Source organism: Calonectris borealis, chromosome Z, assembly GCF_964195595.1.
Source record: "Calonectris borealis chromosome Z, bCalBor7.hap1.2, whole genome shotgun sequence".
Classification (NCBI taxonomy): Eukaryota; Metazoa; Chordata; class Aves; order Procellariiformes; family Procellariidae; genus Calonectris; species Calonectris borealis.
In genome coordinates, this window is record NC_134352.1 from 22,327,764 (window position 1) to 22,471,942 (window position 144,179).

Genomic DNA, 144,179 nt, shown 5'->3' on the forward strand with positions numbered 1-144,179 from the left:
CAGTCTCTTACCAGTGAGAGGACCACTATCAGTTCTTGAAAGTCTCCTGGGTTAGTCTTAGCAAGAAATCAAAACAGATAAATGAGCTTTCTGACCGAGGGAGGTTTTAAAAATTCTTCTGACCCTGGTATAGAGACAATTCTTTCCTGAGGCTGGAAAAAGTTCTCTGCGAGGAGCTTGCAGTTTAAAAGCACTGAAGCGGAACTCCTCAGCTGCTCTTCACAGGCTATTTTGTTTCACAGTCTTCCCTCCAGTACGGTTCAAGTTTCCTGGTGATTTCAACAAGCCCTTAAAAACAGCTGCTGCATTTTAACAGAAAAGACTCCTGTTTTCTGACACTGCCGAACTTTCCCTCTGAGCTACTGACAGAATGGCTAATTAAAAAAAGCCATGGTGTTTCATCATTATCTCATTTTCAGAGTATGATTTTTGGGACCAGTTTGAGCTAATTGAACTTCCCTCTTATGACACTGGGATTGACAGTATTTATAGCAACCTAATTTAAGTTTTCACTTCCCCAAATGGATATGCTGTTAATACTAAGTTTAAAGAAGTACTTGGATCTCCCAGGAGGTTCAGTTTTCTGCTCTAGAAGGCTGTGGTAGGTGGTATTTAGCCAGCTGCTGGAAGATAGCCTTCTGCTCTCAATAGTTCGGTTCGTGAACTGGCAGTAGCGTTTGCTTTTCTCCTTTCTTAATCAATTTGCTCGTGTTAAACTGCTCTGGAATTTCAGTCTATTGGCAGAAATGAATGTCTGCTATAGGGCTATGGATTTGTGAACTTAAAAAACAATTTTTAGGTGCTATAATATTTAAATGACAGGTTTCTTCTCTTGGGTATGCTGTGAGTAGCAGGGAAAGTTTTTCCACCTTATGATTATAAGCATCCCCTCACTACCCACCTCCACCTTCCCTCTCCCTAAACCTCTTTAAAAATGAGTTAAGCGTCTTTGATAGAGGTGCTAATTTGAGATACCTTGGTTTTGTTCTCATGTTTTTCATTGTACCCAACACTTGGCAGTAGGTAAAAGAAAAGCTAAAGTAATATTTGTTCAACAGGATTCCCTGTCACAGATTGAAGACAGTTCAGAAGCTGGTCACAGTATCATCATCTGCATTTTGATAATGAGTCTTTCCATATCCCTTATGTCACACCTTGCCTTTTCAACAACCAGTTACCTTCCAGCTGCAACCGTAGTTTCAGAAAAATAATTCCTGTTGACATTTGATTATCTCAATCATAAAACAGATTTTCACAGGCTCCTCACAAACTTATAAAAGAACTTTAGAGGTGGGAAAACAAAATAATTCCAGATTGTTCAGTATTTTAGGTGCAAAGAGATAGATTTTTATTAAAAAAAAAATCTTTGCAACTCTTCAGTGTTATCTGTCCTAAAGCAGCCGTCGTGTTGTATTATTCCTTTTTCTTGAGTGCTTCCACATTCACAAAATAGAGTGAAATGGCCATTGTCAATAGTTTAATGGTAGTCACCAAACTCTTGATACTCTTTAGAAATTTTCCTCTAACTATCAGCAAGTGATCCTTAATTCTGGTTCTGTGGCTTTTGAGAGAAATGATGCTGAGTGCTGGAGCTGAAACAAAACTTCTGGGTTTTGACTAGGATTCATACCATGACCAAAGGTAAAGTATCAAGATTTATTACTCGTGAGCTCACTCGTGAGCTCTGTTGTTTAGATGCTTTTAGGTGCTTTAGATGCTTTCCTTTTTCTTCATGAGAAGACTACAGCTTACATCGATGCCAGGCGGCTGACTGGTGTGGAAGCCGTGTTTGTTAGGTGACTCCAGCACCAGCAGCCGTGGTGCTCGGCAGGGGTAGCCACTGAAGTCCTGCATCTGTGGAGAACTGCCCTGTCTTCCTGCGAAGATGCAGCTCAGGCCAGAAGCACTGCTATCATCCAGACTAACCAAATCCAGTAATATGCTTCATTTGTCCCTACCCTGCTTCCAGTTGTTGTTGGGCAGACATGCCTGTATGTGGCACACACAGTATTCCTGCAGAGTCCTGAACCTTGTCTTTTTTTGTGACTGCAATAAGCCCTAAACCAAAGCCCTTAGTTGCACCAGCCTCTGCTCAGGACTGTAAAGCAGCAAGGTAAGATTGCATAGGGCTGAGACCCTTTTTCTTTATTACTGCTTATGCTAAGGACAGACAGACGCAGTGTGTGTTTCCTACTCTAGTTGCATGCTAGGTGTGTAAGGCTTACCTCTGCAGAGGGACCCTCCATTACTTACTGGTTCTCGGAAAAAAACAGGAAGTTTAGGTTATGCTAGAAGACAGTCCACAAAGGAACTTACTGCTAGTGCAGCCAGAAATGAATTATTATGCCAGTGTAATCATGGCCAGAAAGATCATTGCCTAGACAAGTTTAGATTTATGTTGTTACTTGTTCAGGAGCGTTCAGTAATAATTATATCTTTTAAAGCTGTGATTTTAGCACCTTCTTAAGAAATGCAGTATCTCTAACCTACGCTTCTCGAGGTGCAATTTCAGAAGTACAGTGCTAAGATGAACCTGCCTTGATTTTGCCGTCTTCCTCTTCCCACCCTCCCCCCTCACAAAGATCGTACACCTGAAAGCGCTCGGTTAACTTTTTCTTCAGTATCTCATATAGAAAGCACAAAGGAAAAGGAAGACCTGCGTAAAGCTTCTGATCTATATGTCTTCTGAAGCAGAATCTTTAGGAACTCAAAATACACTGCTTTCCATCCTAAATGGGATTTCCCTAAATGTAAAAGAATTTTTGGTTAAATTAATAAAATTTTGAAAGAAACCTGTCCAGGATACCATATTCTGTATTGTGTCAGACACTAAAGAGCACAGGCTGAGCGTCTTCGGATATATGTGATGCTGGCTGAGGCTGCCTTTGACATTAATGTACTAGGGGACAAGAGGCCACAAGAGAAACAAGTGCAGTTGTTCCCTGTTGCGTTTGCCATCACTGGATCTTCATGTTAATTCTTGGTTGTAGTCAGCATTGTATCTTGCTCTCTAGCTGCCAAGGTAATGCTTCACATAAGAAGAGGTAAAGGGCTGCTGTCTATAAGGGAGACTGCAGTTAAGATTTATTTTGCAATATGATACCTAAACTTATTTCGCAATATGATATTTAGCATTCTTACTTAATATGTACTTAACATGAACTTCATATTTTCCTTTTAGCATTAACTTATTTCAAGAAAAACAGTTCTACAGCAACTCAAGTAGATTTGACTATACCGTCTTTGCTTTCAAACATGTTTGAGAGAGAGTCCATTTCTCTGTCGGAGGATACAGTAACTAAGGCAGAACTATTTATTTTTGTGTCTAATTTCACCTTATTGCTAAGGCCTTGGGGTTTTGTTTTTTTTTTTTCATTTTCTGTTACTGTCCTGTCAGCCATTTACCTCCAGGAATCATTGAAGTCACTGGAAGGAAAATTGATCTTTGTTCTTTCTGCAACTAATTTTGTTAGCAGAAAACAGAAGCCTTCCATTTCAGGAGACTGTGCAGGAGGACATCTGCCTTCTTTATGTGCTCTAGTGCTAAGCAACCCTTCCTCTTGCATTGCTGGTTGTCCTGGATTTGCTTTGGAGAAGAAGAAAATGCACTATCCTCCCTAGCCCTTCCTGTTTTCTTAACTAAATCACTACTGAAATTTGAAAGATTCAGAAAAACTCCTTGAGATGGATACAGGTTCTCAACTAAAACTCAACCTATTTAAGAGAATGGGGACTTAGTATCTGCAACGACAGCAGCAGATGATTCAAATATTGTTCAAATTCATTTATTTGGAGGGTGCAGCCAAAGAGGTTGTAGTTGGCTGATCAAATTAAACAATGCTTTTTTTGCTTACATTACAAGCAGCAGTTTTACTTATTCACAGAACACATAAAATAACTAGTTTAAACAGAGAGGATTTTCAAAATTTAGGAGGGTATGCTGTTGTTTAGGGATGCAAACTGCTATGTAAGTATTACAATATGTGAAGCATCAGGAAATTTGATGGAAGCTAATGCATTCTCCAACCTCTAAAATTAAGCTGGTTATTTATGTACTGGCATATGGATTTAGGAGCTATATGTGGACACTTGTAAGGCCAACATGAAGAAATTAATATTTCTCCACAAACTTGCTCACCCAAAAATGTGTGACCACATAACTGTGTACAAAGGCTATTAAGTCCTGCTAACAGCATCAAAACTTTGAAGTTTATTTACTGTCTTTAGGAAAATCAAGGTGTACCTTGTACTGCACCAAGCATTTGGTTTATTTATTGACATCTATTTTCTCTACAATTATTTTTCACATAGCATCATCCTGTCAATTTTTTTTTTTCATATGTGGCAAATAGAAGCTTGACAGATGTTCAGATTTAATGAACTGGGCCCTGTAGTAAAAACTCTTGAGGAAAAAGTGTCCTAAAAAGGAAACTTGATAACTGATATGCCAAAGTAATATTTGGAAGAACTTTATTCCCAGTGAAGAGCTAATGCTAACTGTTTTTCGGGAGAACAATTTTGGTCTGTTTTAGCTCTTGCATGTATGAATGCAATGTACATCCTGTGCATTGGAGTAACATGCAATCGGTGTCTTCAGAACTGAAGACTTACACTGCAAAGGAGTCAGTCTTGGACATGAATGCCAAAATGTTCACAAAAAATTGAGAATTAGTAGGAATACCTGTAAATTTTTGCCAGTTTTGCATGTGCAGTGGAATGCACCCCAAAGATGAAGATGTATTTATTGGGTGTAAGAGTTTAGGAAGGCACTGCTGTGGTGCTGGGCTTTCTTCTCCCATGAAAGCACAAGTTTGGGGTATCTGGTAGAGTGGACATGAGGGAGGAGGGAATGAAAATCTTCAGCTTTGTTGTCAGGCTAAAGACAACTGCACAACTTATTTCTCTTTCACTACTTAGCCTCCAGGTCTTAAGATATTTTGGGCGGGCAGGTTGAGGTGTCCTACCATAATAGGGAACATACAAACATTGAAAAATAGAGTTGATAGCTAATATTACATTATGCTGAGGAGAAATAAAAACATTAGTGGTAAATGTAGGCTGTGAGTAGAAGGTAGACTTCTTTATGTGTACATGAGCAAATGTTGGTGTACTTTAATATTTACTGGCCTAAAAAGCTGTGTTATAAGCTAGTGAGAGTCCAAAGTGTTCCAGATGTTGTGGACTCCAACTCCTAAGGAACTGCTAATGTTTTCTGAGTAGTCCTATAGTTCATGCATGAAGCTTATGTTAGGCATCCATTTTAGGATTCTCTGCAGTTGTATGGGAACCAGATTTTGCAACTTAGGCAGTGATTCCCAGTTAGTTCTGTGTTATCAATAACTGTGCAATAGCTAGTTTTTAGTACCTCTGCGGGAGTACATAAAGTGCTTTGGCTTCCTAAAGCAGCGAGGAAAGCAGGATTATGCAATCAATCGGTCCCTTCTTTCCTCTTGAAAGAGTTGGTTAATTTCAGAAAATTTAACAGTGGAGTGGAAGAGTAAAACCATACATTTTTACAAAACTTCTAGGATCTTAGCAGCTGGGGGAAGAGAAGATCAGTCTATTACTGTACTGCTAGTGGAAGGGCTGTGGCATGGCAGCATCCATGCAAGAACTGGATCCTCAGCCAGGATCAGTTGGGCAATGAATTTTGTGGTCCCTCCACTCACGGAACTGCTTATCAGTGAGTCTTTCTGAATCACATAGCGGGTGTTGAGTGATGCGTTTGGAGAAAGGTGGAGGGTTTTTTTTTGTTCTGGTTGGTTTGGTTTTTTTTCAAAGCGAATGATGATATGAGCCTGACTGGTCTGGAATCCTATACTGTCTTTCTTGCAACAGCAGACACATTTCAGTCATCTCTTCTAGATCACTTTGTGACAACCAAGATAAAACCATCCCTCTGAAGTTTGGTAACAAAGTAAATAGCTGTGCAAATCCAGCTACAGAAAGGGTGCTGAGGTTTACAAGCATCCATGACAGCTCTGGTTTGATTAAGTTGATACTCAGCACTCCACCGTCTCCTGTCATACGATTACGCCTGTTCATCTGAAAGACTCAACTGTGGTCAGGGACCCTTATTCTGCTCCAGCAGCTGTATTAAAACTTGCAAGTATTTCTAAGGAAAGTCCAGAGATCATGAAAGGGTTTCCCAATATTATTCTTGTCTAACTGGCAACACTGCTTTTAATTAGCATGGACTCCCCTCTTTCCTTTTCCAGCTTCATCTGTTGGTACAAGCGTTTTTGGTTTGGGCTCTGTTGAATTCCCCAGGGAAGCTTACAGCTTGTTGGGTCTCTGGCTGCCTTCCCTCAGGGGGAAGCAACTGTGTAAGGACTGAAGTTCTTGGGCAAGAGCTTCAAAGCAAAGAGAGAAATTGCACAAATTGACAGGAATCAGGGAACAAAAAGAAAATACCAAAGATGAAATATGCAGGTAAATTAATTTTAGAAATACATTTTTTTCATCTTAATTCTTGCAAACAGATTGTCTACAGTCTTAGCTTTTTTATTTAGCTTTCTTAATTCTAGATAGACAGCAGTCTTCAAATGCTTATGGTATTTGGTACCCTTCCAAGTTAGTTGCCATGGCCAAGGAAGTTGCAGTGGATTTGTAGGCAGACCTCAAATCCTGAAGCCAACATAAAATGAAAAGTGAAAGGGAAACTCCATAAACAGCAGCACAAAAATCCAAAGCCTTAATAAGAGGGTTTAGATTTTTTGCACTATCACTTGCTAGGGTCAAAGAGGTTACTTTGGACAAAAGATATCGTGGGCCAAAGGTGCTATCTCAATATAGGGTAAAAGTGGTACTAATAAAATTGATACACTGACATATTGGCCCTTTAAAAAAGAAAAAGGCAGGATCTGGCAAAATGGAAGCATCGGTCATGTGAGAACTGCGCATTTCCTCTATACTGCGTGATCCTGACTGCCAAAGTGAGGTGTCAAGGACTTGCAGGCAATGTATCTGACAGGTTATGTCTTTTTGAAATATGATATGCAAATTCCATGTGCTTAGCAGAGAGCTGCCAAGAGCTTGCTGGTAGAAATGTTGGTAGAGCAGTAGGTGGCCTATGAGCCTAGGGGTCTGGTCTTGATTGAGACCTCCAAACTCTGTCATAGGGTCATGTGGTGAACTTGGTGGATGAGTTTCTCCAATGCTTTTAAACTTGTATAGACTTAGGTGCCTTTGGGAGAGGGTAGGAATAGTCTTACTGCATGCAGTGACACCCAAAACACAAGACAACCCCTATCTTTGCTAACCAGAATAAACTTTTTTGCCCTATTGTCAATATAGATCATCCAAAATGCTAGTAATAAAGAAAATAAAACACAGAAAGTGGCGCATTCTTTCAATGATGTGAGGACCATTGTATCTGATGATCACACCTATTCATTTCAGGAGCCTGTTGCTTTGGTATGCTGCTTTCAGTTTAGTGCTCTGGTAAATGCCCAATAAGTTGAAGCAGAGTGAATAAGGTAACTGCAAAGATGAACAAATTCGTGTAAACAAATGTGATTTTGTGCACCTCAAATAAAAGCCAGGGAAGTACTCTGCTGTCACTGTGAAAGAAAACAAATGAATAATGTATAAGCACCTCCATTAAGTGAAAAACATTGTACCTTAAGGGAAAAAAATACTCTGAGCTGTACTTAACTGTAAAAAGAGTTGTATTATACAATTGAAAGGCTCTGGGCTTTTAAACGATGTCATAATTGACAAGTAAGGTGGTAACTGTTCTAGGGGTTTGAAAGGAGCATTCATAATTTAAAATAAATCTTAAAACTCTGCATGGACTTTTTTCTACAAACCACAGCGCTCATCTCTTGCCAGTAATTAAAGGAATATTGAAATAATGCAAATCTGAAAGAAGGTAGAAGCATGTCAACTTATCCCATGTACTTCTTTTAGAGTCTACTATAGTTGAAAACAGTGATGCTGCATGAATATTTCAGCAGCAAATCCCCATCTGATTCTTTTTAAGTGCCTGGTTAGCGCCCGAATGGTTGCGTGTTAGAAATTACCTCTGAAATTGTTGAACCTCCTCTAAAAGAAATCACTTACAGCATTTTACTAAGTATCTAAGACTGTAATGGAAAAGTGGCCAAAATAATCTGATGGGCCTGATTCTAAGACGGGACATGCCTGGTGCCGCTCAGGGCTGCAACAATGCTACAAGAAGGGCAAGCGGGCAGGCCAGCAGGCTGGCCAGGCACCGCCAGCTACAGTCGGGGAGCAGCGTTGCCTGACCAGGCACCACACAAACGCCTGCCAGGCAGAAGCTTCTGTTCCAATGATCTGCTGGCTGAGGGGATACGTTTTGGCAGTGTTCATTTGTGGGATATTACTGTGCTAAAATATAGTGCTTGGATAGGTAAACAGCAATCTAAATGTTGGTACAGATCGGTGTTTATTTTCCTCATATAGCCAAAAGTATTGGTAATGTGTTGTGCTGGAGACAGTCTAGGTGTTTCTGAATGCCAACAGGGCAATGCAACTATCAGAAAGCAAAAGCATTGAACTCGGTAGGGCAACCTGTGACACGGCCCGTCTTCACTGCTGGATCCCTATGGGATTAGTCTCCAAAGTGCAGAATCATTCCATTATTTCCGGAAAAAAAAACCATTATTTGTTCATTCCTTCTTTTACAGAAGAACTTTTAAAGCAATTATCTTCTTGCTTCCTCTTTTAAAAATGCTATAGGCCTTTTTTTCCCCTTCCTTTCTTTCCTGCAAAACAAAGGGGAGGATATAAAAAGCCTAGGACTAACTTCACAAGAACAATAGCATTAGTTCTCAAAGTGTTTCTGGCACTTGCATCTTTGAGCTGCTCTCTGTGTAGTTTGCTTCCAAATCCCACCAGAAACAGCTTCATTTTTTTTAACATTACACTTGCACAGTGTTGCCTGATGCTAAAGTTCAGACTGCCTCTGACTCCAAAGAGGAAGGAGCAAAGCACCAAGTCGCCAGGGCTTCCTCCCAGCCAATAAGGCAAGAAAGAGGCTGCAGGGAAATATGTACTTAGTTCTTTCTATGGGGATCCGAGCCCAGCCTTCCTGCTTTCTAGGGCAGAGCATCCTGTCACAGGGAGAATGAAGCTGATGGATGGGTAGTTGTTACAGCACGCACCTGGAAAGGAGCAGGAGAAGAATTCTGCATGCCAGTTCATGCTCTAATAAGTATCTTTATATATGAGTTATCTGAGCACATACAGAAAATTAGACAGCTGAACAAAACCACCTTGCAGAAATGAGAAATCTTTTTTTCCTACGAGTATCATTGCTACTCTGCTTTTGGGTTAATTCAAATGTTTTTCCTCAAAAAAAAAAAAAAAGGGAAAAGGAAATGTCTTCTTTTTTTGGCAGAAGCACTGAACTCCAAGTATATTTACTGGTGTGGGTGATGTACATCCATCCCTGAGGGGTTAGAAATCAAATCTCAGGGAAAAGAGTGGTATTTCCTACAGATTACTTTGGATAGCTAACATTATTGTTTTCAGTGACTTCCCTTCCATGGGAGAGTTATCGAGCAGAAATGCCACGGCTTGCAACAAAAATGAATTTATTTGCCATCAAGATTTGATGACAGTCATCTTGCAAATTACTTGGAGCAGTAATACACGTGCAGCTTCAGCGAAGCTTCTGGCTCTGTTTAAGTGAATTAAACAGAGCAGTGGGATAGTGCTTCTTCATTCACAAGGCTGAAATCGCCACATCCTTTGCTGGGATCCTTTGTGCAGTTGCCTTGTACCTAGCCGTGCTGCTCAGCCTATTTATCATGCACTTAGCTGAACAGAGCCAGAACTGTTCAAACAACTGTGAAACAACTTGTGAAGCAGTGCGAGGTGTGCTATTCTGTAGCTCCTTGCAGGGCAAATAGTGTGAGTCAAGGCAGGTGGAACTTCATATCCTGAATCGTGCATTCAAATGCCACCAGCAAGTACCTGGCCATTCCATACACATGTAAGAGGTGTTTTCTCTACCAATTTAGAGGGTTACAAATGGCCTCTGCATCTGACAATGTCTTTTTTACATCCACTAAGCAAAGATCAAAGCGGGGGGGGGGGGAGGGTGATGACAGCTTTAAAAAAAAAGAGAGATACTTTGCCAATCTGCTTGTCATTTAGAGAAAGCTTAATGTATAAATGTCATGGAAACAAGCTGTTCCTACTGAATAAAACCAATACTGTTCTTCATATTTTTTCCTTCTTAATCTTTTTAATGCAGAGGAAAAAGAAAGCAAATGTTAAACAGTTAAAAGCAAATATTTTCTATGGTAGCAGTATTTTTTTTTGTCTAGTCCTCTGAATATTGTATGCTACAGCTGGAGTTTTCTGAGCAGAAAGCTGGCAGGGGAAGTAGATGTTCACAGGGGCGAAGTGTGGGCTACAGACAGATGCCCTCGTGCTGCCATCAGACACCAGACCATGTCTACATTGTCTGTAGAGATGGTCCATGTCTTCTCTGTGGCAGATGTGGACACAGCCTCCAAAGGGTGATTCACATATTCATTGACTACTAATAGAGAGGCCGCAGGCTGTGCCAGCTGAGGATCAAACCCTCTCTCCGTCCTATTTCTACCTCTCTGAAATTTGTTGCAAAACTTATTTGGAAAGCCTACCCGCTACTTGCCCATCTCTCTTCTGTTTCCCTTCTGCTGAAAAGAATATCTGCAATTCTGGAAATGCACATATTTCATGCTGCTGTAGTACAGCAATTGCTTCAATTTGAAAATAAATATAGCTGAATCACTAAATACATTTTATAGGCTGGAGAAAACAGGATAGCAAGGCAGGAAATATAACCCTGAATATGGGAGTTTTGGGAAAGTAGTTTATTTCTTATGTACAATTTTTATGTTTCTTTTCACGCACTTCATAACTGAAATAAGTATGGCCTAATTTCCTACCACTGCACTTTTGATACCTGATTAGCTTCATCTGTGTGTAGATTGTAACTAAAAAGTTTGAAAGAACAGAAACCCTTCCAGCTATTCCTGCATTATCTTCCAAAGTATCTTGGGAAATCATGGGAAAGCTGCTTCTCTCCAGCCGGATCGGGGATGATGCGCTGAGCAGCCAGTAAAAGGTGTTACAGCACCTGCTGACCAAGTGAATTCAATGGGAATAGACATTTTCTGGCACACGGAAATGGCCTGGCAGCGGTGCCAGCTGAGCTGCCTGAAGTCAATACACTCCTCAGAGGGTCCTGAGCCCAGCAGCAGGAGGTGCTTTCAAAGCATGTTGAAACCACAGATAATGCAATGCATTTGATTCACTGTTATTAGCCAAACTGACTGAAAGCTCTGTTTCAAAGGAAGCTAATGAAGCTAGGTGGCTTGCTAGCACATTTCAGCCTTGGGACTGTCTTCTGAACTCACGTGCTCAGGGGTGAATCTGCAGGTCTTTTGTCTCAGCGTCACGCAGCAAAAGAGAGACTCTGAACTTCAGCCAACACAGATATCAAGAAAGGCTAATTGACGTCTCTCCTTGCACCATTTTTTCCCCCTCTCTCATTGTTTTGGAAGTAGACTTTAATGTTTAACCACTTAGAAGCTAAGCTCCTAAATCTCATTGCCCAGCCAGAACACCTTTCTAAGGTTTAATCCCCTTGAATCTTGGTAACTGGTGCTGGTGGAGTGCTGTCGGTTTCCATTTCGAAAGCGAGCAGCTGTCTGAAAGGGTCCTCTGAGTGGCAGAGCATTGCCCCGTGCTCGCAGTGGAGCAGCAGACCTCGTGCTTTCCTCACAGCAGTGGCACAGCCTGCCAAAATGAGTGAGGTCTTATCACGCTCAAGTTGTGATAGGAGAGGCATTTTTCGGTCCATAAGACCATTTGAGAAATAAAAGAACATAGCGATTCAGTGATGCGGGAGGAAGAACGGATGGAGTCATTGTAACCCCCAGGTTACATGCCACTGCCCTGCCAAAGGGGCCATGACTGCCTTCAGGTTGGGTCTTGCTATCTGCTCTCTCCAGCTGCATGCACTGGGCCAGTGGCCTCTCAAGTGCCCCGGGGCCACCTCACCTTTCAGATCAGTACTGGTGGCTCCGTACCAGGGACTCTGATAGAGGCAGCCACGGTTCCCAGGGCTCAGCAGCTGCTGGAGGAAAACATATAGAGCAAAGGGTTGAGAGAGGGCAGGAGCAATGGAGGGGGTGTGGGTGGCATGCACTGTTGAGCGACCTTTTAACCAAAGTGCATGCACATGTGTGTGTTTGTGTGAGGTATGTGACATTTGCAAAAATAGAATCTTGGAGCTCTGATTGTTACTGCAATGTTACCCAGCGTGCCACAACTATTTGAAACTGCAGGTTAAGTTTAGTGATTCTTAAGATAGATTTCTTGTTCTCCTACATGCATGTCAGGTTCATGTGCTGACTGTTGGACATTTCTAACTTCTCCAGCAGGAATCTGGACTCAGCCACTTTGGAGAGGCAGAGCACTGCCACACTTCATTTTGCACAGATTGGTGCTACTCAGCACATTGTATAGCAGGTTTTTTTTAAAGGGCATTTCTGAGTGTGCAAAACTTCTCCCGAGGTTTGGTGGGGTTTTTTTTCAGTTTTGCTCGAGACCATTTGAAACCTCATCTCTTACAATTTTTTTGGAGGCTAGGTGCCTGTCTTTTGAGACAATAATCTAGCACAAGCTCTTTCAGGTTTTCTCCTCATTTCTATTACAGAGTTTGGAGTTAAAAAAAATTTTAAAAATCTTGCTTTATATCTATGTGATGAGCAGCACTCATACTTCTGTAATAGTTTGACAACTTCTCCATATAAGGTGATGGATAGTACTAAACATAGTGTGTCCCTATTGTTCATTGTCAGGAAATATAATTGCACAGTCTCTTACTTTTCATTGATATCGATGACTTCCAGACCTGCAGTGAGGCTTCACTTAAACCTCTTCTAAACTCTGAAGCATGTAGCTGGTCAATTCACCTATTTGAATGTTTTCTTCTAACGTCATTATTATTCCTGGTGCCACATGATCTTTGATCATTTATCTGGACTGGACTTGCTCTTCCTCTCAGAGACCTGCTTTGATGTAACCACATAGCAGGACATGCAGCTCCTCTTTAGAGCCAAGATACTGGGAAATGCATGTTTAGAAGGCAACAAGAGGTGAGAATAGGCATAATTTTAAAGCAGAACCTTTTAACTAAAAGCTTGTTGCTTGCTTCTTACATAATTGAAAAAAGTCCAGATTCTCCTAAATATTTGAAGATACTAATGGGTTTAAGTGAATCTGAATGCAAGGAAGTCAGCATAAAGCATTTTATGCTTCACTTCTCCATCTGATTTGGTTACTTGCCATGTTAGATTGCCACAGGTCCATATTTGTAGCTTATGGGTTTTTCTTGCATTGCAGCTGTGTTGCATATCCTCCGTTATGCAGAAAGGCTTTGCAGTCCTCTGCAGGAGAATCTTCTTCATATAAAAGCCTGAAAATGATTTACAGAGCTTCAACTGTATCACTATAATAAAGTCTAATATACAGCTATATGGTCATGCTCATTCTGGCAACTGCCTCCATTTTAGATTTCTCAGAGCATGTCTACACACCCTAGCCCAGACTATGCTGCACCGGCTCCGTCCATGTGCTGGACTGCCCAGCTGCGAGCAATTCTTGGCAGGGAGTCAAGCGTCTGCATTAGGCTCGGTGCTATGCTAAGCTGTAAGTCTTGAGCGGAGTTGCATAAATTAACACAACTCTCCTCTCCTGTTTATTGCGATCATCTGGCACATCAAGCCGTTCTTGAGAGATGGGGCTTATTTGCTCAGTGCTGGGCTTACTCAATCTATAGTGAGTGAAACCCTGTGGTTTCTGGACCAGAGTTGATATGCAGATAGTGAGGCACTCAGGCGGGTCAGAGCCATACCTGTGCACACCTGACTGCAAAGCGTCTTCTAAGCATCTCTTTTTCTTTATCCTCTCAGTCATGGAGAGGGCAAAGATCCTTATAGATACTCCTTACATCGTTTGGAGAAAAGCAGACATTCCAGCTCAGTCTTCTCTGCACTTGTGCTAACAGGTATAGGATCAGATTCATAAGCCCTGACTGACAGATGTAGGTTAATTTTATTATGCATACATAAAGTTCCACATTCATAAATGGTTGGCTCTGAATGTGTGTAAGCTCCACCTCAGGCCTGTACTGATACGGCAGTGCTCCTCCTGGGCTACAGCTGGCTTGTACCTAGGTAGTCAAGAGTGCTACCTAAGTGGAGGAAATTTGTGACCGTTTCTACCAGAGCATGTAGATATGCTGATACGGGGGTAGGTTTCTGAAAGTGAGATACAGCAGTCTTAGCTCTTTTCTCCCTCCCCCTTTTTATTTGGCTGCTTCTCACCACTTAATAATTATTTTGAGAAGGGTGGACTAAAAAGGCAAAAGGACTTTAAGGACTTTCTTTTAGAAACAACATGAGCAACAAAAAATGGAGAGAACAGACTTACTAATCAGAAAATCTTCCTTCCATAGATAAAACTTACTAAGAATTTTTCGTAACTTTTAGTTAGGGGAAAAGAGCTTTCAGACAATTTCCAGTTGTAGTACTGATATAGGTAATAGGTTTTATTCTGAATATTAGACACTCATATTTAAACCATTTATTCTTTTATGCTTAGATATGCTTTTAGTGTGCGGTGTATCAATTTGAATGTCCATGTATGATCTGACATGGAAAGAGTCTTACAAACTGCGCGGCAGTAAAACAGTATGCCTATCACCTATCTTGGACCTCTAATGATGACAGTGATTCAGACCCAGTCTGGGGAGCTACGGTTTGTAAATAGCTCACAAGGAAAGGTATGGACTTCCAGAAGGCATTCAGAGCTCCTAAGCTGGATGTGTAACTTTTAGGTAGTGAAGCTCTTTCCATATCAGATCCATCTTTATGGAGCAGCAGGAGGTAAAGGCAGGCTGAGTCGCACAAGTCTGTCTGTGAAGATCTGCAGGCTTACAATAGATAATGATTTGCAGAATTCAGAACTGCAGAGCATTTGCAAGTGTAATATCTGTGAATATATTATTCTGATCCTGCAAAAACTTAAATGTATCTAAAAAATACTATTTAAATCAATGTACTTAGTTTTAAGCATGGTGAATAGGCCTATTTGTGATCTTACATTTCAGTCCTTACAGGCAAGATGTCTTTGCTGTCATTAAAAATGCAGGGATTAGCAACAAGACTCCAAAGTAACTGATAAATGGGATCGGTGTCTGGAATGCAGTGAAAAGGAGAAGTTCAGCAGCAACTGAAAGCCGAATTTTCCCATCAGTGAGATTAAAGCAAGAGGTGCATGAAGCTTTTCAACTGTAACACGGTAAATATGTCATATGCTTTGAGAAAGATTCCTTGCCGTTTGTAAACAACCTTTCAAAGAAAAATCTACACACCTACACAAGCAGTTCCAGAGATCTGTCATAATGCTACTTTTTCCTTTTGGTGAGCTCATATGCTGAACACGGCGAAGGAGCTTAAGTTTTGGAAATAAAAAATCAGTACTGAAATTTGTGGTACCACAAAACTCAAACAAGGAAAGATTAAAAGGAGTTTTTTGTCAGGAGTAAGAAAATCAAACCCATACTGCTTTGTGCTCTCCTGAATATAAGTTTATATCTGTCTTTTCTTGGACTGGGTCCACATGCAGTGCTTAAGTGCTTTTCAAAACCAGGTATTAGAAGAAAAGAATCATCAGTACCAAAATGCAGATAAAATATTTGTAGTGAGCTTTACAGTAAATTAAGAAATTGAACTAGAGTATTCCATGGTGTCATCATTTGTTGTTTGCTTTAAACACAAAGACAGGAATCCAAAAGAATCTGTTGCAGAACCCTACTGATGGGGATAGTCCTGGTACATCTCACAGTCCTGCTTGCATAAAGCTGCTGCAAGAATTTAGTAGGTTCAGGCTCCTGAGTCCTACTGCGTAAAAGAAATTGAGAGGTCACAGATGACGGTTGCTCTTTCACATCAGAATAAAGCAGCTCAATACTTATAGCTAGATCTTAAATCAAACTTAACTCTGACAGATTGGCAAGAATTTTCAATGTGGAGCTACAGTTGTACAATCCAGAGGAGAAAAAAAACTGTCTTACAAATATAAAAAAGATGTTGTAAACAACAAAAGAGCTAGTTTAAGCTGACAGGACAAAAAGGAATGTATTCAAGCTACAGCAAGTGTATTTCACATTCAATGACAGGAAAAATATTCTAAATTAAACACAAAAAATGGGAGAATGAACAAACAAAAAACTTCAAAAAAAGAATTTTGAAACTTGACTATTAAATTCCAGTAATATTAATCACTACTTCTAATCTTGCCAACAGTGTAAAGCGGGTGGCCTCATGACCACTCAAAAATCTCATCTAGTTTAGGACTGGGCTAGCACAGTATTAGCACTATAGAGTATCCATCTTTTCCTTTGGAAATGAACATCATAAAAACAAAAGCAGAACTGCAAATACTGTGCATACTGCTTATTATTTCCAGTCACAAAATACCACAGTCTATAAACAAGGCACTCCAAAGGCATGCAACTGTCCTGCTTATCTAGGGGGAAAAAATACTGCGAATTCACCATTCTTCTCAAGGACAGTGTTGGAGAAACTCTTGACCTTTTCATAAACAAGCAATGCCTTTGGATGTAACTTATATTTATCAGTTATATATTTTGTACCCCCAAAAAAGGCAGCCCCTTTATTTTAAATAGGCCTGAAGTGTCTGCTGTTTTTCAGATTATGTATTTGGTTTTTGGGGAATTTTGGGTGCTGGGGAGAACAGCTCTTTTGTCTTGTCCAGCACAGCTCTGCCCTGACTTTCTGCGTTACCATCTTCCCTGCCTGTCGCTACTGACCAGAACTCGCGATGTCTCATGGAGCGATTGGCATTTCCTTCAACGTGCATGTGAGTTACTTCTAGGCAGACGTAGTATTCCTTGGAAACAGTCAGCTGTGCCTACTTACTATACTTGGCTATAGTGTCACCCTTGTCTGTAAATTGCAGGGGGAGACGACTAGTATATTTCATAAATAGCAAGTACTATAAAATATTACATAAAGTAAAATAATTTCCTTATTATTATGGTTTTTTTAAGAAAGCAGGAGGCCTTATTATTTGTGCATGAAGGTAAAGTACCACAGATACTTCACTGCCGTAATTCCAGTCTACAGCAGGTTTTTTTACAACAGTTTTTGGAAATACTGCTAAAAGTGTGTTGCTAAGCTTGACTGCATAGCAGAAACCATGGGGATTACCCGAACGTAATGTATACAGAACACTGTGCTGCCATCACGCAAATGTGTATACTGTAACTCTGTGTGTCAGTCATTCACTCCAGAAACATTAAACACAAAAAAAGGGAAGGGAAAAAGTGGCAACCTAACACTTTCAAAACCCAAACAGCATTAATGGGAGACTTCCAGCTTGAAAGTATATCTGTCTGGATATACTTACCTGGCATAACTATGAGACTCTGAATAAATGAACAGGACTTTACCTGTGCTTTTTGCATGCCTGTAGCTTTACAAATAGTCAGTTTAAAAGATCTTTGCCATGGGCATTGCATAAATAATTTTATATACATAAGTATATATGTATATATATTATCTATGTGTGTGTGTACAAATGCATGTTAAACAAAAGCCTTAAGAAGATTTAAAAAACCCATAGTGTACTTCAAAACTTATTTTCTAGGGTAAACTATATTTTTAATTAATCACTTCAGAAATCGAAGCTGTCGGTGACCTTTTAAAATGACTATACATATACAGCACACTGTTAGATGAATATTGATTTTTTTCCCCCTCCACTGCAAGCAAAGTTTAGAGAATTAGTTTTCATACTGAGAGATAATTATTAAGCTTCAATTTTGTTTCTTAAAAGTTTATAATTAGGCCTCTTGCTTGTGAGCTTTTTTTTTAGTTGTTAAGTCCAAGTAACCAAGCAACTATGTGCAGAAATTAACCTTTTTATTATATTATATACTGTAGTAGTAAAGTTTGTTTGAAGTGCATGAATAAAAAGTTAATGAAATTACAGGAGGAACAATCTATTATAGCAATAGTAAGTGCATTCACTGTGCATCTGAGAGGAGGAGGGGGGAAAAAAGAAGAGTTTTCACTCATTTTGGCCTAAAATGTGTTCAGGTTTCCAGGATTCTGACATCAGAACCCAGATAACACTGGTTAGAACCATAGGGCTTTACAATAAAAGCTAAAATATTGACCATATGATGGCAAAAAGTCTTTATTTTGTGGTTAAGTTATTCTCTTCTAGCTACTCTCTGATGAAGTTGGTGGTGCTGTGGAGGATGATCTCCTTCTTCTTGACAAAGATCGTGATCGTTCAGCACTGTAGGCAACATGCTTATCATAATTTTGTATCTGAGCCTCGAGGAAATCCCTCTGTTGCTGGCTGATCGTCTGGCTAATCAGTCCAGGGAGAGCTTGAATACTACCAATTAAAGTTTCCAGTTTAGTTTCCAGAGTAACAATTCTCTTCTCAAAATCTTCGCTTCTTTCATTTAAGTCAGATATCATGTCATACATGATGTTTTGAGTCTGAAAATAGAAGGATGTAAACAAAGGTTTAGAGAGACCTTACAAATATTGTAACAAGCAGCACATATCTACCAGGGTTTGTAAATGCTTTTGCACTTCACAAAGGATATGAATATTATAACAATATCTAATCTTGTGAAATAATTTTCCTTGTAGATTCAGAATAAGCTTTCTACTAAATTTGTTGAGCAGAAATGTAATATATTTTGAGTAGCACTTTAGATGTCAAAGTCTAAATGAATTAGACAAAAGACCAGACATTTTTTGGAAGTTCAGGTGCTTAGAAATGCACCATGCTAAGCTTTATGAACTGTCAGTTGTGTAAACCACCAGGAGACCGAGCTCCAAAGCCATGATCCATCCTCGCCTCTTCTGTATTTCCTCTGGTTTTAAACACTCTCATTCTTCTAACCAGAACACAAATGTTGTTCATTTGCTTTCTCCTTAAACTGACCATGTTTTCTTGAAACACGGTGGATTGTTTTTGAAATGTAGTGCAAGGAGTAAAAACTCAATTGTATGTTTCTCCACTTCTGCGTTTCCCAATCTATCTGCCCTCTACAAAACAGTGTTTGATTACAGCAAGTATATGTGTACTTTAAAATGCCATAGTGGTCAGTAAAAATGTAATCTGAAATATGTTGTTTCATACAGACTTGGAACTGGTTAAAAATAATGACTGAATTTCTCCCTCTGATAGACTGAGACTTCAGATTAGACTTAAACTAGAGTCAAAACTGGATGTACTTCAGTCGACAAACTGATTGAAGTTTTTAAAACATCCAAAGGGAATGAAAATTAATTGAATGACTGACTGTCTGAAGTGTAAAACACTTCGGTATCAGATGAATGTCAATAACCCATTTCTCTGCCCCCTATTTCAAGATGCTAGCATAACCCTTGAAAGCAAAGTAGTCTACATTAAATAGTATCTGAAAAGTCCTTATCAGTTGCCAGAAGCATTAGATTGAAATGTATTTTCAGCAACTGAAGTTGTCAGGTGGTTCTCTAAAGCAAAAGGGGAATGAACACTGAAGAGTTTAATCTTTGCTTTGAGGCACTTTAAACTGAGGAGGGTTTTGAGTTACATGAAGAGGTGTACAAGAAACCCTTAGGAAAAACCCATTAATGCCTCTAATATAGCCTCAAATTAAGATCAAAGTAACTATTAAATACTGAGGTCTAATGTGAAACCTGGAATGCTATCAGCTCAGCTCTCACTCTCTAGTCATTATTTTATACTAATGAAAAATCCCAGCAACAATAGACAAGCAGTTTCCAACTGAACAGGCTCTTTTACCTCATCTCAAATGGCTTAAAAAAGATTAATAAAGCTTATGATATATCGGCAAAGTAGGCAGCTATTATTCATTATAAAAACTTAAAACAAATGCAGAGCTAAATTTACTTGTCCAAAGTTACTGCTGCATAAGACAATAGGAATAGAAAACCAGAACCTCTAATTCCAGTCTGCATGAGAACCTGTACTATGGTCCCTCATGGCACAGTCACTATCACCGGACAGGAAATCTCTTTACTAGCCAGCACTACACTACTACGGCCCACTCACAGTTCAGCATTTACCACGACCACTGCAGTCACTTCAAGAGCTCTCAGGATCAGCCTCTCAATTGTGAAATCTTTTTCAAATGTACAAAAAAAAAACCCACCGTGCATTCAAACTTTGCTCAGAGCCATAAACAAGATGTTTCATTCAGTAGGTGTTCCCACAAAACACACACATATTTTCATTTTCTACAAATAACAAACTTGTTAGCAATATTTGCATGTATAATGCATAACATTTTCACTTACAAACTCCTGCTTTTGAAAGGATGAATGTTAAAACAACAGTAATTGCCTACTAACCTTTGCCAGGTCCACCAAAGTGTTGGCTTGATCATTCAGTTTCCTTTGTTCCATTTTTACGCTTCTTAATCTAAAAAGTGGAATTTTAAGTCAGATTTTTTTTGTGTATGGTCATATTAGGATTCTAAAAAGCATGCACAAAACTTAGAAGAGCAAATAACTGCATGGACAATGTCTTGAGTACTTTGTGTAAAGTCGGAATTGGTCATGTGTCTGCTACAATGAGAAGCATGCTTCTTCAACACCGCAAAAAAGGAAAGAGCAAGGAAATGTGATGTCCTTGAGAATACCATTTGCCATGGTCAAAGTTGAATTCAGAAAGGGAGATAACAATTTATCCAGACTATATGGAAGAAAGCCAAAACATTCCTCAAAGCCTCAGTATCGTGACAAGTAGATATAGGAAGAAACATAGAACAACTATTTTTTGTCATTAATGTTGTAGCAATCAAGAATCTTCCCATGCCTACATGACTAGATACAGGTATTAGCCCTGTTCTGTCGGAAATGGATTGAGTTAGCAGGTGTTTGAACCTGATGGAAATACAGTGATAAGTGAGTTTCTCATTACTTTAAACAGAACTTCCATCTGACCAGCAGCTAAATAACCAACATACTTGCCAATACATTTGATTTTCTTACATAATTTGTGAATCTAACTATGATTACATTTTAAATTTACATTAGACATTCCTTTTCAATGCACTTTTAAACTACAGCATTGAAAAACTATGAAAGAAGCAGCAAGGGTATACTTTTCTCTTTGATGCCTACCTATCTGCATTATTATTAGTTATGCACATTCTTTGAAAGATATATACATGACCTTTCTTATGTGTTCCCTGAAACAAAGTCCATGTTTTTCAGATTAACTACTAGAGGAGTGGTTTGTAGGATGCAATTTTCAAAAATAAGCAATTTCTCTCTTAAGTACGAGTTATTTGTTCAACACTTCCCAACAGAGAAATACTTGGACTGTCAATGATTTTTCTGGTAGCTGTTCTAAGCAGGAAATAGCTTTTTTTTAAAAAAAAGTGTCAATTTATAAACAATGTGTGATAAGATACCATGCAGTCTACTAGTATGTCAAGGGCCAACCAAGCTAACCATTTGGTTAGCTGTCAAATGAAAATAAGTTTGGCAGCATTTTGTGGCAGGTGGGTTGCTAATGCATACTCTGCCTATTTCTCAGTGATGGTGTTACTTAAAAAGCTAGTTTAAAGAAAGCATTCTTGGAGATCTTCCAAAATGAGGAAGTTTCTGTTCACATCTTTAGTTACCAAGCATTTCCTTTCATATCTAGGCTAACCGCCGTGAGAAAATAAGTTGTGAAGAGTGAAATATCTTTTAAAACACATGGAAATAACTCTGTTAAGGTAGAAATCAATTGTCCACATAAAATTGATGTTCCAGTGGCTTGTTACTGGAATGTCATACACTCTTCCCCTGGAGGTTCCTTCAGAGCACAACATAAATGCATTCTGTAGGAATGGTGCTTTCAGAGGCTATGAGCTGAAGCTATTCTAAAGCAAAAAATATGGAGGAGCTCCAAAGTATGGAGTTATATCATTACAGTTTCAGAACAGGATAATTACTCAAAGGTAAGCATATAATGATTTGACTGGAGAATAACCCTAGGGTTTTGGTCAGCATCTCTCAAATAATTTACAGAATATGTTTTCTGCTGTTCTTAAGATTCATTGACTCATCTGTTTGCCAGTTAATATTTTAATTCTAAAATTCCAAGAAATTAATTGTTATTGTATGAGCAATCCAAGTACCAGCTGACACCAACATGATAATTCCTCATGGTAACCAACCCAATACCTATCACGAGCTGTAAAAATGTATCTCTACGTAATGGCAAGTCTTTAGCTGCAGCAGCCGGATTTAAAGAAAACTGTCAGACTTTCGTTCCTAAATTCATTAAGAGAAAATACGAAACATCTTGATTTTATGAACTTCACTTATCACAGCAAAAGATTATGATTCTGGATCGCGTTTCCATGGCAGCAATCAGATCACTGAAGTTCACAAATAAAGACTCTATTTTTTGCATGCAGACAGTGGTAATTCTGCAAATTTAGAAAGGAACAGCTTATACAACTTACTTCCGAGCTCTATTTTCATTTTGTTGAAATAAAAAGACAAAACAAAAGAAAACAAACTGTAAAATACACTAAAACAACCAAATGAGCACAGTGGGCTCGATTCAGCAGGTGCAAGTCCTAAGGAGCTGCTACTTCTTTCAATCAGTAACTGCCTGAGGTGGAGTCTAACTCACGTTCATGATGAAGAAACCTGCAATAGCTTCAAGCCTTCACATTAACTACATCTGTAGATTTTCTTATTCATACAATACATAAAATGCCTTTTAACAGTATCATTTAGAGTGATGATTTCATCTTACTTAGTGTGCATGAGAAGCAAGAAAGACCCAGACCAGCTAAAGGCAGTTTTAGAGTGACTGTGAGAGTGTTATCATGATCTGCTCTGGTTTCTTGTATAAAACTGGCCCTGAAACTTCACTCCTTTATTTCTGTCTCCAGTGAAATGGTTGGAAAGGTGAAGGAGGGGGACCAATAAAAACCTAAGAATCCAGAAAGATGGAGAAGAGCCATATACTACCATGAGTCACTTGAGAAAAGTTCAAAAATGCAAAGGGCGAAAAAAAATTTGCACCCATCTACTCTGCTACAGCTAGAAGAAAGCAAACCGCTAGAGCAATGTTTTCATCCGTGGCACATGCTTCAGCATATTGAGAAAATTATCTTTTTTTTTTCTTTTTTTTTGCTTAAATACTAAAGTTTGGGAATGGGATGCAAAGCGCTAAAGGACAGAGGGAAATGCATTATTAACATAGCTGTTCAAAGTTTGGCTGGCACAGCTAGGAAAAAATTACTGCTGCCACCTTCTTCACCCCACCTGAGTAATGAATTTTTAAGGCAGGTGCAGAACACCACTCTACATCCTGTGAAGCTCTTCTGGGCTTGAAAGATATATAAAGCTGCAGATTGAGCCTGCTGTGCTTTTTAGATTCTTCTCTGAACATGTGTGTGCACATGCACAGACACACACACACACAGAGAAAATAAATAGCAAAGTTAAAATGTTAAGGAATAACCTTTGCAATCAAGGATTCAAGTCCAGTAAAGGATGCACAGGACATGCCATCCTCTATCCCAGAACCCCTGCCACTCCTCTCTGCCTCCCAATCCTTTAAGCTAAGCCAGATGGCCAAACTGGGAAAATATACTTTTTATATCCACATAAAAATGCCTCAACTTTTGTTGTCTTTTTATTCCTTCAAGTATTTCTGCAATAGCATAGTAACATTTAATCCTGCAAGTTTGCTAAATATAATACAGTAATCAAGGTTTATAGAACACTTAATACCTTACGCATAGCTACCCTTTGCTTTAAAACATTGCTATGAAACAGAGAAATAATGACTGTTAGCCTAAATTTACTAATAGGAAATATGATAACCTGGCCTTTCCTTCCTGTTTTTCCTGCAAGATGACACATAGGTGTTCTTTCCATGATGGATGCTTCCCTCACATCTCCTCATACGTTGGCTCAGATACAGGCCCACACTCAAAAGTTATCAAAACATTAGTTTGAAATTAAACTTACTTAATTTATCTACATCTCCCCAGTATCTCATGGAAACTAATTTCACAAATGGCTGCCTCAGGCTGGATGAGGACATTGAATAAAGCAGACAAACAGTGGCATGGGTCCTGACCATTCCTCAAGAAGAATCTGTGGTTCCTGGGGACAAAAGTCTCTTTTTTTCTCCCATGCAGTCCAAGGAAGAGTAACTGAATCCTTGTGCAATTCTGCTGGTTTTGATGTGCTTTATGACAAATATGTATGATGAATTTTAGATAAATACTTATTGTCTGGCAATACCATAATTCAGCTTAATCTTACTACTGGTTACAGTTCTCAGGCTTGTTTTCAACCCCTTAAGATATCAGTGGAGGGGAAGAACTCATCCAAATCATGCCAGAGGTGCTCAAAGGTCACACAAGGACTGTTGGCATATACTAGAACAGATGTCAGGGGTCATGGCTGACATACCAACATTTGATTTTATGCACTGAGAATATATGATGGAGAGAGGCAACTAATTGCTGTTGGGCTGTACAATGACACTTGATGTATATTTTTTTCATTAAACACTATATACATACTCATAGACTTGCTTCTATCACATCATTCTGATTTTAAATTATTAAAACATCTACTACAAATGAAACTTTTTTCATTTTCTCCTGTCCATCGTATCTTACTACCTATAAGCACATATGTAACAACAAAGGATAGCCTCAGTGGCAAAAGACAAAAAAAATCTTAGATAACTCAAGAAGCATGGGAAACTTCTAAAAAAATTATAAAAGAGTTTGGTTTACCCCATATTGGACATACACAGCCAGGATACTTTATTTTTTTGTAAACAGGTAATACAATAAAACCTTATCTTTGTCTTACTCTTAGAGAAAAATCAACCTCAAGAGCAATGTTCTATGAAGGGGGGAGGGGCAGGAGAGAAGGGAGGGGGCAAGACAGGACATGGGGACTTAGAGTGACTGTGAGGAAGAGGGAAACTAAGAGAGAAAACACCTGGAGCGGAAAACTAAAGCAAAATAGTACTTACTGATGAATAGCTTGCAAGAATTTGCGTTGATGTTTCCTTACTTTCGCATGGTCTATCTTTTTAACCAGCTTTGTGTTTTTATAAATTAACCACGTTTCCCTGAGTACATTAGCCGCTGCATTTTTCACCTGTTTAATAGAAGAAAAACACCAAGCTGACAAAAGTAGCATTATATTATGTTTTCTCTTTTCTGGTATAAACTCTTTCTAAAGCACTTAAGACCCTGCCTAACTGTGGGAAGTGGGTACATCAAGAAACCGCAGCACTGAGGGCAGAAAGCAGTAACTGGACCAAGGCAACTGCTGAGCAATTTCCATGTTACTTATAAATGTGATATTGGGACCAGCTGTCTTTGCGTCGGGGAATAATTTGTCCCTCTTTAAAGAGTTAGCACCATTTGGTGTTTATGGCAATATAAATTACAGTGAGGAAATACTAATGCATTATCTGTATAGTAATTAACTAAATGTATTTAATAGGATCATAAAATTTCTCTCTTTCTTGTTCTACAGTTAATACCTTTTAACTCTCTTAGCAATTTAACACTTCTAAATTTCCAGAGCTGTTTGAACATACTTTTTTTCTTTTTTTTTTTACATTTTTATTCTTGTTTCTTTTTTACAATTCTCTGAGAAGATGAAAAAATATCTTGTCAATTAATGTAGCCAGTGTTCTATTTCATAAGTGCTTTGATTTTTTTTAAAAATGAGGCTTTCCATAAAATGTTAGAGTACCTACAGTTCGTTCTTAAGCCCTCCAAAATTTTCAAGAATGCTTGAAAACAACAGACAAAGAATTTCAATGCAATGTTGATTAATGACTAGGTTACTTGCAAAGGAAAACTGTAAACCTTATTATTCATCTTTATTTTCTCTCCCTCCAACTGTATATCATGCCAGTCACTACAGCATCAGAGCTGAGTCAATGTCTAGGTAAAGGTATTGCAGGAATGCCATGCAGCAGCTCTTCCCAACAAGAGGTCCCTACCTTGTACCTGTAGAAGTGATGGAGAACCTTCATGGTTCTGACTTCAGTGGAAGCACAATCACATTTTAGAGACCTCCTCGCAATCTCTACCTAGTCCTTGCATTTCCACAAGGTACAGCTATCTTCAGGCTGTGAGGAAACCACTCTAATATCTGCGTAACCAATTTGTGACCCGATGTACATCTCAGATTTGTTTGCTTGGTTTGCTTTTCATGTGCTTTGAGTTTCATGAGTTTGAAGCTACCAAAGCACCACCTTTCTATGAAGGATAGCTGAATAAAATAAACTTTAAAAGGCACAAATGAACACCAGACTCAAAATCTGGCCAATCTCTACAAAACCTTCTTCCTTCCTGAAAGACATTTTGAGCTCAGCTGTCAGATTACACTAGAAAAGTGCCTGTGTTAGGAAGGAACAAATTGTTGTCTGTGGTCTAGTATCAACAAGACCTTAACTGACTATAATAGGAGTGTAAATCCATAAGCTCAGATAGACACCTCAAGTCCGACACCCTTTATACCTCTATAAAGAATTGCCTTCCCACTCATCCTTAGTCTTTCCCCACAATGACTGCTTACGCTGTTAGTGGTGACCAGCATAAAAACAAGGCACCCAGCACAACCCGAGCGGTGTACTGACATGTCCTGGAAACACAGCTTGTAAAGACACGACACGGCTCTCCACAGCAGAGGCAAACCAACCTCCTTCCCGTCTGGAGCAGGGCTGTGGCTTCCAGCTCAGGCATCGAACATCCCTCTCCACCCATCAGTAAGGACAAGCTCTGCTGAATTCCTGTTGTGAGTGTAAGGACCTTCCTTTTCATATTGGCTCTTCTCAATAATGAAGATTAAACAAGTTCAGAGGACTGTGTAGCTCCTACTCATTTTCTTGTTCCCTGAACACTGACCTGTTTTATTTCAATAAAGGATTTCTATTGCCTTGTTTGCTGCATTCTTTCATTTTCCAAGACGTTATTGTAACTTAAATTATATTTCATATGGAAAATATTAAAATATTTTTTATGAATTCTATGATTTCTAGAGGGTTTTTTAAAATAATCTTTTCTGAAAATATTATTACCTACAAACATCTTTCAAGGCACTTCAGTACTATGTGCCACTAAGTGAACCCCGCGTTGAATACACAAAGCAATTGGAAGGACTATCTCACTCACAAACTATGAATATGTCTTTTTTTTAAGAACATCCTTCATATTGTATACAAATTCTTGTATATATCAGTTATTTCACTTATTTTAGCTACAAAAATTTTATATATTCTTCTCATATGCTGCATGCAAGTTTTTCAGCTTAATATAGTAGTCTTTAGTTTCACAGCATTTAAATGTTGGTTATACCAGTTATCTTCCATCTGCAAGGACCTTCTATAGAAGAATACTCAAATCCTCAAAATCTGATGAGAACTCACAGTTGCCCTTAATTCAGAGAAAAGCTCAAGGCATTCGATTCCTCCTCCTTGCAAAATCACACCCGTGAAAAAGTTTAGTGGGAGAACAGAGCAGGAGACTATTTAAAACAAATGTAGAAATAAATTAGCACACATTTCCTTTTCAGTTGTGAATATAAAGTGTGACTTACTCTTTTAGTTAGCTGGGTGTCCATCATGAAATTATGCACATGTTTTTCAGCTTTGGTAAGTTCTAACTTCCTTGCCACCACAGCTACCACCAGTGCAGTGCACCCAGCACCCTGAAAACAATAAAACAAACCCCCAAGATGTTACTACTGCATTTTGCAGAGTTTTTAGTGGAAGTTTCTCCTTTCCTGTAGAAGTATGGCAGGCCTCAGGTGATTCATCCCTGGTAAATATAATGAACACGCTACAGCTATTTCAGATCAGAGTAATATGAAAAGTCAGTAATTACAGGCTGGTAAACTGTCAAGGCATCAAAACAATTAGTGAGCAGTATTATTTAAAAGTTCTGCTTTTTTCCCTCATGGGTTGAAAATCTGAACACATCCCATTTCTACTGCATAAACAAAGGGGGTGATCAAAAGAACTTTTAAAGCCCAGAATATTAGTAAATAAATGCAGAATACACTGTTCTTAAAAATTGTCTCAAGGTTACAGCAAATGCTAAAGAGGAAATAAGATCAGATTAGTATTTAGCATACAAAAAAAGAAAAGTTTCTTAGGATTTTCTGTAGGGCCTAAAAATAATCATAAATTTAATATTTAATCACTTTAGTATACTTCCCTGTTGTTCTCTGAGTCCTTCAACGATCTTTTCCTATAGTATTTCTGCTTACCTTATTACCATTTAAAACAGCACACATGCACAAGACCATTTCTTCAAAACGTGGAGAAAATATCAATTTTCTAATTTGTGCTCTGTGTGTGTATGTATATGTATGTATATACATGGACATGCATGTTCACAACAGGCCAAAACTAGTAGGTGCGTGTCCCTTTGAAATGACAGTGCCTTTATCAGCATCACAAATTTAAATGCTTTTTTTGGGGGGAGGAAAGGAAAGGACGCTAAAATGAGCCAGGTAATGAGAAGCAGCATCTGTTACACACATCTAGAGGTATCATTTACTTCACAGCATTAATAAATTCTGCTGTCAGTCTTTTTTTTTTTAAAACAAATCTTTTCAGATTCTTTTTAAAAAAGTACAAAAATCACATTAAATATACAAGGCCGTGTTTAACTTGCAGGTCCACCCCAATCTACTTGTTATTGTACCTGTGTCAGTTACTCTCCAGTATAAAGCTATCTCTTGTTGCACATTGAAGCTTACCACATTTTCATTCACAGAGCTTTTTTCCATTCTTTCTGTATTTCTCCCATTAATTTACGCTCTCTCCATTCCCCACATCTACAACTGCCTTACTCTCTCCAGAAAATCCAGAAAAAATCTCTGAACCTAGCTTCCAAAATACAAATTCCATTAATAAACACACAGAGCCTGCAAAATAAATTCACTCATTGGATACCCTTATTCACATAGTGTCCTCAAAAAAAAGGAATCTGCTCTCTCTGCTTACTTATTGAGGCATGCAATAAATTTTGTGAAAGTCTCCAATTAATTAATTCTCCAATCCCCGGGTAGATTGTTTGAAGAAATCCATCTGCTCCCTCACAAACACCTAATTTTCTGCAATTAGTTCTCACCTATCAAAGCTTCTATCCCCAACAGACCTCAATATTCCCTTGAATGAGTCCTTTGTAATTTTGTTGCACTTCCTGCTTCTCTCCTGTCCTCGATACTAAGCTTTCTAGCTTTGCTGTTCCCTCTCCCTCTGTTCTCCAACCCTGTGTTCGATAGAAGTTCATCGAAATCTACTGGAAGTCTTGTTCTCTCCATGAGATGAGTCAAAATGGGGCTATAAATTCCTTTGCTTCTCCAGATCCCACTGAGAGTTAAAAAGGAAGAAGGCAGCCAGTGCAGCTTAAGGCTGAGCACTTCAGAAATACACCAAGCTTTCTGAGAAGAGGACTAGGCAGGAGATGCTCTACCACATGCCCTACCTCTCCAGAAAATAGACAGCTCTCCTTTGATCTTCTGCCTGTGAAGGAGGGCAGGAGGGAAGTGCTAATATGCAGAAGACTTCTCTGTGGACAAATAAATAAATAAATTACCCCATACAACAGCAAGAACATGAAAAGAAGACATCTTTTGGCCCAGTATGTCAGGATAACCAAGGCCAGATGTTAATTTAATGACATAACATGAGTTCTGCCTGCTTACAGCAAGAATGCTAAAATGGAATGAGACAGACACCACTGGCAAAGTGGCACAAAACAGCTGTTTATGCCAAGTTACCAGGGGAGAGAAATATTAGATCCCGCTTCCCAGCTACCCCAGAAAAGGCTAGAGGAATGGTGACAGGCAGAAGGAATTTGGTGAGAGCTGAAATTATTCCAGCCGTTGCTTTTTCAGAGTGGCACTGCAGTTATAAGGGCCAAACACTGTTAAAAACAGTAGCTTTATATCTCACATGAAAGACACTGCCTGCAGCAGCAGAATATTGTCATCGGCAAGCTACGACAACCAACTCTATGGTGTATAAGCACTGCTATCTTCCTTATCTCCAGGATGGAGAGGTATTATAGAATCATAGAATCATTAAGATTGGAAAAGACCTCTAAGATCATCGAGTCCAACCATCAACCCAACACCACCATGCCCACTACACCATGTCCCTGAGTGCCTCATCTACACGTCTTTTAAATACTTCCAGGGATGGTGACTCAACCACTTCCCTGGGCAGCCTCTTCCAAGGCCTGACCACTCTTTCAGTAAAGAAATTTCTCCTAATGTCCAGTCTAAACCTCCCTTGGCACAACTTGAGGCCATTTCTTCTCATCCTATCGCTAGTTACTTGGGAGAAGAGACCAACACCCACCTCGCTACAACCTCCTTTCAGGTAGTTGTAGAGCGCGATGAGGTCTCCCCTCAGCCTCCTCTTCTCCAGACTAAACAACCCCAGTTCCCTCAGCCGCTCCTCATAAGGCTTGTGCTCCAGGCCCTTCACCAGCTTCGTTGCCCTTCTCTGGACACGCTCCAGCACTTCAATGTCCTTCTTGTAGTGAGGGGCCCAGAACTGAACACAGTATTCGAGGTGCGGCCTCACCAGTGCCGAGTACAGGGGCACGATCACCTCCCTACTCCTGCTGGCCACACTATTTCTGATACAGGCCAGGATGCCGTTGGCCTTCTTGGCCACTTGGGCACACTGCCGGCTCGTGTTCAGCCGGCTGTCAACCAGCACCCCCAGGTCCTTTTCCTCTGGGTAGCTTTCCAGCCACTCTTCCCCAAGCCTGTACCGTTGCCTGGGGTTGTTGTGGCCGAAGTGCAGGACCCGGCACTTGGCCTTGTTGAACCTCATACAGTTGGCCTCGGCCCATCGATCCAGCCTGTCCAGGTCCCTCTGCAGAGCCTTCCTACCCTCGAGCAGATCAACACTCCCGCCCAACTTGGTGTCGTCTGCAAACGTACTGAGGGTGCACTCGATGCCCTCATCCAGATCATTGATAAAGATATTGAACAAGACCGGCCCCAAAACTGAGCCCTGGGGAACACCGCTCGTCACCGGCCGCCAACTGGATTTAACTCTGTTGACCACAACTCTCTGGGCTCGGCCATCCAGCCAGTTTTTCACCCAGCGAAGAGTGTACCTGTCTAAGCTGTGAGCCACCAGCTTCTCTAGGAGAATGCTGTGGGAGACAGGGTCAAAGGCTTTACTGAAGTCCAGGCAGACCACATCCACAGCCTTTCCCTCATCCACGAGGTGGGTCACCTGGTCATAGAAGGAGATCAGGTTGGTCAAGCAGGACCTGCCTTCCATGAACCCGTGCTGGCTGGGCCTGATCCCCTGGTTGTCCCGCACATGGCTTGTGAGCGCCCTCAAGACAAACCGCTCCATAATCTTCCCCGGCACCGAGGTCAGGCTGACCAGCCTGTAGTTCCCCGGATCCTCCTTCCGGCCCTTCTTGTAGATGGGCGTCACATTGGCAAGCCTCCAGTCATCCGGGACCTCCCCAGTTAACCAGGACTGCTGGTAAACGATGGAGCTCGGCAAGCTCCTCCGCCAGCTCCCTCAGTACCCTCAGATGGATCCCATCCGGCCCCATAGACTTGTGAGCGTCCAGGTGGCGTAGCAGGTCATTAACTGCTTCCTCTTGGATTATGGGGGGTTTATCCTGCTCGCCGTCCCTGTCTTCCAGCTCAGGGAGCTGAATACCCTGAGTATAACTGCTCTGACTATTAAAGACTGAGGCAAAGAAGGCATTAAGTACCTCAGCCTTATCCTCGGCTTTGGTGGCAACGTTCCCCCCCTGCACCCAATAAAGGATGAAGATTCTCCTTGGCTCTCTTTTTGTCATTAATACACGTGTAAAAACATTTTTTGTTGCCTCTCACGACAGTGGCCAGGTTGCGTTCTAGCTGGGCTTTTGCCTTTCTAGTTTCTACTCTGCACGACCTAATGAGATCCCTGTACTCTTCTTGAGTTGCCTGCCCCTTCTTCCACAAGTGATAAACTCTCCTTTTTTTCCTGAGTCCCAGCCAGAGCTCCCCGTTCAGCCAGGCCGGTCGTCTTCCCCGCCCGTTCTTCTTGCTGCACATGGGGACAGCCCACTCTTGCGCCTTTAAGACTTCCTTCTTGAAGAACGTCCAGCCTTCCTGGACCCCCTTGCCCTTCAGGACTGTCTCCCAAGGGACTCTCTCAGCCAGTGTCCTGAGCAGGCCAAAGTCCGCCCTCCGGAAGTCCACGGTAGCGGTTTTGCTGACCCCCCTCCTTACTTCACCAAGAATGGAGAAGTCTATCGTTTCATGGTCGCGAAGCCCAAGACGACCTCCGACCACCACATCTCCCACCAGTCCTTCTCTGTTTGTGAACAGCAGATCAAGCGAGGCACCTCCCCTGGTGGGCTCGCTTACCAGCTGCGTCAGGAAGTTATCCTCCACACACTCCAGGAACCTCCTCGACTGTTTCCTCTCTGTCGTGTTGTATTTCCAGCAGACATGTGGAAAGTTGAAGTCCCCCATGAGAACGAGGGCTAGCGACTGTGAGACTTCTGCGAGTCTCTGGTAGAATATTTCGTCTGCCTCCTCATCCTGGCTAGGTGGTCTATAACAGACTCCCAGCAGGATATCTGCCTTGTTGGCCTTCCCCCTCATCCTTACCCACAAGCACTCGACCTCGTCATCACTACCATTGAGCTCTAGACAGTCGAAGCACTCCCTAACATACAGGGCTACCCCACCGCCTCTCCTTCCTCGCCTGTCCCTTCTGAAGAGCTCATAGCCATCCATTCCAGATTCAGGTTACCCCTCTTGGTTTTGTGGGATAAGATGGGATCTCAGGATATCAAAATTAGCTCTTTTAGCATTTCTGCAAAAGAAGGAAGTATTATATTATCTGCATGTTTATGTTTCACAGTACATTAAAGGAAAACAAATTAGGCTCATTCTTTGAACAACTAATGGCTTACAGAAATAAGATTGAAATTCCACGTAAAGTACATGATGTTAATTAATATTTTATGTTACAGTGCTCTGCACTATTATATGGCTCCCCAAAAGATCTCAGCATGCTTAAAAATACTAATAAAGTGAGAATTATTCCAAATAGCAGAAATTAAATTGGGGCAATACAGTTACTTTAGAATAGTAGCATCGTAAGCATCATACTCTTCATGTTTTTGAATATCCTGATTCATATGAAAATCAGTAACATGAATTCAATGAATTCATGCTCATATGCTCAGGGTTTTTTCTAATATCAATACTACATAATGCAGCAGCTACTTTTTTATTAAAATGACTTAGGCTAAGTAAAAGCACAACGATAATTATTTCAACTGCAAGAAGGGCTCTTTTGAGAATAGGACTTCCAGTACGCCAAAATTTGAGGAAAAGGAGAATGAAAGAATGAATATTCATAACGTTCCCTCATCAGTCCACTGCAGCTTTAGCTAGAGATACATATATCTGAAAGCCACCAACTTCTACCCCATTGAACAGTCCATTCAGGGTGTGGCTAAAGTAAAAGATGTAAAAGCAAGTGTCAGATTTCAAAAAATTAAGAAGCATCAGTTTGTGCTAGCTAGTAAATGTTTATAACTATATACATCAGAACCAAAAGGTCTGACTTAAGACTATTTCACAAGAAAGGGAAAAAATGGCCAAAAAATTTAATTAATTCATACTGACTATTCAGATTTTCAGTGATTTCAGGCAAATTTGAAAAACAGACAATTTAGCTTTCACAGTTTCTCAAAATTGAAGAATTCTTTTTCTATGCAGGAAAGTTTTGTATGTGTTCACATTAAATGAAGCATTAAACAGTTACAAGCTGTGTTGACAATTTAGACACAGCTGTTAAAAAACCTGGGCACAAATTATGACAACACATACAGTGTAAGCAACTTGGGCAAGCCAAAGTTAAAGTTTGACTATATTGCTCATTTGCTCCATTTAATGGAAACAGGTAATAACAGAATTAACCATCCATTAATTTGATTTCTTTCAAGTACTCTATGATCAAGGGTTTGCCAGCAACTACCAGTTTTAAAAGCTGATCTACCTGATTTTTTCTATTTTCCAGAAAGCATGTACGGGCTGAACAAACTTATCTACTAAACCAGGAGAAGCCCTTAAAGATCACAGATTTAAAAACAGGCTTCTCTAAAATGACAAGACAAGGACTGCGCCGATGAGCTGAGCAATGCCTATTTTCTATTTGCAAGGATTTGAGGATGAAGCACATGAACCTCATCCTGAATGCACAATATTTCTCGCTTGATATGAAAGTGTGTGTATTAGTCTTCAGTAAAAGCAAGAAGTCTGAAAACAAACATATGACACATCCTCAGTCTTTCAGTTGGGCAAAGCAACAAACACTGGACTGCACACTGGCATCAGTTCTCTGATGGTGACGTAAAGCTTTTGTGAGCATTTGTGAGCAGTACAGTCTTGAAGCATAAGGTTTACAGCCATTTACACTGGACAGAACTCTCCTTGACTGTCAATCTGTTTAGGTGCTGTCCTGTATGAAAACATTCTGATGTATCTACAAACAACTTTAGGACATTCTTCATCTTCATTCTAAGCATGCTGCTCCTGTTCAGGACAAAGAACGATGCCTTAAGTTCAAATGCTCATGCAGGTAAGCAATAGTCCATGAAAGCCCTCCTTGGTACCCTCTTTGGTGCCTAGAATCCAACGTAAGTTGTCCTGATAGAAGTAAGTGTATGTGGGTATTTGACTCACATATATACTTAGGTACTTGTTAAACACTAGTAGGCTAATTATTTTCTCAGTTACACAAGCTTAAAGGATGACTGATGTTCCTTAGAAAAAGGAATGGAAGAACGGACTAAGTTGAGGGAAAAAATAAAATGTCAACAGGCATTGGCTTTTTGACATCAAGCCCAAGCTATTTGAAAACAGCAAGAGAAGAAAAGTGAAATTCATTGTATTCTAAGTTATACTTTAAATTTAGCAACTGAACAAAATGCTTAAACATGCCCTTCAGAGCAAAATAACTATTACTTAGTGTTATCTTTCACTGTACCCTTAGGCATCATAAACTGCAACTTTCCCTATCTGTCTACACAGTCTCTCCTCTTGGCACTTAGTTCTGAATTATTGCAAGCTTCCTTTCATCTGCTTTAACAAAACAAATTATCTCTTTCTTAGCCATATCAGAGATTGCTGCACTGGTTATTTTCTTTGCCTGTCATTTTTACTATGTTACTCTGCTCTGTGCCCATCTATTCCCTTCTCTATGGCATCACATATAGAACTTTTGCCACAGTTGCAATATGGTGTGACTCCAGGCTCTTCCCTCTCATCAGTATGGAAGCAATGGATATGAGATCTAATAAGCCCTTTCAGACAAAATCCTTTGCATCATCTCTTGACTTAGGAAAAGCTCCCTGGAAACATGTACAAATCTAATACATAGTTTTCTTTCAAATTCCTTCCCTTCTTTTTTAGGAGATTTCTTACTATAGAGCCTAGGAAAACCAGTGAAGGTACTTAAGATTCTGGTGTGCCAAGATCACTTGTTTTGATCCTATACAATGCCTCATTGTTCCCCACTTTTTGCTATATGGAGACGGTAAACTGTTTAGGAATTTGGACTATATATCTCTACTGTCTTTATATAGTATTGGTATCAATAGGATCAGGTCTTAAAATCTCGAAGTGCTAAAGGAATATAAATAACAATAAATAAAGACGGTAAGTCTGTATTAACCAATTACACCATAAATATCATAATACTAGACCCGACTTTGCCTTTTTTTCTCCTTCAGATCCTGCTGTGGTTTACCGAGATTATGTATCAATATACTTATTATATACTATACCATCTGAGATGCCTTTAGCAGTCTAATCACAGTCTTCTGTCCTTCTCTTTACTGACACAGCCCACCCTGAGCTTTCTGCTGCTATCATCAGAACCAGCAGACCAAAGCTGACTAACTTAAACTTACCACAGAGAATTTTACATTATAGTAAACTACCGCAGACATAGCCATGGTAGCTAGAGGGAGAAAGCTGGTGTTGCCCAAAGTATCTGATGAGGGTGAGGCTATGAAGTTTGGATCAAGACCTTGCCTTTCCTACCGCTCACAAGTGCTAAGGCTGGGGGTTCACACTGGTGCAATATGCAGTGATTGCAAAGCTGCAGGATTCAGGCTTCAATAAAGTCTAGTATTTACATCTAACATTCTGGTAAGGGCACAGTTTCAGTGATAACCAAAGAGAGGTGCTTGCAACTCTTCAACTACAGGGTTATCTAAGGCAAAGAATGGCTAGCACTGGCTGATAAGCTGCACTGAAAGCAGCATTTGGTCAGCAGAGAAACCCTGTACTCCTCCAAGTAGATGACTCTGGCATGTCCACTTTGTTCTTTCTTTGGTAAGGTTCCAAAATACCTTTACAAGACAACAATGAATTCAGCCATTTCTGCAACTGCCTGGAGGTCATATATATGCCTGGAGGATGCTATTGTTGAGAAAGAAAGCAACATATCTCAGCTGAAAGTCTCCTGGCAGCTTTAGTTTACTGGACTGGAAGTGAAGTGCAGTCTTTAGTGCTGTAGTTGTCACAAAAATGTCCTGCTATACTTGCCTGTAGCTGAAAGAAGGCAGTTGCCACATTTCTTGCTCATTTCCCTTGGGATCCACTGAGGGAGAGAGAAGGTCCGCTTTGCAGACATATGGTTCTGGTGGGAAATTTAGCTCTGCACCAGAAAAGGCACAACATTCCTCCTGCTGCTCTGCATAAAATGAAAATCCTGTAAGAATTTAAACAGGTACTCTGTTCATTTGGCTCTCCAGAAGTTGGACTTACAGGACCACCAGGGAAGCAGGGGGGGCGGAAATCTTGCTTGAAGTAAAAAAACTTCTCCAAAATAAGCAATGCAAAAGTTGAGGGAGGAATCCATCCACAAGACAGACAGGGGCTAGGGAAATGGCGTTGTATAAATGTGTTTTTGCATTTGTCATTGTCTACTGGGAGAAATGTGTAACCTTGCAACACTGAAACAAAATAGGATGAGTAATAGGACAACAACTATGCCATCCCAGCCAAAAAGGTGACCTAAAATAATTTTGCATTATTTATACTTTCATATATCCAATATTTGCCTGGCTAGTATTGTTTTCAGTGGAGTTTGTCTGCACCACAGCTAGAATTTTATTGCAACATTTAAACTTCTAATCTGTACAACAGCAGATGAGCAGATTCCTTTATTTCTAATTAGTCCATAAGGTTTTTAGCAATGTTGCAAAAATAAAAATTATGAAGAGCAATAAATGTCATATGCAAATATGAACTTGATTAAATACTCTTAGACACAGTAATGGGTAGTGGTAGCAGGGGTGAAGTAAATTCCTTTTCTTGAGTAATGCAAGCTGGGTACTGGGAAAGGCTTCTGAGACAGCACAGAAAATGATGATTTATAAAATGAACACAATCTCTCTTCTACAAGGGAACCTATAAATGATAGTAGTGTTAGCTCAGAGAAGCTCAAGAATTGAATGCACCTTGGTGGCTGGGCTCCTGGGAAACCTTCAATGGTCATAACAGTTGAAAAACCACTGGAGATCAAGACAGTTTCTGCCGACGGGCAAAAAAACCTTTTTGCTGAGCAAGGAGGTGAAATCTGATTTCACTAAGCAAGCAGGCTCAACAGCCTACAACACTGATGGGAAACATTACTTTAATAATTCAGGATGACAGCTACCAATGACGTTCTTGTCCAACGCCTGTACTGTAAATACAAAAGTTTCATGAGAATACCTGTAAAAATATATTAAAATTGCTGTATTAAATCTGAAGTTATTGAAACCAAATGAAACCAAACCAAATTACATTTTTTCAAAACAAAGCAGAAGTTTTACTGTAACAGTCGTCAGCTCCAGTCATATCTATGTAAACAAAGGTATCATGGGACAATTGCTGTTCATTCCAGCAGTAACTGACTGCCTTTGAACTTGCTGAAACGCATCCGTAACTCCTAGCTAGACCTAAGTGAGAAGCAGTTCCTCTGACCTCTGACACTTCAAAAACTTCCCTGCTCTACTGGTATGAACTGAAGACCTTCCGAGGGAGGATTTTTCCTTAATTTTTCTAATTCTAAAAGAGGGTTACACCTTCCAGGAGATTTTGTTTACTCAAATGGAGGTAGAGCCTCTGCCCTCCTCTGACATTTCAGATTACTGGCTTAACCACCACTTCTTCAGGGATCACTCTCCGGTGGCTTCTCAACTCGATTTTGATAATTTATTTTTCTTTGCTTCAGTTAGAAATTTCATCCCAACAAGCTATAGCCATAAAATAATCCCAAACTATGTTTGTTCCTTACAAAAGTTTCCATTTTGGCAATCTGGTGTGCTGGAACAACAACAGTAGAGGAGCTGAAGAATTTCTGAGCAGCCCAACTTTTAATAGCTTCAACCCTAATAATTCAAGCATCATTAACTGTCTTCTCCATATTACATTTCTGCTTGACACACTGTCCAGTTAGGTTGTATTACGTTAGAAGGAATAAATACAATCTGTTCTGAATCCTGACATCACTTACATTTATTATTGAATTCTCAGAACCAACTGAATTAAATTCTACCATAGATCTGAGATATGGACCCAAGATGCCACCAATTTGCATGAAAAGCTTTTCCTATTTTCCTGTACTTCAGGGAAGTAAAAACTGAGCTGTGTTCTAGATTTTTTAAATTCCTCTAGCAGGCTTCTCATCCACAAAACTATTCACCACATTGCTCTGACCTTTTACTACCAGCTACTAGAAATGATAAAAATATTATAGATTCTTGATCAATGTGCAAAGTGTTCTAGGTAAACCTTTAAATAGCAATACAATCTATTACTCTTTTACTGTTATTACAGAAAATTGAGTTGCTTCTATCAGTTCAACCATACCTATCTACCCACAAAGCAGCATATTAGTCTTAATCATACCTTTTCAGCTCTTTGAGTGTAATTCAAAATACATTTCTGTATTTCATAAACAATTTTGTGTTTCCGCAACTCATTACAGAATTAAACAATGTAAACAAAAGTTTTCATAAAAAATCCCACAATGTTTTAGGCATTATTATGACCTTTTTGTACATTATCCATAGAAAGTTCTGTAAAATAATTTTTATATTTCATTGCTGAAATCTGATGTTTACCTTCTTTTTCTCTTTTTCAGAAATCACCCCAGCAGATCTGCAGCCGATGTTAACTATGCAGTTAGAATCTACTTTTTTCTCTTTTTCTCTATTAGAATTTCAAAGATGTTACAGTTCAGATTTTCCTACCAACAAAAATCATGTAGTTAAAAACCATACTACTCTAGGTGCCATGTTCCTCTTGTAGATAGTTCTCTGTATTTGTTGGTAAGACCAGGCTGAGTCTAAGATAAAACTGTATGCACAAACACCACAATTTAACCTTAGATGAAGAGGCCCCTATTCTCAGAAACACCTCACCCTCGTCACTTTTTTCATGATGCATAGGAAAGGAATTGTGATTCTTTTGAACTAAATGCAGACTTTCACAAGGACATTAAAAGCTGCCGCATGAGAAACTTTAAAATCAGATCTGATCCATTTTTGATTCACAATTTAGAACTAGTAACCCTAAGGCCAGATTGTACACATATTGACTGCATTGTGACTACTCTAATAAGAATTTTTCACCTACATGAGTAGTGTTCAAATCCTGTAGTTAAAAGATGTTTCTTAAATTTTTTCCAGAAGAAACTTCTAATCCTGTCCACCTGTATGATGTAAATTCAAGAAAACTTTCCCAATTTATTTGGTTCTTTCATAGGCTTAAGGATCTCTTTGGAATTAATTTCAATAACAGAAGCGTTTAAGATGCACTTTCAGCATTAGGGAGGCAGACAGTCTGAAATAACACCTATTTCATTTAAAGCAATCTTCATCCAAGTTACAGCCAACCACCTTGTGCATCCTGTGACAGGACAATTGCAACTCATCCATTTTATTGCAGCAACATAGGTTTGACCTACTAGTTCTGCACGTCTGCTTCTAACTGTTGGCCATTGCTCTGCAGGAAGATTCTGCATCCTTAGCTTTGCATCATACAATAAATGCACTAGCTCATCACATAATGCTGGATGTAAAAGGAGAAGAGTCCTTCTCAAACCTTGCAACAGCACCTTCTATTTGGAGTCGGAATGGATTGTGATTATTTTATCTTGCATAGGTACAAAAGCTTACAAAGGTCTATAAAAATTATCCATCTCACAGTCAATAATTATGCACCTTCCCATATCTTCTCATACTTGCCCCCTTCTTTTACTTCTACCAATTTCTACTTCCCTTCTTTATGTTTTTGCTAACTTCATTATACTCCTCATAAAGCAAGGAAAATTTGGCAAACCACTCCAAGGCCCTAACTCCAAAAAGCCATTAAGGAGGTGGAAGTGCTGCCTGTATAAGCAGTTCCATCTAGCACCAGCATAAACAAAGTGCTCCACCTGTAGCTGAGCTCAGCCTGATGACCAGGATCTGAGAGATCTGCTTGGGTGTGCACTGACAACCACGGGTGGCATCTTCAGACAAAACTCTGACAAGCTGCATGGCATGGTGAAGATGCCATAGGTCTCCCCATCTCCTCTATATCCTGTTCTGATTAACAGTGACAGCACTCATATTTCTATCCATCCATCACGCTCCTGCAGACCTACCTAATGCATACAGAGGGCAGAGGACATATTTACTATCTGATTTATAGTCCACCTGGCCCATGGTCTGCTACTGCTGCCTCGTGAAATCTCACTGGAAAAACACTGATAGGTAATCAAGTTGAGGTACCCAGTTCAGTTTCACTTGCCTGTCTGTAAAGCATCTCTGCATTTACCCATGCCACCAACTCTGTATCACTCTCTGTCAGTATTTTCATTAAAGTTTCACATATCTAAGTGCTTTGCAAGATCAAAAAGTAAATTGTTCAATATGACAGTAAATATTTTTTCAGTAGTTGCATTCTTTGTTCACAGGTTTCTTTTTTTTTTTAATTTTTCTAATATATTAATCAGACTTCTTTGTTGGCTTACTCTTAACGATTCTCAAGGCTTTTTTCCTTTTCGTATAATCTGAATATGTGTAAAGATTTTCCAGCACTGTGCATCTGCAGAATTTAAAAGATGTCACTTGAACCAGTGCCTCAAGATAGCAGTAGCTGCAGTTTCAACAGCCAGCACAACTTGGTGCCATCAGCAGACTGCATAAAGTCTGCTTCCCAGGCTGGAGCGCAGCCTGAGCAGTCCAGTTTCCATTGCACAGAAAGCAATTCCTGAAGCAGAAGTGGGAGGACAGATGGGGCACCTGGGCTCTCCCTTCATTGCGGTCAAGACACCGAAGGAGCCCTCCATGGGCCACCAGTTTTGCAAAGCCAGTATTAACTCTTCAGTGCTCTGTGTAACCACTTTTGTATTCGCCAGTATTTCTATTTATTCTCTGTTCCATCCTTTTCAACAGGGACCTTATCCAAAAGCAAAAACTCAGTGGTATTTGGTATTGATCACACTAATTCAACAACATATTTGCCATTTCAGATGCTAGGGAATTACATTTTCCCTCTTAAAATCACACACAGGGTTTGATTTTATTCCTTACATTCATTCAACAATTATCCTGGTGTATCTTTTAATTAGACCATCAACCACTCCTATTGAAATAAAAATCAGTAAGTCTGTTCTTTTAGGATCTTATCTTTTCCACAACAAATATTAGTTAGTTACTGTACAAGTTTCAGAAGAGTAGCTGGTTTTAAAGAATTATATTGAAGACCTGTAAGTTTTTCTGTATTGCTGTTTAGGCTGGAAGATAGTTCATTATTATGTTCACTGTTTCATACTTCATATCTTTCAGATCCCTTATTTAAAAAAAAAAAAAAGAAAAAAAAGAGTAATTTCAACATCTGACTTTCTCCCATTGCTCCATAATTTTTTCCTCAAAGATGACGTTTGCCAAAGCCATATTGTGGATGTCTTTAAAAATGTAATTAGGGGTCAGGTTTTCGGTATTGTTTTACCTACACACTAGCTACCTGGCTTGTTTTTTGGTTAAGAATGCTTTCTGTCTCTGGAGGTATTTATCCCAAACTCATTACTATGAGATTCTGATTGGAACTTTTATGCTTCCAAAGCAGCTGCAGAATTTTTAATCATAAAAAACAACCAAAGACATGAAGGTGAGCATCATCCATACATTTTACAAGTCTAATTTTCAACGGAATCTTGTTTCAGTTGTGAAAAAGAAATGCCATGTGTGCAAATGGTACATATTAATCAGTACTTTAGTTTTTCATCAAAGCAATGGAAGCAACCGCCATAAATAATTTTACATCTGAATCCAAATGGTGCTGTCATAAGCAAAATGACAAATATATCTTCTAATTTCAGCTTCTGTGTGGTTCATTCACAGGCGTATAGAATAACATTTGCAATAATCTGGAGTCTCTTTTTCTGATTTTATTTTTACCTTGTTTTCATCATAATAAAATAGTAAGTCTACCCAGCTATTCAAAATAACAATCCAGATGCTGCTATCATTTGCATTGGCATAAGTGCAATAGCAGTGTGAAACCTATAGATGATTAGTATCAATACCACTATTCTCATTGCACTTCTGCAGGGCTTTGAATGTCCTAGGTTTCTGTTACAGTAAGTTTTTTTCATAATGAAATGCCGAAAAGTGCTGAACAATTTGAGTGAACAAAATGATCTGATACCTGCATTTTCAAGTATTTGCTTCTTATTTCTGAACAGTGCCTGGGGAAGAAGGAAAGCTTTATAAGGGTTCTGTCCCCATTCTGCACATCCCCGTGGCAATATATACTACTTGTCCTCCTTTTTTCCTAATGAACTTAGGACCACGTTTTATTCTCTCTGGCAACAAAATCCAGCTCAGAAAGAGAAGCAAAGGCAAATACCCCAGAAGATGGCAGATTTGAGCTTAGCCAACAGCCTTTAAAAAAGCCCTCTGAGTCATTCCTCTGCTTTCAGCCTGTACCTTCCAACTCTATTGCAAACTCTGTGTTTGAGGAGACACGCATTTGCCATCATCGGCAAAATGTACTGGAAGTCTTTCTCAATAAAGGTCAATGACCTGAAACCTGTCAGATGTTTTTTAAAAAAAAAAAAAAGGCATTTGGAAAATATTTTTAAACATTACAAAAATGCATTGATCTATTTTACTCTTTGAACACAAAATACACTCTTATAAACGAAAATTTTACCAAAAAAAACCTGTTCAAAAGGGGCAACTATTTGACACCATTTGTTTCCAGTCATAATCCCACTATACCTGTTTTAACAGAAAGTAGATATTGGAGCTGCATTACTTATGATCAATGGCAAAAATTCAGAAACAAGTAAAACAAGTATATATCTTACTGTTATATACAGTATATATGATGCTCATTCTGCCCTTCTCATTCACAGGGACATTTACATAGGAGTTGACATAAATAAAAGTGGCAGAGTCCACAGCTTTTTTACTTCTAATTTACTGCAGATATGCGTAAATTTCCCAGACATTATAATATATTGCCTTACTCCCTGCCTGAGACCAAATGGTGCAATACAGAAAAATTAAAACCAGACATTAACTACAGTTAATAAATATATACTGAATATGCATGGACTAACAATTGCTGCATTGTATCAATGGTAACAAAAACTCTTACAGTGAAAATTACACTACATAAATCCACGTAAAGCAATGGAATGCTATGGATCGTAGTTATTAGACTTATAAGAAGTAATATAGAAAACTATGCTCAAGGAAAATGCTTTAGGAGATTAGCCACCATGACATTTCTTTGTTTTTGAGTAATTTAATTTTAAGAAACAAAAGTCACAACTGTAGCTTCATTATTAGTGATGGTCCAATTACACCTGTCCAAAGATAATCGAGATGATATGATACCTTAACATTTAATGAAAGACTCTATTGAGATTTTGAAGCGGCGAATTATATCGGGGTGGAATTTGTTTCTCTGTATTTCATTACACAGCTGCTAAATTTTACCTAAAGAAGAAGAAAACCCTCCATTCCGTTACCAGGAATGAAACACCATGGGAATGGTGCGAGTACGTATATATACCCTACAAGCCAGCAAACAAATATTTCTTTATGACTACCACAAGTCTTGGGATTAATTGCAGCAAACTTAATCTCATATCCAATGAATAAATTCAGAAACACTCACCATGATTCCAGTGAGTAAACAGACTCCTTTCCCACAGTATGTATTAGGTACCATGTCACCATATCCAATGGATAGAAAAGTTATTGAAATCAACCACATTGCTCCAAGGAAGTTGCTAGTAACATCCTGTTGATCATGGTACCTGAAAAGAAAAAGAAAACAATTTCTTTATCATGAAAACTTTTGTTAAACTTTTGTGTTGTCAGAAAGAAATTTCATTAACTGGTCATACAACCAGTCTTGTATTCTACAGTTATTTCCTTTTTAAAAGCAGCTATAAGGAATTAAATAAAACTCAAAGACAATGACACCAGCAGTAAAGAAACAGAAGGTACAACAATAGCACCAGTAGTAGAGATACTCAGGATGGTTTATAATTCAGTATTCTGTTACTATTATTAAAATAACAGAATCCTCTTGTTTTTTAATAGAATCTCTTCATCAGGGGTGCAAGTCCTGCTAATCCTCTGCAGCAGCATAAGACACCAGTCTAGTATAGTTGCTGCAGTCTGAGGCAAATATGAAAGTCAGAAAAGGATGTGTGAGCAAACAGATAGCAGAGCACATCTCCATCTCCTTGGCCTAAATATAAGTCTGTGATCAGAAATCTAATCATGAACTATCATGTAAACGCTGACTTCGACAACCTAAGATCTTCCCTCTCCTTCGATATGTTCAAGATAAACAGAAAAGTATGTAATTGTATTTCTCATCATCAAAAGATAGAATAGAATAGTCTATTTCAGTTGGAAGGGACCTACAGTGATCATCTAGTCCAACTGCCTGACCTCTTCAGGGCTCACCAGAAGTTAAATCAAATTACGAGGGGCGTTGTCCAAATGCCTCTGAAACACTGACAGGCATGGGGCATTGACCACCTCTCTAGGAAGCCTGTTCCAGTGTTTGACCACCCTCTTGGTAAAGAAATGCTTCCTAATGTCCAGTCTGAACCTCCCCTGGTGCAGCTTTGAACCATTCCTATGCGTCCTGTCACTGGATCCCAGGGAGAAGAGCTCAGCACCTCCCTCTGCACTTACCCTCCCCAGGAAGCTGTAGAGAGCAATGAGGTCACCCCACAGCCTCCTCTTCTCCAAACTAGACAAACCCACAGTCCTCAGCCGCTCCGCACAGGACATGCCTTCCAGCCCTTCCGCCAGCTTTGTTGCCCTGCTCTGGACGCATTCAAGGACCTTCACATCCTTCTTAAATTGTGGGGCCCAGAACTGCACACAGTGCTCGAGGTGAGGCCGCACCAACACTGAATACAGCGGGACAATCACCTCTTTTGACCGGCTGGCTGTGCTGTGTTTGGTGCACCCCAGGATGGGGTTTGCCCTCTGGGCTGCCAGGGCACACTGCTGACTCATGTTGAGCCTGCTGTCAGCCAGCACCCCCAGATCCCTTTCTGCAGGGCTGCTCTCCAGCCACTCCTCTCCCAGCTTACACTTTTTGTCCAGTGTTACTCCGTCCTAGGTGCAGAATCTGGCATTTTGATGTGTTAAATTTCATCCCATTAATCATTGCCCAACGCTCCAATCTATCTAGATCCCTCTGCAAGGCTTCCTGTCCCTCAAGAGAGTCAACAGCACCTCCCAGTTTGGTGTCGTCAGCAAACTTGCTAATGGTGCTTTCAACTCCTGCATCCAGATCAATGACAAATATATTGAACAGAACTGGCCCTAAAATTGAGCCCTGAGGAACACTGCTGGTGACCGGTCACCAGCCAGATGTAGCCCCATTCACTACAAGCCTTTGAGCTCTGCCCTTCAGGCAATTCTTCACCCAGCGCATCTTCACCCAGTTCATCCCACAGTTGGACAACTTGTCCAGAAGGATGCTGTGAGGGACAGTATCAAAAACCTTACTAAAGAAAAACTACATCCACCGCCTTCCCTTCATCCACTGGGCGGGAGATCTTTACCTTAAATACGGCAAAACTTCCCTTTTTGTTTTGTCAGCTATTAAGTGTAATTTCCTGATGTGCCATTTGTTGTCTTAGTTTTAATATTCTAGTGGAATATGTTCATTTTCTCCTTCAAAGAAAACAAGTTCAGATGAATAATCTAGTCTTCACATGACATACACACCTAATCAACTGTGAAGCCATGACATGTTTTAGGGCTAAAATCTGTTGTCACCACTCACTCTGTGGGGGAAAAATAGCCTAACGCAGGTGGAATTTTGCTCCCTGGAAAGCGTAGCTCTGCAACAGAGACTACGTGTGGCAGCCACTGCAGCCTCAAGGTTGCAATAAGCCCTGCAGCTGCTGTGAAGCCTCAGGTTAGCTACCTATGCTGTTTGATCCTCAAGGGTATTATTTTAACCAGTTCCTAAATCCGTGTCTCACAATGGGTCACAAAGGGCCATTAGGGAATTAGTTCACAAATCCGTAACCAACCTGCTTTCCACAACTGAAATAATTGCTTCAGTTTTCTTCCTTTCCGGACCGCTGTCTCCATGACTGAGCAGGAACGCAGCATGAGCACAAAGACACTCTCAGGAAATTATCTATTCTCTCACTTGCAAGATATTAACTATAAATATCTGCAAAATGCCTTCTTCAAAGTCCCACCTATGTCCTGATGGTTACAACAACGTAAAAACTCCTTGACTGCCAGAGACTAGACCAATCACACAAAACAAGTCTGTTCCACATTTCACCAGTACTTCTCCCTCCTGGTATCAGTGTGTCTTTCTCACATCCTTTATAAAAGCTTTCAAAGATTTTTTGTTCTGCACCTAGAACAATGCAGTAACAGCCCACATTTGGAGTTCCTAAGGATGACAGTGACACAAATAATGATAACCACAACAGCAACAAGAGTAGTAAGAAAAACGACAGCAAACTTGATTTAACTCATGACCACAGAGCTCAGCACAACAAAAAGAGATCTGACACTGCTTTTTTTCCAGTCTGCACGAAATGTTATGGATTTTAGTCTCCACTTAACGAACTTTGCAAATAACAGCTGTGAAATACATGGATGCAGGGAGAGAGACATATTCATCCCATCCAGGAGGCAAGAAGAAAGCCTATGTATCATACAAGTCCCTACAGATTATCATGTAAGTGATATGACCCATAGGCTTTAGATGAGCTTCACAGAAGAGCGCTAAAGCCACATCACATATTCTAAGACTAGCAACTCAGTTAAATACCAATAAATGCTTACCTAAATATTTAGAATACATTTCTTTAATGCCTCTCTTTGGGTATTGAACTTGGTCATTTCTGTACTTCAGATAGAAAACAGTTTTCCAATGAAGATTAAAATGCAATACAATGCTTTTGATTTTTCCTACGTTTTGTCCAAATAGTTACATCCTTACAAAATTTCAGCCCGACATGGTGATAATTATAGAAATCTTGATATGACTGAAAACAGAACGTTCAAATCCAACTCAGTAAGTTACTGAAAAAAACACCAGTTTCACATAAAGAATGCCAAAACCTCTCTTAAGCCTTGAACAATACAGGGAAAAGATAATGGAGTATTTATCCATTTATCCTCCTTTACCCATGCCAGAAAACACAGAAGCCAATCTACCCATAGATCATTTAACAAAGGTGACATAGGGTTAACTTTCAAAAAGCAAACCGGTAGTTTTTCAAGTTTCATTGGAGACATGGATCTTAATTAGTAAGGTCCCCTAGATGAAATATTCATTAAAGCCATCTGCATCCATATTTAGTAGCACACTTCAAGAACCTGTTCAAATGTTTTTATCTTGTTAGCTCAGCGCTCTTGGATTTCCTACTCTGAATATTTCACCTGGTTGTGATTTTAAGGTTATAGTTCAGGAATCAAATGGTGCCCACTTAATTTAAAAATCATCATCAATACTTATGACTTTACTGTGACTAAGAGACAAAGGATACTTTGTACCCTCTCTATGGGCTCAACTGCGCAAGCATGGCAAAGCATGCAAATTACAAACTAATTTCATCTTTCAACAAAACCAAAAAATCCTTTTTCTCTCACAATTGTTAAGGGAAAGTTGAAGGAGTGACTTCTCAAGTTAAAAATCTGTAAGTAAAATAGAGACAATCTAAAAGAGGGGATCATTGTCCTGATAATCCCATCATTCTATGCCAGATTTATAGGAAGGTGGATTGGTTTTGTCTTGTTTTTTTTGCAACCCCACTTGTGATTTTTGAATTTCTGTGGTTAGTAATTCTGGTACATGTCTACATCCTTCTGATTTTCATAAGATTACAGCTGGGCCAGCATACACTTCCAAGTGCTCTGCTATGTCATTAGGCACCACCATCACTTGGGATTCGAGCCTGAACGAGCAAAGCCAGGGGAGCTTTGGCTACCCTGCGTCCACCATCAGGTAGCAAATTATTACATCTATATCAAAACAGGAAAAGCAATTTCTTAAAAAAGTAGGAATTGCAACGTCTTATTTGTACAGCCACGGGAATGGCTGAAAATGAGCACTGGAGGTATTTAAATTGCTTTGTTTTGAGGAGGGGGAAAGAAATCTTCTCATTGCCTTTTTGACTTGCTTTTAAAGTTATCACAGCCCTAAAGACTGAACTTTTCCATTTATGCAGGGAACAGTAAAATGAACACAGCAGAAGTTGAACTTTCCCATGTTTTTCCATCAGTGCACCTCTACTGTGTTGCACTCAAGTCACCAGAAGGCCTGAGAAAAGTCATTCCCATCACTGTATTTTCACTTCACTATTGAGACTACCCCCAGCAGAGTGAACTGCAATGGACATTACAGTGAGGAGAAAAGCCATCCACATGAACTGCTGGAGCAGAGCTGTCTCCCTCATTGTCAGTCGTCATCAGCCACTACAAACATCTCCTCATTCTAGCTGGACTGTGAAAGACAGCTTGAATGTAACACACTCCAGAATTCCACTGCAGTTTTTCTAAACTATCCATTCGCTCTGTATCTGAGCGCTCTGAAATCTGACAGGAAAATACCCTACCATGAAACAGCTCGGAAATCCCAAAGCTCAGAAAGTAAAGAAAAAGAAACAAAAATTTCCTTTCAGCGACAAGTTCCACACAAAGCAAAATCTAGTCATTACCAACCAAATTCCAAAACATAAGCTTTTTGTCATTAATCTTTAGTTTGATAAAGGTTTTTATTTTTTATAAAGATTTTTAATTTTTAAATTCAAATCACTACAAAAATATTTATTTAAATATTAAAAGCCCACTATTCTCAGCCAATAAAAACTTGCACTAGAAACACAGTGAGCCACCTGAAGGTAAGAGCTAGTATTGAACTGTGTTAAAACTGCAGCTATGAACAGCTTGATTTTCTGGATCATGTCCAGCCTCCCATGGCAGCAGAATAAAGGGTCATTTAGAAAAGCTGTGTATTCCCCCGAGCTAGGAAAATCCTTGGCTGGAGTCACACAGGCATAAGTATTATTTATCACTTTTTCTCTCCTTCTCTAATAAGGAATGTGCTAGCAGGCAGGTGGTGCTGCAGCTGGAACACGCTACTCACCAGGCAATCCTCATCCTGTGAAACACCACTATCCAGTTCTCACCAACCAGCATATATAAGTCCTGAGACTACTCTAATTTAAAATAACTGAAATATAAACCAAAAATAACTGAATTATTAGATTTGTGCAAAAATAGCATGGCTCGATTCCTTTCCAAGCCAAATTGAGTGGGAGTTTTACCATTCATCTCAGGAAGACATAAATATACTCCTCAGCCGACAGTACTGCAGTAGTTGCGTTGTCAAAGCAATATTCCGGATTCTTTATCAAACAGCAGTCCTTTTCTTCTGGTTTCACTATAGGTATCGTGATTTTCAGTACTGCCTTCCTCCAGAACTATGTTCGTATTTGATGACGTTTCATTTAACTGGTAAAACATCTGTTTTTTAGCTACACACAGTTATCACACATTGACATCTTGACATCTAAGACACGTTCATGTTAAGAAGTGATGAATAAGAAGAAATCAAGTATAACATTAAACGTGACCACTGGCACATTAATTAATACTTAGCAGCTTCATTTCAGTTTATCTTCCCTCCATGGATGGCCTCTGATACCTTTGCCAACTTTGGTTTTGCTTTCTTAAACAAGTCAAGGAAAGAACTAAAAAAGCGCTTGAAAAGATGACCCTTTTTGTAGAGGAGAAAATGGCCTGCTTTTACCATAGTCATGAAGAAATTCCTGGCCTGCATACAATGACAATCCAGGCCGAGTTTAGTCTTGTCAAACCTTGAAAGCTTTTAGACTAATAACAGCTGGAAACAGGTTCAGCCCATTAAATCAGAAACTTGTCAAGATTCTGCTGAGACACTGATTGATCTAACCAGCTATTAGAGCTCTTCCCACAGTCCCAGGCCATTCTGTTACTAAGTGCCTTTTTAGTCTTAGATGGTAGCTACTGGCAGCGTTTTATCTGTTAATACAGTGATGATAATAGACTGGTCTTTTTATTCCTTCTCACTTCCTCCTGTTTAACAGAAACAAAGAAAACCAAAACAGCACTTGGAAGGAACAGTGGGGCTGACTCAAGTCAATGGAAGAAATTTTGCCTGCCTTTAGGGTTTAGGATCAGAAAGACAGCTTGAGAAGTGCACGTCACTCCTTGTCTTTTTTTTCTAACATGCCTGTTGACATCCCCCAAATATTTATGAACAGCAGCAAAAATGTTCTTGTCACAAAAACCGCTTCATGAAAGTGCAAAACACCATGGCAAATGTATGGATTTCATACAGACAGACTCACATCGGTAGCAGTTCTGAACCCAACTAAAAGTAACAGGTGCGAGTAAGCTGTCTGGGTTGCTTCTACAGAGGTCAAAATGTTCATGATTTTTCTATTAAGAGTATTTGTGGACTATTTATGAATAAACTAATAAATCCAACAGAGAAATGTTAGATATCATTACATAAGAAGGATATGTTACTATGTTACCTAAGATGGATGGAAAAAATAATCTGAAAGAAAACAAGAGGACAGAGGAGAGAGAGAAATCAACACAAAAACAGAAGGGTGAGATGGTATACTTTAAGAAATTTTATCTTTATTCTTGAATATAAATCGTAATTTAAGCATAAGTGTGAAGACATAAAATTATTTAGATCCCTATCTGCTGTCAAGTATCTACCTCTTAATGCCTGGGCAATGGGTAACCTGCCAGTAGAGAAATAAGGACTAATAGCCCTTTTTTCAAAGGGTACCAAACTTTTATTTGACCTCCACTGGAGAAGGTCTTGCCTTGTGTTCCTGGTGCTGTAAAGAGCTGATGTTCTGCTAAATAGGTATACCTGTCTGCAGCCGAGGTGGATGGAAAGATTTTCCATCTTTCCAAGAGAAGCCATTCAGCTACAAGCATAATCTGAAGACATCAAAGCTGCTGAAGCTCGTTGAAAGTATTACCTGCTTTTTTTTTTTTAAAACCTGCATCCAATAAATGTGTGAGAGTGTTAAGGAAAATCTGTTGAATCAATTCTACTAGCACTGGGAAATTGGGAAACCTTTATATTTGTGACAGGCAGCAGTCCACTAAGAGGAACAGCAGCAAAGATAGGAGTGCTCAGTATCAGTGCACAAAAAAGTGCTGCTGTGAATAAAGTGATAACTACTGCTTCAGAAGGTCTTAGACTATATGAAAACACTAATGTGTCTTATGAAAGTTTTTAGAGAGTTTGCACAAGGAGAATTTTTTCTTGCCTCGACTAAGAAACACACCCATCACCCCCCAAACCCCATCTTTGGGGTTTATCCCCCAATATAATCATATCCTTACTCCAACTGTGTTCTTTTCAGCAATTTCAAGCTATTTTTTCCTGCAGTGGCATAACTGGAGTAAAATCTTATCTCCATTGAGGTCAGCAGCAATTTTTTTTTGCCAGAATTTCCACTGATCATCCTTTAAGATGTTTGCATTTAGTGTTTCCATGCTTAGCTGCTTCAGAATTGTTACTTTGCCTTTGTCTTCATCTCACATTTTGGATACCAATAATGCTTTGCTATTATGACTATCATTACATATATCAAGAAACATCCTAATAAAATTGCTATGCTAATTAAAAAAATGTAAAAATTTATGCTTCTCCTCTTCAACATTTAGAAGCATAATATGAAATGAAATGCTTATTTGGAGATTTAAACTTAGCTATAACATACATTTACTTCCAACATGCTTGCTGTGACTCAGTAGAATAATGAATAACACTTAAGATCTTTGAAAGCTGCTCCCAAAGTCTTAAACCAACCCTTAACTCCTGGAGACCTTAATGAGCTCTGCCTGCAGCAGTGTTTTTTAAACATATATCCTGACTGCTTTGAAAAACAATCAGGTTCACTGTGTCTAAACGTGGCTCATTTTAATAAAATATGCACAAGAGATATAGAAAAGAAAGTAAGGCCAGCAGCAATACCTTTCTGTCTCTCAGAGATGAAAACTGGGACTAACAGTAGCAGCTGTCATGAAGGTTACGTGACTGATTCTTCCCATTTCAGAAAACATAGTAATTATCCTTTGTGCAAAATTTCACCCAATGTTAAGTATTTGGACTAATACATTTTATTATATTCAGACAATCTTCTGTTGGATAGATCTAGCTTCCTCATGCTATGGAACAGGCTCAGGGATTCAGCTTTTCCCATATATACTGAAATTTATTTTTTGATATTTTTCTGTCTCCAACAAAAACAGTTTTCATGTTTCACAGGGTTGCCTTCGGATTTTAAAAACTCAACTCTCTAGCCTTTCCTGACTCCTGTATGCATGTCCAGACTGTGCAGAAAAGCTAAGGATGAAGCATGCTTCATATCACTCAAGTGCTAAGAGGCAAACTCAGGCAGGCTCTAATGGTTATTGTTAGCTGGTGGATCAAGAGTAACATTCAGCACCGAAACAGTAAGGTCTGGAACAATCTTTATTTCTTAACTTTGGCACACGTATTACAATGCACTCTGTAATTCCATGATCATATGCTACTTTTTAATCTTCACAAAAACACACAAGTACCTTTTTCAATGCAGAGTACAGCTTTGCTCCAGGGATGGACAGCAGTAGCACAAAATACTTTATTGTCGTACAATTTTCTGCCTCATTTTTTTGAAATGAAAAATCGCTTTTTAATTTTTCATAGCTCTCTGACAGGCTCCCTGCATGAAGTTAACCATCTTGTTACAGCTTATCATTATTTTGGTGGTCTTCATCTTCTGAGCCTTCAGCTCCAGACTTCACAGTTTGATTAGCCTGGATGCTCAAAGCTCTGACTAAAAACCAATGAACTCAAAGTTCTCTATAATGACACATATGTTTAAAAAGAAATCTCTTAAATTAGACATCCAAAAGTTGCACAACACCAAAATGTCTCACTTTGCCAAAAACAGCGATATGTCCTGAAGCAGCAAAATAGCCCTTTAAATGCCTGAGTACCCATACGTGAAGCAACATGGATGGAAAAATCCTTAGCGAACGAGTAACCAATGAGGCTTCCCACAATGCACAAAAAAAGAGCTGTTGATACCCTTTTTTTACTTCAGTAGCTTAATGACGAGAGCATTCACCATGGGGAGCAAATTTGCTTTCAGTCTCTTCTCCAGCACAAACCTGATTGACATTAATATCTTCATCTCACTGCCCTACCTGTTAGGATACAGATTGTGAAAACATCTCAGAGTATCTTTTTGAAGCTATTTCAACTTTAAATTGAATTCAAAATGGAGACAGCAGGACTCTTTCATCTAGTGGAGAGAGAGATTGCCTAAAAGGTTTAGGACGGGTGCTGGAAAAGGCAACATGCCCACTCCAATCCTGACAAACCACTCTTTTGAGTAAACAATAGCTCTGCTTTCAAAGCAAAATTCAACAAGTAATTCAGAAAGTACTGAGACCGCAAACACATTGACTAATAGAAATAACCCCCAAAATATCTAAGAGCCGCTCTTTCTGTAGTTCATCTGTATATCTGTATATCATCTTTATCAAATGAGGTTCAGTAAAAGAAGCAACTACAAATACACAGTTAAAAGAATGAATATAAAAGAAGTAAACTGAAGTGACATAAGCAATCTTGAGGGAAAACTGTTATTTTTCAGCACTGCACTTTGTAATATTATTTTAAAAGATATATATATGCATGTATATTTCCTTTCTGCAGACATATTTTTTTTTACACAGTATAATATTTGAAATTTGTCAATACAGTAAGAATGAATCCTATTTTTAAGGTTTGCTTTAATTTTTCGAAGTCTGTAACAGCATTGGTTAAAGCTGTGTTATGATAGAAATACGAATCATTCAAAATCAGAGTTTCTTAATGAACTCTACTGTGAATCATTCATTATATTCACTAGCAACTAATTCCCTTCTAAAATTTTCCCCTATCTTGCATTTTGCATTTTCTCTGGAGATACCCTGTTACTATTTTATACACATAAGCCTCCCTCAGAAGGAGGAAAGATTTGTATTTTGTTCTTTTTTTTAAGTTGAGATCAAAAGAATCAATTGACGTCTAAAGAATCTGGAGTAACTTGCTGAAGAAAAACTTCAAAAATAGAAGTTTTAGAAATTAGAAATAGAATTAATCATTATGCACTTAAAATTAAACCCACCCTTTTTTTCTGACATAAAATGGCATAACTAGGTAAAAGTTAGCCTTTCTTTTCTCCTGTATGTGGGAAAAAGGGGGAGAAAAGAGGAGGAGGGGAAATTATACAGCAAAGATGATGCTGAATTCTCAGACAAGATTTTCTGACAAACTGAGCACTCTGAAGGTATTTTTCTCTCATGGAACTAATTTCATTTATTATCACACAAATTACTATTTTTTAGTATCTTAGTTTTCTACAGCAGAAGCTGATGTATTGCTGTCCATAAAAACGAATTAAGTACAAGCTCACAGCCATAAAGTCTGCTTTTTTTTGGTCCAAACTTCATGAGAACATCAACAATTTTACCAACGTACACATGTTCTCTAACGAAATGAACATTGGAAACAGATGACAAAAAAAAAAGGGCAAAAAAAAAAGCCCAAGCCAATTTCATTTTCCTTAGAAATAAAAAACAAAATAACCTACAGATTCATCAAAATATATGTTCTGGATAAACTGGAGAATAAAACTGTCTTATATAGCACAGCACCTTACAAGTAACTGCAGTCAGTGGAAAAAATTTCATTGACTGCCTCAGATTTGGGACTAGGCTTACACCCTGTATCATGGACACTGCTGGAGCCATATGCTTAACTTAAAGCAAGCTAAAGTGTACTTATTCCTTGAATATATTTTAATTTCCTTTATGAGAAGGCAAGGCTGTATTGAGTTTAGCTTCTATAAGGCACACTGCTTGAAACTAGACAGATTTTACTGAGTATTTATAAAGACAATTCCAAACCCAAAGTCTGTGTACTTTTGAGAGTCATCTGAAAGTTGTGCCAGATTTCACTAACAGTTCGTTACTGATGTACTAGGGACAATTAGTACATTTCATGTTATGAAACATAAAGTATAAAAACGTAACTATATATTGCTATGTAGAAAATGAAACAGGGAAAGCACTTGTAACATAAATATTTTCCATCTACATTTTTATGTATGAAACTTCAGCACAAGGCTGTCAATATTTCAAAAAAAAAAAGTGTTCTCTCTTTTTCAATTCTGTTTTTTTCATCAAATCGATCAGAAGGCTAGGAAAATACTTCAGGGTGAAGTTTATGATTAATCTGGAGATGTTCATTTACTAGGGATCGAGAAAGGTTATCTACACAGAAGACAAATTTTTGTGTCTCCTGGTGCCCTACGCCTTACAGTGGAGTGAGCGCGTATGTGGATCAACTATGGGACAGACTTCTGCCACAAGCCTTTCAAGGCAAATGCAAGTTGAGAGAATACCATAGTTTCAGTCAGGCTATGAGGAATGTAATACAGCTGTACGTAGTGCTTAACTCTGATGATGATAATAAAGGAGTATCATCCTCATTTACTTATACAGACTTCTCTATAAGCAGATTTGAAGACAGAAGGGTTGCCCAGCTAAATGCACCCAAAAAGAAAATGCTTAAGAGACCTTCACCATAGTATGTTAAAAATGCCAGATGCAGTTATGGTTTTCTTTGCTCTGTTTTAGGCCTTGGCATGTTGCCATCAAATTCTGTAATACTGGGAGTGTAAGATTATATGAAGTCTGACTCTTCTACTTTCTTCCCTACTTCCTCATTGAAAAAGAGGTTAAAATCAGGCTTTTTGGTTTTGCTAATTTTGCATTTTCAAGTTTGTTTGTTGTTTGCTTTCAGGACAGAATAACTTCTAAGTTCACTTACCCTGTAGGGATCATCCTCATTTTGATGGCAAAAAGGACGAAAAAAGAAAAAAGATCTTGCAGTATTTTCTCTAAAGACCATGCACATGAGAGGGTTCTTTCTACTGCCAAATTCTTTTTACCAAGACCATTGTTGCCTGGTATCTTGGCCTTCATTCAAGACTTTCTGGTTTTCATTTCTATTGATTTTGGAGAAGAAAGGAATGGAATCCTGTGCTCTGAAGGAACCTGAGCAGATGACATTTTCAGCAAGAGCGAGCAGTTACACATTGTCACTTTGTGTTGTACTGGAGGGGAGAAGTCTGGATGGAATGGCAACTGAACTTACCTTTTGCACTATCTACACTTACAGCATGTGTCTTGCAGTCTACATGTTGAACATGTTGGAAAAATCCTTTAATAAAACAGAAACTATCTAATGCCTATTGATTGCTCTATTGGTAATTTCTATGCCAATCATAAAGTAGATGTGTGAGGTACCTATGTGACTTTCATACTTAAACTCAGCTCTTTGGTCATGAGTCAGACTGGAAAGCACAAATCAGGGGTCATGCTTAACTAAGGATCTACAGGATGGGAACATACGAATTTGGGCATGCTGTCTGTAACTATACTGGCTTGATATGAAAACTAGATTTAATTTCAGCTGTTACTAATTATTTCTTTTTCAGACTCTGGAATGGTTCATAAAGGCTGTCAATATAATTAGTATTAAATTGCAACAAAGTGTACGAGCAGAACATGAAATGTTAAACAAACTTGAAATCTAATTTACAGTCCTCTCTTGGCCCTAGAAACAAGACAAGTTCACTGATGGGACAAACACGGGGAAGTGTATATGCACAAGCAGGTCTAGTTCTAGCAAGAAGAATGCTGCCCTTAGGGAGCTATTAATCCTCCTCCTTTCACTTGCTTGGCAGAACTGGCCTTCTGCAAGACTTTACATATACAACAGAAACTGAATCCAATTGAAAAAAAATTAAAAATCACAGGCATTTGTAGAGCTCCAAATGTGATTGCAGAGATACAACTTTTCTGCTATCTTAAATTGTTTCAGCTGTTCTACTTCATAAAAAGTATCTGAGATTATAATTTGAAAGCATCACAAAGGATAACAAGAAAAGACTGTTTTTGGGGGGGTTTGCCCCTCATTTTAAATGAGTAATGACCACCAGCTTACAGGTCAAAGACACCTTATTCCATTAGCAAAAGTCCATGACATTAAAGAATAAACAAGTCAGAGATACTCAGCAGAAGATGTTTGGTTTGGGAGAGGAAGAAGAGGACTAGACACTAGACGTGTGTCTCATTTTAGTAGAGTTGGGACCACTTTATACCTAAGTTGTATTTCTGCAGCTACAAAATACTCATTATAAAAATTTATAAACAAGGCATATTTAACATAGACTGAAAAATTTTCCTGTAAGAGTTCAACTTCATTTGAGTGTTACCTTTTATAGAACTCAAGAAAAGTTGTGACTAAAAATAAAATTATCTTTTCCCTTTAAAAGAAACAAATCTTGGGTTTCTCTAGATTGCAACTTTTGCGTTCAAGAGATTTAGTCATGAGTCCCCCAAAGGGGAAGAGGACAAAGACTTCCAACTGTATGGATTAAAAATCTCTGGAAGATACATAAGATCTACAGTCATACTCTTCCATGCCACCCAGCTTCAGTCAATTTCTCCTTCAGGTTCAGGAGTTGTGACTGAAGAGAGGTAGGTGCGGAGCTGCAATGCACCCACACAGCCTTCTGCAGGGGATGGCCTACGTTTTCTGAACATCTTTCCCCAAAGCATGAGAAAGCAAAATGTAAGCATACAAAATCAACAGCATTTCCTGCATTTTCACATCCCTCCCCTTGCTCCCATAATGGGTATAGCTAGATTGCATCTCTGTACAATAATTTTAAACACTATAAAAGCATTAGCACTGTGATTGTACTTTAATAGGACTTTTTTTCCGGGTAAGTTCAAACCATTTTGTTATTCAGTATAAGGACACCACACTAAACAGTAACAGTAAATATAATTCTCTCCATGGAATAGACACAAAGAGCTTAAGTGACTTTGTTCAAGGTCACAACAGAATTGTAGGATAGATGTCTATTTCATGCTTTAAAAACCAGAACATATTCTGTATCATTAAATAATGGCATTTTCCACTAAATTTTTCCACTTTTTAATACTTCTGTGAACTTATGAATATTTGTATACAACTAGTATATTTTCATTGATATACTAAAACCTTCAATTCAATGTTCTGTACTACCAACAACACTACTGCTGGTTACCTGAATAACAGCAAAGCATTAGGGTTGATCCTTTAAAACCTTGCTAACATGGTATAAATTTTTATTTTCCCTTGAAAGAAAGTGAAAATGAGCTCATAGAATGTGTTGTTCCTGGTGCAGATTGTTGTGTCTCCAGTAGACACTAGAACATCAAGCCACGGCATCTGCTTCTTGGCCGATTATCTGTGCTAGATCTCATTTTCCAAAAATCAAGAGAAATCATACTCCCTGCCATCAGAAATACAATCACTGAAGGACAACAGTGTCCTGCTGCGGTACACTGATTGCGTCAGCAGGTCTTCTGCCTCCCAGCACACAAAGAACAAGGAAGGCAACCGATGTGATCTGCTTGCAAGGAGATTCAACTGTTCGAGCAAATACCATTCTAAAAGCAGTATTATCAAGAATTATCACACACAACTTTTGTTAAATGCTGGTAGGCTTGGAAAAGGAAGAAGATTAATGCTGCAAGTATTACTGAGAGCTGACAACTGTCTTTGGTGTTAAATTAACTAAATGTAACATATAATTTGCTTTTGAATACCTTGGAAAGAATCTACTGTGAAAGACTGCAATTTAACACCAAAGTTTAAACAGTCGAGGTTACAATTTTAGAAACTCATTAGTCTGAAGGTGTATGATGATTTTCTGAAAAGATGAATGATTAAAAACAAAGTCAAAAAGAAAAGACATTTGGGCATGAATATTTGGTCTGAAATTTCACTGTTCAATTTCAGGTGATGTTGCATCTCTATGATTTCAGATTGTGGGAAGCTTTGCAGGTTATATCTACTGCATTCTTTAAAGTATAAAATAACATAAGAGATCACCTTTAACTCAAGGAATTAGAACATCAAGTATCTTCTTTCTGAAACTCAGTGAAGAGATAAATTATTTTTATTAGAAGACTATTACTTAAGGTAAATCATTTGCAAGGTCGTTTCCCACATATGCTATTGCATGTTCAGAAATATGCAGTCCAGCCCCTGGACTGACACTAAGGTCACAAAGGAAAACATTCGGGACAATTCTCAGGTCAAGGCAATTAAACTAAGTGTCTACACAACTGATAAATTTTGGTTATTCATAACAACAAAGAATGCAGTGGCCGAAGGAGACGAGACAAAGATTAACGTCATCCCTCTGCAACTACCAAAAGCAAGCCTGAAGCAGCGAATTGATGGTGCCCTTGCCAAACACCACCTGCACCAGAGTAAACTCCACATTCTCCTACCACCACCACCCCACTGCAAAGCCAGCAGTTAGTGTGCAATGTTTTAGAAATCCATGTTTAAGTTTCCCCCTCAGATGCACCATAGCCAAATACTGAATTCAAAACAAAGCCACTGACCCTTCTGACATGACTGATTATTAACCAGTGATTATTAAGTATGCTCTTCCATACTCCAGAGTTGGACCGAGGGAGCAGCTTCTCCCCTTTAGATCTCATGTCCTATATCCATCCTATACCTACTAGGGAGGTGGCAGCAGTAGAAAAGAAGCCAAAAAAGCAATACATGCTCAGCCAAAATCCTCCTCTCCCCTCAATCAGCATCAAGCTGCAATGGGACTAAAATAGTTTTTCTTCTTTTTACATCAAATTCTTCTGTTTAACACTTACACAGTCAGCTAGGCCAACAATGTTTTTTGACTCCTTGTTGTTTCGTTTCATTTCAAAAACATCCAGACAGCATGAGACAGCTAATATGCAGCAAACTAAGGTCAGAAAAGCATTACTGGCTCATAGTCCTTTTTGCAAAGACTTCAGCTAGGTTTTTTTATATTATCATCTCTCGTGTTCGTGAAAAAGATCACAGCCTTTAAAGATAATAATTAGGCACTGGTTTAAGTGTTATAAAAAATGACACTTCCATATCACAGAACTCTTAACTCCATTACCATACTTCAATTTAGTGAACCACTCTTGTGGAAACCCATAGGAATTTTGCCTGTGGATTTCATTTAACACAGAACAAGGCTTAAAAAGAAATATTGGATATAACTCTGTTTTAGAGAAAAGTAACTGCAAGTAGATTAATGTTCTATTTTCTAATTCAGGAATGTTCTTGATTGATCAGCCTACAAGCTCTGAACTAGTGTAACATCACTGTTTTTGGAAGCATGAGTGTAGGTGATAACACACACCAACACTTGCACACTTACAAGATTAAGAAAGTCACGTATCATGGCCCTACCTCCAAATTCATTCTAGTAAGCACTGTGCATCTGAGAACACCGAGATCCCAGGAACACATACACACCCCACTGATAATGATGGAGGAAAAAGGAGAACAAGCTTCTTTTAAAAACAAACTCATAATGCATTCCTGATTCAGCTACCCAAATACAAATGTCTAAAACATACTACAGATGTTAGAATGTAGGGTACTTTTATAAAAATATTTAGAATAAATCAGTACAAATAAAAGTGAAAAAGGTGCCTGGAATTCAGTCCAGAAATACCATTGAAGCTTTACAGAAATACTCGTTACAGGATATGAGAATTCCTGTGTTTTGGGCCAAAATGGGGAAGAGCCTTATCACTTGCAATGAATATAGACAGCAAAATGCCCTTCCCTCTACTACTTTGTCACTTTTCCTTGGACTAACAATTTTTTTTTTTTTTAATATAAAACCATTTTAAAAAGAAATCCTAAGGGTGAGTTCTTCAGAACAGACGGCGAGCGAACAGATGCAACCTTTGGCCGGACTCTTCGGGGAGAGCTGCGTGCGACAAGCGCGCCCACCTCGCAGACCGACCAGGGGCTGTCGTGTCAAGGCAAGCCTCCCTCATCCCTGCCGTGCCCATTCCCTGCAGCGTTAACTTCCCACAGTCAGCAATACAGATCAAGTCCTGCAGGCAGAGCTGTGCCCTCTTCCACTTCCACTAAGAGAAGGAAGCTGCCATTTCTAAAGTGGACACTGATATAATCTCTCAATAATATTCCAGAAGGGCTGGTGATGGGACCTTTCCACTCACAAGGGCATTGCTCTGCAGCGTGACACAAAATTAGGGCTCTCTCTAATTGCTGTTAAACTTCGTTGCAGGTTTAAATATCAAATGTTTCCATAGGGATTATGGGCTTGTGTACATAACTGAGCGGTATCCACTGTTGGGGATCGTTTGAATAAACAGTTTTAATACAAGGCTTTTTCAGCTCTGCATAAACAGAACCGTACCAAATTACCTGGTAAAAACGAAAGTAACCTGTAAATATGTAAAACTATGGCACCAACCGGTAGTAAAGATTTATCTGGTGAGCTGTACTCCCCATATATATGTTAACTATAAACTGAAGTTCTAAGCATAGGCTGGCCACTAGTACGATGTCTCTGCCATACTTATTACCGATTTGTTGCAAATCACTTACCATCTCAAGAACTGCTGTAGGAAAAACTGCATCTGATTTTGAACTTTTCAAGGCAAAAAATTACCCAAGCAAAAAAAATCTGAATGTATTGAGACAACAAATTAAAAGGGGGGAGGAACACAGAAATGGAAAATATTTTTTTAAAATATTTTATATGTTTTTTAAAATACTAAAAATATATATAAAATATTTTAAATTAAATATTTTAAAAGCACCTTCTGATGTGTCCCTCCATATAACCATTAATTTCTTTAAACTGTGCAATTCCCCCCACACTAACTATGTCCTGTGATTGACCTTACAGACTTGAATTTTTAGGACTGAATTATAAATTCCCAATAAAAGGAATTCTTTAATGTCTAAGATCAGAGTTCAGTCAGCATATCGCCTGTTTATTAGCGCTGAAGTGACAACCATGATACAAACTCCTCACGGTGGCCTGATATCCAGATCAAGAAGCAAAAGAAAACCAGTAGTAAAGCCTAAATCCCCATTTCAGGGTGCATTTTTCAAATACATTAAGCTACTGGAGCAAAAAACTATATTTTGAACTGATAAGAAATTGATTTCTGCTTCAGTATGATCATATTTTCTAAGGACTGCTTTTAAAGTATTGTGACAAACAGTTTTGACTCCTTTTGAAGCAAAATACTCTGAATAGTTTAAGGTATTGGTTAAAATGGGAAGGAAAAAAATTAACTACTGCATTTAAAAGACCAAGGACCAGAGGATGTATCTTTGGATCCACTAATGAAATAATGATTAAAAAACGTCCATAAATTGCTCTCTTATCTGAAAGAATTTGGAGTGGGTACAAACATTCTTGCTGAACAGAAGACAGATTGTTCCCTGAATTATGTTTTACAGATTCAAGATTAATGAAAAAAAAAAAAGGCATTTTGTCCTTGAAAGCAGGTAAGTACTCCTTTATAAGTATTCTTATTCTCGTCAGACTTTTGCATTTAGAGGAATAGTTTTCACTTTGCTCAGCATTCTTATGAGACCTTGGAACTATACATGAGCTTTTCCACTTCATTCTGTTCTCATACAACTGTTGTACGTATAAATCCTTTGTAAATAAAAAGGAATTTAACCAAAAAAAGTTTTCCTGCTTTACTTAGATGACCCTGAAAAACAGATGTAAGATCTTTTTTAAGTAAGCGAAGAGCCTTTTTTGTGCTTGTTTTTTAACTTTTTGTCTTTTGCATTCCCTGCCCCCAAGTTGGGTCTGCTATTTTTGGACTAGAGAAACACCGATCTATCTTGGCTTGATAAATTTTTGTGAAGGGATGACTATATCCACTGAGTTACTGCACCAGTTATGGTTACCTTCCATAGCTATAAGGCTAATTCTATAAATACAAACAAATTGGAGAATATGTTCTTACTTGTATTCCCAAAATTCTTTTGCTGAGGATACACAAACAGCATTGTTCCAGAGGGAAGAAAAATAGGAATTTGAAAGAATAGCGCTCAAACTCCACATGCATTAGAACAGGTGCCTCTGCTTCCTCCATTAAATGTACATAAACTGTTTTGTCTTCAAGCAGTTGAAGAACACATAATTTAGCTGTTAATCCTACTGAATACACCTAGCAAACCAATATTTTATTTGAATCAATTGTTCTTTTGGGGTCTGGATTATGTATATCAGGCATTCACTGATGTACTTCTGTGATAGACTCCCTTGTTGCCTTCATTGTTTGATAAAACAATATATCTGATGTCTATTGGTAACATCTGCAAAGGAAATGCAAACCAATTATATCTGGTTTAGTTATGAGTTGCAAATATCGTAAAAGAGTAACCTAACATTTACAGTTAATCTACACTTAGCCTGCAAAACCAGGAATTGAGACTAGAAGGCAGAGATCATTCATTCATAGTACACACTCAAGTCAAGATGATGATGAATCATCTTTGATCACTGTTGTGTTGAATATTTAACAGTTAACTTTTGCCACCACTGGAGAAACCTGACTGCAAGGAGCACATTTTAGTGTCAGTGAGCCAAAAGGTAAAGAACTCTGATAAACAGCTAGCACTGTCATTATACAAACATTATTTGATCTGTTGACATAATTAGACATACTAGCTAGAAAAAATAAAAGTGATACATCATTGCTTCTGAGCTTTTGGGGCTAAAAATGGGTTTAAAACTAAATACCCAAGCTTGTTTTTTTCTTTTTTTTTAAACTACTAGCAAGAACCTTCACACTGGCACTGCAGAACTGCTAAAGCCAATTTCCAGTGGAGTGCGGCCTTGGGATTATAGGTGCAGTGTACAACTTCAGCTAAGGTCCTCAAGCCAACCAAAGAAGCCGAACACATACAGCAAGGAAATTAGAAGCTAAGGAACATTTGTTCCTGCATGAATTACAACTGAAAGTCTCGGTGCATCCAGCGGCTTGTATCAAATGAATCCTTAACATTTGCCTAGCAGTTGTCATGCGCGAGCTGCTTACTGAAAGCTTTGTGATGGCATTATGTTTCCAAGAATTAAAACAGATATTTATTTATTTGTAGAAAACATGAATGAGGAGAGAGCGGAAAAGGATTTCACCTTCACACACAGACAGATTTTTTTTTTGCTTTGTTGTTGTTTGTTTGTTTGCTTTTTTGTTAAATCAAGGAAAGAATACAGAGCAGAAGCCAATGGGAGGAAGAAATGCTGACTAAACAAACTGCTCAATCTGAACTGACTTCATTGCCAGAAGTTAGAGAGAGGTACAAACAGAACCAAAAACGGTGCCAAAAATGTGCTCTCTGGGAAAGCTGAAAATCCACTTCTGTTCTCAGTTCTGCTGCTGTAAATCCACAGTAACTCCAGGCATGTGATATGAGCTGTTCTGGACATACAACAGTGTAACGTGGGCACAGGTGGCTCATGTTGCCCTGATACATGGGCACATTATAGCCATGTGTGCATTCAGAAGGCAAGGTTCCTTCTTCCTTTTCACAGAAAAAATAAAAGATCAACAAGAGTGACTACCTTCTACATAACCTAGAAAAGCAGCACACTTCTCACAGCAGAGGCAGGTCTCCAAAAAAGCAAAGCAAATTTGTCAGAATTTTCAATGACATAATGCTATGCATACTAACTTTTTTTTTCTTTTAAGAAACCAAATATTTCAGTTTTAACTACTATAAACAACTGATGACCACGCACAGAGCTATTTCAGTAACAAGATCAGTATGGGAGACTGCAAAAAGTAATCCGCTTACAGATTATACAAAGTATAATACGAAAGTAACATATTCATAAGTGTTCTAGATCATATGCCTCAGAGATGTTATAAACACAAACATCTATTGAGTTAGACCTAATAAAAAATTTAGATTTTCATTATGAAGCCCACGTATGACAGACAGCAATATACTGATGCTGACAATGAAAAGACAGATACTGAAATCTATGTAATGTAATCTTCTCCTCAAAACAGACATAAAAACCTAAGCCAATAAAAAAGCAAGAGTTTCTGGCATTGTGTATACAGCAATGCTTTCCCCACCTTTTCCTCCCAAACTGCCTCAGCCAGGTTACTCTGCAGCCCAAGCACCCCGTTTATACTCAGCTGGCTGCCCACCACCATTATCTGTACTACATTCTGCCCTCATGGATGACCTTGAACTGCAATCCTGGAAAATACCTTGCTCACCAACCCAAAGTGTCACTTGCTAAAATTAGCGTTCTGGGAGCTAACAATAAAGCCATTAAGGCACTGAGAAAGACACATGTCCTGCCTTAGTTCAGTGTATATCAAGTGATCAGTCAGATGACCGTTAAAGCAGTGAAGTCTTTATTCAGATGGTCAACTCGCCTGCCTCAACCCATAACCTGTCTCTACCGGGGTTTTCTCAGAGAGATGGATAATGATGCTCTTTCATGCTACCTTCCTCGCTATGAAATGTGGTGCTTCCAAATCTCCATTCCTATTCCCAGGACAGCCTGCAATGAGAAAAATCTGACTTCGAACAGAGCAACAGTCTCAAAATCAGGCTGTCACTCAGCAGCAACAGCTCTTGCTGAGCACTCACAACTTCACAGTAAGGACACTGCCTACTGTGACTTCCCCCCGCACTGAGGACTGGAATAACGTGAGAGTGTTTCATCTCCATTCCAAAATTTTAATATTTTAATCTATTTAATCTTATCACTATCATCTTGTTCCAATTTGGATGGCCAGCTAGCTGATTTAATACACTGAAGAAATACTAAAACCACCAGTGCAAAGCTTTATGTAAAACTACTATATAACATAAATTAAAGAGTTTGGTGATAGAGTGATGCTGAGAACCATTTAGCACCATCAAATTTCATTCACGTAAATCCCCTCTCATTAAAAAAAAAGGAACCAGACTGCTGCCTAATTCCTAATTTCTGCTAAATGTATCAAAATTCTTTAGGGTTGCATGTATATTGTCAAGCAGAATAGCAAATACTCCTTCTAATGAAAACATTTATTTTCAGGATCATTTTGTGTACATAAAATAGTCTTTTCCAACAAATTAAAACTGAGGAAGAAAAAATCAACTTAAGAGCAGATGAAAGAAATGTATTTTATTTTTGTAAACTAAATTTTAACCACTGAGCAAATCAAAGCCATTAAGATCTCCAGAGACATCTTCTGAGGACTATGACCTCTACACAGCACAGAACGGATTCAGTGGCCGTATTTGTCCTTTCCCATGACAAATGGCTACTATATCTGTGTCCAGCTATACAAAAAGGGATGTTTAGCTTCAGACGTCAGAGTGTTAAGAACATTCCAATGTGTTTTGGGGTTTTCTTCTGAGAGCTTTGTTTAAAAATGTACTTCTCTATGGGCTATGGATCTACAGGTTTTTGGTGGACTAATTAGTAACTGGAATCCAGAGCCATCATCATTCATTGGGCAAAATGCTTACATATTCCCTCAGGGGAAAATCTGAGGCAAAACACACCAAATTGGCTGTGCGACTAGCATGGATGACACAAGTATCTAAATCCCAAAGCCAAAATATATCCCTTTTAGTGTTTTGAAACATAAAATTAACAATTTTGTTAAATGTGAAGGAACATAATCTTGGACTGGACTCCATGGACAGAAGGTAATTATGCTAGAGACATATTAATATAATACTCACTTCTATATTTAACTTGCTTTTAGTTGTGTTTTGTTTCAGTTTTAGAGGAGTCAGTGGCTATCCAGCTTATTGTCCAAACCATTACAGTCACTTCAAGGACAGCAACTACCAATTAAAATGTGGAAAATCCACTACTAGTCTAGCAGAGAGTTGAAGAAAATTCAGCCTTGTTCGCAACCCTGAGTTCAGTGTACCTGACCAAACAAATAAGTGTCTTCCCAAGATCACAGTGATCCAGAAGTGCCTCAGTTCTTTTTCAGTAATTTTCACTGTGAGAGGCACAAATTTTATAAGCTTATTTTGAATGCACATCTATTAGAAAGTTAGTAACACCATGACTATTTAATGCTACTTTTTAATAATAATAATAAACCAGTGATATGTAAAACAGTGACAGCAATGGATGCTGAAGCTTCTCAGAGCCACTTCACAAGTGACAATTTGGGAAATGCCTAAGCAGACACTCAGGAATTCCTGAACAGTAATTCTGTTGAAAGAAAACTGGTGGGAACAGAGGTGAAGAATGTGAGACAAAGAGGAGAGGCTTTGCAGAAGTTACATCTGAAACAAGAACATGCTTATTAAAATACAACTATTATAGATTCAGTCGATATCTAGAGTGCTCCATCTGCTCCCACTATGGCGAGTATTTTGAAACTGTAATATGTCTCTGCTAACATGGCATTTTCAGAACATTCTTAAATTATTAGTCTTGCCATAACATGAGGAAACAACATTGACACAAAGCATCTACTATGACAAACTACATTGCACAATTCTAGCAATTTTAACAATAAAACCTACAACGTCAACATGATCTTTACACTTAGTTTATGAGATCAGCTATTTTTCTGTGTAACAAATTGAGAAGTAATGCAAGGAGTAACTTCCAAAAGTAACATAACCATAACAGTTGGTGTGCAATTTAACTGCTGATTTAAATCAGCTAGCTGTCACAAATAACTCCCCTGAACTGCTTCAAACATGGGCAGACATGGAAAGGAAGAGGAAAAACAAAATGATCAACAACCAGCAGCAGAAATGCCTTAAATACATTGAAGATCTTCCAGCTTAAGTAAGGAGAAATTCATTCCAGGATCTAAAAGCTGTGCCAGGTATTAAATCTTTCATAGAGAATCATCCTAGTTGTCTCCTTTGAGTTAACCTGTCTTATAATCCTAAGCAATCCTATCCAATCAGAAGTTCATTTCTTTTTTGTTAAAGCTACGTTTGAGAAATTCAATTTCAAGCTGTCAGCACTGATAGCCATTTATTCTGTGGGAGGGGGCGGTTGGAAAACTAGCTGAAATGAATGGAAGTCTGCCTCTCAAATGCAGTTTTTCTGATTTTTAGCGGAAGAAAAAAGAGTTACTACTATAATTGTTCTGCCTGTTCCCCTTTTGATCTTGCCAACTCCCTGACAATATTTTGCACTTCCTTTTTTTTTTTACAGTACAACAAAACTCAAATTAAAAAAAACACAAACATTTTCCACTGGAATTTTACATGGCCATTTTATCTACCTTATCCTCAATAAATTTAACTTGAAAATGAAATAAATTAAAGTTGATATCAATGCAGAATATCAACAACTACTCTTAAAGACATTTTATGGTATCCATCCACTGTGTTTTAGCAAACATACCTAAAGTTATATCAAAATCAAAAGTTATATATTTGACTAAAATAAAATTGCAATACTACAGTAAACAGCGTGGCACAAACCTCTGCAGAAGTCCTTCAGATTAAAAGGCAAAGCATTCCTGACAATCTGTGACACAGAATACAACCCAACCAGCACTTAAAATATCAAGGACCTGGAAGCTCCATGCCATTAAATATTTAGGTCCCCTGAATCCAAAACTAAAGAGGCAAAACAAGAGAGAAAAATAGAGAGACAGACAGAAAGAAGTAAACAGAACAACCTTACCTTTCACAAGCTCGGACAGTCCATGCAGCAATTATCCATAATGAGATACTAAAAACCAACAGTACAGTTCCTGGACATATTGTCATTAGAGTCTTCATAACAAAACGGGTATTGAAGTTTATCTTATTTAATGCTCCAATGCTTCTAGATGAGGCATCAGTGAAAAGTTTGCTATGCAAAAGCATAACTCTGGCAATAAGATATAGTCTTAAGAACATTGGTATAGACAAAATAATATCCACATCAGCTGTTGTTGTGGATGGAGCGTAAGAAAAGGCGAGCCGGGCTGTCCATGTGAATGTATAGTTCCCAGGTATGGGATGTATAGCACACACCAGTATTTCCAAGCAGATAAAGAAAATACGCTCATAAGTCATGGCTATTCTCCAGTCATCTGCTCCATTGTCCACCATGAACAACTGAAATAATAAAATATAAGGTTAACTTTAGTACATCATTAACAAACCTTGTTATAATGCCATTTTAAAATACCATAGTTTTCAGAGCTGCCAATGACCACTAAAAAAAAAATAAATATGCCATTTCAGAAAATGACATTACTACATCACTATAAAGTGAAACATAACTCTGGTTAAAACATTTTTTCAGGCACTATTTTTAAAAATGTACGTGACACTTCATTTTCACATGTTATTTACTAAGAATTCCTCACATTTTCTTCAATTGTCATTTCTGATAAAACAAAACTCTGGACCAATTAAGCCTTGTCCCTTCAAAATCAACTGGTTACTCTGAATCCATAAAATTGAGAAAAATTTAAGAAAGTGTTTTCAGAATCGGTATCTAAATTACAAATTGAAAATACTTTCTAAGATGCAATGTTAAGCCTGCCCTAGAGCATATCCATGCTTCAGACTCGGTGATATTATAGCTTCTGTAGAACTATTGAAGCTTTCTTCAAGCTTCAGGCACCAATACAAATCAACGTAGGATGCAAAACATGAGAAACTGCACAAAGACTCAAAAAGATGGTAAAAATCTGAAAAGCAAAAGCCGGCAAATATCAGAGTAGCCCGGGCAGCCGGGTAATGCCTACTAGTAGCTGAAAGATAAATGCACATGTTGGTTCTTGCACAATTGAGGCCTTCAGTTTGCCGCCCAAGAACAAAGGTACTGAAACATTTCACACTGTTTAGTAAATGTTGTTCCTGATGATCTACTAAATAAATACTTAATCAAGCAGCATTTGTCACTAGCAGAGAGTATCAGTATGCAAGAAGTTGCAAATAGGCAACTTTTCAAAACAGAACATAACCCATAATGACAAAGATACAATCTCAGTGACAGAAGACCTTCTCATCACTTCAACTATATTCCAAATCTAAACAAGGCTATTCAGTAAACAGGTAAGAGGATATAAAAATACTTTTGCAGGATTTTAAAAATTAGATTATTCAAAAATGTGTAAGTAAATCAATAGGTGAGAAGGAACAGTATACAAAGAATGCCCTCCTTAATGCAAGAAGAGTATTTTCAACACAATACACACCATATACACAGCCAAAAAAACAACTACTCGTTGCCCCTTTCCATTTTTCAAGAGTTTAGAATACAAGCCTGATCTCTCTGTATATGTTTTTAGAGATCGAAAACGCACTTCACATCCTCCTTTCCCAATGCATTCAGTTTGTCTTTCAGAAAATTGCTCCAGTCATTTGTTTAGGAAACTGATAACCACAAATTAACTTTATTGTAGCTGAACTGATGTTAAAAGAAAAAAATAAGTTAACCGTAGTAAGAAACAACACAAAACATTTGTGGACCTGTTTTTTATACCTTTACGTTCTTTCCCTCCATCTTACTGTATTGTGTGTCGGTGACAAGGTTTTGGTACTGGGGAGGCTGCAGCGGTGGTGTCTGCGAGAAGAGGGGCTGCTCTGCAATGGACCCACTGCAGAACATAGCTGAGCTCATCCGTGAAGCTTGTGGTGCTTCTGTGAAAGCATATATAAGAAAGGGCAAAATGCTGCCCAGGCAGTGAGGGAAAAAAGTGTGAGAAACAACCCTGGAAATGCTAGGATCAGGGGGAGGAGGTGCTCCAGGCACGGGAACAAAAATTTCCCTGCAGCCCATGGAAAGGACCGTGGTGAAGGAGGTATTTCGCTGAAGGCCACGGAGAGGACCACACTGGAGCAGATACCTACACTGCAGCCCATGGAGGACCCAGTGCCAGAGCAAGATGGATTATTTCCTGAAGGAACTGCCACCTGCAGAGAGCCCACGCCGGAGCAGATTCTCCTCACAAGAACTAACGCCCATGGAGGACCCATGCTGGAGCAGGTTTAGCCTGAAGGGCCACAGACCATGGAGATGACCCACACTGCAGCAGTGGAAAAGTGTGAGGTGGAAGGAGGAGCAGCAGAGAAGAACTGTCATGGACAGACTCCCATTCCCCACATCCCCATGGGGGAGAAGATAGAGGAGTTGGGAATGAAGGAGAGATGTTGAGCCTGGGAAGAGGGGGGTGGGACAAGGTGTTTCAGTTTTTGTCTTTGTTTCTCACCATCCTACTCTACTTTTAACTGGCAATAAATTAAACTAATTTTCCCCAAATTGAGCCTGTTTTGCCAGTGCCAGTAATTGGTAAGGGATCTCGCCATCTTTATCTCAACTCACGAACTTTTTCATCTCATTTTCTCTCCTTGTCCGGTTGAGAAGGGAGAGAGCAGCTGGGTGGGCGTCTGGAAGCTGGCCAAGGTCAAGCCACCATACTTATAGTATATAGTTCTTACCTCCACTGCCATACTATTAAAGACAAAGAAACACAAATAGTGTTGAATTAAGCTAAAGAAACACACTCAGTAAATTCAATGCATGCAACATGAGCACATACACTTTCTTTTACCTGTGGTCATTCTGCAAACTTCACATACTAGATATGCGAATTGACATTGGAAGGCCAATTTATGTATGTATATATGTATGCATGTGCGTATTACGAAAAAACTGCTGGTTTGCACTTAGCAAATGTACTATTTGGTATGAAGGGCCAAACTTTCAAAGTACAGTAAGGCTACAGTGTATTTGATTCTTGTGATTAGCCTGAAAATGCTGTCAGTCAGATCACAAAGTGCTACATCAGTTACGAAGAGGTCCACATATTTAGAACACCCAGAAACAGATGAATAGTAACCAGCTTGACTGAAAAAGAGATAGATAATACCAAATCTTTCAAATGCTGTGTGGGTTTCCGAATAAAAGAATAAACTAATAACAGAGTTAAATATTTCAATTCTCAGATGCATATCTAATACATGTCAAACTGGCAGTGTTTTAAAAATTCTTTTAAAGTTGCAAAATCTGCTGAAAAAAGCAACGGTCTTTTGTCCTCCCTTTTTATCTGCCATCTGCATAGATTTCAAAAAGAATTCTATATACAGAAAGGCGATTCAAGAAAAATGATACCTTAAGTACTGATTCAATTTAAAGGATGAGAATAGAAGAATGTTGAGTTAAACTTAGGCATTAAAATTTGATCTTACAGTTTTCATAGAAGAAAATGTTATTTAATCACTGAGTTTTTTTAAAAACTTTAAGATGTCATTATGGAATACATACTTGATAACATATTCACCTGTCAAGAGAAAGAAGTTTCTCAGTAGTGCTCAGTGGAACGGGTTATGTTTGCAGACACAGAAGATCTCTGTCAACTTCCCTTGACCTCAGCTGTCCCTACTTCTTCTAAGCAAAATAATATTTTAAAGTGATAATATCTTCAGCTGTCATATAATGAGATTTAGGAGGTGAAAATATGGAAGATAGAAAACACCAGAAGCCACAGAGGACCATAGATCCAGTATAAACATTTCTATTTCATAAAAATATTAACATTTCAAAATCTTATTTATGAGGAAAATTTTCGTACAATTCTGTGTCTCTAAATTCAAACTATGATGGATATCAAACACTCTGGAACAAATATGGGCCTCTAAAACAGGCTGTGAATAACAATTAAATTGGGACATACTGAAATGACACAGAAATCAGTACAGGATTTAATGTACATTTTTTATACTTGCAATTATGCAATCATCTACTAAATGCAAGTTTCACTTTTAATTTGGAAAATACAGAGGTATTTGTGCATACCTGCGTGCTTGGCTAGGTACATTTCCTATCCAGAAAGTGAGGAAGGTAAACGAATGAAGAAGAGAAAGAACAGCTGAACAGCACAATTTAAAGGTTACATACACACCCTCTCAGCTGCTTTCAGTCAATCCTGCTACAATAACTATGCATTAGTTTCAAGATACTACTCCCCATTTGAATGGAGAATGATGCTAGCAATAAAAAGAGAACATAATAAAAGAGTGAGCAAACTCTTCCTATAGAATTGAGTCCTGCGCCCTACGGGGAAGGCCAAACTTCAGTCAAGGTCAAAGATGTTATGCCTGTTCACAGCTTTCAAATTTCTTATAATTATTCAGTGTTCAAATGTAACGCAAGTACTTCATCAGTGTTCTGCAAGGTTCTTCAAATACAGAACTCATATACCTTTACTAAATCTGCACTCTGTAAGAAAAAATTTAAAATTATTTTCACCTGAAATTATGTATTTCCAGCACGTTGTATGTAAAAGTAAGACATAAATCAATCTTTGACTTCAAATAAACTTGATATTTGTAATGCCACACAGTAAGAACATAAAAATAAATATCATATCATATTTATATAGGTATGTGTATATTTACATAACACTTCGTTAAATTCACGTAACACCAGATGAGAAAAAGAGAAACACATTCAAAGTAGACAGATTGCACAAAATGACAACTTAGATCAGAGACTCGTTGAAGCTACTTAAAACAAAAGGAGAGAAGTTAATTTTGTAAATCATTAGTATATCAAAACAGATTCATAGTGGGTTACAGAGGATGTTGGTGAATGCAACGAACAAGGAAACTAGCCATTTTCTAAAAGTGCCTTTATAATCCAGGTAAAAGAACAAATCTGAAAACTGTATCACTACCCTGCTATAATACTGTGGGGATACGTTAACACAGGAGTAAAAAGAAAGCAATAAACAGTGATAGAGTCGCATCAGCTGTACTCCTGGAAGCATTCCTTGCAGAAGGGGAATCAACTGTACCCACAAACATATTGTTGCAATTGTTTAATTTAAAAATCCAAATTTAAAATGGTTAAATACTGGAGTCATTTAAACCTTATAAAAGAGCTGACGGAACTATGATTCAGAGTAGCAAAATACAGCCTCTGGGGCTGCTGATTTACCAAAGTTTTTGACCAGGTATTTTTCTATAGCTTATAGTCCCCAAAATATCATTGATACAACCAGAAAGACCATTAAGGTACTCGGCGAAGAAGAAGATAGAAGATACTGCTTTTGTCTCACTACTCCAAAAAGCCCAGCTATTGCCCCACAGCACCCCATTAAGTACAAATGATTTAAAACCATGTGGTGGTGGAAGATAGACATCTCAGGCCTTTACCACAGTTGCTCCTAACCAGGAGATGAAAAAGACCTTCTTCCATCAACAGAAGGCACATAATCAAATGGTCTGTAAGCTATCTAAAGGCCTGTCCTTGACCTTGAAGAGCCTGCAGGAGCTCCCGAGGGCTGCTGTACTCCTCATCCTAAATACATCACAGAGCAGAGACGTTAGCGGGTTCAAGTCGTATGTATAGTCATGATGCATCAAACACCTTCTGCATGCGAAGCACTGAAGGCAAAGAATATGTTTTTCACAAAATTACATAAGGGCTTGACTATCTTATATTTTCCAGAATGCTTCCCACATCCAGAGTTACAACCAAACTTTCTAGTAGGTCATTAGAAATTGATCCACAAGGTCTTGTGGATATAGCTATTTACTGAATGAAACATGCTTAGTTCATTCAAACGGGAAAGCTGGACTGCTCTATCACTTATACGTGTATACATGCATACACCCCCACCTCCGCAACTATAAAAATGTCAATTTAAACAAAGGTTTGTAAAAGTCTGGTACTTAGCTTCAGCACAAAAATTATTATTTGCATAATATATTTATTTAAATTTGGCATCTCTGTGCAAAATGAGTTTTTCATAGTTGTTGATATTTTGCTATAAACACTGTGTACATCAACGCATGTAAAGAAAACTTCATGTTAATATCTGCTGGTGGCTAAGCAGGCTCAAAATACTTCTCTCAAAGACTGTGCTTAAACGTTACCATCTCAGGAAGGGATGCATAAAAGAGGCTCAGACCATTTATAGTCTTTGTGAACCATATTTTCAGAAGTGCAGCACCAAAAACTTCACATTAAAATACACCTGAATAATACATCTTAGTTACTCTGACAGGTCACACATAACCACAGCCTTTTCAAAAAACAGATGTGTTAAACAACGCTCTTATCAGGTTTGTCTATGTCTTTTTTTAATCTCTTCCCTCAGTTCATTATAAAAAACCTACCCCAAATACTCTATGAGATTTTTTACGAAGAATGGACATTTATGATCACATAAACTAACATAGGGTTAAATTCTACCTAAGCACACACAGTTAAATTCCGCCTACCCATACTTTCTTTCTGTTTTAAGTAACATACTGACAGTATTCTTTTTAGGTTTCTCTCTCCAAAGACACTCAGAGGCATTGCTCAATGTTTTTAAATGATACTGGCCAGACTTTCAACTCTATCGTTCATCTCAAACAACTGTGAAATAGCTTAACCCCCCGACAACACCAGAAGACCATTATAGCACTCAGCAATTGCCAGGACATATGTAATTTCTTGTCATATAGGTCTCTCCATATATATGTACGTGCTCCAGGGACCCAAAGAAGGTAAGATTCTCCTAAAAATGCCGTTCTTTCTACCCACTAACTTTCTATGCAGGTAATGGTATTAAGAATTGAAATCCAAGAACTGCAAAGGAAAAAAAAAAAGGACATTCCAAGATATCAAGATTTCTTTCCTAATGCTATGGAGAAGGACCCCCTCAGAAAAGCATAATTATGCACCGAACTAAGAAATCATCACAAGCTTATAAATATGTAACAAAGTAAAAAAAATTAGATAACGAACTTCTTATTAATAGAAAGGGTTGATTTAAAAAAAAATATTATTATCAAAAGAAAATAGTTTTTCAGTTTCATTATTAAACAGATATTTCACAAGGCAATCTTCTAATTTAATTTAGTTTGGACTCTTGCTGGAACAATCACAGTTGAGCTTCCTCAGATCTGTAATCAACAGGGAGATATTTAGTTATATGAATTTTTATGAACCTTAGAAGCAAAGCAAGAGGTCCAGAAATAAAAGTCCACCACTCAGAGTTACCATATTCATTTCAGATAGGCAGTAGACCCACCAGTAAGTGACTGAATTAAACTGATTGAATCAGGAGTTTCTACAAAGTCAATGTCCATGACAGGTATTTTTTCATTTTAACAATATTCTTAATTTAACAGCTATTTCATTATACCAAAGTTTCAGATCCCACCCTCTCCAGTTGCTTAAAACACAATGAGAATAAGCTCTTTAAGTTACCAGATGTAGAAGGCTTCCATCGAGCATCAGCAAAAGCTCTTGTGTCTAGGGTTGACAGTCAAAAATATTCTCCAAGCAGATACAGAAGGAGCATGACTTACTAAAGCTCTGAATATCACTTAAGCACAAGAAGAATAATACAGAAGGAACAGTTGAGATAGGTCTCCTGCATAAACATGCAAAACGGGAAAATGGGACCAGTTCACTAAAACAGCACGAATCTTGTTTTGTACTATTTGTTATTCTGTTATTTAAAAAGCAGAGAAGAAATAACAAAGACAGTAAAAAGGATATGTATATTACTACATAACACATATATTTACTAGAGAATACACTGGGTGACCCAGAGCAATCCACAATAGCTGCTTCATACAACTGACAGAGATGGAACGAAAAAGATGCATAGTTTTCAACCACAACTTTTTTCCCCAAGAACCTAAGGACTGAGCACGGTTATTTTGATGTGGCCAGCCCTTAGAAAACATTTCAGCACCTAACCTAACCTAACCTAACCTAACCTAACCACACCACAACCCGTTCAGGACTCAGCCTCCATCAGCCGCCACTCCACGCTACCCCCTGCTTTTGCTGACCTGCTCTGGCTCACTCTCCCTGCTAAGAGAATGCAGCAGGACATGAGCTATGCCAGCTTTATTACATCTAAAAAGACAAGTTACAAAGAAATAGTGAAGTAATTGCTCAGGTTCCCTTTGCACATTCACAAATATAAACAAATGACCACACTGAACAAATTACCATGCTAATAAATACTCCCAAAACAACAAAAAAAAATCTCTTTAAAAACTTCTTCTAGTCTTTCAGGTCTGCTGCAACTACTACACTGATCTTGGCAGTATGGGGATGGAAACGCTGATTTCAAAGTTAGGGATGAATTTAGTTTTGCACTGAAGGAGCAGTTCCGAAACTTCATATATGAAGAACACAGCACTTCTTCCCACAAAATAACTGTGCTATTTTACAGAACTAATTTTTAGAGTGCATTTTTTAAGAAACCCAGTGGTCTGTGTTATATTTTCCCCATTTCGAGTACCTCAGAAATAAAGTAACTCTGATTCTACAATCTTCTTGCAGAAGCAAAACTCACCGGGGAGAACTATCTACATTTCACTATTTTTATGTTGTTAATTTTAAATTATTATTTTAGAATTCTTCTACTTAGGATTTGTTTTTCTTTATTTAGCACTAAAAATAATTTGTTCCCACAGATCACTGCACGAAGAAATGCCATCTCCCAAAACAGCTGCCATCTGCCACTGTTCCCAATGCAAGAGAAGCCTCACTCTCTTCAGGGATGATCAGCTTCATTACTCCTAGGAAAACTGGAACCAATTAAAAAAAGGATGCATTTTCTGAAGAAGTTGGCAATAGTTTTGCAAGTAAATAAGGGAAACAGAAGTTAAAGAAAGAAACACTGAATCTGAAGCTAGATAAAATAAGCTAAGTCATTCATTCTGCCAAAGGAATACACCAGTGACTGTAAACTTAGGAACTTGTTTTTAAGGAATGACTGGTACCAACACATCATATACACAGTAATCTGTCTCCTCAGTTCCTCCTTTAGTGTTTACTTATGGAACAAATACTTCAAGTATTTGGGAAAGTTTGCGTGTTTGTTTTTAAACTGGGTACATTTTTATTTGACTGACAATGGGTGAATACACATCAGCACCACAGGAATTATAAAGTCCCTGTAGTGTTTTTGCTGTCTCAGAAACACAGTTAAACTGGGAACTTCATTTACGGATATGTTTAAAATAACTCCAAATACAGAAATGCAAAATCTAAGTATTTAAGTATTTAAAATTTAAGTATCTAAGTATTTAAAGCATGACCACTTAAATAAGGGAAACTAAGAACTGGGCAGCAGGAGAAGCAAAGTGGAATTAGATGTACTTGTGTATTTAAAAATTCTAATAAACATAGTCACACACTAATCTTAAGCGTATAGAGGCATTCCTGCAAGAATTGCCTCTGTAATTCACCCTGGCAAGTAAAACTGGGAGGGAGCAGCAATGAAGCAGCTATTTAATTAGCACCTGTTACTCCAGAAGGCCTAAAGTGGGTTTCTGGCTAAACCATACAGCAGATAGAGTCTTCAAATTGCTTCAAAGATTAAGTTAAAATATCTTTAAGAAGGGCAACTTTCAACATCACGTTAAACACAGACATGAGTTTCTTTACAGGTATTTACCTGTATTTCTTTATAGGTAAAATACTGTTTTACTTGATCCCTACTAATTACAGCTGCAGCAGCTTTCTCAGAAAGAAAACCAAAAAAAAACCCCAAAAATCCAAATTCCAGCATATTCTGTCAAACACCTCTTAGCATACACAGTTCTTGTTGCTGCCCCATTAATTAATTGAATGATACACCTTCTTCAAATCTGTCTAGTTTATAGCAGTGCTTTCAGGTAGAAGATCCTTTGTCCTCAAAGCTACTGTTTTTTTTTTAAGAAGCCTGCAAACCAAATACATGAATCAAGTTTGCACTGAATATTGCCAACCCCCTTATCTTCCATGATTTAAACATAAAATTGCTATTCAAATGTTTTAGAAAGCTTTATTTTCACAACCATTATGCTTAACAGGACAGTCTATGGCACCAAAAAGTCTGTTGTCCAGCAGTTAACACGGGATGACACCAGCCACAACATATATACAAAAGTCACAGGTGAAATGCAAGAATTATTAATTTTGGATAAGCTGACATCTCTGATCACAGGCTGGATATAAACAAATTGTTCATCTTTTTTATTTTCCTTTCAAGTGCCAAAAGGCAGGGGAAAAGAAAGCTTACAGCCACACTGCTAAATTTCTCATCTGGCTCCCCTGCATCCCGTTCTGTTGCTGGGAGGTAGACAAATGTCTATTCATATATGGCTGCACATAAAGATGGAGAACCAAACAATTTCCTATCTGACAACCAAATCTGGAATGCAGACCGGCCATGGGTAGTATTCTATCTTTTTTTTTTTTTTTAAAACATTTTGCCATTAAACTATCTTAAAACTATATGGAAGCTGAACTGGGAACACATCAGGCCCAGCACTGGTCTATCCTAACGCATAAGGATTTAGTTATTCTAAACTATCACACTGCAGAAATCACAACAGAATGCAAGTTATTGGCTTTTACAATGAAGACCACACCTGAATGAGAACAAAAGGAGGGTGTGGGCTTAGTGTGAAGCCACTTTACCCATGACACCATTCAGATGAGGATCATGTTCAGTAGTAGCTGTCATGGGGTACACCCTTTCAGCTATGCTGGAATTTGGATGGACAAGAATTTCTCCTGCATCAGCCCATGCCTTATGCAGAGCCCAAGAACAACTCTTGGGCAGTATCCTACAAAGGAATCTACAATCAAAGGAATCCACTACAATCCGGGTGCAGTAGCTGCACGGCCAAAACTGAATTTTACAGCTACCGCAGAGAGCAGCTCTGTGGGCAAAGAAAAAGTGGGTAAAGAGCATCCTTAGCTTATTCATAAATCATTGTCTGTTCAAGAGTTTCCAAGTCTTCTTGAAAAGATATTTTAATAATGACAAAGGTGTTAAGGATCAAATCCTTAGCGTATAATGAGGATGCTCTTAATTGAAAGGCTCTAAAGATCCCACTAATTTAGATACTCACAAATACAGATTCTCCTCTGTACTCAAAATACACCTCAAATGTGCATGAATGGTGTAACAAAGGTAACTAATGTTGTACCAGAAATGCAGTGAGAATACTTTTGATGTAAACTTCATTAAACCTAGGTGCGACCACTGAATGCTGAGTGATCATTATTGCTAGTTGTATTTATTATTTGTTTCAGGTAGGAAACAATTTATTTTGTGCTGTCTAGCCACACCTGAACATTCAGTTTTTCTCCAGTTTCCCGGACTGAAATCAGAGTTCTACACATGCAAATTTTATGGATGCAATGGTACAGACTGAATCAAAGCTACAATGCAATTTTTATTTTTAATTAAAGACATGCCTCATTCCCTGGCTGCAACAGATCTTATTCTTAAAAGCCTAACAAAACAAGAAATACCATTCACCCCCTGGGATGAATCTTTGTTTTGTTAAGAGACTGAAGATGAAGCATTGCTTCATAATGCATTATTCTAGTGAAAGACACTACTGTCATAGGTGAGAGGTAGGGGAGGTGTGAATGTCTGCATACACTTGCAGTAATGCTACAGAAGTTGCAGTGCTATGAATAAGCAATTGTAATAGGAATAAAATGCTTCATAAAGATTCCCAACAATATCTCGTTAGGACATACTGTGGAGCACTGCATTCATTTTACATTGCGGTGTTTGGGACACACGCTAAAGCAGGCTGATCTTGAAAACTGTAGGCATAGCTGGATGGCAACAAGAGTGTCTTATTTACATGACAAATGACTGATTTGAGCATAAGACTACAAGATAGGCAAGCCTGAGCTTCAAATGCAGTTACAAAGCCTTCCCCAGATTGCTTCCACAGCACTCGAACCCTTGGTCTCAGCATTTCCTTTTGTAAAAACATAATTTAAGTGACAGAAAAAAATGTGAGGGTTCGTCGAAGTAATTCCCTTTGACAATGAAAACTACAATATAAATGCTTGTTATACATACGTTTCCTTCTTTACAGGCTAAGTTACACCTACCCACCAAACCACAGAACTAAGGTATAACTGTTTATGGAAGACACACAGCTACACTCTAAAATACTACAAGCAACAATATTTATTGCAGACTATCGGTAAGGAAGCTCAGGAAGCTCTTTACCCACAGGTGACAATAAAATCTATGGATATGACCCAATATATATTTATTTCTCAATTATTTTTTTATTTCAAATATGCTTTTTTACAAGCAAGAACTCTTCCTTTGCCTCTGATATCTTCTTCTGAATACCCAGACTCAGTATCAAATTAGGTCCCTTCCCGCAGATGCACCTTACCAGCAGCAGTGGTTTTGCAAGAAAAATTATACTTAGATTACACCTGTATGGCCTTTTAACTCTCCATTTATGATCCTCATGGCTCCTGCAGCCTTCAGTGACTTTGTGATATGTATTCAATTAGAATTCAATCAACAATTCTGTTGGTCAATCACATAACACAGCACCCAGCTCCCCCCTATTCATCAGGATAGCTCTACAGTATTAATAGGCATAGAAGTTTAGGAGATGCCACTTTGACAGAGCGGGTTTTTCTTTTAATAAATTTTTCTTTCCAGAAAAAACAACCCAGAAGAAATCACTCTTAAAAAGACTTAAGAGCAGCGATTTTAAAATATAAAGATATTTAAGGCCTACCCTTTGGTTTTACTTTATATGGAATTCACAGGGGTATTTCCATCTGTCACAAAAAGGTTTAATATTTCCTCAAAAGGGATTTAATTCTGTCCATCAGTCTCCACCAAAATGAGTGAAATAAGGAATCACTTTAGAAGATGCACACATTCCTCTTCAGAATTTATCCCTCTTAACTCCTTCATGGAGTATCTAACATTCACACCCTTTTGTTTTTAAAATATCAGTGTAAAACTCTGTTTATTAACGACTGTTTTTGCACAGATGAAGGAGCACAATTGCAGGGACTGTTCAAGAGGGAAAAGCTGAATGAATCAGTAAGTTACAAATGTGTGATTCCCTGCAACTACATTAAAACAGTATTATATAAAATATTTATACATGATATTAACTGAACATTTTTGATTGGAAAGGCCTGGATTCAGATACGCCAGTTTAAAATATAAAATGTTCATGTTTTATTACTCTCTTTACACAAGAATTCTTTCTAAGCTGTAAAACATGTTCTCATGACAATCTCTTCTGATCTTCTGACAGCTGTAAGAAGAAATTACTTAATGTAACTTTCATTAAAATACTGGGACGAAGTCAATTTACACAAGTTCGTTAAAAATACACTGTCATACTTAGGTTCACATATCACATTTTTTGAATGGAAATTTTCCTATTCACATTTTTGAATGTAATATAGTTTACGTTATTTTAAAATAAAAAAGCATGAAAAAAGTGATACTAAATTCTATTTTTTTTTTAGTGTTGTCATGGCATGTAACTTTTCTTTTTTCCATGGAACAGAGCTGTGGAAACTTCCCCACAAAATTTCTTGCTTTTCTGCATATTTTACAGATTATTTTCAGTTAATAAAAGAAACTTTGTACAATGACCAATATATCCAGCTTACCTGAAAGCTAATTACAAGATCAATTACAGCCCCTTCTCTTAAGGGTAATTCACGTCTTAAAAGGAGCTTCATAGGCTCAGAGTAGTAACTTATCCTCTATTAAGGGAGTGTGACAACAACTTTCATCATCAAAATCAAGGGTGAAAACGGCCGATTGAAGTTGCATAGAAGCTTCCACACAGCTTTTTAATTCTCCCAAGTCCTACGCAGTAGCCATTCCTGTTCTGATCTCTGCTCAAAACGCACCATAAACATGTCTCGAATCAAATTCAAAGCCCAGAATACTACCTTTACTAGATCACATACAAACCAGAACCAGAATCACACGAGTGTTAATCTGCACTTGTCAGTCTTGGCACACTTTCACTTAAACTCAGGCAAACCAGAGCTGCAGTCAAGCACCTCACAGAATTTTCTGACCTGAAGTCCCCACAGTCGAAGGATCTGACAGGTACAATACTTTCACATTAAGATGTGCACGCAGAATGCCTCTAAGATCATAGACAACAGTACCTCTGTTTCAGCTAAGCTACACAATTTGTACAAATCCAGAATCTGATCTCTGTTACAAATGTTCTCCTCCAACAGGGGCAATAACACGCCTTCTCACACTTCATTATGTACTACTATGTCTTGATAAACTTCTAACAGACTCATTAAAAAATGCTCAGAACACCGTGCATATGAATAGATAATCCTAGATATGGCCAGGCCAACCATTCTGTGTCCCAACCTAACAGGTACAACCTCCTCTTACGTTCTAGTGGAGCCTGGTGGAAATAGAGGCATCTTGTATGTGTAACTTCAACGCAAAAGCCCTCGGATCCTTTTGGATGCTGACGTTAAAGCATTTTCTAGCCTGCCTTCTGTGCCTTATGCATTACAGTGCTGCGTTTCGTAGATGCTGGGCACCTGTAACTTTTCCTGGGTCATCAGACTGTGCAGATATGATCTATCAAAAACGTACTGAATGGAACTAAAACTAAGTATTTTCACAAAAATACTCAAAAGTGTTAATTTGACAGATATGGTGTTAATTTGAGATACAGTGTTAATTTGACAGATATGGTGTCCTTGGATTCCTACATGATTTTCTGCTGTTTAATACACATATGGAATGTTCCGTTTGATACACATATGGAATGTGTATGAAACATCTACCTAAGTATGAACTAGCAATACATTTTAGAAGTGGTTAGAAATCTCAAATGACATAAAAAAAAATGAAGATTTCTATTCACTTCTACCAAATACCAACAAATGCCATGTTTCTGCATGAGTGAGAGCATCTGTATCAGGCAGAAGGAAAAGAGGTTCAGATTCTGTCCAGGAGAGCACAGGTTAACATTGCTCAGGTTACTATTATTCAGGACAGGCAACAGAAGGGATACACTAGGCAGCCCAGCATCAAAGGAAAAGTGTTCCAGTGGATATATTCCTCCAGTGACCACCATCTCTCAAGAAATACGAGGCTATGGTGGAATGCCCAAGAAAAGACATTAAAGACCTCTTACTGGCAACCTCAGAGAATTTTTATTTTAATCCTTTGCTCTGAGTAATACAAGAAAGTGCCAGTAGGACTTCAGGAGTGCATACTTAAAAAGCATTTCTATCTCCAGCAGTACTAGAGAGAGACAGAGAGATCTATTTTTCAATAAAAGTAGAAAAACTGCAGCTTTACCATGTGAACTGCCACCCAAAACTTTCTTAAATTCCACTTCATTTATTGATCTAACAGCAAATTCTGCTAGAGAAATGTGGAATGGAACAATAAGTTGTCTAGGAACTACAATTTTAACCATGTTCCATGCTGCTGCTTTAATTGTGTAAAACACTATTAAGTAACGAACTGTTTATGCCTGAAGTGGATAATTTATATATCAAAAATTATTATGATAATTGGATCATGCCATATTCATAGCTTTTCCCTCCTCCACCTCTTCAAACTCTCAAGTGGAGTAATAGTAAGAGAAATACCAGTTCTAGGCTGGGATAATGATGAATTACATTTTTCCCATTGATCTTCCAAACACAGGTCATTTGCTCTGAAGAACTGAATCAACAACCACACAAGCTTGGAGAGAGAGCAATGCATATTTCATCATCTCCCAAGTGTGATGTTTTTAACAGCACTATAGGCATGACAACAATGGGCCAAAAGGAGAACACACAGATTTGGGGTTGTCACTATCCTCAACTCCAACATCGTTACTGATGTTCATTTGGGTTTTCTTCTAGGAGGGGGAGGAATGTGAAGGAAACATGCTTATAATTTCTATCCTCTTTTCTGGAAATGATAATGTAAGCTATGTCATTTAAATCCACTTGGTTTCTTCTGACTTTTATTGCAGTCTTAGCGCTAACTCATGTTTATTAAATCTAATAACAGCTCCGACTTTATTCTTAAAGTTATACAGAATAACTAATACAGTACGATGACTGAAAACCTATTTGATGAAAATACTTTAACATTTCCAGTATTTCACAAGACTACACAGCATCCATACAGTTATTCTTGTCTAAATACTGCTGCTACACCCTTCTGGAGACTTTGGTCTGTCAGATGCGGAGCTCTGGGCAAGTTCCAGGGAATAGAAAATCAAAGCCGTTTTGCTAACAGGTTATGACCGCGGGGCTAAAAACACGCCCAGAGGGATGCATGTGCCGCCGGCCGGCGGGGAGGCTCATCCGGCGGTGGGGCGGGCGGCAGCGGGCAGGTGCTGCGCCGTGCCCCGCCGTGCCCCGCCGTGCCCCGCCGTGCCGTGCCGTGCCCCGCCGTGCCGCGCGCAGCGTGCGGAGCTGTCTGCGGTGCTGAAAAGGCGCCCCCTCCCCCCCCCCCCCCCCCCCCGAGACTGAAGGTGCTCCAGCTCCTCCAGCGCACATCAACCACGGTCTGACCGGAGGAAAGGCAAAAAAGAAAACTCGCACGTCTCACGTCAATATATGACTCTCGGCTCTTGGGAAGAATCCCAGCAAGTCTTTATAAACTTCCCCTCCAGCTCCCTTAAAATGTCCAGCAGCCCTGGGACAGGCAAGCTCTAGAGTTTGGTTTAACTGACCGGCTGACTGTTTTCAAAGCAAAACATATGGGCAAGGTCATTTTAATGGAAAGACTGGAGTCACTTGCTATGCCGCTAGGCACAGCCATAGACTTGCTTGCAGCACAGCTGTTCAGACTTCTGACCAATAAATCAAGGGCACAGACTACTGAAAAGAACCAAAAAGCTGATTTTCATTTGCTGGCATTTTAGGTCACCAGGAGTTTCTAAATATTAAATCTGCAATCAGTAATAATTACTAAACTGTCATCTTTTTATCCCCCAATATGTTTTGCCTCATGCTTTGTAGAAAAATCTACTTATGTTTAGGTTGGTTTGCTTCCACCAGAGTATGAAACATACCACACCGCAAGCAATATACATTGACCTTCTTCTGTTCTATGGAACAATTTTTCTTCTCTCAATGAATTCTTGCTTATTTACACTATACACACTTGTAAAGTCTAAGTACACTTCAGAGAAGAATTAGAAAGGAATGTTCAAACTTGAACAGGATTGACAAATAGCTGGTGCAAACAGTCCTCCAGGACACAGCTAACCATCTGCAGGCATGATTCTACAGACAGGCATGATTCATTCTACTGCACATTGCAGGGTATTTGCTTGAATTAAAGGCAAGTGTGCCTTCAGAAAACAGTCAGCTTTAAAGATTATTTAAAAACCCTTACATTATCAGGGTTATGCAGTAATTTCTTTTGCCTGGAGAAGATTCCCTACATTTCTAAGCCAAGCTTTTTAAAGGTACTTCTTATTTTCAGATGTCAACATAAATTTACGACCGTAGATGGACGTAAATTTTGCTCTGCATGTTCTTCACCTTATTTTTTAAAAGTAAAGCGTGTGTACAAAACCAGACTGTGCCTAAATTAAAAAACTATCAGATATCTAATAGCTAAGGGTGGTACAATGCCCCTTCCTTCTAACAGGCTCCTCAGAAGAGAGAACTTCCTTTTTATTTTCAAGATTAATGACAGAGCCCCTTGAAGCTGCAGCTCACTCCAGGCCCTGCCATGACTACTGCAGTTTTCGGTGTCTCTCAGACAAAAACACAGGGTATTGCCTTTTTACAGGCAGGTATACTTGTGTTCTGTACTGTCAGGCAGCACTGAAAACTACATTAACCTTGATTAAGTCACATGATTGCATAACTCCTTCCATGTAGTCGCATGCATGAGGAAGTTCTTTAAAACTATCAATAAAAAAAAAATCAAAAACCAGAATTCCAACTTTATTTTTTTAAGATTGTTTTTTCTGATCCATAACACACTCCTAAGGGAATAAAAATTTGCAACTATTTACTTAAAAAAACCAAACGAATCTTGGAGTGACTACTTAGAATAAGCTGATGCATACAGGGACCTACAACTATTTGGTTATCTTGCATAAAATTTTCCATTTAAAGTTTCTGGAAAACACATAGAGTAATTCAAATGTTTACAGAGATTTTTTTTCAGCTTTGCTCTTCATGCCTTAAGCACCACTTGTGGGAAGATACATCAGAGAAGAAGGCTCCCACATTGCAGCAGCGCCACTTACTTATTTTTATACAGATAAAGAAACTTCTTCATTAGTACTCCAGTAGTTTATAAAGATGCTGTTTCACCAGAACACTTGTTTATTGAGTACAATATCATTAAACAGCTTTCAATATCTTAGATATTAATGCAGAGAAACTGGGTTCTGAGCCAGGAATAGAAGTTTTGCAAGTTGTATCCAAATTGGTATACAATGGTATCCAATTTGGCAAAAAGTCTCCAGTAACATGATACTTCTCTAACATTACCCTAAGTAGGAGACTACGGTACCAGTTCACATTGAAACTACAGCATTCTTTTGCAAAGAAGCAGGGTACCATACAATTCTTAATTATTTTTCTTTTACTGATTGGTACCAGTGGAAAAGACTTCTTTGCCCTTGAAAGCTGTCATTTCAGCTTGTAGCTCAAGGTATCTCTAACTAATCTGAAAAAGCAAAATCACTGATGTATCTGTAAGGTATTTTCCCCTTCAAAACTTTGAAACCTATCTGTTGTATGTTTCAGTTGAGCTGAAATGCCAAATTTTAATTTCTTGGTCAAAAAAATTACAACTGAAATTAGAACTAAGTCCCTTGGACAGAACCTGTGACAGTATTTGTGAGACTTATTCTACAGCTTTGATCATTACATTCCTCCTACCTTTAGCCCTACCTTTCCTGACAGTCTTCCTCTGTCACATTCCTAGTGGCTGTATGGCATCAAGTAAAACAAGTCGAACGTAAGTCTTCCCCTTCCTCTTAAACATTCTCCTAGAGTATGCTGGTATCTAAGATAGCACAGTGAAGATTACGTACCTTGCACAGTGAAGATAACTAACCTTGCCGTCAAGAGGAAGCACACAGCATGAAATTTAGTCGTTGGGAAATAAGAAACTGTTGCTGTACATCTGCTACAGAAGACAGCAGGCATGTCACTGAGAAAGCATGTTATAACCTCAGGCCTAAGTGATTCTATCGCATAACCGCAGGCAACAGTCCCTAGCAGGCAGAGCTTTCTGGCACATATACGCCCGCCGTGTTTCTCTCCAGGGCTGAGGTCCATTCACCGAACTTGGGCAGGTGGGCAGTGATCACTTCTGCTTTCTGAACCAGCGGGAAGCGCCGAGTACTTACCACCACTGCACCCTTCGACAAACCGCCCGGCACCCCCAGCTATGTCAGCAACGCTCACTGACCCACAGAAGGAAACGTTACCTGGATTTCCCTTGCGTGGTACACGATGATGAGCCCGAGCAGGATAATCGTGGAGAGGCTAATAAGGCATTTCAGAGCGAGGGAATACAGCGACTCCTGCAAGAGAAAGACACCGCCGTCCCTCAGAGACCCGCGCGCGGGGCCCGCTCCCGCCCCACCGCCACCCCCGGCCCTGGGGAGGGCCGCCTCGCCTCACGGGGCCGGGGCACAGCGGGGGGCCGGCGGCACCCCGCCACAGGCCGGGGGTCGCGCCTCGGGACGGGGACGGGGCCGGGCCGGGCCGGGGCCGGGAGGGGGGTCGAGCAGCCCCGCCGCGCTGGGCTCTCTGAGGGGCCCGGGCCGCCCCCCCGCGCGGCCGCGGGGCGACCGCGCCGGCTACCGGGGCGGGCCGGGCGTGAGGCGGCGGGTACCTTGGTGTAGGCGCCCCAGGACAGCTCGGTCTCGATGACCATAACGACGATGCCGAACATGCCGAAGATGAGCGCGTAGTCGCTGAGGCGCTTGCGCTTCTCGAAGAGCGCCCGGCGGTGCCCCAGCTTGTAGCCGATGTTCTGGTTCTTCTTCTTGCTGGACTTGCCCCCGCCGTTGTTGGCGCCGCCCGGGCCGGGGCCGGGTCCGGCGGGGCCGTAGAGCGCCAGGTTGTTGGAGTTGTTGTGCTCGGGCTTGGAGACCACGATCTCCGGGGCGGCGGGGGTGCCGGGGGCGGCAGCGGCGGCGGGGCTGGCGAGCGGCGGCTGGAGCGGCTGCGACTCGGAGTCCGGCTCGTGTAGGTTCCTGCGGGACGAGCTCAGGTTGCTGAGCGGCCGCATGACGCCGCCGTTGTACCTGCAGCTGCTCATGGCTATTTCGGTGAAGGGGTTGCTCTCCCGGCGCTGCTGCTGCTGCTGCTGGTGATGGTGGTGGTGGTGGTGGTGGTGGTGGTGGTGGTGGGTGCTGCCGCTGCTGACACTGCTGCTGGGGCTGGCTGCCTGCTGCTGCTGCAAGGTATGGCACTGGTGGTACTGGGAGTACTGGTGAGGCTGCCTGGACGCGCCGGCATGGCTGGACGGGGTGAGCTCGCTGACGTTCAGCTGGCTGCCCTGCCGGGAGGAGGCGGCGGACGAGAGCGGCGAGGAGTGAGTCCGGAAGGCGCCCGAGAGGGGCGATGAGGCTCGGAGCAGCAGGGGCAGGTTATCCCCCGCGGCTGCCGCAGTAGCCCCGTAGTAGGCGCAGTTGTTGCACTGGAGGCATGGGCTCTGCTGCTGCTGCTGCTGCTGGAGAAGGCTCTGCTTGTCCTGACCGTGCTGCTGCTGACAGTGCGGCGGCGCCGGGCGCTGCTGCTGCTGCTGCTGCTGCTGCTGCTGCTGCTCGGGGCCGAAGCCCGCCGGGAACTGCCGCGGCGCGTCCATGCCGGGGCCGTTAAAGCCGCAGGAGGACCGGGCGGTGGTGCACCCTGCGCAATGCGTTATGGTCGGCAGGGGAGAGTCCTGCTGCCGCCACGAAGGGCCCATCCCGGCTCCCGTAGAATCCAGCCGGCGCGTCCGATTGGTCGGGCGGACCAAAACAACGGGCATCACGTCACCTGGGGGGGGGACCGGCCGCGGCGTGAGGCGGCGGGGGCGGCGCGGGCGGCAGAGGGTCCCCCCGCCGCCCCGCCCCACCCCGCGCGGGGATCCCGCCTCCCGCCCGCGCCGCGCCTGCAGGTAAGGGCAGCCCTCGCCCCCCGCCCCCGCCCCCGCCCCGCCCCGCCCCGCCCGCCGCGGGGAGCCCCGCGCCGCGGAAACCCGGGGGTTCCCGGGGGCGGGGAGCGCGCTCGCTCCCGGGATCGCCCCCGCCAGGAAGGGGTCGCCGCGGCGGGGCTCCTCGGCTCCCCGGCTCCCCGCTGCCGCTCACATCTGCGCCGCCTCCGGAACATGGGCGCCGCGCCGCGCTCCGGAGCTGTCCAGCGGCGCCTGCCGCCCGCCGCCGCCTCCCTGCAAAAACACAGCGTCGCGCTCGCTCCCCCCCGCCGCCCGCGCCGCGGCCTCCGGCCCTGCCCGCAGCGGGCCGCGGGAGGGAACGGGGAGAGGCCGCGGCCGCCGCGGGCTGCCGTGGGGCCGGGCTGCGGGGAGCCTTCCCCGGCACGCCTCGGGCCGGTGCGCAGGGTGGGCAGGGGGGTTCTGTCGGGCGCTCCTTCCCTCGGCGGGAGAAGGGAGAGCCGCCGCCGGGGTGTGAGGCCACCAGCCGGGACACCGCAGCGCGCGGTTTAGGGGCTGGAGACCTGCTCCGACGGGGCGGCAGGAGCTTTACCGTGAAACGGGATGGGTGTCGCTCAGTAGCTGCGTTCCCCTCCGGCTCCGGTTTCCTGGCAGGCAGCGCCTGTGCAGTCCTGGAGTTGGTCGCCTGCTACCATGTTGCCTCTTCCCCTTCCTTTCCCTCCCAAACTCTCCCTGAACAATTCCCGCAGCTCCCTCAGGCAGAGTAACGTCTGCAGCAGGTAGAGTCTCTCTTCGGCATTTATGTGAGGGGAGATTCTTTAAGGGAAGAACCGTGCGAACGGTAAGTGATTTACCTTGTTACAGCGGTGCCATTCTTGTCACCTAGGTGAGATTACAAGAGGGGTTTCACTTTTCAGTCAGGCAGTACTGTCTTTGCGGCTTGAAAAATCAGCTGCAAAATTTAATAGTGCGGAAGATTTCCTTACATCTTTAACTTCTCTCTAATATCAAAGACAAAATTCACTAAGCCTTTATAGGGTAAAAGTCTACATCTGTATGATTTCTGTGTCTCACACGACATTCAGTTTCCTTTGCAACTCTACACCCATGAATGGCTTGCATTTTAGAAATTTGAGTAAGGCACCATCAATAACAAAGTTTTAAAATATGCTCTGCTATAAAATTTCAATGACTTAATTCCTAACTTTAAAGCAAGCACGTATTGCACACACACAACCAAACAACCCTCACTAATATTGTAAATATCATGGTTGTACAATGTAGGTGGATTACTCAGAGAGTGACCAAAACTTAAAAATCCTGAGTATGTTTACATAGAATAGGTTATTTTGGAAAAAGCACCCATAAATACGAGTATGTGTGATATACAGCATCATAATGCCTTGTGATAATTCAAAATTCATTTAACAACCAAATCTTGAATAAAAATCCACACAGGCATTCATGCATGAGTGATAAAGTACTTTCCAAATACATCACTCTGTGTTTTTAAATTGTACTAAAGTGTATTTGGATGCTCTTCATTGCACTCAGTTCTCCTAGGCACCAAAGACCAAAAAAAAAAGAGGCTTTTATTTTTAAGAATGAACAGTCTGTTTAACACAGCTTCAGATCTTCCATTGTTTCTTTGAAAAAATACGGTGCTATAATTCCAGCTCACTGGTCCTATTTTGCATGTGTTCTCAAACACACACATGAATTGCATGGATCTTAGAAAATAAAAATCTTAGGGAACCTGGGCATTTATCACTCTGTAAATAAAAGTCGTGCACAAATGTGCTATCAGAATATATGTTTTGTGAACTAGTTAAAGATTTAGATAGGCCTAGGTTTCATCTTTCCTTTTCTGTGCATGCCATGTCCTTAATGTTTGCTTAAAGACACTTTCCTTTAACAGTATCTCCTTAACAAGATAAAGTCCTCAGGACCTAGTGTACCATGAAAGGCTTTTTAAGAAATTGGTAAATCTTCATGTTTTATTGAGAAGTCACCAGGGCTCTGTCCTGTAATTTCATCTACTCTGGTCATGCAAGGTTTTACTATAATTGTGAAGAAAAAATTGATCTTTTTAAAGTCTTGGTAGACTAAAATATACAATAGCTGTGTTCTATATGGGGAAATGATTGCGTTTATTTTTCTAATTCATATATGAAAGTTACAAGGCCCCATTTTTCTACATCTACTGCTGCTATCCTATTTATTTGTAGAAATGGGAAGGATGGTGTTGTTACTAGCTTTTGGATATTCCATCTAATTACTTGATTGTTTCATTATGCGAATAAACCAATGAATATTCCCGTGTTTAACACAAGAGGTCATACTAATCACACAGCATTTTATAAAACTAATCAACTAGAGGTTTTATTTCAGTTCCATTGTGCAACCCGGGATATCTCATCGCAGTTTCAAGGTCTAAAATAAGAATTGTTGAGAGTTTGCATTTGCATAGCTAAAGAGGTAAACCTTCCTCTCTATAACACTGATTAATGACATGGAATAGGAAGAAGCTATTTAATCTAACATCTTCCCTTGTAAAATAATTTTAAAGTTTACTTTTAAAAATTAGTGTATTTATTTTCAGAAATAAAATACATTCTTCACCTTAATTGAATTGTTATATTCCTTTGTATCACAAATAAATTAGCATGGGCAGCTCGGAACTGCTAAATCATACAAAACTAGTAATAGTGAACCCCTATGAAACAAACGTTATCTGTTTGGGATTGGGGACTTTGGTTTTTTCCTACCTTTGCGTTATATACTGGATGGAACTGCTCTTACTGATTATCATAGGTCCTGCTGCTTGTTGCTTTGCCAAAGAGGCTGTTTTTTCACGTGTGTCTGTGTGTACACACATGTGCGTGTGCACCTTTGTATGAAGTAAGAAAGAGACAATTACTGCAGATCTCATTTTATAATGATAATGGTGATTATTAGAGCTATTTGGAAAACTAATTGCAAGAACAAGATAAATACTGTTGAGCAAAACTGTATCCATAGCAAGACAGGAAGCTCATCAGACACAGGAAAAATTAGATTTCTGAGAGGAAAAAAACACTGTGAAATATTTGAAGTGAAAGCTAATGGCTAGTCATTTGAAAAGCTCACATAACAACATCCAGTGGAGATGCAACACCTACAGGCTACGATAAAAGCTATTAGAAAGCTATTTTGGCTGTTATCCTATTGCCTCTACTCATGCCAGACTCCTTGTTAAAATCACTGAGAATTCTGCACTCATAAAAATGTCAAAAAATATAGAAAGATAGTAACAAAAAGGAAACAAAAGGAGTGGAGGAAAAAAAAGCCTAGGAAATTCCATTCTGTAACAGTATTTTGAACTCAAAGCATATTCTGCACAAGACCCAGGAGTTTCTAGAAAGCACTAAAGGAAACAGCCTTGTGCAGTTCAAAAAAAGCAAGCGGGTACATAGTTCAGTGTATACAGAGAAGGATGCCGTTCAGTGAAAGCAGAGTCACCTTAATAAAAACAGAGGTAACACCAACAGCATTAGGGTATCACAAGATCATTCGGGGTATCCATGCAGCAATAAAAATGGTTTGTGAGACACCAAGGTGACTTCAGTACAGCTGCCTGGACAATGGCATGGAAACTAACCATATGAGCCACATGTGTAAATTATGTTTTGCATACCATCTGGCAGGGCTTTTAATCTCCAGATGTCTCGGACATTCACACCAGCAACTTCTGTTGTCAGGTAGTATATGCCCTAACTGGAATCCCACCCCGCTGGACCTGTGCTCATTTCAAAGACCTTTGATAATGTTCCACAGTAGCAGGGGAAGGGGAAGAAATACCAAATAATGACTCTGTGCAGATAGTACAGCTACATATTAGAAGGAGGAATGCTTTACTGTTTCTACTTTTGATTTTATACTGTTCTACTAATCTACACTTTCTTCTGCTTCTCCAACATATCACCAATGAAAATGCAGATTCACTCCAGTTCAAAACCTTCATCTATTATCTGGGACATACAGGATACAAAAGATAAAGACACTGGATTGACAGCTCTAAAATGCTAACCAAAATTTTCAAACCTTGGGATGCCTTAATTCGTGGGGGTGCAGCTTAAGGAATATCTAGAATGGCTGCACACTTTCCCCCCCGTCAAGGGGCCTTCCTCAAGGGATGAAGTGGGTTTTTTTTTTGCTAACAAAATTTTTTATTAGTATTAAACATGTTAAAAATATTGGATGGGTCCACAAAACAGCTCGGAAAAGTGCTTCTTCTCTTAATTCACTTCTCCATCCTTTCTGGATATTTTTATAGTACTTTAAGACCACACAAACCTAATGACTTCTTTTCTTGCCCCTACTTTTTTCTCATTATCAAGGGATACTGCCACCTACAAGGAATTTCTTAGCTAGCTAATTGCATCAGTGTTAATACTATTTTGCACAGCCGTTACAGGTGCTCAGCAGGTGACTATTACATTATGTTTAATCTGACTACCTTTTATTCTTCTGTCAGAACTTTAACTCAGTACAATTACTGAAATGATAACAACATGCAGTATTTCCGTTTCAGCCTATGCAAAAGCACAGAGTGACTTTGAGTGTGTGAGGGGTTATCAAGTGTTTGAGCTTACTTTTAACCTTGCAGAATCCAGTATTTGAAGAATTTTGACCCATTGAGTCCAGTGAGTGTTTATGTCTAAATATAAGGTCATACCTTGCAAAGTTGGTAGTGCACAAATTGAAGATGTTAGCAGCGCTTTTCCTCTCCATAAAATATGTCATTTCTGATTCATGTAGCAATTGATTCTAAATAATTAAACTTCATTTGCCCATATTTGAAAAATAAATATTTCTGCATTGGTACTTTACCATCACTGCTTCCATTTTACCATCAGAACATAGTTACTGTGGATTTGCACTGGCATTGTTCTATTTGGAAAATTCGTTCTAGGTTACTTAATAACATGATCCTTTATTAGTATGTAAAATGGGAGATGGACTTTGCTTTTATCAGGTGACAAATGTGTGGTGTGTATGATTGCTTTCAAATCTTAAATGCACTGTAGGTTCTTCCAGTCAGTAGCCCTCCCAATTCAAAACATGTATAAAGTGTAAGGTTGCTTCTTTGGTTGTGTTTACTGGGAGCTTTTTTATTTGTTTCTGCAGTCCTGATTCCTCGAAAGACTCTACAATTTCCACAGCACGTTCAAATCCCATGTCACAAAAGTCCGTTTGCTCATTGTTGTCGTCATCATACCTAAAGCCTTTTGGATACATTCATAACACACACAAATGTCAATGTATGTTGTGGTTCTGTTTGCAGAAACCATCTCTCTAACGAAAATTTATACACTTACAGAACAAATGGAAGCAGGGAAAAGATGAAAGGCAATGTCCAATTTTATGTTACCTGCAGTCCTCAATATTGTGTTTGTGTGGTTGTTTTTCTAATTTCTAACTTGATGAACAAGTCTGGGGCAGAGGAATGGGGCAGTCGCTGAGGGAAGAGCATCTCACTCCTTCCTTCCTAGTAGGTTTGTCTGCAGCATCTTCTTTTCTCCACTCCCCTCTCCTTCACATTACCGCTCCTTCTCCCTCTTCCCCACTGCAGAGGGGACAGAACACTTACTCTTATGGTACTTGACAGCACCTCTGGGTCAGGTGGTGGAAGACAGGGAAGAGTTCTGCAGCTCAGCTTTTGTCAAAGTAGGGAGTTATTCAAGCGATCGGCGCTTCAAGCTGTCTCTGGCTTGATAAGCTCAGCGACTCAGCAATGATTTGAAGCGATATTGCAGAAAGTGCCGGGAGGTTGTATGAAATTTTTGTTCTCTGAAATAGAACTCTTCTCACTTCTCTCCTTTATCCCCTATATTTCCATATTACTCAAGAAAAATTAACTGTGTTTTTGAGGAAAGGACTAGGCAGTTTTAATTATAAAAACTAAGTTTAAGGAGAAAGGACTTAAGACTTTTCACATAGCCCATAAAATCTTATCCCACTCAGAAAGCATTTCTATAGAATTGAACTTCCTTCCAGCTGGGTAAAAGCCATCTCTGCAACCCAATATATCAGGTTAGTAGCTCTTGTATTAGCAAAGCGACATTTAAAAATACATGTAACACTGTAGACTGCTTTAAAAAGTTGCAATAACCAGACCATTTCTCAAAGGAAAAACTGTTGGTTTTTTTTCATTCTATCTACAACTTCACACATTCAAAATATATTCTACATTAGAGTAGTCTGATGCAGAAATGGACAGTATGGTTTCTTCACTCCTGACCAGCATTTTAGATTTTTCTTTTTGGAAGGTCAAAACCAAGTTTGAAATGGAAAAGATCTTCTAGCTTTAATTATGAAATCTCTGCTGTAATATAAAGTATGTGCTAGAAGTTCTTTCTCAGACTAATTTTCCTAATATTAAAAATGTATCAGTGTTCAAGCTGGTCCGAATAAAACTAGTTTTTCTGTCTCACAGAAGCCTATCCTCTGGAGAAGAAAGCCACCTGTAGGCATGATAGGAATCCATTTTCCCCTTTGCGATCATTACGGCAGAACAGACAAGGCACATAGGTAAGAGATCTTCCTGTACCATCTTGGGAAACAGCAACGTGGATGTCGACAGTGTTGAGAGCAACAAGTCACCGAATTCCCATATGCTGCTCGGTAATGCAGTTTCTTTTTAAGCACAGAATTCCAGTATTCAGCCAGCCATGTTCTCTGAAAGGTGGAGGTGCAACATCCACCTGCACCTCCATGCACCTTGTTCCTGACAGTTACCTGACCCCCACTGCAGAGCTCAAGCACATGGATTAGAGGAGTTAGCAACCCAGTATGCAGAGCTTGAGCTAGTCAGGAGCAAGAACTGAGGAATAGGGACACGACCTCAAGACCAACATTTAACCGATGACTCTCCTATTCAGGAGAACTCTTTTCTGATGGGGAACCTAAGCATTTTCTTTTAAACACCATCAGCTGTTGTGTTCTCCTCTTAAATGTAAGCTAATTTCTTCACCACATAAACACAGTAGGGAAGAAAATGTGATTTTCCTTTCTGCCAGCCTGGATGGACTCACATGCACACTCCATCACAGAGAGCAGGTCCTAAAAATCAAGCTGTATCGTAGCTGGGGGAAGGGACAACCAATTCTTCCCGATACAGTTGTCTAGCCATGAAATGTGAGATGATTCATTGGGTCAGACAGAATGAAAGTACACAAGACACATGGATCTAGCCAAAAACCAGTCACTCTTGTTAGAGCAGGAGGAGGAATCCCCCTCTTGGAAATGAAGAGAGACCTTTTCACAGACCCCTCTCGAAGAGGAGTGCACAAATACCCACCGAACCCCTGCAACATCTACCGCTGTCCCCGTTGGAGGAGCTACAGGAGCCGGTTGGCCATCTCTAGGCTTTCTCATGTTCAGGCTTCTATGGCTGTTTGGGCATAGTAACAGCGTTTGAATGCTCAGGGGCGTACACAGCGCTTTGAACCCTAGAACTTAAAGCTACTTTCAGAATTGCCCTGAAGTCTTGAGACTCAAATGGCATTTTCTAGAAATTCCTTACAATCTCTGTTTATTCCGACCTTCAGGAATCGCTTATACTTTACAATACCTCAAACAGTTGTCACTATTAGTCTTGTGTGTGAAAATTCAGCATTTCATCTCCTAAGTATCTAGGAAAAGGAGGACTCACTGCAAGATAATGTCATCATATACATTTGTCATTCAGTTAACGTTCAGTTGTCAGTTTCGATAAGTTTTTGTCCTGCTGCCTTTCCCATGCACATTCTACATAACTGACAGGACTGTCATTCCAAGAGGTGAAGCTGCTACGTGACTACTCGTTTAAAGCAATTTTAAGTGTCTGCATGTGCTCTTTACTAGCTCTGGAGAGCCACTTCAGCTTTGGCCATTTCTTTTTCAACTTCATCAAGCTTTTTTATGATTTATGCTTTATGAGCATATTTTGCATAACAGAAAAAGGAAAAAAAGACTTTATATTTGACATAAAGTATCCATAATTTTATTTATAACATGGGAAGCGTGGCATTTATGAAAAAAAAAAGGCCACATTATAAAAGGTTGGGCTATGTTTAGCCACAAAAACTGCCTAGACTATTTTTACTCTGATCTGTCAAAAATTTACTCTTTAAACTCCTAAAGAAAACTTACCAAATCAGTATTCAATGGTAGCTAAAAGAAAATACCACAATTGTCCCTCTTAAATTTTCCTATCTTCTAGACCTAGTGGCCAGTTTTACAAAAGTTAGTAGTTTGGTCTACTTTGGTTTATTTTTTTGACTGCAATGAATGTGGACAGAATATTTAACTTACTATTAAATGGTATGATTTTGCAGAAAGTACACTCCAGGTTGTATTTGCCTATTAGATTAGTCAGTGCTACCAAGCAATATCAATAAAAGTAGGTGAGATTGCAGAATTATATGCTGTGGCAATTCCATAAGGCTAGAAGTAGTTATGATGAGGAATAAAAATAACTTACTGCTAAATACGTTTGCAATGCAAGTTAGAATGAACTGTCACCTTTTCACATATCTGGTTGAAACAACAGTTCCCCCAAAGCTGGATGATCATTTGTAATTTTTTTTCCCTTGACAGATACAACATTTTCCACAAAAAAATGGTGCCTGTTCCCAAGGTGTTACATGACAGAAGTAAATAATCTGAAATTGTGTTGGTAAAAATAAATCAGTAAAGCCCAGCACTGCTTTCTCAAATAATCAGCTATTACTCAGTGAGCCCAGTTCACACCCTTTTCATACTCCCTTCTGCACATGAAGGTATTAGAACAGAAGTTCATGTATTTCTCCTTCTGAGGCTGTTACATTTAACGTTAAACAAAAAAGTCACAGAATGCAGTCATGCTTTTGAAGTCTGGCAGCTAAGACTTGGAGGTGAACACCATCATTTCTTTTCCTGCACCAATGAATAGCTATCTATCCAATACAGAAAATACCAAAAGGGTGGCACAAGAATGTCTCTGCTCAGAACACCTTGTGCTGTCCTGTGGGGCTGGATCCCCCAGCCAAAGCCCGAAGGGGATTGAAAGTTTGCAATGCCCTGAGCGACTTAGTCTAACAAGAGGACTACTGAATAAGAAAGAGAATAATGTCACCTATTATCAAATTATGTGTTCATCTCTTTTCCTTTTATTGCAACAACTAAACCATTTTTTTCTTTTTTTAATTACATGATATTACATGTTGAGAGTTTCTGGTTTCGTCAGGGATGAAAAAGAACTCCTAAATCTCGCTTGATGTGAACTTAAACTTCCTAATTTTCCTGCTGAAAAATAAATTATTCACAGTTTTACTCCTTCCAACTTTGTTCAACTCTGTTTCAAGTGTAATGCTTTCATTTCTACGGGCAAGTATATACACAGACCAAATGTGTGTGCCAGAGAATGTTTGTTCATGTCTTTCTACAGAAGTATTTCTTTGCAGATGTAAATATATATTTTGTAGACATAGTCCGAATGTTTGCTTTTGAAAACTGTCCTAGAAGGCAGTGGCAGATGTAATTGCAGAACCTAGGTCAGGATAATAAATCTACAAGAAGTGAAATACAGGAAGCGTTAATAAGAACCCATACAATTATAAGTGTCATTTTCTAATGAAATGTAATGGCTTACATTTGCAGAAAGGTGGCTGCTATCTGGTAGGCACAAACTCTGCCAATATATTTGCATCTACATGTGAACCTGTAACTTCAGTGCTGCAAGCAGACCGGGAAGTGAGGTGCTAAAGCACTGGAAATGGATGCACAGTTCCCACACCGGAGGGAAGAGTGGCACTTCTGCCTATTATGTGGCAAAGGGTGAACCTCCATGAAAATGCCCCCTAGTATGCTCATAAACAATTTCTCTGTAAGCAGCTAAAAGCCATTCAAGTGGAGCGGTCTTGCTTATTGGTCTCTGATCTGTTATATAAAAGTAACTCATGACAGCGGAGCTAGAAATGAAAATAAAACAGCAGTCACTATGAGGGAATACTGGAACTATAGAGAGGAACTATGTGAGGTGGAAAGAATGGTAATGAGGGATAAAGAAAGCTGCAATTCCAAAATAGATGTGACAGCAGATGTTTAAAAAAAAATCTGAGACATGGGAATTGAAAACTCTAATTCCAAGAATGAGAGGTGATGTTTTGGCCAGAAATACAATATACATACAAAAGAAATTCGATGTGCCACCAGCACTGAATTTCTCAAAGTGCAAGAATGTCAGTAATTAAATGCCAGTGATAAATTCTGGGAACAGATTTTATCCATGTAGAATACAAATATTATTTTGGCCTAAGTCCTGAACAACAAAAACTGGCTTGCTGATGTAAGATACATGCTCTTTTAAGAACAGTCCTACCAGTGAGAAGTTCTTGTCACCTTTACAAACTTGATCTATGTCCGCAGCAGATGGCGGAGATGGCTGACATGTCCCTCCTCTTGTGCTCAGCTTTAGAAGGCAGATAAGGCCTGCGAGCACTGGGACTGTCCCTCTTTGTAATCTGTGGGGAGAAGGCAGTGCCCAGGCTCCAAGTTTAGATGAGTATCCTGTCCCTGACAGGAGCTAATCAGAAGTTCGGTAGAGAGTGATAAGGACTTGGCAGTAGATACAGGGATAATCCGTCCCCCTCCCTAGTGCTTACAAGGGCAGGAGAACGGTGATGCATTCAGGCTGACTTTAAATGACTTGGGTGGCAGAAGTCTGGTGACCGGTGCGGAAAGATCGGTCCATGTGGAGGGAAGGACAACCATAGCTCTGCTGCTGGTAGGAGCCCCTTTCCAGTGCATCGCCCGGTCGGGGAGGGCATGCCTGTCTGATCTCAGCTCTGCCCCGTAGTAGTTTTGGCACTGATGTCTATGAGATAACAGGTTTGGTCTCTCTTCCAAGGTCTCTTATTTGAAATGCTAGATATAAATGTAAATTGATACCCCAGCTGCCTTTTAATCTCTCTGAGCTAAAAGCTCAGACTTACCAAGACAGTAATTTACAAAGGTTCACATTTTATGAAAAAAGGATCCCATTATAAATTTTGAATATTCCCGTTTCTAAAATTTTATTTACTTGCCGCTAACTTTTCTGGTAAGAGAGACAAGACACAGGTCCTGTTCTGTTTTTCTGTAACATGTATTTTATTTTTAGGCCCTTTTGTTTAAAGCACATTTTAAACCACATTTTTTTTTATAACATTGTGGGGTGCAGATATTTAGAAGACCACTCAAAAAAGCTAATTGAGGAGGCATATCGTATGTTTTTTTCACAAGTGTTTTCTATGCCTTGCCAATGGAAATTATCTCTTTCTCAGCCTCCTTTAGCACTGAAGTGCCCAGTGCGGCACTTCAGAGAAGGCGGATACTGCATTGCTTTCAAAGTTATTAAGCTATTCTCTTTGTTATTCTTCGACCCGATGTGCATCTTTGGCGGTGACTGCATACTGAAGCTGTTCACTGAGCTACCTGCAGTGGCGGTTAATGTTCCTACCTCAGGTGACTTTGTAAAAGAAGTTTAAAAATTGTTCATTTATTGCTACATTAAAGCAGTATTTTCCCAAGGTTCCCAACTGTATATTATTTGTTGAAGCCAAGTTTATCTACAATGTCCAAGCAAAAAATTCATTATTAGTAAAGACCAGCCCACCTCAAAATCATTTACCCTGTGAAGGCATGTGCAAAGATTAACCCAGTTTATTTTCAGGAGACTTACGAATGTTTGGGTTTTTCTAATGTATATAACAGAGCAGTGCCGTCAAGGGGACAGATTTGTTTCTGCTCTACCTGTGAAGAATATGGCTCAAGCACTCAGCAAGTTATGTCAAACTCTTGGAGGCAGTGCGCCAAATCTTTTGGAACTTCTTAGCTGATATATTTTGCCAAACTGACAATTAGATCAGGTGCTGAGCAATTCTGAAAATTAAGCCAATTACTATGATACTGACCGATTTAGTACTCTTTCTTAGTTCTAGTACAAACATTTATTTTTTGGTTTAGGCAGAAGAAGGGTGCAAGTATTCCAGGCCGAAAGAAAATAGTGGCATAGTGGCAGTGCAGGCAGACACAGGTGATTTCCCTTGATGTAAAGACTTTTTCTAAAATAATATAGATAAGCCAATGTCTTTCGAAAGGTTATGGAGAAAATGGATACCAAATATGTGCTTAGTGAACCATCTGAGAAGAAAGTATTGGGATAATCAGTAGTTTTGATTTAGGTTGGCTATTTTTCATGGTGGCATTCGTTCTCTTGTAGCATTAAAGTAAGAGTATTAAACAGATATAGACATCATATTAAAAATAGATTACTGGAATTATGCTAATTTAGGGAGGAGGGAAGTATCTGAAAAAAGGCAATAAATACTAACATCAGACATACTGGAAAACTGGAAAGTACTTTCCCAGTAACATATGACAGTGGACACAAATAAGACATGCTAGGTGAGAAGACCCTTAAAGGAGAAGTCTAAGAAATTTGTATCTAAAATTTGAAGAACTGTGCACAGTATTATTTGGTTTTCCACCTGCTGTAGCACTCTTGCTTACATTTCTGTGTAAAGAGATTGCATAAATATGTTTACTGCATGAACATGTCGTATATGTTCTTGATTATATATGAATGAATGAAGAGGGCAACGAAATTCAAAGTAGACGACTATCTCTACTTCTTACAGAAAGCAAATCCTTAATTTAGGTTTATTACAGTTGTCTGGCACAATATAGCCTCTTAGGAATCTCCAAAAATAAAATTACTTGATAACAATTCTGTGTAATTCTAGAAATTTTCTATGCTAAGTAGTCATCCCTTTACATGTATTTTACTAAAGAGAATTCTTCTCATTTTGGCTAACTAAAAGAAAATGAAAGGATAAGGTCACTGATGAATTTTAAGATGTTTAACAACAATAGGCATTAAACTCTGAATAGATAGTTAATGGTAATGAATAATCATGAATTGACTGCTAGCATTTTTTCCCTAAAACTCCTGCATAAAGGAATACTATTTATAGCAATACCATTTCCAATCTGTCATGGATGTAAACATCCACTTTTTGCAATAAACTAAGTAAAATTAGTTTCCTTTGGCAAGGGGAATACCAGCATTTTTATAATTTCTGTTAAAAAATCCTTTTGCATTGTCTTAATTTTCTCTGAATACATGCATTCCCTGAGTATCTCAAGAGTGAACTTTTTGGGAGTAGTTTTTGCCCACTAAATTGCCCATCTCCAGTCAGCTTTTTCCAGTGATCCAGTTTAGCACATGATTAAACTGGGATGAAGATGTGTCATAATCCAGATTCTTGAGAAATTACAAAGGATCAGTGAAGCACAGAAGACCATCCTGGGCTGTATCCAAAGAAGCGTGGCCAGCAGGTTGAGGGAGGTGATTCTGCCCCTCTACTCTGCTCTCATGAGACCTGACCTGGAGTACTGCATTCAGCTCTGGAACCCTCAGCACAAGAAAGACATGGACCTGTTGGGGCGGGTCCAGAGGAGGGCCACGAAGATGATCAGGGGCCCTGGAACTCCTCCCCTACGAGAACAGGCTGAGCGAGTTGGGGTTGTTTAGCCTGGAGAAGAGGAAGTTCCGGGGAGACCTTAGAGCAGCCTTCCCATACTTAAAGGGGGCCTACAGGAAAGAAGGGGGGGGACTCTTCATCAGGGAGTGTAGCGATAGGACGAGGCGTAATGGTTTTAAACTGAAAGGGGGGTATGTTTAGATTAGATGTTAGGAAGAAATTCATTACTGTGAGGGTGGTGAAACACTGGAACAAGTTGCCTAGAGAAGTTGTGGATGTACCACCCGTGGAAGTGCTCAAGGCCAGGTTGGATGAGGCTTTGAGCAACCTGATCTAGTGAAGGATGTCCCTGCCTATGGGTCAGGGTCCTTCTTCCCAAAGAAGGTCCCTTCTAACCCAAACTATTCTGTGATTCTATGATTGGCAAAAGAAGAAACTATTAGAAGAGAATCCAGATTAGAAGCTCGACAATAGCTCACAGTCTTATTTTTGAAACTGTATTTACTTAGTTTTAGAAATTAATTTGAAAAGGTGTTAGACAAATACATGTTGTGTATCCTAGAACATCCTCTCTCATTTCAAGACTTGCCTGTTTTGAATAGCTGCTCATTAGCTTGCATATTGTAAATTCCTGGTTCCAGAATATTTCCTAGTAGATGGATTTCTTAATCATGCTTTACATTAATAATCTCTCACCTGAGTACATCTTTACAATAATTGTGTAAAATGAACTCTATTATGATTGAACATAAATGATATAACTCTAAAGTGTTTAACCAGTGAAATTCCTCACTACTGAACACCCACTAAGCTCCAGAGAGCATCACTTAACCTCTGTGACAAAAACTAGATGTTCAAAAACTGCACCACATCAGCAATAGAAATAAATGCTGTATATCTTAGCACTATAACAGTTTGCAGGTATCTAGCCACTAATATAATCCAGAACCTTTGCTTGCCGACTAAAACTAGAAACTTTACGCAACACACTGGAAGAATTAGTCACTTAACTGTGAAACTGAGAAGCAACACATGAACCAGATCTAGCCAGTAAACAACTGCCGTCTGAGGGACGATGGCACTGCATGAAATAAGATGCCACCATACAGTACACAGGATAGACTCCCAGATCGAAACTGTTTCCCGGGGCACAGTATTTGTCTCCACTCCCTGCAAAACGGAGGGGTGGTGGAAAAGGGAGGAAGAGGATGCAGCGGTGCCGTGTTTCACCTGCTCAGCACACGCCCAAGATGCAGAACAAATAGGGTCAACATCTTCCTCTGCTTGATGAGCTTTAATGTGCATCTCTTAGCTCAATGCTTTAGCCACTAACCTAGAGGGTTTTCTGAAATGGGACTCTTAATAGAATATACTTTAAACATTCATTAGTACAGGGACTGGAATCCAGGCTTCAAAGTCCCAAGTGACTTCCTAAGCCATTAGTCTGTAGAGCTTTGCAATGGCTATTTAATTATTCTGTTCAACAGTAAGAGTAATTGAGAAAACCCTACCCTATATTCTGGCAATTAGAGAATCCAGCTCAGAGGGATTTAAGATTTTATCACACAGGAGACACCTACAGCATGGTCTCCTCACATGCTAGGGGACAGTCCTAGCCCCTAGGATTGTTTAATAAGTGAATTTGTGGGAACAGGCAGCAGCACCTCTGTTTTGGAAGGGGCAGTGAGGGAAGGAGAGGAACTACATAGTGAGTTGCAAAAATGCCTACTGGAGTTGGCCGAGGTGATGAGAGAGGTAGAAGAAATACTCACGATCGGTTTGTTCTGGGCAGACACATACATGAGCTGAGGGCTTAGCTGATCATTACCTGTAAGATTTTAGTCCTGGGCATCCCCAAAACCAAGTGACTTGAGAATTTAACCATTAGAAGGGAAATCATCTGTATAAATAAGTAGCAGATATGATGGAGGCCTTGAAGCCTTGATCTTACATCTTTCAACAAGTCCCCCATAAAGAAGGGATCCAGACAGACAATTTGAATACCTATCGCATATTGATTTCTCAGGAAAAGACGATATGGGAAAAAAAAAATAAAGGAGGGAGTATCAACCAGTATTTACCTATGCATTTGATGATTTGAGATGAAGTAGCTGAGTTACTAACTGCAGAATTTGTAACCTCTTGCTGAAGACTGCATCAACACCAGACAGCTGGCAAATGGCCAATATGATGCCAAGGGTCCTGGGAAGATAAGTGACACGACAGACCAGTAAACCTGATGTGGGGACTGCAAAACTGTGTAAAAACTATAATAAAAGATAGATGTAATACACACATGGATCGATACGATTTTGGGAAAGAATCAACTTTTTTTCTTCCCCTTAAGGAGGGGCCCTATCTAAAAAACCAATGGATTTCCTTGAAGAAATAAACACAATTGTGTTAAGAAGGGAGAACCACTTAATATATTTGAATTTTCAAAAGGCAGTTTAGTGGGACCCTGAAACCAAGTTGTCTTTGCAGGAAATAATCATGACTTTTTTTTTCCCTCACTGTATAATTTTTCTTAAGTATTAAATTAGACTGTTATGTGGCAAGACCACAGCACTAAAATTTACTAAATCATTTTGTTTACTGAGGCAGAATAGCAAGTCACTTCATCAAAACATTTCAAACGCGTTAATTCTAACAGTGTTTTTCTTTCTCTCTGCATATACACTTTAAGATTATATTTGTAAGTACTGAGAGGATTCATAGCAGCCCTGATAATCTTACTGCTCTTCCACCAAGGCCCTACTGTAAATAAATAAAGGAAAATAGCAGCTGAATATGAACAAACTTTGCATTCAAATACAGCGTACTGTTATTTTGCCTGTTGTGAGGGTGTGAGTGGTGTGACAGGAATACCCCTGCTGACATGGCTAGGTGACTAGTCAGTGGACAAAGAGAGAGACTCTTCCAGCAAACCATTCAGGGAACTAAATCCTGAAAAAGCTTTTTGGCTCTGATTTTGGAGAAAGACTATTTACATGACTGAGTAAGCTGGGTAATCAGAGCAATTAGATTTTAAAGTGAACAATAAATAGCCTGTTATCAAAAGTGATAGTTTCATCAAGGATAATACACACAAAGGTTTCTCCTCCTCTTTTGTACAGTATTTTTTTCTCCCTTTCCCTGCCACCACTATATGTGCATATAGTAGCAATAGCTTGAGTTTTATACATAACTACGTGCAATTTCAGGCTGATTTAATTAAAAAAAAAGGATGGGGAATAGGGTTCTTGAGTCACTTTGTGATTGACAGCTGGTCAATATTTTTCGTGCAGCATTTTTCTTCACCTTCCTGAAAGGTATCTTATGCCTAACATTTTTTTGTCATGGGCAAAAAAAAAGATGCTTCAGATTTTAGGATTTTATTCCTTTTCCATTACACTCGATCTCCTTCAGTAAACTGGATTTGGGAAGCAGTTTTATTGATTTCAATTATACAAAAGGGAAAATATAGAAGGATTATTGAAAGAGAAAGAAGAAAAGAGGAACAGTGTTGAGAAATGCTGATCTTACCAAAAGAGAAGCACCACTGTAGTGGAGATGTTCAGTTAATGAAAGATAAGCCAAATCCACTTTGTATATTAATTTCTCCTTTGAATTCTCTTTCTTTCATCTAACGGGAGTAGCATTAGCAATCTACACAAAAATAATCATGCTTATCTTGTAACCTTGTAAATGTAAGAAAAATAAAGGAGAAATGAAAAAATTGAACTTTTGCAGCTGGACTATTTATATCCAATCTATAAATATATAGGACATTTTTTTGTACTCCCTTTGTTTTATTGTACTCCCTCACATGGCTAAGCCAAAGACAAAAAAGGATCTATTTTAGATTTAGTTATAGCTTTTGCAGCACACAGTATTGCGGAAAAGACAGCTTTCTACTTCAGTACTGCTTCCCATAATATTTGTGCTTTGCAGATGAGTTATAAAAGCCGTGATTTTAATTTGAGGGAGAGGAATTGAAAATCCTTCTAGATCTTTTCTTCACAAATTGAGTTGAGAGCTGGATGACCCAGTATGGTTTTTTAATCGCATAATATATAAAACCATATCTTATGTTCTTTTGCTTAATTCATTGGTCTGCATACTGATAAGTGCTTTGCTAAAGAACCTAATCTTTCTGTATCTTTTAAACTAATTTTTTTTCAGAAATAGCTTTAAAATTTGTCTGTCTCATTTTTTGGTAGAGATACTTGCCATTTTGAAGCCTGAGCTTCAGAAGGTGCCGAGAATCTAGTCTCAAGAATCAGGCCTTGTAAATGCATGAGGTCGAGCACCGAAAGCAGTCATTGCAGGCCTGTGAAAGTCTTGGCCTGTCCTATAAAACTGCAGCTGATGCAAGGAGAAATATCAAAAATCCCTATCAGAATTGTGTTTGAGCCTACCTTTCAGTCCTCTGTTTTCTGAAGTATGTAAGCCAAATTCCTCACCTCAAAATCAAATATTCAGTAGGATCAAATGCCTACGAGAGTAAGTGAAAAGATATTAATTTCAACAGATGCTGGGTCAAACCTCTATGTGCAGTAATATCAGCTACTCTACCCTCTCTGTATCTAGCACACTGTGTAGTGAAGCCACTCTGCTGTCACAGTCCTGAGCATTGCAAAAACCTAACTTTCAGGTAGTGGAACCCAGCCTTAAGCACCTAGACTCCCTGTGCAGGAGAAAAAGGTATTTCCAAACAGGATCCACAAGAGCTAGCTAATAGGTAAACACAAATGTAAAAATGTACTTTATCTGTGGCCTGTCCACAAATAAGCATCAGAGGTGAGCACCTCTCTCCACACTGAATTCAGAGCCTGAAACCTCTCCTAAACACATCAGTATAAAAGAAAGCCAGAAACAGGAACAGCATCTTCTCTCCTACATCATCGTCTTGGGATTAGAAACTCATCTCCTACCTTTTGGAAAACCTCCCAGACTAACATTTTACTGTCTGTATCTCTCCCCTGCCAAAGCATTGAATAAAGTCTTTGAGGAAGAAAAAGAAGAGAAAAGGAGCGTGGCTGTACAACCTACGGGCTCCAGCATTCAGCGAGGCAGGGATTCCTGATGTCCCAGGCTCTGATATTTGTCCTATACCAGTCCAGAGCATCACCTCCATCTCCTCTTCCAGCTGTGTTTTGAAGAAAGCAATGTCTGTGGTTATATTTCATGAAAAGTGCAGTCCTCTAGATTTTGCACCATGTGTGCTGTACAAAAGCCTACCAGACCACTACCTCAAAGAGATTGATGGAGTAACATCTAATTTCTGTGTCCAAGTGAGATTATGTGTTAACTGTTCAGCAAAGATAAGACAATGCTTCCTGGTGTAGGAAACATTTAGAGGCAGAAGCTAAGGTGATCATGGATTAGGTCCTGTGGATTAGCTCTGAACAGACCCCCGAAGAGCTCCAAGATGAAAGTTAGTCTTTGTAAATACTTATCATATTTTGCTAATTGCTTTCAGGTAGACAAGGAAAAGAAAGGGTATAAGAGGCCCTCCCATCTTGTGTATCTATATATCAACACAGCAGCAAAGCACAGCTGCAGTCTTGAGCTCTCATGTGTTGCCGTTTCTTTGCATGCCTGCATTGCTCCAACGAGTCTTCCTATATTTCCCATGTGACTGGTCCCTAATAAGAAAGAAAAGGCAAAATAGCATGGTTCATTTGAGGTCTCTTATTTGTGATTCCCCAGCAAAAGCTTTAGGGTTTTGTAAAAATATGTTTATTGAACTCAAGTGAGATGGCTAACAGCAACAATGATTCTGTCTCTGTTGGTGTAATATCCCCAGGGCTGAATTTTAAGTAATTATGTGTATTTCACTATATCCATCCCTGTGACCGCTTTTTTTTCCCCATGAGAGCTGTAGATCTGTTAATGCAATAGATACAAATTGAATAAGCAAAATTGTTGAGAGCACATTACCTTGAGCTAGGAAGCACAAATTGCTTGTCCAGACAGCTCAGGTATGTCCCACAGCCTTGTTCCCTGAACTTACGGTCTCAAGGTGAGCAGTAGAAGGAAGCAAGCCCAAGTCTGTCTGACCCCATTAGTGTAAAAATGCCCTGTCTCACTGCTCTCCAAGGCTTCAGTCTTAATCATCCTCTTCCAGTCACTTGTGATTCATGGTCTGGAGTTGCCTTTCTGAGGTAGGAACCTCTCTTCTTTTGAAAAAAAAAGAGCTGACATAAAATGCAGTTCAGAGTCTTTTTTCCCTGGACTTGGATTCAATGCCTCCTTTGCTTAAGGTAATTCTCTGGGAAAGCCCAGGTCACCCGGACCCAGACTGGGCCTGGGGACAGATGGCACCCTCATGCTTTCCTCCTAAAGCTAGGCCACAATTTGTAAAGAAAGCAAAATTCACCGGACCACAATGAGTTAAATTTTCCTGTTTTTTTCTTTTATAAGCTATTACAGCAAATGCATTTAAAGTTTTCAGTAAATCAGGAATACCAGCTTGAATATACATATTAGCAATTACTGGAATTGACTATACATATACTATATATTATCAGCTCTAGTTTTCTTGTTCATAAAAGAATTCTGTATTATTGTCACCAAACTGATAAAATATGTTTCCTGATTCCTTTTCGATATAGTTTTCATGACTTCTGCTGTGTAGTCACAGGGGTGCTACAACCACTGGCAGATATGTGTAACTATAAATACACGGAAGCCAAAGAAAATGTTTACTTAATGAAGTTTTATGAACAGACAGAAGTATGTAGAAAGTTGGAGCATGAGCTGGGTATTTTATTTATGTGGTTCTTTGCAAGAAACAACAGCGATCAGCTTAATAGAGCTGCATAACAAAGGGTAGAAATGCAGGCATTTACAATGCATGGAGATGTTAGTGTAGCAGTTGTGACAAGAGACTTGCACATCAGTAAAGCAATTCAGCAAAAGAAGTTTTACTAGCCATTAAAACAGACACTGATGAGGTGAAATTTCTCTTCTGTTATATGTCTGACTGAGCAAGGGAAACTTCGTATCTTTCTGTTAACATCTTCTGCATTTTCTAGCATGTCCTAGACAAGCTCAAAGGGAAGAATCACATTTATTCAGAACAACAAATGTCGTTCTTCACTTATGCTCTCCTTGCTTCCTTATCCTGTGATTTCTCAGCGGTCCTCTCTGTGCCAAGTCTCTTAGAGAAATTCTGGCCCCAGCACACAGCCAGAACAAGAGAGATGTGTGCTGTGTGTGCCTTCACCATGGACCTTCACCTGGTATTCACACAGAAATACTCATTTCTTCTCAGCCTTGTTCCCCCTCGATTTATGAAAACTGACCATGCTGTAAGAGTGTTGTAATTTCCAGACATAGCCAGACATCTTTCTGTATGTGGTCCAGTTCCTTTACTGCCTTCCAGTAACATGGTAAGTCTGTAAGCTGTGAAAGCAGTGCAGTTACGTTGCTTACGTCTCAAGACTTGGATGACTTGCTCCTAGTGCAACATACAGCCTTAGCACATCAGAAAGCAGAGTGTGGCTACACCAGTATGTGGTCCACTCCCTCTTCTCCCTCTTTGTTTACTAGAGTAACAAAGTTATTGAAGGTCAGGAAGCCACTTTTCAGCCTGAAAAGGTCCTGTTTCTTTTTTCATCACTATTTGCACATACTTAGATATATTAGCCAGAATGTTCTGGTTGAAATCCTGCCTGTCATACCTATGTGATTAATCACATTATGAGCTAAACCTTGAGAAGGGCTAAACGCTTGAAAGCATAATTCATTACATCTTGATGTAATAAGTATTCATAGTTCTCATTGATTTAAGCTGTTGAGTTCAGTACCTTTCATGAATAAGACTGGATTTCACCCTAAATATTTGCCTCTAAAAATAAAATCAATTGTAAACAGATTAAATTCAATATCATCCAAGCTGTAGTCCCCAAGAAAAATAAATATTTAAAGACGTGATTTGTAATTGTGGTCTACCATTCTCCTAAACCATTCTGAAGTGATAAAAATGAAACACTTTTGCCCCTCAGTTAATTTTTGGCATCCTTCTAAACTGAAAAGGAAACGAAAATGTTTTGGAATTAAATTTGATAACATAGTGAAAAGAAGAAATATTTCCAAATAGACAAACACAGGGCTCAACAACTGTCATTCCCGTGCCATTCAACATAATCAGTGCCTCTTCAGAAGCAAAAAGTCAAAACTTCTTCGCATAGCAAGCTCCCTTCTGCGAGCACGTACCATCATACCAAGCTTCCAGAACATCTCTGAACATCTTTGTAAAAAAGGTACATTTTTTGTAAAGACAGACTTCTTTTTTGGGAGGCAGGGTTCTGTTTTCTCAGCATTCAAGACATCCTGTGCCTCGTGTATGGGTCCCAGATTTTCATTATTTATTACTCTACTATGATTCACCCTGTCACCTTGTATTCAGCCATGTAAAGCATTAATGCAGGTACACATTAATAAAGCTAGGGAATTCTTCATATTATCTGTTGATAAATAAGTGACATAAGTATATGTTAATACTTATGGAATGGAAGTATTAAAATAATCAACAGCCTTGTTATATGACAGTATGGTAGCCATCCTAGTAGGAAGATTCAAACCATTACACATGCACTGCCCTTTAATGATCCTCTGAGAAATTTCTCAAGTAAGTGAACACTAAAACAGTGTCTGATACAACATATAGGTACTAAGCTTGATTCTTGAGAAAAAAATTAAAAAAGAAACCCCACAACTTTTATACATCGAAGTCAAGCTTGTCATAATACATCATATTGGAAGCCCTCATCCAGACAGGACAACCCACTACACACTTGCCCCTGTAAGGTCCTGGGGGATACTCATATCTCCTGCCACATGACTATAAAAGCAGATTGGGGTTTGCATTTAATATTGGGCCAGACTGAGTATCCATGTCTCCACACACACACACACTTACCTTTCTCCCCGACTCCTTTTAAACAAGATAACCCCAGCTGACACTAGACTTGAGAGGGATGTGACACCAGAAGCTTGCCATGACACTGTCAGACTTGCGTTATTTTCTGGAATGGATCTGACATATTCCTTGAGTGTTTTTGCATTCATAAAACTGTAAGCTAAAGAGAGTACCATGATGCTTTTACTCACAAACATTTCTGCATCTTCTATGAAATTAGCTCACTTAAGACAAGGTGAAGAACAGGAAAAGGCTCTCGCTTCACACAAGATTCCTAACAGTGATATTTTGCAGTGGCTGCCAAATACTTTAGAAACCAAGTAAACGCCTAAACAGGTTCTGTTCATTGTTAAAGGTTTTGTTTCATGCAGGTAACGCAATCATTCCAGAGGTGATACCTCGGAGCAGAGTCTAGTCTTCACATAAGGGCTTCTGCTGCCTAAGACCCCTGTAACTCAATGAACAAAAGGCGTGTGGCATTCTCTAGTATCTTTCTAAGAGATGCACTATCTTAATTAAACTGAGCAAAAGACTGGAAAACAGACTGTGCCTCTAGCTCATAGTCCCATAGCTGTATGGGACACAGTAGAAATATTTCAGTGAGCGGGAGTTTCAGTCACGTGGATTTAAGCAGTTCTTATTATATTGTGATTTGACTAAGGCCATAGGTGGGAAAAAGTTCAGGCCAAAGTCTAACCCTATATATATTTATCAGTACAATATCTCATGCTGTTCCTGCAAGTTGCATTCCTTGTGGTCATAGGTCGGACTAGAAGCATAACAGCCCAGACCTGGCAATAGTAGCAGGAAAGGCATCACCCACCCTTGGGGTGAACTGCCCTGATGTCTTCCCAGCAGTCAAAAAAGCCAGCTGCATAGCTCCAGGGTAGCTGACTATCTGCATAAGAGTGGTGAAAATCCTAATATATTTATTGAAAAATTAATAATAAGATCATGCTATTCCTTACATGATTAAAAAAAACATTTTCATTTAGGTGCAACAAGAATTTGCCACATTTTTATATTTGGGAAGAGTGGGTGAAAGAAGACGAAAACAGAGAAAAGGGCAGAAATATGCAGCTTTTTATCAAAAATCAGTATAAGGTTATCCACAATGAGTTTACTTATTTTCCAGTACTTGTGTTGTTAATCACAAGTATTTGAATGCTCGCATCTGTAGTCCCAATGTTCAGTATGTGTGTGAGGGGATGAGAGGGGTGAGAGCTTACAAACTGTTTTACAAATCAAATCTCAGCCTATTTTAATATTCCAGGTAGAATCCAGAATGCCTTTCTTTTGACAAGACCAATGCTGTTGAGGAAGTTAGACAAACCTAACAGACCATTTGGACAAGAAAGAAACATTGGAAACAACAAAAAAGCCAACTACTTAAGATCGTTCCAGAATATTCACTAAATCAAAACAAAGTGGCTTACTGTATTGTTTATTGATTACAAGAAGAAATAACATAACAAATTCTACCATCTATATTTACTGAAACATAAGAATTGCCATTTCCCCCCTACAAGAGAGATATGAATTATGTTTCTTATTGGAAGAAGAAAACAGGGTTGACAAGTACATGGTTAAGAGAATACTCAGCTTTCAGACTTGGTATACCCAGAACATCAGTTTCTGCCTCTGTCCATCTTCTGTGCAATCCAGTCTTGCTGTCTAAGCCTCCTGGAAATATTAAAACAACTGTCATGTAGTTTTCACATGCACTTGTTTAATGTGTTTGTGCAATAGGAAACATGGAAATACGGTGTCAGGCATCACTACCTTTACTATTCTGTTTTAAGTACCTATTATAAAAAAAGTAATTAAGGAAGGGCCAGATTAAAAAAATGCATTGATATATAACTCTTACTTGATGAAAAACTGAATTTTGGTAGAGACAAAAGTCCAGCTTCTAAACTGCATGTATTAAGTAGTACCAAGCACTTCTACTGCCAGGATAGTAATCATGGTATGGCTGGATGGGTGCAAACCATGGCTGAGGCTGGAGGCAATGCTGATATGAACAGGAAGTTATCATATGCAGGTGAAATGGAAAACAAAAGCTGTTTATCCACTCTATACTCCTTTCCCAGTATTTCTTTACTCTGACAGCCATGAACAGAAACCGCTATTACATCTATTTTCAATGCATCTCGAAGTACTTGTCTTTAAAACACAGCTCACGGCTCTCCCTTTCAGCCCATTGTTCGTTCTGAAATGGCACACAGAATTATATCACACCTCAGCTCTGCAAAGAGAGAGGTGGACACAAGCCCTGGCCTGAATCAAAGAAAGAGTGGACACAAGCCCGGGCCTGAACCAAGGATGTGCAAATGACTCCTGTAACTACATGGAGGCCACTTTAGGCTATATTGGTTTCAAAAATTTAATGTCAAAGCCCTTGAAACTTGTTGGTGGATTTGCAACTAGAAAAATGACAGCAGAGCAGAAGGGAACTAAGGGAGCCCAGTGCAAACTGACAAGTTATTTATATTGGCAGAGCATAAAATATACAACTACCAAGAAGATATGAAAGCAGAGACTCCACTAAGATTTTACTATGGGATCAATCCTTACTTAAGGATAAGATGCATTTCTGAATAACCTCTTTCCATTTCCCAAAAGATTTTTTTCACTAATAACCCAGTATATCTCTTTGTTCCAGCTCTTTCCTGGAGCACATATAATTGAGTTTTATGTTATAAATCTCTGTAGGCTGGATTCATCAAGCTTATATTAAGTTAGCAGAGTGCCAAAGAGCAATCTAGCCAGCACGGGCTTTCTCTTACAGAAAACAGGGATGAAATAGACCTCAAGATGTCTTCCAGTCAATTCCCTTAGCCAATTGCCTTCTGGCACTCCTGACATCAGTTTGTCTAACCTAAAAGCCACAAGCAAGGGAAAATACATTGCTCTCCAAGACAATCTCCTCAAAGGTTAAAAAAAAATCTTAGCAAGCTTTGTAGATAGACAAAAGACAGTAAATGCAATCTCTCTTACTTTAGGGAGGGTGTTGACTGTCTCTCATGACCTTTCCGTAAGTGTACTGCAGAAATACAGTCCAGGTGGGAGATACCATGAAACAAATACAGAAGAGATTAGAAAAATCATAGTCAGATTAGTTCTTAATGGTTCACCATCAAACTGTAAAAATATATCAAATGGGTTTTCACATTAATGATCCGAATCCTTGAGTAGACAGTGCACTTAATAAAGTTGTGCGTGTATGAAGTGGAAAAGATTGCGCTCACTTGGCAGATAGGGAGCATTTTAAATGATCTTGACAACTCAAGGAAAAAATTTGTGCACAATATTATGTTTCTGTGGGAATAATCAACTACAGAAGTTCAACTTGCAGAACATCTATGCAGCAGCTTTGCAGAAAAGGAGCTGGGGATGGAACGGCTCACAGACCAAAGAGGCTTTACCGACTCATACTTTTGCAATAAGCCTTATCTGAAGTATTAATAGGACTATCAATAGTCAAGACTCACTGAGGTACCCACATGAGTAAAAGCTTTACTAACGGGAATACTCTGCTCTAAGTATCACAGTTTAGAAAGTATTGTAAAGTTGGAAAGTTTCCAGAGGAGACCAACAACAACAGGAAACACATGGGGTGGTGGTGTGGGGGGGAGTCGGAGATGACAGGGATCTTTATTTAGTCTGGGGACTACACTGTGATGAGAAAATTAATAAATATTTCCCTGTGTCTCATGGATGTAGGAGAAGCAACAATCCTGGATTCCATATACATTAGATGTTTTTGATTGCGTGGATGGTTAAGGGCAAGAATGGATTATCTAGGAAAGACTATAGCATCTCCTAGAAAAAAACTTTTGTTAGGAAACTTTGAGGCAGAGTTCCTGAGGTTGGGAATGAACTAGATAATCTTAAAAGGTCTCTTCTAGCCATATTCTTTGTTGTTCTATCTATAATAGCTGAGCATTCAGCTCCTGCTCTCAGCTAGTTTTAGAAAAGCTCATGACATATTTTTGGCCCAATGTATATAATGGCTCACCAGCTTAGATCATTAATTTCCTGCTGTAGACCTCATCTGCACAATGTATGCCATTCTTGCCACAGTTGATTTAGCTGCCTCTCACTGACCTCTCCAGCACCATCGTCGAAAGCCTATGTTTTCTGACCTACCTTGTGTTTGTCTCCTTGACACATTACTGGAGGGCAGACTGCTTTTCCAAACCAATAACTGTTTGGCTTTTCATTAGGGTTTATTTTAAAAACTTCCAGTAATTCTCCAGCCATGGCTTTTTTCATCAGCAGCTCTGTGGTGGTGACACAATTTAAAGTTCCATCTGCTGGCACACAAAAAAACCCAGTTCTCCTTACTCAACATTTCAGGACTCTGCTGTTATGCCAATGCTGTATGATGCAAATGTGAGCAACATTGTGTTCGCATGCCTACTGAAGCACAATATGCGGTGCAGCACAATGCCATGTGTCAGCTTTTGTCTGCTGATGGCAATAACCCCTTGAGCCAAATGCATCAATGTATCAGAACAACAATAGCTTTCTTTTTTTGCTGTTTCTAATTTGGAGTAACAAATGGTTTTTCTTTATTTCAACTATAGTTAGTTCTGGTAATAGAGTTGGACTGATATCCACAGAAAACAAAGCTGTGTGTTCACCCTTTCTTCTCTGTTATTGTTGCAGAAAAACAGCTTTAAGATACAAATACTTTAAATATGGTGTAGGTAATCTATCTGATGAAAAAAAAATTAATTCTCCTCTCTCCCTGCTACCTCTTTTAAATCAGGACAGAATTAACTCCACTAAAACATTCCCCCCCATCCCCCACATAGGAAATTGCATAACATTGCTGAGAACAAGTTTGGGTCCTAAAGAATGATCCATACTTTGGCTGAGGGAATGAGAGTGTCCTCTACGGGCAAACTTCTCTCAAATCTCAGGCTTGTCATCTTCTCTGATTTTCATAGCAATGCTAGATCCAGGAACTTCTCCAGTTACTGCTGAATCTTCAGCCTTACTTCTTCAGAAAAGCATTTAAAAAGTAATGAAAATTAAATTCAGACATCTGAAATCAGCCTTCAGCATGGAGATGCCAGGCAAGTCTGGAGTAATACATACCAGAGGACAGATTACCTCAAGAAATTGACTGGAACATGATCTTACATGTGCATTGCAAATTGTCTTAATTTACCAAAGAGGAATGAAACTTAACAGATCACTAAATCAAGACGATGGGGCACAACTTATGGCACAACTACCACTTTGTATCTCCAGCTTACTAGAAACTGCTGCTCCCCAATGAGGAGAACCTGGTTGCAGTGATCTTGCTACATATCTTCTCCATCCAGGACTGTGTAAACTTTATATGTGAAAAGCATACACATCTAGGAATAAATAAAAATGTAGAAATAGTTTGGTTATTATGTGGCATGCCAAAATCTGTCTCAGTTTGTCCATGCGAGGCTCTAGTTTGTTTTCACTGCATATTTTCAAAGACAGGGTTACTCCAGAGGCACATCCCTCTCCAGGAGTCCTCTAAGACCACTGCATTCTTATGAAGCAAGGCAAAGCCCACAAGTGAAGCAAGCGAGAAGCAGAGAGAAAAATATTTCTCTTTGAGGCCCTTATGAATTGGATTTCTGGAAGAGGTCAGTTCAACCTTGCCACGTTGCAGAATTTTCCCTGTAGAAGTTCTCCTGACCATAACCATGGAAGGGGAAAAGAAAAAGACATGCACTATGCAGTCTCCCTCAGGTAGATTCTTCTGTACAAGCACCAAAGAAAAGACTAAAGCTCCTTGCAATCCACCAGTCATTCTTGACCTGCAAATCCAGTTTGCTAGGGTATTGCCTAGGTGACAGTTGTTTTAGAAATTTCCTAATGCAGATTAACACTCTGGGCAACCACTTATTCAGTAATTCAAAACCAAATCCTGAACATACACTAGTGTTCCAGACCTCTTATGACTCTCCTGTGAGCTGCATAATTTATGAACTTGTTGGCACACAAAAGTGTGTGCTAATTAATAGATTCATTATCACAACGTGATACACATCATCAAATTTTTACATTGTCTTTGATCCAACAGTCACTGGCAATATTACAATGCACGGTAGCTACTTTAAGTTATCATATTATTATCCTTCTATGCATGTTTAAAATTTGCATAGCTGCAAAGCATTAATTTTGTTCACAGTTGGGGTTTCTGTACACTAATGTCTCATTTGAGCAGTTTAAAGCAAGAATTGAAGTCTCTTTGCCAAAACTTTTCTTGATTTTTTTTCGACACCCCTGAGTGACATTTTAGATGCCTTGAAAATACTTCCTCTTTGTAATGAGCAGAAGGCACTGTTGCTTTTGGATCATAATGCCTCTCTTCCTTTTTTTTTTTTTTTTTGACCAAATTATCATTTCAGTCAGAGGAATATTTTAATTAATTATTTGCATGCATCAGTCAACAACCAAAGTAGAAATTAAAATGCCAATATATCTTCATATCTTATGAAAGGAATTCCATATAAAAACAATTAGCAGTTGCAGCTTTGCTGCATGAGAGCTAAGTGCTTGATCTTTTACTACTGTGGTGAAAAAAACCACCTCCATCCACAGGCCCTCTCCACCCCAAAATTAGAAGAAACACCCAAGAAAACTGTGTGGTCATTTTGCCCATGACAGAGAATATCTGTTGTGGTCTTGCCTTGTCTTGGATCTGTATGTTCTTTCAAGAAGACTGAGGTAGGCAGAGCTCCCTGTAGGGAGGGCAAAGGAGGGGGCTTTGTGCTTCTCAAGCTGAAGCACCATCTCCGGGGGAGATGTTCCAGCAACAACAGCATTCGGCTGGCAAGAGAGCAGTGAACAGTGAGTCTTATACAGATCCTTTTTAATTCTGTTCTGCCCTAATTTGTTGCTTTATGTTTTCTTTATGTCAAAAGATTACATTTCTAGCTTTTTCAATGAAAAATGGGATTTTCTGATTTTAACAGTCTTTTGGTCTTCCATTGGGAGTTCACTATACAGAGAAGATCTGAGCAGATCCATCTCAGAATTTGGACCAGGTTAGCCTCCCATCCAAATGCCTATAAAGCATATCTTCAGTAAGATATCTAAAGTATATCTTCATTGCTGGAAACAGTCAGATGATACTTCCCCATCACTTTACAATTTAATATAAAACATGAACATCATACAGGCGATCTAAGCATGGCATACTGCAGGTAGCTGAAACAGGGTCAGTGCATGCTGCAAAATGAAGAGAGTAACAGCAATGAGTGAACGACACATGTAGAAAAAGAAATTGGAGGAGGAATAAAGTCAAGGGACAGGTTTTTATTTTTAGGGGCTATAGAAAAAGGATTTATTTAGGGACTGTGTATTTGGGGTTTTTCCCTTTTATAGTTTTTAAAACAGGGAAGTTCTCTTATGCCATCAAACACAAACAGCAATATCTGAATGTTATGAACAAGGATCTACTTAGGTATCATACATATTTTTGTTCCAAATCTGGCCTGACAAACAACTGCACCTAATTCAAACAAGTTTAAAGAATGGAGAAAGAAACATAAGGGGGAAGATAATAGTGTGATCAAAAAAACAAACCCAAAATATCTCTCTCTACTAAGAGGACAACGGAAGTGTTAATTTTAGTGTCTACAGTTATATTAAAAGCATTAGATAAATGTTTCTGGTTTATTAGAAGACTCATGAGAATAACCTAGCCATACTTCCACAAAGAAAAGTGGGAAATCTTACATTAAGCATTTTGAGACTCAGGTTCAAAAGTTTAGTTTTGAATGAATTAATACATGTTGCATTTCATACAACTTACACTTTCAGCAGAGCTAGCAGGAAATCACCCTATTTTACTGACATTTCCAAATTAATGTCTGTCCCAAATCAGACCACAAAATGTTCATGTTTCTCACAAAGTTCCCACATACTCAAAACATGTAAATTATTAAGGACTGCTTACACCTTCCTAGTCCAAGCAAAATACATTTAAATTTTTTGTTCGTTATTGCATTTAGAGAGAAAATTAAGCTTGTAGACCTCAAAATCATTTACCATTTTATCAAAATCAATATCAGAATAACAAGTTGTAAACAACCTCTTTCAGCCTTTCCTCATATACTTCCATCAAAACAAGATGGGAACCAGAGACAGATGCTCACTGAACAATTGCTGCAATGGTTTAAGATGTTACTGACCGAAGTGAAAGTTCAATTCCTAAGCCAGAGCCAGTGGGATGAATCATGCTCTTCCTCCTTCTCAGAGTGAGGTGAGCAACTTGGTTAGGTTAATATGGTTTTCTTTGTTCTAAAGGTAATGATGAACACTGAAAAGTGTTCCATCCATTTGTCTTAAGTTCTGGCAAAGAGACAGTAGCAAACAATCTTAGGAAAATAGCTTTTTAATCCACTGCATTTCTGAAGTGAACATCTAAGTGAGGCTTGATAAATTTTTAACTGTTTTAATCCTACCATCTAAATCATGAAAGCACAACCACCTAGAGGAACTTTTAGCAGCATACTAATGAAACATGCTGCAGACTAATCCTTTTTCTTTTCCTTTTTCTCTCATGAGCTGTCTCTTGCTTCCCTCAGACTGTTGTGAAGCTATGCACATGCACACAAGGTTGTGGGCTCCTTTTATCTTCCCATCCAAAGCTTAACTTAACACGAATGCTGAAAGAAGTTACATTAACAATAAATGTGACTTAATGGACCAAACTTTCCAGCACACAGACTCCTTTCTTTAGTGAACATGAAACAGCAGATTTGAGCTAGCCAAAGGTCTGGACTTGAAAATTAATTGAAAAAGTAACAGCAGTCCTTGCCAGCCTAAAGCTAATAAGCTGTTCTGTGCTTATTACGCTCCCCGTTCTGAAGAGAAAGAGGATGTTTAATGTTTGCTAGGGACACATGGCGCTGAACCGCACAGCTTGTATCCCATTACTTGGCTTTACTTTAAGCTAGTATCGGTAGCTCCACGCTACTGCCTCGAGCCAACGTTACAAAAAGGGAGAATCAGGGAGCCAAACCCACCTCCCAGCCACTGCTCACCCCCGGTGTAGCAGAGAATGAGGACAAGGAGATTTAATCCCCCTTACTTATGGTGTTTAGGTGATACAGCAGAACTAGTTCCTATAGAGCACCAGCATGGAAAACACTCCAGGTTTATGGAGAATACACTGTGTACAAAGAAACCAAATCTCAAATCCGAATTTGACACTGATGCTGAGATTTATCTATTTAGTTTTACTGCTAAGTATCAGATATAATTGAACTGGTCATGAATAAAAATCCTAACAGGACATGACAAAAGAACAGAAAAAAGGGAGTGGTATTACTGGGTACACATACTGCAGTAGTAAAGCGGCTGACTGGACACAGACCCTGCAGAAAAGGCATTTCTTGATATCCTTCTAGAGCTGTGACCACCTGCTGAAACACTTTTGGGCGGGTCTTACAGCTAAATGTCCACTTGGAAGTGGAGAAACCTGACTGCTGTCACATTGTCACATGACAACTCTAAACTGTGGGCAAATTAAGCTTAAATGGTGGCCACTGAATGCTGACTTTGTTTAACAATGGTGCTGTTGGAAATGGGCATAAGCTAGCATTTCGTTGCAGAAAGGACATGAAAAAACAGGTTATTCTTAATGATGAGAGAAATAAATTATATTTTGAACAGCTAGAGGAAAAAAACTAGACTGGCCACACAAATGAAAAAGTAAAGTGAAACCTTCAAAATTAGTTTGTATTTTATTAACAGTCAGAATTAGATCAATGGAAGTAAATATTAAAAAATCTCAAAAATGTATTAAGTTATTGCAGCAATATTGGCAACAAAATCAACTAGCTAATCAAAGCCCAAAATCCCAAGTTATGCTGTCCTTAGAGCTTCTTTTGAAAGCCCCAAATAAGAGAGAATTATCAAACCTTAGTGGGAAACAGCATGGCTTTTGAGCAGTTTTAAACATATATCTATTCTCATGTAGTAGGTTAACATGCTTTATTTTTGACATTTTAATTTCTTCATTATGGTTTTAACTCCAAGAGGGTCCTAAAACACAGATTTCTTCATCTGTGAGAGTTAAGCGATTAAAAAAAATCCTTCTAGTAATCACTAGTCAATTAAAAAGAATGTTAATATGTATATCCACTAGCTAGCAAAATTCTGATTTTTCCCTGTAAACAGGGAAGTGTCCAAGCTGATTTGACATCTGATTTGATCTGATTAGAGCCTAGGTTTGTTTAAAGTTATCTCCAGATTTGTTTACAAATGATTTTTTTGTGGAGTTGGGAAGAAGTCTGCAAGTAAGAGCAAGAAGAGGTGAGTCTGAAAAAGACCTGCATATCTCCAGCCAGGATAACAATATACAGGAGATGTATATGTGAAGTTTAGCAACAAATACACACAAGTCTAGCCTATGCAAAAAGGCCTGGTAGGTTTTTGGTTGGTTTGTTTGTTTGTTTTGTACAGATTGTTTTCATTAACTAGAGCTTTATTTCCAGGATGGTAAAGATGTGGTGAAGCCCAAAGCCTGACACAGCCTGCCAGGCAGCACATCAGCTACCATGAACACAAAGGTGCCTGAAGCACCCTGTGAAAAGAAACCTTTTTCCAAGAAAATTGCAAGCCAAGTTGCTGGATTTTTGTTTGTATTTTAAAAGCCACCAAACTTAAGTAGCAAAACAGATGAGAGGAAAAGACAGAGTCAAAATTACAGGTAGGTCCCTTGCAGCCACAGTGGAAGCTGAAAGAAATGCTAAGAGAGCACAAGGTGTTACAACTTGACTGAGAAGGAAAAAACCCCAGTTAGGATAAATGCTCATCATACTGTGTGAGTTGCTAGCTATGAAGCCCTCCTATTGCTCGTCATACTCATTTTATCTTTTCCTCAATTCAGAAAACAATGCGTCCCAAAGAACTACGTATATTTTCATGTGTTCCTACATTATCAGCACAGTGGAGCTCCTATCTTGGGCTAGAATACTGCAGTGAAGCAGCAATACAAAAATAATAATAATAATAATGCTGATATTCTTTACAGATCCTGTAGGATACTAAGCTTAAGGATTGTCAAGCAGTTAGTGTTACTATGGGAACTGATTTCTTGGTTAGTCACATATTCAATGTATTTATCCAACTCTGCACTTACATGAAAACTGTTCGGTGATTTTGTTCCAGGGCTACTTGAGCTGCATGGAAAGAAATGTTCAGTTTATTAGAAATGAATCCACTGCAGTAAGTAAAATGTTTTTTTCCTATAGTAACATATTAAATTAACCAGGCTACAGTATTTTCTGATGAAAGTTGGATGCACTTGTAATTCCAACAGCCTTAAGGAGTGGCAGAGCAATTAAACTTCCAAATCGTTACACCCCCTGCAAGGTTGCAGAAACTGTAGTGTCTAGACTGGTGCCTAACTAGCCTACCCTGTGGAAAATTCCCAATGACTATTATTTCCTAAAGAAAGGAAAGAGTTTTTCTCTTCTTAATGACCAAGAACTCTCACAGTTTCCTTTCCATAGTAAGAAAAATTAAAATCACTTCACAAATTACATCAGACAACTACAACGAAAATTCCTGCAAGTCCAGGATGAATTTTATGTCAGAACACATACACATTCATCTGAAGAAGTTCTGGCATTTGTCTGCAACATGGGAAACAAAGGTCCAGGACTCAAAGGTAGTTGATAGAGACTGCACTTGAACCAGGGTTAAATTTAAGAGTTGTGAGTTTCTCTTTCATAGGTTCTTCTCTCATGTTATCTACCCTATTGAGTTATGTCACACAACTGGGGTAGAAGCAGGGGGGTGTGATGAAAAGGCTTTGATTTCTCCCCAGCCCAAGTGCACTTTTCTGTACAAAATCAGTTTTTCCTCCAAAGAGCTCAGAGAGTAAATTGTGACACTCTTTTGGAGAAACAAAAAATTGCTTACTTAAACCACTGTTTTATTCTTGTTTTATAGAATCATAGAATCATAGAATCATACAGGTTGGAAAAGACCTCTAAGATCATCGTGTCCAACCGTCAACCCAACACACCATGTCCACTAAACCATGTCCCTAAGGGCCTCATCTATACGTCTTTTAAATACCTGCAGGGATGGTGACTCCACCACTTCCCTGGGCAGCCTGTTCCAAGGCCTGACCACTCTTTCAGTAAAGAAATTTCTCCTAATGTTCAATCTAAACCTCCCTTGGTGCAACTTGAGGCCATTTCCTCTCGTCCTATCGCTAGTTACTTGGGAGAAGAGACCAACACCCACCTCGCTACAACCTCCTTTCAGGTAGTTATAGAGCACAATGAGGTCTCCCCTCAGCCTCCTCCAGACTAAACAACCCCAGTTCCCTCAGCCGCTCCTCATAAGACTTGTGCTCCAGACCCTTCACCAGCTTCGTTGCCCTCCTCTGGACACGCTCCAGCACTTCAATGTCCTTCTTGTAGTGAGGGGCCCAAAACTGAACACAGGATTCGAGGTGCGGCCTCACCAGTGCCGAGTACAGGGGCACGATCACCTCCCTACTCCTGCTGGCCACACTATTCCTAATACAGGCCAGGCTGCCACTGGCCTTCTTGGCCACCTGAGCACACTGCCGGCTCATGTTCAGCCGGCTGTCAACCAGCACCCCCAGGTCCTTTTCCTCTGGCCAGCTTTCCAGCCACTCTTCCCCAAGCCTGTAGCGTTGCCTGGGGTTGTTGTGGCCGAAGTGCAGGACCCGGCACTTGGCCTTGTTGAATCTCATACAGTTGGCCTCGGCCCATCGATCTAGCCTGTCCAGGTCCCTCTGCAGAGCCTTCCTACCCTCCAGCAGATCAACACTCCCGCCCAACTTGGTGTCATCTGCAAACTTACTGAGGGAGCACTCGATCCCCTCGTCCAGATCATTGATAAAGATATTGAACAAGACCGGCCCCAAAACTGAGCCCTGGGGAACACCGCTCGTGACCGGCCGCCAACTGGATTTAACTCCGTTGACCACAACTCTCTGGGCTCGGCCGTCCAGCCAGTTTTTTACCCAGCAAAGAGTGTACCTGTCTAGGCCGTGAGCCACCAGCTTCTCTAGGAGAATGCTGTGGAAGACAGTGTCAAAGGCTTTACTGAAGTCCAGGTAGACCACATCCACAGCCTTTCCCTCATCCACTAGGCGGGTCACCTGGTCACAGAAGGAGATCAGGTTGGTCAAGCAGGACCTGCCTTCCATGAACCCGTGCTGGCTGGGCCTGATCCCCTGGTTGTCCCGGACATGGCTCGTGAGCACCCTCAAAACCAACCGCTCCATGATCTTCCCCGGCACCGAGGTCAGACTGACCGGTCTGTAGTTCCCCGGATCCTCCTTCCGGCCCTTCTTATAGATCGGCGTCACATTGGCGAGCCTCCAGTCGTCCGGGACCTCCCCAGTTAACCAGGACTGCTGGTAAACGATGGAGAGTGGCTCGGCAAGCTCCTCCGCCAGCTCCCTCAGTACCCTCGGGTGGATCCCATCCGGTCCCATAGACTTGTGAGCGCCCAGGTGGCGTAGCAGCTCATTAACTTCATCCTCTTGAACTATGGGGGGTTTATCCTGCTCGTCGTCCCTGTCTTCCAGCTCAGGGGGCTGAGTACCCTGAGGATAACCACTCTGACTAAAGACTGAGGCAAAGAAGGCATTGAGTACCTCAGCCTTTTCCTCATCCTTGGTGGCAACGTTCCCCCCCACATCCAATAGAGGATGGAGATTCTCCTTGGCTCTCCTTTTGTCATTAACATACTTATAAAAACATTTTTTATTGTCTCTCACAACAGTGGCCAGGTTGAGTTCTAGCCGGGCTTTTGCCTTTCTAATTTCCTCTCTGCACGACCTAACGCGATCCCTGTACTCTTCCTGAGTTGCCTGCCCCTTCTTCCACAAGTGATAAACTCTCCTTTTTTCCCTGAGTCCCAGCCAGAGCTCCCCGTTCAGCCAGGCCGGTCGCCTTCCCCGCCCGTTCTTCTTGCGGCACATGGGGACAGCCCGCTCCTGCGCCTTTAAGACTTCCTTCTTGAAGAACGTCCAGCCTTCCTGGACCCCTTTGCCATTCAGGACTGTCTCCCAAGGGACCCTCTCGACCAGTGTTCTGAGCAGGCCAAAGTCCGCCCTCCGGAAGTCCATGGTAGCGGTTTTGCTGGCCCCCCTCCTTACTTCACCAAGTATCGAGAATTCTACGATTTCATGGTCGCTAAGCCTGAGCTGGCCTCCAACCGCCACATCTCCCACCAGTCCTTCTCTGTTTGTGAACAGCAGGTCAAGCGAGGCACCTCCCCTGGTGGGCTCGCTTACCAGCTGCGTCAGGAAGTTATCCTCCACACACTCCAGGAACCTCCTCGACTGTTTCCTCTCTGCTGTGTGGTATTTCCAGCAGACGTCCGGGAAGTTGAAGTCCCCCACGAGAACAAGGGCTAGCGACTGTGAGACTTCTGTGAGCCTCTGGTAGAATATTTTGTCTGCCTCCTCGTCCTGGCTAGGTGGTCTATAACAGACTCCCAGCAGGATATCTGCCTTGTTGGCCTTCCCCCTCATCCTTACCCACAAGCACTCAACCTCGTCATCACTACCATCGAGCTCTAGACAGTCGAAGCACTCCCTAACATACAGGGCTACCCCACCGCCTCTCCTTCCTCGCCTGTCCCTTCTGAAGAGCTTATAGCCATCCATTGCAGCACTCCAATCGTGAGACTCATCCCACCACATTTCCGTGATGGCGACTAAGTCATAGCTACCCCGCTGCACAATGGCTTCCAGCTCCTCCTGTTTGCCGCCCATGCTGTGTGCATTGGTGTAGATGCACTTGAGCTGGGCTGCCGATTTCTGCTGCGACATTGGCATGCGGTCCCTGGGCTCTTCTCTAGAGAGCCTGGTTTTATCCCCTTCCCCCTTCGAATCTAGTTTAAAGCCCTCTCGATGAGCCCCGCCAACTCATACGCGAGAATCCTTTTCCCCCTGCAAGACAGCTGAACTCCGTCCGTCGCCAGCAGGCCCGGTGCCGTGTAAACCTCCCCATGGTCAAAGAAGCCAAAATTCTGCCGATGACACCAGCCCTTGAGCCACGTGTTGATCCGATGAGTTTTCCTGTTCCTTTCAGTGTTCCGCCCTGCCACTAAAGGGATCAAGGAAAACACTGCCTGTGCTCCCGATCCTCCCACCAGTCGCCCCAGTGCCCTGAAGTCCCTTTGGATCCCTTCGGGACTTCTCTCTGCAACCTCCTCACTGCCAGCCTGTACAACCAGTAGCAGGTAGTGATCGGAGGCCTGCACGAGACCAGGGAGTTTCCTAGCAATGTCCTTCACCCGGGCCCCAGGGAGGCAGCGGACTTCCCTGTGGGATGGGTCTGGCCGACAAATTGGGCCCTCGGTCCCTCTCAGAAGGGAATCACCAATGACAATTACCCTCCTTTTTTTCTTAGCGGAGGCAGTCGTAATTTGTGGGGCTGGCTGCCTCGCCTCGGGCAACCCCCTGGATGGGCCTTCATCTTCGTCCTCGTTTGTCTGGCCCTCAAGTTCCAGAGCCCCATATCTGTTGTGTGAGGGCAACTGGGAAGGTTGAGGTGAGGGAGGCCGGCCGGGGGTTCGCCTGGCGCCCCGAGCAGGGACCTGTGTCCATTCCCCTCCATCGCCTGGGTCCCCTCCTTCTGCCTGGTGGCAAGAGGGCTGGGGTTCTTCCGCTTCTTGCGGAGCCTCCGTGTGCTGCCCTTGCTTCAGGGACGGCAGGGTGCGGCTCCACCAATCTATCTCCCTCTCGCACTCCCTGATGCTCCTTAGCCTCTCCACTTCCTCCTTCAGCTCTGCCACCAGGCTGAGCAGATCATCCACCTGGTCGCAACGCACACAGGCGTCATCTCTGCTGCCCTCCGGTACAAGGGACAGCCTCAGGCACTCCCTGCAGCCGGAGACCTGGACAGATGTGTGTTTGCGTAGGGGCTCTGTCTGGGTCGCCACGTTTGTCCTGGCGATGGCTTTCGGCCGAGTGGATACCATGGCCAGGTCCTCTTCTGGGAGGGCGACGACCACGAGCTGAGCTGGCCTCTGGAGCCTGGAGGGGGGCTGCGCCCTGCTCGCACGCCCTGCCGGCGCCAACTGCCGCGCCAACTGCCGCGCCACGCCCTTCTGCCGCGCCACGCCCTGTTTGCCCGCCCTGGTCGCCGCGCTCCCTGGGGGCTGCTCTAGTACCTGAGGGGGTTCGGCCGCCGTCCCTCCTGTCCCCGCCCACGCTGAGTCAGAGCTGCCGCTCGTCAGGAGCTCGCTCCTCCGGCTCGGGGGAGGGGGGCTGGGGCTCCCTCCCGCTCCCTGCGCTTTTGCCTTCGCCGTTTTTGCCGCGGTTTTGCCGCTTCACGAAGGGTCCCCCGGCGCGATCCTCCGCTCCGGAGCCCTTCGCCTCGGTGGCTTCGAATGAAATGGCGGGTGCCCTGGGTTTTAAACTGTTTTATAACTAACTATGTTAAATATTTGTGGATCCAAGGCATAAGAGAGCCAGGACTCAGGCAGCATTTTTGTAATTTTTCCAATTCACTAAGAGATTGCCAATGTTCAATATTTTTGCGGAAGCCACCCTTTTCCCCTCCACAAACATTTTCTCCTCATTCTCACAATTAGAATAAATAAATATATATTACATATATATAAAATATATATAAAAATCAGTGTTTCAGACTCCCTTTATGAAAACCAAGAACAATACTTAACTATGTTTACACTTCACATATGTCATAGATTTTAGGCATCCTAGAAGAAAACAATCACTCTGGAAATTTTATTCACCTTTTGTTGCCTCAAAATTATTATAAACCATAATAGCTGTAACATCCTCTATATATATTACCTTTTTTAACTACCCCTGCAAGTCTCAAATCATCTGAGATATACTGCTATAAAAGATGCTAGTAACGGGTGGGAATGTGGCCCTTGTGAGGTATGCATGTGTAAGACAAACGTATTTGTTTTAACAGCACACTCTCTGAAGAGTGATAAATCATTGTTACAGAAAAGTAAGAGTCTTGTGTTTCATTAGGCTACATCAGAAGTGACAAAATACGAGGTTCTTACAGAGCTAATGGCATGACTCTGTATGTGTGTATGTAGACCATCCACAGACTACACCTGCTAGCTACTGGGAAACTGGTAAGTAGATGATCCCTTGGGATCTAATTCGACAGTAAAACCTACCAAACTAATGACAAGAAAACCCACAAAAGATTACAGAATACCCAAATATTTGCTGATACCCTGCAAAAGCAGGTGGGCAGAATTTAAACTGCTCCCTTGATGATTATTAACTGCAACATCTAGTATAATTTGGCCTGAAGATTTATAGCTTGACAGAGGTTACAAAACAAAACTTAGCTTCCAGGGCTGAGCCCTAAATCCTCAGCATTTCTGCATGCTCTTGCTTTCCTCTGTTACAATTCTGACCGTGGGATATACAGAAACTTTCAAGTATTTTGATTATTACAATCTTTCATTTTAAAAAGCCTAGAAAATAAAAAAGTGAGGTTTTTTTCCAGGTAACGAAGAAATGCGCCTACGAGAGGGCTCGAGGGGAGGGATGGAGATAAAGAACAGAATCATTTAAGCTCAGCGGTACCTGAACATGGAGTGTCAGGAGGGAAACAGCAGGAAATCATACTCTTACTTCGAGTTCTAATTTCTACTATTTGTAACTTAGAGTCATACGTGACAAAAGCAGTTTACTAGTGATCAAAACAAATCCTATTTTAAGAATATAGGACCAGTACAAGTGCCTTGCCCTTAGTGACAATAACAAATTGGCAGGACTGCAGTTTTCTAATGTTCATGGTATAAAAATCATAGAATTGTAGAATCATAGAATCATAGAATAGTTTGGGTTGGAAGGGACTTTTAAAGGTCATCTAGCCCAACCCCCCTGCCATGGGCAGGGACATCTTCAACTAGATCAGGTTGCTGATCCAGTGTCGGGGTGGGAATTGTCTCTGCCACTAGGCTCACAGTTCAGAAATAACTGATTACATCAAATACATAGAGTATGCAGTAGATTTTGGCATCATCTTGATAATGTTGTGGCAGATCTCGATAACCACAGTGACAATCTCATTCAAGTATGTGACATGGAATTAGAGAGTGTTAATTTGCATCCAATTTCTGGGCCATTAACACATTTGGGAAAGAAGGGAATACTTCATAGTACCTGTCGTATTATCATACCTCTTGCTATTAAAAAAAAATCATTTTCCATTAGCGAAGGGCAGCACTGATTCTTTATCTGATCCAAATCCCACTCCCACTGAAGCTGCCAGAAGCAGCACATTATTCTCGTGCGGATATATGTCCAATGATGTGCCTCTTAGTGAACATTATTTCCATTTGACATATGACCACCTGCTTGAAGGTAGCAATTTTTCCATGTGTTTTGAGAAAGAAAAGCAAAATCACAAGTCACAGAAGTTAGAGTAATGCTTCTTCAGAAAAGAAAGAAAATTGCCATTGGCTCATGGAAAGTTTTCCAACACAGCTGTTTTTCCTGGAGCTGTGCCTCTGAATTGTAAACATAGCTGCTACTTTGGCCATCAAAAATTTGGTTCAAAAATATACACACTTTGGAATAAAATAGGCTTGGACTGTAACACCCTGTGAGTTTTTGAAAAAGATGCGGATACAATTGGAATCCATTCTTTCCCAAATGCTCAGAAACCACAGCAACAGTAATTATTTTTCCTCAGATGCTTTTAAACTCACTCCAGTCATTGTTCAGTGATTTGTAAGCTCTGCAGAAAAGCAGATGGTGTGCTTTGACCATTGTTTATTTTACCAGCCAATTTTATTCCACTGTTGTTTCATATCCTTTCTCCTGCTTGTTGCATCTGCTCATTTCTTCAGGTTATACTTGAGAAATTCTCCTGGGCAAGGGCAATCTCAGTGTTGCGTGTGGATGGTGCCTAACACAGGATGGCTCTGCCCCTAGTGCAGGTCTCTGGAGGCAGAAGTTAGACACTAAACAATCTTTTGGTGCCATGTGCTATCTTGGGTCACTTAAGGTGTAACTTCAAGTTTTTAATCACTGTAATTTTTGCCCTATTAGGAGACCTAGTAGACAGAAATGTGCATTGCAGTTGCTGGATTTCAGTAGAGAGGAGGTGTCTAAGAAGCAGCAGAAATAGTCTGAACGATGATCCACTCAGCCTTCCTCAGGGAAAAAAAAAGTGAAAGGACATGGGCAAAGCAAGGAAAACTGTTGACAGTGCTGTCAATGCTACAAGCAGTAAGAACTGATACTGAGGAACCACATACATGCCCTTCAGTATTGGTTCTCTGTAAGCCAATAGATAACAGAGGTCCACTAATCCTCATCTATTTTGTTCTAGTGAAAATGCTGTGACTTGCTCTGAAAGTAGGCTCAAATGAACAGAGAAACTCATTCCAGTTACCTAACTGGAGGCAACCCAAACCTTTGGCTGCACAGACTATTTTGATTTGAAGTGGCCCACCCACAGAAAACAAGGGGTGAGTACTAGGTAATAACACTGCAGTTCCGTTTCCAACCAGTAAAAACAAGTACCTCTTTTCTGTTTTAACAGTTTTTCCTAAGCAAATTATTCCTAAAAAAACAAACCATGACTTTTTAAAACGTCCCTGTTTTATTATTCAGCTTTCTTTTACTGTTACTTTTCAATACCATTTAAGAATTGGTACACAGACGAAGAGCAGCTGCTTCCTTTTGATTAGTTTTAATGCAACTAATTTACTTAAAAACAAACAAACAAACAAAAAAACCCCAACACATCAACTTTGATCAGCATTTGCACTATATTCTCCCACTGGACACCTCAATCTGTAGGTCCTCATTTTCTGCTGTACAGTCTGTGTATGCAACTATGTCACATCATCACGATGAATTGCTATTGTAGGGATCAGTTGTTCCATTTGTACATTCGAAATGAAGAAAAGGAACAATTCTGCGTTGTTATTTAAAATGTAAACTTTTCGTAAATTGCTGGATCAAATGAGCTGGACATGTAAGTGGACTTGTCCTGTGCCTGCCTAGGTACTTTCAGTGGCATCACTACTTCATGAAAGGACTACGAAGTACTTCAGTTCCCTGGCACTGCAGCCTGGAGATTATCCCATCCACACATCCGATCTGGCAGCATGTTGTTACACTGCCCCTTTACAAGGAACAAGTTCAAGGACAAATGTGCATTGTGTTGCAAAGCGGCAGCACGATAGTATGGTGAGTGAGAAATCACAGAAGGAGCTAAAGCAGCAACAGCTGCCCTGGGAGGAACAAAGAAAAGGGCCACTCTTGTAAGCCAGAGCACATGTCTGCTCGGGTCTCCCACCCAGTCAGGGTGAAGATTAGATGGTACATTCTGACACAAGTGCACAAGCACCCATAGTGCCTCAAGGGAGGGGAAATAGAGGGAGATGCTGGATGGCAGTCCAACCAAGCTGAAGGTTTGCAACACTGGGAGTCAGCAAGCGTGTGCTTCACAGAGGCGCTGAAGCTAACACTTTCACGCTTACCACCTGCAGAAGGAGGGACAGAAGAGCCTATGATATACGGACCCCAGCTAGTTCATTTTTTCAGCTCTAATGTGAGTAATAGCAGAGAGAGAGAGATTGATTAGGGCACACTGGAACAGCGATAAAGTGGGAGAGGAGGTCCCAGCAGAGTCAGCTGCATGGGGCTCCCAGATCATGGTCCCTGGCCCTGACGCTGCAAGGTGAAGCTCCCTCAGAGCCATAACCCAGTCTTACAGGGAGATCCTGTGGTATGGGGAGGGGGTTAGTTGGGGTGATATGGGGGCTGCGGAGGGAAAGAAAGTGGGGAAAGAGGGAAGCAGCCCTTTCCCTTTATCATAGAGCAGGTTCCGTCCACAGCAGACATGTCGTTCTCAGTGACAGGGAATTGCACAGAAATAGTCTTTTCACCAATTTCTACCGATCACCTAAAACAACGACTCTAAAACCATGTTATTTCAAAACTCTACAACTGTGAAATTTCTCAATGAAATCTGCCGTGGTCCAGACGCACAACAGGTATAAAGGAGGCAGTGAACATTTACATCGGTCCTCCTCCGAGAAAATCCTTAGCTCCTTACCCAAGCTACTGTATTCTGTACTTCCAGTGCTGAACTTCCCAATTCGAATCTGTAGGAAGCAGCTGAAACAGATTCATTTTCGTCCTAAAGTGAGGGAGCCCTGGTACACATCCTGTGTGCACCTCAAGGTTTCTTTGACAAAAAGGAATGTGTAACCCACGGCTTAACACGTTAGAGGGTCCCCTTCTGTGTCTCACACAGAGGAAGGTGCTAGTCGTTAGTCACTGATTACAGAAGGTAGTTGATGCAAGTAGCCCAGAAATTCCCCAATTCCCCATGTCACCCACATTAAATATAAAAGGAGACAAAACAGAAAAAAACCCCAAACAACAAAAACCCCCACCAAAACCCAGACTTTTTGAATACGTACTATGTATACCTGACACTTCAAATAACTTACGTTTGTGCAAAGTGCAACAACAGCTTAAACATTTAGTTTTTCTAAACCAAATTGTGACTAAATGTTGGTTCTATATTTGAAAAACAGATTGGTGGTCAGCTTGCATCCAGATTGGACTTCTGAGTCTGTGAAAGTTTCAGCTGATGATTTCAGTTTGGATTAATTACAGAAATGGAGGATTCAAGCTGCTTCATATCGAGATAAGTTTGTGGGTTTTGTGTTTAATAAAAATAGCTTTCCCAGTTAGAAAATAGGTGCAGGGAGGGAATGGGGCGTTTTCTTAAGTATCATAGGAATAATTATCTACAGAATCCAATAGGAATAATGATGACAAGAAGTTTAACTAATTTCAAGAGGCAGTTACTACCTACATTTTATGAAACTGGGACCAGTTTCACAATATAGGGCTGGCCTCTAAAATCTAGAAAGTCATTTTCCCTTGGTTAAAAATATTTCATCCTCTGAAAGGCTAAATATAAAAACCTACAGAAAACATTCATTTCAGCACGCTTTGAATGAGCCACCAGATGTTTGACTGAATGTCATTGTCACTTTTTCAGTCATCTAACACTCTCCCTTCGTATTCTTAAGACTGTCTTCCCTGATATTTGAGTCATTTATGCACTGTACCATGAACATTTCCTTAATTAGAAATAAAAGCCTAGGATTTCTATTATTCCTATTAAATGAAGTATAGAGGTTATTCTTTGACACATACAATGAATGAACCCATTTTGGATGAAAAAACAGCTTTACCTGAATTTTTTGCTTACTTCTTCTACTGTAGTATGACAGATGCTTTCACAACATTTCTGTTACAGAAAGTTTTTGTTTGTTTTTATTTTCTATGAGTTCACCTTGCTTTGTTCCATTCCCTCAGTGCAATGAGAGAGTAATTGAAGGTTTCATCTCTTCCCCACAAGGAAAGTCTTGCCTCACCCTTGATCTTTAGAGGACATCAGTTTAGGAGATTTAAACTGACTATTGATGAGTAACTTCATCTTCCTATGAAATTGCAATGGTGCCACACAAAACATAGAAGTCCATTCTGAAGGAGGAAAGCCAAAGGAAAATCTGAAGTTATTCCCTTGCTTATTTCTAGCTGAATGCCTAAAAACCAGCACAGAAGCAAACAAACCAAGTAAAATCTTGGAATTCCTGATGCAAGTGAGGATTTTGGCAAGTACAACATTGTGGGAAGCTTTTCATACACCATCATTTAGAAATTCATATTTGAACACCCAGCCAAACTACTGTTCCAAGGTCTCTTACCAAAATCAAATCCCACCTTTGCAAAATAATTCCCCGTGCTAAATATTGCTCCCTTTTTAATGTTGTTTCATTGTTACTTTTTTTTTCTCACAGGAAAGATTTTTCTTTTAATCTATTTCAGAATGTATTTTCAGAGAATCATTTATATATCTACAGAAACACTTTACTTATCTTAAGCAGGTTCTCTTCGCCAGGGATGGTCCCTCTCTCCCTTAAACTCTCATGCAATCTATTTATTGATATTCTTATAAGGAAGCCAATAACAATAAAGTACACATTAAAACTGAGAAAGATTAATTCAATAGGAAATCTTTCATTATGGCTTTATTGCACTTTCGTTAGGTCAAGTGCAAGGTCCTGCACATGGGTCTGGGCAATCCCCAGTGTCAATACAGACTGGGAGATGAAGGGATTGAGAGCAGAGAAGGACTTGGGGATCCTGATGGATGAAAAATTGGACATGAACCAGCAATGTGTGTCTGCAGCCCAGAAAGCTAGTCGTATTCTGGGCTGCATCAAAAGAAGCGTTGCCAACAGGTCGAAGGAGGTGATTCTCCCCCTCTGCTCCACTCTGCTGAGACCCCACCTGGAGTGCTGCATCCACCTCTGGAGTCCTCAGTACAGGAGAGACATGGACCTGTTGGAGCAAGTCCAGAGAAGGACCACAAAAATGATCAGAGGGATGGAACACCTCTGCTAGGCTAAGAGAGTTGGGATTATTCAGACTAGAGAAGAGAAGGCTCTGAGGAGCCTTTATTCTGGCCTTTCAATATATAAAGAGGGCTTATAAGAAAAGTGGAGAGAAACTTTTTACCAAGGCCTATAGAGACAGAACAAGGGGCATCAGTTTTAAACTAAAAGAAATAGACTTAGACTAAATATAAGGAAGAAGTTTTTTACAATGAGAATTTTTTTTACAATGGTAAGACACTGGAACAGGTTGCCCAGAGAGCTGTGGATGCCCCATCCCTGGAAGTGTTCAAGGTCAGGTTTGACCTTGACGGGGCTTTGAGCAACCTGATCTGGTGAAAGATGTCCCTGCCCATGGCAGGAGGGTTGGACTAGATGATCTTTAAAGATCCCTTCCGACCCAAACCATTCTGTGATTCAATGACTTCTTACTGATAGGTTTAATTCATACAACAGGATTTTGTCTTCCTACACAGACCACTCTGCATGAGGAGTCAAAGAGGTAGGAGCCAGTATGTGAATCTCATTCCATATTCACTCGCTCTCTAACCCCATATGTCCTCTCCCCTGGTACTTCCACTCCTTCTGTGTTATCTCGACAGACCTTCTATTCCAAGGCTGTCTGAAATGTAATTTCTTCTCTGCAACTCTGTCCTTCTACTGGTCTTTCATTCCAGTCCTGAGTTCACTGCTTTTTCCTGGTAACCTTGACCACTTGCAATACTTCTCCCCTGCTCATTAAATCTCTATCCCACAAAGTTCTCAACTCACATGTCCCGCTTGGGGCATGAGAAATCCAGTGCAGTTCAGTCTATATGAATGTATACACTGCTTATAGGTTCAAAGTGAAATGCTTTGCTGGGTTTGACAACCACAGTCAATCCTATGGAGACTTATGCCCATCTTTCATGGAAACTACAAACAGTTTAGAGGAGTTTTTTTCACTTTTAATTAATCTAATAAGAAACTCTAAGTTGGTTTTAAAGTTATTTCATTAACCATTTTGGGCACTACTAGCAGCTAAGAACAACCCTTTCAACCAAGTGCCTGAGGAGGCTGGTTATTAGAGCTAATGACCATCACCTAAAGGCTTTCAGGTGTCTTGAAATCTGCAGTCTTACATGAAGCCAAGAAGACCTTTTTCCTCCTTTTTTGCAAATATTTGAAATACAATAAGTCTTCATTAAACATTCTTACTTGCCAGGTGGTTATTTTTCCCTGTTTCTGAAGATTTTTCTTTTCATTCACACAAAACAAGCTCTACAATAAACAACTTAGAATAGATATTGGACGGTTAAACTGCAGCAATACTAACTGCAGTTTGAAAAAAAGTTCAGGACTTACAAGCCCTTCGTTTTTCTGTTTCCATGGCAAATAACGGCATTTTAGTCCATTTCTAAATGACGTCAGAAAAGAAATGACATCTTCATTCAGCATTTCTACAATAAACTGACGAATTCTTAAAAGGAAATGCAGCCTTAGCAGGTATGTAAGTGATCATTATAGAGACCTGATTTATTAGGAATTTCCACCTAAAGGCATTTTCAACATCAGTTTTTCTCTATTAGCAAATGTTGACTTTTTAATGAGATCATTGCTGCAGTCTCCGGTGGTGCTATTTCAGTTTGTCTCCAGTTATAAACTCAGTAGGTCACAGCATAGCCTGAGGAAAAAAAAAAAAAAAAGAAAAAACAAACCAAAACAAAACAGAAAGAAAAAACCCACAGAGAACCAAACCTATCAATAGTCCCATTAAAAATATCAAGTACAAAGTCTGGGCTGAGCAGGCAACCAGCAGACACAGTTTCACAGTTTCATTTTATGCTGAAAGAAATACTAACATGTCCCCAAACTGATTGCATTTAAACCTTGTACGCCTGGGGGTTTCACTCACAGAAATACAAGCAGCCCATCTCAAGTACTCTGGGGGCATCACCTTAAGCCTGCAGCAGAGGAGTGCCAGTCTTGGCAATCCCTGTTGATCTTCCACAGTAAAAAGGAATAAGGACATAGATGCATTAGCATTGTAGGCCAGATGGGGAGTGTGCTTTTGAAGAGGATTTCCCAATCACCTACACATGTGTTACTTCCTGCCATGGAGCAGGCTCAGACCACAAAAGCTATATTCCTTCTGGATGACACTGGGGAGGTAAATGCTCTCCAGGGACTTGCCTAATGCACTCCAACCATTAACGGGCATTCAGATCAGAGGACCAGACTGGTGCTTCTTTGAAACAACCCTACCCCATCTCCAAAAAATGTCCGAGTGCCAACATCGTTACCGTAGCACTAACCTTGTCAGCTCCTACCAGGTCACACTACTTATGAGCATAGACACAGCTGAAGTGTAACATGACAAGAGACAACTGCAACTCTGATGGTGTAACTACATCACTGAGAATCTTTTCCTTGACCTTAAGCAATATCCTATTCCTCTTGGAAGTACTCAGAAATTTTAAAAACTGACTCGTGAGCAGATCTTCCTTACAGAAAGAAAAGTTGTCTCTGCAGCTACCCAGTTAGCAATAGAGCTGAAGGATGGAAAGGTCACAGGAAATTAACGTTATTGCTAGAACGATTCAGAGCACTGTTCTGCTGAAACCACAAGGGGGGAGGGAGGAAGGGCGGGACAAATTGACCATGAATACATTTAGACTGGAGATCAGAAGAAGACTTGTAACGCATAAAGGAGTCAGAAGTTGAAAGCATCCCAGAGGCTGCTGTTATCACTATTTCTAGCCAGTTCAAAGGTGGAGCTTGATCATATTTTTAAAGGGATTATATGAAATACCTGGCTGTGAATACAGTAAACTAGACTCTGTGGCCCAGTAAATCTCTTTCACTCTTATTTTCTCCTAAGCTCCCCAGACAGAGATGTACTATGGGCAAGGGTAAGTGTGAATATCATCAGGGATGAGGACTTGTTCCTACCCAGATCCTGCGTTACCACTGCCTTAGTAGGTGAGGATCAATACAGTTCCTTCTCGTCAAACACTCCTTCGAAGCCTGGAAGAGAAGAAGGACAAGACAGCCTAAGCAAACTGGGAGGACACCACTGTTTCTCATGTCACTCTCTCCCTTTCCCGAGAATTACTAACACAATAGTGGATGCTTATGTTAAAAACTTCTCTAGTTTTTATGGAAAACCAAGATCATGGTATTTTAGCAACGTGTATATACAGAATATTACATGATTATCAATCCTAATATAATAAGATACTAACTTTTAGGTGAAAACACTTCCACTGAATGTGGCAAGAAACAAAACAATACTGCTGTGCACAGAGGTAGAGATGTGTGTATCGGTCGATGGTGAAGGATTACGAAGACAGACGAAGCTGTTTGGTAATTCACAATTTCCCACTTTATTTAAAGAGCTGAAAAATGCTTCTCAAAAAGAAAAGCCTACACTATTTCCATGTTTTAAATGCAGAGACAAATGAAAGGAGCATACTCCTTCACCTTTATTACAGAATTAATAGTGTCCTATTCTGCAGATAGCAGTACGGTTCCTCTGGGGTATCGGGGGGGCCCAACACTGACCTGTCCAAAGTCATAGAGCAAACTGGTGAAGTCAGGAACCCCACTGTCATCCTCATGCAGTACAACTTTCCACACAGTTTTTGCTTCCCTGCAGTTGGTTGCTTTTTAGTACATGTCTTATTACTTGCCACTAAGTCTTTATCACAGGTTTTTCTTTAGCAATGTCAGGCATTCAGCTCGGCCAGTGCTCCATAGGAAATAGCTCCCTGTGCTGTTAAGGAAGACATGTGGTGCAGCTGCACCATCATTAAGTGTAACAGAAAATGAAAGGCTGCAGGCTTATGATCACCGGGAAAAGAAGGTTTTACACATCAGAACAGAGGCTCCTGAACAAAATACATTTAAGATCATCTTGTACTATTCTGTCATCTTTGTTCTGCAGAAAGTGTCTTGGGTTCATCCTGAAGTATCAGTTTCTTTTACTTTAATTGCCTCAAGGACATTTCTCTCTTTTTTCAAGGAGGAGAGTGTTCTTAAAGTGTTTCTTTAAAAGGAGAGTGTTTCTTTAAAAAAAAAACTATGTTAACAGTACCTGAATGTGATAAGAAGTGAACTCATTTGTATAAAGGCCTATCAGACTTCATATGTAGACTCCAGGCACTTTGACAGAGAATCTCTTACTGACAAACATACCTGGCCATTGCAAAAGGAAGAAAAAGGAGAAGTGGATGGGAAGGGGGAAAAAAAGACGTCTCTTCAGACTTCGACAAATAAGAGAGGTTCTAATCCACACTAGCTTCTGCTAATGGCACCATCCATTTAACTGAAGCTGGTTCACAGACTGGCACCATATTCATCACTTACATGTGGAAATAAACAGAGAAGATAAGCTGCAAAACAAAACTCAATGGAAAATTTATCTTGTTATCTGTCAGTACAAGTCCAGAAGAATATCAAGTGATTTTGGTTTCAGGATGGCCTCAGATTCTACTATGCCATGCTCACACTATTTAGGGTGCCACAGAGGCAGTCCTTTTTCCATCCAGAGAAAGCCCCTGAATACCCACATTAACAAAGTGTATAGGTAATCAATTTATTTAATTTTTGACATCAGGTGTTTGAAGAACTTAGCTCTAGAGAGTAGATAAAGCTTCCCAGTTATATTCAGATTTATCATTATTAAATGACTATTAAAAATAATTTCAGACTTACCTTTAACTTAACCGTTCAGAAATTACTTCTTAGAGACCATGGCCTTCCCTCAAAGAAAACTTTGCAAGTTTAAAGACAGAGGCAGAGCTGTGTTCCTTCCTTCTTTTCTGCAACTTATACTTTTATGAAATAAGCTTAAGTATTGTAAAAAATACTGGGCATACAGTGCTGGAGTTGTGGAAGCTGCTGCAGAAGCCTTACTGAAACCAACAGCCTAGTGCTCCAATGAATGTCTAAAAACTGAGATTGAAAATACTTTAAATGGAGAGAGAGGGGTCAGAAAATTGGTGGTGATACCGCTTTCTGAAAAGCACTTGTAAGCCCCGATAATGATTGCTTTATGCAATGTCCATCAATGTGACAATAAATATTTTTGTTTGGTTTTCTTTCAAAGATGGTAGTATAAAATAATATAAGTGTTATATCAGAGCTGAGATTTTTTATCTGCGACGGTGGTGCGTCCTACACGCCAAGACCTAAAGTCAAAAGATCTGACAAGCATCTCAGTGAAGTTTGTAACTTTTTCCCCTACATAGACTGTCTTTTGCACTCCTCCAGATAGTTTCCCTTCCAACTGCACCTCACTTACACCTCAACATTAAGTATCATAGGTATCTTTCAACTTTTCTGCCAAGTTTGACGTTCCATTCAGCCAACATGCTACATAAAATAGCATCCTGAGCCTATGGGAAAGCTTTTGTCATACTCGTGCCATTGCTGAACATAAGAAAAAGTTAGAGCATATCATGCTTACAGTGGAAGCAGAATGTTTTGGCAGAAGGAGACCTGGAAAATGAATAAGTAACTGGGTGAGACAGAAAAAAGAAGTACATGGAAAGGGGTTCAAAAATCAGTGGACAGATGTGAAAGCTACGAAACTAGAAATAAACTGAACATGAGTATCACTCACTGGACCAGAAGCACAGGGAATAGTTCCTCTGAAAAGAGATTTGTAGTAAAGTCAGTAGCTTCCAACGAGGGCATCCGGGATTCCCTGAGTTCAGTGAAAGTTTTGTCACTGAGATCAGAAAGATCTGAAGTTTCATGCCCAGAGGCTTGGCATTCCTCTCAAGAGTGCCTGTTTTTACAGTAATGAAATGTCCTTGTTAAAGCGAAGATCAGACTATTGCATTTGTCTGAGCCAGCAGCAGCAAGAAGAAAGTCTCTGGAGAAAGTGAAATACTACATTAGTGTATCAGAAAAAAAAAATGTTGAAAGTACATTTAAGTGGCAGGCATTTACTCTTAAAAATCCACAATTTACCATTTACCAGCTGTAGCACTTAATGGTTATTTACATTCAGCAGTGAGCCAACACATAATTTTTGGTATCAGTTAGCACATTTTCAAGGCTTTAAAGAACTGCCAAGAATTGCAATAGGAGGATGTCCATTAGTTTCCAGCTCATCTGTACTCTACTGGGAAAAATCCTTATCTCCCAACTGGGAAAAGCGCCCAGGTTGTTGCTGTAATAAATATTAGTTTACAAATTCTGGATGAATTTTAGCAATGCAGAGTAAATTCATGGTATTTAAAGACTTCTATTGTCTCAGCTCTTTTTAGTTTTAAGGATCTCTATCAAGATAAAAAGCTACCCTATCACTGACTCAAATTCAAGCAGCAACACAATTTCAATGTCCCTAACACTTCCTAGAAGCTGCAAGATTTAAAAACAAGTTATATTTTGATGAGAGGTCTGCTACACAGGACGCCCACATTAGGTACCTACAGGCCGGTTGAAGACACATCTAGTGTGTCTAGAGAATGACCCAGCAGTGTTGTACACTTGGACGTAATATTATATATGTTAGTATTTCCTACACTAAACTAATTTTGCCGCTTGAGCCATTCAGGCTTCAATTTGCTCCCTGTTCAATGCCCTCCTTTGGAGGTAACATGAGCTGGTGCCCAGAGACCAGCACTGCTCCCAGCCAGAACACAGGGATGCAAGAGAGTGAACAGGGCTATACCCACACGTGGACATCCTTCTGCACTGCCGAAGTCCAAAAACATTTGCCATGACCTCAAGCAATTTGTTGTAGGCTGCTCAGCCAGCATGCAGCAGAGCAGGGTGCTGGATCTGAACCCCGACTTGGATGTCACTTTATAATGAGTAGCATTTTAGGTAGTTATTAAAACTATGAAAAAAGGAACCTAAATACCAATATTATTTGCTCTGGTGAAGGTAAAATGTAGCTGCAAGTACTTGTCTGACAAATTACATTGCACAGCTCATTCACAAATTACATTGCACAGCACGTTGTTTTTAAAAATCATAAAATCTGAATTATTTCTAACTAAAGAAGAGTTTATAACTTTCAACAGCTTATGTCCAAACTTAGAAGATTTCCATTTTAGACAGATGAAAGTACCTGTGGCTCTCAACAAAATAAAATAAAATAAAATAAAATAAAATAAAATAAAATAAAATAAAATAAACAAAATAACACCTTTCAATTGCATTTACAGCAATCATAGAATAAAAAATTGACACAGGGCTCTCTGTCAGCTGCTTTCCAAACTGTTTACAAAGGAATGGAAGCATAAATGGATTAGGAAGAATCACAGAATCACAGAATCATAGAATCATTAACGTTGAAGAAGACCTCAAGGATCATCGAGTCCAACCATCAACCCAACACCACCATGCCCACTAAGCCATGTCCCCAAGCACCTCATCTACACATCTTTTAAATACTTCCAGGGATGGTGACTCAACCACTTCCCTGGGCAGCCTGTTCCAAGGCCTGACCACTCTTTCAGTAAAGAAATTTCTCCTAATGTCCAATCTAAACCTCCCTTGGCGCAACTTGAGGCCATTTCCTCTCGTCCTGTTGCTAGTTACTTAGGAGAAGAGACCAACACCCACCTCGCTACAACCTCCCTTCAGGTAGTTGTAGAGCGCGATGAGGTCTCCCCTCAGCCTCCTCTTCTCCAGACTAAACAACCCTGTTCCCTCAGCTGCTCCTCATAAGACTTGTGCTCCAGGCCCTTCACCAGCTTCGTTGCCCTTCTCTGGACATGCTCCAGCACCTCAATGTCCTTCTTGTAGTGAGGGGCCCAAAACTGAACACAGTATT

At 39.9% G+C, this 144,179-nt stretch overlaps 1 protein-coding gene across 2 annotated transcripts; it reads right to left on the reverse strand.

Moving 5' to 3' along the window:
- Window positions 1-18,209: 18,209 nt before the first annotated feature.
- KCNN2 (potassium calcium-activated channel subfamily N member 2) lies at window positions 18,210-90,732 on the reverse strand. 2 transcript variants are annotated; one of them, XM_075136681.1, is made up of 10 exons: window positions 90,711-90,732; window positions 89,249-90,399; window positions 88,839-88,934; window positions 69,319-69,737; window positions 56,275-56,313; window positions 44,325-44,466; window positions 27,687-27,797; window positions 25,102-25,229; window positions 20,439-20,508; window positions 18,210-18,569 (listed from the first exon to the last, which is right to left on the reverse strand). In XM_075136681.1, exons 1-10 carry the CDS (start codon window positions 90,730-90,732, stop codon window positions 18,282-18,284), a joined length of 2,466 nt encoding a protein of 821 aa, XP_074992782.1. In that variant the 3' UTR covers window positions 18,210-18,281. The 2 variants fall into 2 exon arrangements, with proteins under 2 accessions (XP_074992782.1, XP_074992781.1); XM_075136680.1 differs by lacking the exon at window positions 56,275-56,313.
- Window positions 90,733-144,179: the final 53,447 nt, after the last annotated feature.

Excerpts from the sequence above, each read along its gene's own strand:
- KCNN2 (XM_075136681.1), bottom strand. The coding sequence starts at position 90,732 with ATGTTCCGGAGGCGGCGCAGAT. Across the intron at positions 56,314-69,318 it reads ACTGTCCGAGCTTGTGAAAG|CTGGGCAACCCTTCTGTCTT; the intron begins GTAAGGTTGTTC and ends GGGTGCATTTAG. Across the intron at positions 27,798-44,324 it reads GTTTACTCACTGGAATCATG|GGTGCTGGGTGCACTGCACT; the intron begins GTGAGTGTTTCT and ends TATTGTTTTCAG.